Genomic DNA, 144,179 nt, shown 5'->3' on the forward strand with positions numbered 1-144,179 from the left:
GTGGCATCAGGCCAATCTCTGCCTTCATCTTAATCAAATGGCCATCCTCCCTGCATCTCCGTGTGTCAGATTGCCCTCTGCTTTCCTCTGGTAGGATGCTTGGCACTGGATTTAGGGCTCACTCTTAATTCAGGATGATCTCCTCTGGAGACACTTAATTCCATTTGCAAAGACTTTGACCAAATCAGATTATATTCTCAGGTTCCCAGGGTTAGGACATAGACAAGCTTCTTGGGGACCACTATTCAACCCATTACAGCACAAAGACTAGTACCTCACTCTCCTCACACTAGTCTTAGCCCTGCTCCAGGGATGTATCTTCCTTGCGGATTCTGTGTCATATCTAGAGAGCCACAGGTGGTCCTTGTAGGTAGTGTGGAATGAGTGGATGGGACAATAGAAAACAGTGAACAACATGCACAAAAACAATGGGGAGTTTCTGCAGCCCTTTCCACCCATACAGAGAGTGTATGGCGAGGAGGGAAGGATTACAGTTTTCTGCATTAAAGTTTTCCTTTAAGGTCTTGAAAGTAAGTTGTGCAAAAGTTACCAAACTTCTGTCATTACAATAATATACCTTTTGGATGGTGTTTGACATAATTTTATTTGTCCCTTGACTTGTTTTCTTTCAATATCTGCCTTCTTTATACACACACGCTCATATATATATATATATATATATATATATATATGCATACACAAAACTATTGATTTTTTTTAAACCACAGCTGCATGGCTGTTATAAACCGAAATTCTTAAAGCATGATCTTCTTCCTATGATCGTGGGAAAGAGCAAACTACTTTAAAAACACACACATGCACAGCTTCTTGAAGCCATATGGAGATTTTATTCATGCAAATAGAGGCTTGGTTTTCTCCCAGTTTCCCACAAGGCACTCATCAGCATTGGGAAGATCTTTGCCCCTCAGCAGGACCTATCAGGAGGACGTGCTGCTTGCCTTGGCTCTCAGATGGGTTCTCCCGATTGCTGCCACAATGGCGGCAAAGTACTAGAAAATGTGAATAAGGACCACTATCAGTCCTGTTTCTTTAACCTAAAATAAAGTTTCAGATGAATATGAATGTAAATTTGCACAATATTAGACAAGCTGTGTTATTTCAAAATAAGAGATAAAGTTTCAGGGTGAAGTCGTATATAAATACAGAAATACTATTTTGAACAAATTTGTAGGTGAATTTCCATGACAATAGACAAGCTATGTTATCTCAAAAAAAAAGCATACAGATTCATGTGTTTGGGTAAACCTCTCATATTTACTGTGTTTAAAAATTGGCATCGTGTGAGAAAATTGTTTGCAGATTGCTAGACAGAGTGAATAATCTGACACCATATGGAGACTATTTATGAACCAGAGCAACTTCCACACTGTTGATCACGTGTAATATAAACAATGTAACCAAAGTGAATTATTACTTTTCCATTATTTTCTTGGTCTATTACATTTAACATTTAATTTGAGAGATGCAGTTTTTGAGATATTCTCTTATACACATCTTACTGTTTATTAGTTAAGGAGAAATTGTGTTTGCTATTTTTTTTTACTTTAACACAAAACGCTTTCCTCTTCCTATCAGCTGATATTTCATAGAAAAGAGGATTAACTATCAGAACATTAAATGAATATAACTTTTACTCATGTATTGTAAGTCTTAGATAATTCATTCTGAGGGAAAAGATGTCCAATAGAGAGTGTGTAGGAATGGGTTCAGGGATGGACGAGAGTTAGAGAACATGAGGATCCTGTTTTGGGATGCAGATGCTTCTCCCAAGCCACATGCTCACCAGTACTATGAATAGGGGGAGAAGGTATCACTAAAAATTGAAAGAGCCTTTAGGGTACAACACAAGTGCTAGCTTTTAAACCTTTTTTTTTAAGGTGGAGTCTTGCACTGCCACCCAGGCTGGAGTGCAGTGGTGCAACCTTGGCTCACCGTAACCTCTGTCTGCCAGGTTCAAGCAATTCTCCTGCCTCAGCATCCCAAGTAGCTGGGATTACAGGTGCCCACCACCACTCCCAACTAATTTTTTGTATTTTGAGTAGAGACAAGGTTTCACTATGTGGGCCAGGCTGGTCTTGAACTCCTGACCTCGTGATCTGCCTGCTTTGGCCTTCCAAAGTGCTGGGATTACAGGTGTGAGCCACTACACCCAGCCCTGAACTTCTTAAATAGTGTTTGAGTCTCTCCTCTCTTCTTGAGTTTCAATGCCACATTAAAGCCTGAACTTAATTGTCTGAATAGCATACTAGCTGCTCTCTGCTCTGTGTGAACCCCCTCAAACTCAACTTTCACACACCACCAGAATTATCTTTCTAAAAGACAAATCTAATTGTACCATGCCACTGATCAACATTTTCAATAGCTCCCTACAGAATAAAGTTATAATTCCATAGCATGACCCATAGGGCCATTTATCCACTAACTCAGCCTGCATTTCCATTCTGTCGCCTACTCCTGTGGACATATTCAATATCAACAATTTGGCAGTAAAGAATGGAGACATAATAATTTGGAAGTGGTGATGAGAACTTAGGAGAAAGAGTCTTTTTCCCAACCCTGAGGCACCTGGACTGCAGGAGGCTGAGCAACATCTGCATAAATGCTTCGGGAGAGTTGTTGGGGAGAGAAGAGGGAAATCTAGCAGGACCAGCACCTCAACTAAATCTGGAGGGTATTACTTTCTCAGCATTTTAATTGTTTTCATAGAAGGCATTACTCTAAGTAAATCAACCTACCATTATTGAAAATATAATTCTATCTTTTCTTTCTTTTTTTAATTTAAGTTTTAAGTTCAGGGGTACATATGCAGGTTTGTTATATGGGTAAACTTGTGTCATGGGGATTTTTTTCATCATCCAGATTATCGTTCAGACAGATTATTTCATCACTCAGGTATTAAGCCTAGTACCCATTAGTTATTTTTCCTAATCTTCTCCCTCCTCCCACCCCCAACCCTCCAGTAGGCCCCAGGGTCTGGTGTTCCCCTCTTTGTGCCCATGAATTCTCATTATTTAGCTCCCCCTTATAAATGAGAACATGCTGTATTTGATTTTTCTGCTCCTGCATTAGTTAAGGATAATGGCTTCCAGCTCCATCCATGTTCCTGCAAAGGACATAATTTTGTTCTTTTTTATGGCTGCATAGTATTCCATGGTGTATATGTACACATTTTCTTTATCTAGTCTATCATTTATGGGCATTTGGGTTCATTGCATGTCTGCTATTGTGACTAGTACTGCAATGAACACACACGTGCATGTGTCTTTATAAGAAAATGATTTATATTCTTTTGGGTATGTACCCAGTAATGGGATTGCTGAGTCAAATGGTATCTCTGTTTTTAGGTCTTTGAGGAATCATCACCCTGTCTTCCACATGGTTGAACTAATTTACACTTCCACCAACAGTGTATAAGTGTTCCTTTTTCTCCATTGCCTCACCAGCATCTGCTATGTTTTGACTTTTTAGTAATGATCATTCTGATTGGTTTGAGATGGCATCTTTATGTGGTTCTGCAAATCTGGAGTTTTTAATAACACATATTTAACCCTTCGGAGACTGACCTCAAACTTTATTGCCATGCAAACTTTTTTTTGCTTTGCTTACAGATATATATGAAAATTATAACAGATATCAAACTCCTCTCTCCATGGGGGGAAAATTTACAGCAGCTGATTGATTAAGCTCCTGTAAGTTTCAGATACTGTCATAAGAATTAAGAACTAAAGATGAGTTCAGACACAGCCCCTACACTTATGGAGCTTACAGGACCTTTACAAGCTTTGGATTCTTCAATAAGAAATTCACTTACTGCCAGAAATCGTAGCTCTATCTCCTGTCAGTCTCGTATAACCAAAATCCTGGACAAGAAGAGAGAGAGAGGTTGGATACGATGAAGAGAAGCATCTTCTGAGAGAAAGTATCACGAATGAGGCTCAAAAAGCAGAGGGCAGTCAAGGCTGGGTTTCTGGAATATGGATGAATGACAGAATAGAGCAGGCAATCAGCGGAGATCTCAGCATGCAGGCACAGGCAGGTGGCGTGCACTGTCATTTTTACCTCTCTGAATCCTTCTCCACGTCTATTTCTACTTTAGGGTAAAAGACAGTTTTTAGCACTTAATTGGCCCTACATCTCTGAAACCCTTACAATCAGACTCTTAGTCCATTGAACTGTTAGAACAATGTATCATAGACTGAATAACTTAGACACACACACACACACACACACACACACACACACACAAAAAAAAAAAAAAAAAAAAAAAACAGAAATTTATTTCTTGTAGTTCTAGAGGCTTTAAAATCTGGATGCCACCATGATTAGGTTCTGGCATGGGGTCTCTTGCAGGTTGTAGGCTGCCAACTTCTTCCTGTGTCCTGACAAGGTGGAAAGAGCAAGTGAGGTCTCTGGGGTCTCTTATTTGAGGTCATTAATCTCATTCATGAGGGCTTTGCCATCATGATCTAATCACCTTCTGAAAATGCCACCTCCTAATGCCACCATCAGATTCCAACATATGAATTTTGGGGGAGCAAAAACTTTTGAACCACAGCTTGATGCTCACTGTAACTGCAGAAGATAAGAGACTACTTGAAAACTATCATTGGGGGCTTTTGGTTCTCCATGCATGTTCTTAGGCAAATATTTTTTGTATATATAGTGCAATAAGAAGAAGCCAGATGTGATAGTCAGTTGCCAACTAATGCCCTGTAACAATCCACCCCCCAAACTCAATGGCTTATAACAGAGCATCATTTACTTTTGTCAGCCACAGGTCTGAGGATTGGCTGAATTGCTCTTGGTTTGGGCTGAAGTTCAGCTGTGTTTGGCCTCAGGTTAGGCTCATATCTGTCCCAATTGTCTTATTCTGAGAACCAGCCTGAAGAATCAGTAGCTTGCAGAGGCAAGCTCTTCTAATAGCAATCTTAGGAGTGCAGAAGTGAGCTATACTGCACAGTTTATTTAATATCTATATTAGTCTTCCTGTTGCAACTTCCTGTTGCTATAACAAAATACAACAGACTGTGTAATTTTTAAAGAAAAGGTCATTTATTTTGGTTCATGGTTCTGGAGGCTGGGAATTCCAAGAGCACAGCATCTACATCTGCTCAGCTTCTGGCGAGGGTCTTCTTACTGCTTCATAATGTGGCAGAAGGCATCACATGGTGGGATAGTATAAGCGGGCATATCAGCTCAGGTGTCTCGTCCTCTTCTTATAAAGCCAGTCCCATCATGGAGATTCCACCCTCATGACTAATTCTAATTACCTAATTATCTAATCCTAATTACCTCCTACAGACCCCACCTCCAGTCAACATATGTTTTTAGAGATTAAGTTTTCAACACATAAAATTTGATGACGCATTCAAACTACAGAAATACCTCTGTTTACCTCTCATTTGCTCAGTTTCCATTGGCCAAAGCAAGACATGTGGCCAAGTCCAAAGTCAGTGGGGACAGGAAACATACTTCATCCGAGTGGGAGGGGCAGGTTAGTGAAGGAATATGGAACAATGTCATTCTGTCATACCAGGTGTGGCTGCAACCTTTGCAATTACTATGGCTGCCATAGTGCCTAAATGCTGCAGCTGCTTGATCTCCCAATGTCCTACCCCACATGTATATTTCACCCCATGCTACCGCTGGTAATAATTTGAATTATCACCATGGAACTACGTGCCGTGGATCACTGGTGTTCTATTTCCCCCCAACAACAAGGTTACTCAAGTCCTCACCCAATATTACGAGCAACTCAATCTCAGAAACACATTCTGAGGACTGTTTTCTGAAGCTATGCTGGCACCAATTATAGTCACAGTCACACGAGTTTAAGACACAGAAAATGATGCTTTTCATAGTATCTATTTATGATATTTGATGAAAGACCAAATCAAATATCCAGATTTTATACATCCTAGCTAAAAGAGATAATTAATTTATTTTAAAGAAATTCATTCAAACTCTCCATGAATTCTGCTACTCAAAAATACATTAAAATGCGTGGCGTCATTCCCTTCTCAGGATCCTTACAGCAAATATTGAATAGCTCCAGAATTGTTCAGAGTTTAAAGATACAAACTCTGCAGATTTAGAACTGTGTAAAAGAATGTCCACAGGAAACTGTGAAATGGAATGTAATATAAAAGAAAATTGAGAAAACTAGTCTATTAATATCAGTCATAGTGGACAGTCACAAATCTCCCAGCAAATATTATCACTATGTCATCTTTATGAAAAGGAAACAATAGAAGATACAGGGGCTTTCCTGGAGACTGAAGATTTAGAAAAGAGATATGCAAAAACACTAATAGAAATTCTAATTCTTCCTGGTATTAGAAAAAAAAAAGTAAGAAAAAACTCTGTATTTTAAAAATCCTTTGGATTTTCAACAAGTTAGTTTATTTGATATTACATCTTGGATTTAAAAATATACATTGGTGCAAAATACAAGTGTCTCCCATCTGCAAACCTTAAGCATAAAAGTCCCTGAAAAGGATTTTCATGTCAAACAACTGCTAATCACAAGTATTTGTTTCTTACCCAAAGAAGTGTACTGGGAGTGACAACTGAGGTGATTTGCTGATGAAATCATCAAATTGTATTACCACATTTTGGTTATAAGGACACACCTGTATTCATCTTTGACCCATCATCTGTACATTCTTATAGACTGGACAGTTTAAAAGTCTTAAACATCCACACATGCAAATTAAAGATGTTATGTTATTGTCTGTATGGTGATAAACTCACTGTTCGCACCTGGTGATAAAATACCTCTCCTTAAGGAAAGGAGCATAAAGGAATTTGTAGCATGATTCTGGTGTTATCCAGTGCTAACCAGCAAGAAGAACCAAAGCTTTTTGCCTGATACAACTACATTGCCTATATGGCTGGGAGGGTATTTGAAGTCCTCAGTGGTCCTGATCTGACCTAACTCTACATTCAGAAGCATTTGTATAACATAGGGACTGCAGAGCTAGAGTGGGAAAGGAGTGAGATGATTCCACACTAGGCATGGTGGATGTCAAGAGATTACCTGTCAGGGGAGTAGGACTACAGACCACAGCTGAGACGATCAAATGTGATTATTGGCACATTTGCAACTTCCTCAACATCTTCTCCCAGCAAATATTTCCCAGTAAAGGTTCGTAGTGAAACCCTTACAAAGGGAAGGACTTGCATAGCGGGTATGCTTGCAGTTCAGAACCTTACTTTCTACCTCTCAACTTAATTTTCATTTTACCTCCCTTAGCAGGATGGCAGAAACAAATTTATCTTCCTTCAAGTTAGTCCAGGGATGATCCTAAGTCCTGGTTTGCCTAGGACAGTCCTGGCTTACCCTAACATAATAACATGTATGAGTCCACTTTCACACAGCTATGAAGAAATGCCCAAGACTGGGTAATTTATAAGGAAAAAGAGGCTTAATGGACTCACAGTTCCACATGACTGGGGAGGCCTCACAATCATGATGGAAGGTAAAGGAGGAGAAAAAGCACATCTTCCATGGTGGCAGGCAAGAAAGCTTGTGCAGGGAACTACCCTTTATAAAACCATCAGATCTTGTGAGATTTATTCACTAACACGAGAACAGCACAGGAAAAATTCACCTTTATTATTCAGTTACCTTCCACCAGGTCCCTCCCATGACACATGGGGATTATGGGAGCTACAGTTCAAGAAGAGATTTGGGCAAGGACACATCCAAACCATATCATTATAAATACTCTCGAATATGTCCTAGTGTCCATATTTGGTCACCCTAGTGGATCACCTTCCCAGTCCTCACTCCATCTCAAAGTTCCAAGAGGTTGACATACTTTGGGAAGAAGGGAGAGTGGACTAATTATTAAGTCACTCTCTTCTCTGAAATATTCATAATTTTGGTTTGTGTGGGCAGTCAGGCCCGGAAACTGGGACTTTCTGTCCCATGCTTAGGTACTGGCATCTTTCCATTTTTGTCTATGTCCAGATGCAGAGAGGCTGCATGGGATCTACAATGCTGAGAAATTAAACCTCAGTCCACATGAGAGGCAGCCTGGTATCCATGCTCTCCTTGCCTGTGGGAAGGATCTACTGATAACCTTACAGACATGAAACAGCAAAAGTGATGGCTGTCACTTGCGACATTAGGTTATAGATAATGCTGGTTTCCATCTTGCTCACCCTCTCTTATTCTCTTGCTCTCTTGCTCACTCACTGATGGAGATCAGAGGCTATGTTGTGAGCTGACCTAAGGAGAGACCCACATGGCAAGAAAGGAACCCTCAATCCAACAGCCCAGAGGAGCTGGACCCTCCTCGTGATCATGTGAATCAGCTTGGAGGCAGATCATCCCCCAGCCAAGGTCCGAGATGACTGAAGCCATGACAAACATCTTGACAGAGGCTTTGTAAGAGATCCTAAGCAAAGGATCCAGTTAAAGCAAATTTAGACCCTGACCCACTAAAGCTGTGATATCATACATCTTTGTTGGTTTGAGCCACTAAGTCTTGGAGTAATTTTTGACACAGCAATACGTAACGAATGTAGCTCTTTCTGCTCTGGGGCCTTGCATGTCTCTCTTGGATCTTATTGATATCAAAAATTAGAGAACAAAACCCTTCTTGTAATAACAATAGCTTCTATTTTTTGTATCTGATGCTTTCGTGTCTGGGATCTTGTAGCCCTGCTCCTCCCACGGTTAGCCAATACCTAGAGGCAGTAAGCAACTTGCCTATGTGTGTGCTTTGTTAAATACAATCAACCAATAAGGAGCCCACACCCCAACCACCTTTTTTATTGGGCTGGCCTCTTATACTCTGGGCCACCATCCACTGGTCCTAGTCACCCCAGAGCCAAGTGTTGGACAACAAGGGAGAGCCCTTATGCCCTAAAACCTGCTAAAATTATTCAAACTAGCCATCCTAAACCAGCTTACCCTGCTTAATCTGTTTCTTCATTAGAAACCACAATAAAACCTCTTGCCCCATTTCCTGGTCCCCAACCATTGTTTCTGCCCCTGCCCCGGATCTACCTTGCCCTGTTTAGGCCCCCCTCACGGCATGCCATGCACTTTCCTTTGGGAGGAACTATGAGTAACGTACTGTCTTTTCAATGAAAATCATCTCCTGATCTGTTGGCATGACCAGACCTCAGATTTTCTATTAATTCATTGGGTTTTAAACTCTCCCCTTTTCTTCTTTCCTCCAATCAGAGACATCTTTTGTAGTTTTGTAGGTTTAGAGGGATGCTTCATTTTCCCTCCTGCTTCTGGTCAAACATTTTGTCTGCATACCATACCCCTCTTGTTTACTTAACCACTAAATGTCAGAGATCATAGATCTTTCCTGCTCTTAGTCCTGTCCATAAGTCTTCTTTAATGTAAAAGAGAATAAAAGGATATATTGGGTAGAAAATGCAGGCGTTAACACTACAGAATATCCTGCCACAGCTGTGCATTTGCCTTCAGGAATTAATGTGAAGCTTCTCCAAAGACAGTCCTGAAAGAGAGGACCCCAGGAAATAACCGAACAGGAAATAGATACAGAATGAGACTCTACGAAGAAGGCTGGGCCTGAAGGCAACCTTAAGCATTTAAATGGCAAAGAGGGCCATCAAAAGTTCAGTAAAATGATCAAAAATGCACAAACAATGGGGATTCTACATGTAAGCTTTATTTTTAAAAGAACTAATTCTTCCTGTGCACTAGCTCTGGGAATAAGCCTGTGACTAAAATAAATTCTGCCAATAATGTTGAGTTTTGAATACCAAAAAGTTTTGAAAAAAATGCCGTTGGATATAAAATTAGAAGAAAGAAAACACACAAAGGCCCATTCTAAGTGTGCATGTATTTTTCCATTTCCTCCCACCCCCTGCAGTAAACTTATATTGAGTAGTTCATTTAATAGAAGACTTCTTGAAAACCACAGACCATGTGGTAAGGTTTGTTTTACACGGGTCACTAATGTGGAAGGCTTTGATACCTTATGTTGAAAGTAGAGCAGTCAATTAATTCCATGAGTGTGAACTTGGCATAGTATCCAATTTACCCTTAGGGGAAAGCTGCCAGGATCCAAATACTGGTTTCTAAATAAAATAAAATACTCAGTTCTCTGACTCGAAGCAAAAGCATGCTGCTTTAATTCATGAAGCATGAACTGAAAAGTCTGTCTTTTTTCTGTCCTCTTGTTTTCCTTGAAGGAATCCTAGGCGAAACTTGACTGCAGAGGCATAGGAATTCAGCTTCCTCATTCTCTGTAGAAAAACACATGCTCATTTTCCTTGCATTCTGTATCAGTCAGTGCATTATGGGTTATGCTTCAGTAACAAACAATTCCAACATCTTAGGGACCTGAAGCAAAGATTTATTTCTCCCTCACGCTGTATAACCAATGGAGGTTGGTGATAGTCATTTGTGATTCTGTATAATGGCTTGTGACCCATGCTTATGGAACAGCCACATTTCAAATGTTGCTTATGTCCATGCCAGAAAGGGGGAAAAAAACGTTCTGGAGGATCCAAAGCCTGCAAATAAATGCTCCAGTTTTCACCCCATTGGCCAATATTAGTATCATGGACCCATTAAGCATGGCAGGGCCCCAAATTCAATCTATATGAGCTCAGAAGGAGAGGGTCACTGGATTTAGGGGAGTTGTTCCAATAACTACCACAGGGACATTTCAGAAAACCAACTTGAACCACACACATAGACACCAGGCCATGCTGCCTTATTAACTTTGGTAGGGATTCTACCACATTCTAGAAGCCAAAGAAGAGACCTGGAGCCAGCAAAGAATACAAAGGTTCATTGAGGAAACCTACATACACAGGGCAGTTCAGTACATTAGGCTGAACGGGAGAACCACAACCACTTATAAAAAGCATGTCATTTATACAGCGTTTTCACCTAGCACTCTCCCCCTAGCAACCTCCACCTGGCCACTTTCATTTAAACCAAAACAACAGGCCTCAGTCCCCTGTACAGTCTGCATTTCACAAGATGAGCTAGGGATTCCGATGGTCCTCATAGATAAGGAAAGGAAATTCCAGGTTGGCCACTCTCAGATTCCTTAGCTGGGAACTCCAAACACACATTCTTCTTAGACCACAGGGTCACTCTCAGGGTATGCTTCAGTTAAGTTATTTCTGTCGGGTGTGTCTGCTACATGCCTGTGGTGGATTTTACCACTCTGGAAAGGCTCCAGGCAAGGCACTTTTCCTTCATCTCTACCAATTAATCCTTATTTCCTCTCTTGTTCATTTTAGAATCCTCTCTTTAAGCACTAAATAAGTAGTCCTTACACACAGGTGCATATTATAATCACTGGGGGAAGTTTTAAAACATCATAACACCCAGACCCCACCCCAAACCAATTAAATCAGAACCATTTAGGTATGGGAGCAGCACTCAGTCATCAGGACTTTTTAAATCTGCCCAGGTGAGTCAAATACGTGACAGAGTTGAAAAGCACTGTTTTAATACCTTAGATTAATAACGTGATTATGGCCTTCATTTCAGTATTAACCCTTTGGGAAAGCCCTGAAGGGGAAGATACCAAATCCCTGGACTTAGGCCTCCCATGATTGAGGGGAACTCTGCAGTCAGACCCTACCATGCACTCTTCAGTGCAGGAGGATCCCACATTCCAAACATCTCATCAGGTGATGACCCTTGCTTTTCTTCCCACTACCATAACAACTGCCAGAAAGCATCATTTCTAGAAGGGAAGGAAAGAAGAGAGCCAATTGCTTGACTTTAGAAACAGAGAGTCATCCTATTCCAGTTCATTATTGTGACGTAAGAAATAACTCTGTAATTTAAAAGCTGAAAATATCAATTACTTATATTCACGACAAATGTGGAGATGACAGTGCCCTATGCAGGATTATCCGGGTGACTCAACTGGCCCTGAACTGACTTCTAAATAGCTCACTCACCCAGCTGGCAAGTAGGTGCTGTGAGTTCCTTTCCATAAAGGCCTCTCCATGGGGCAGCCTTGGATTTCCCCGCAATACCGTGGCTTGGTTCCAAAAAAGAGAATTCCAAGGTAGAGGTTCTCAAGAGAATCAAACTGAAGATGTATTTTTTATGACCTAAAGTCACATAGTGTCACTTTTGCTGCTCATATACAAGTGGAGGGAACAGAGATACCATCTCTCAAAGGGAGAAGTTCCCAAAACACATAAGCAGAGCAAATGGATGGGAAATACTATTGTGGCCATTTATCAAAATGCATTCTGTCACATATTAAAAGTTATCCTTTAAATGAGAGAGAAAATTCTACAGTGATTTACAACATTAGCTCTAGGATAAAACTTATAGGTTCTTCTTACTGGATGCAGAAACCTGATTGAGTTTCTTACCCTTTCCTCTCAACCCTGCCCATGGCTTAATTTTCAGTTGTAAAATGGATATTCTTAGTAGCTAGTAAAAATAGTACCCAGCTCATATACAATGTGATTATATGTCTTTCTTTGCCTGCACTCACTATACAGTATACCTATTATCCTGACACTATACATGTTAGCATTTGCCCTAAGTTTTTATATTTTAATTAAAATGTATTTCCTATACATATACATCCATATAGGTATATATGAGAGTGTGTGTGTGTGTGTGTGTGTGTGTGTGTGTGTGTGTGTGTGTATGTATATGCCAGGATGTGTTAAGTAGACTTTTATTTCATACTTTCAACTTCTTCTATGGTCTTATCTAGTATTATGTGATTCACATATGTAACAGAGTTTTTACTGTAATGCATGTCTCTCTCTGTAAAATGACCACCGATGTCCCATCTTTTTTGCTAATCTTTTCCTATAACTAATACATCCCTTTCAAATACAGAATATACAACAGAATAATGGCCACCCAAACATGTTCATGTCCTAACTCCCAGTATAGGTCACATTACATAGCAAGAGGAATTAGGGTTGCAGATGGAATTAAGGTTGCTAATCAGCTGAACTTAAAATACCACCTTTAAAATATGGGCCTCTCCATGGGGCAGCCTTGCATTTTCTCACAATACAGTGGCTGTATCATCCTCTAGGATGCAGGCCAAGTATAATCATGAATTACTGTACCAACTACTATTGGCTTTGAAAATGGGAAAGGCCATTAACCAAAGAATACAGCAGCCTCTAGAAGCTGGAAAAGGCAAGGAAATGAATTCTTAAGAGCCTGTGTTGGGCATCTCACCTCCAGAATGCTAAGATAATAGATTTTCGTTTTTTTTAAGCCACTTGGCTTGTGGTAATTTGTTACAACAGTAATAAAAAACTAATGCAGTCATTTATGCTTTTTAAAGGAGCGTTATAGGGGTATAATTAATATATAAAGAACTGCATATATTTAATGTGTATGGTTTGATGAGTTTGGACTGCTGACCTAAATAACAAACAGAGATAGATTCCCCAGGATAATGAGCATACTCAGAACTGCACAGGGGATTTGCAAATCCAGGATATGTGGGTTATGGGAACAGTAGACATATCCAAAGAAACTGAAGAAAGGAAAAGCTTTGGCAAAGGTTTCTGTTGTGGGCATATACACATGAGAGCCCTCCAGAGAGTCTTTGTACTAATTCTTATCATAGGCATGTGTATGTGTGAAGGCTGTCCCTTCTTAAACTCTTGCCTTCATTAATTTTTGTCTCTGTGATGGTTTTTGACTTAATGTCTCTTTAGTCTGATATAAGTATAGCCACCCTGCTTTCTGTTGGTTGCCATTTTCATGGAACATCTTCTTCTAACTCTTCATTTTCAGCCTTTATGTGTCCTTATATATAAGGAGAGTCTCCCATAGATAGCATATAGTTGGGTCCTGCTTGTTATTCATTCAGCTATTCTATGTCTTTGGTTGAGAAATTTAATCCATTTATATTTAAAGTAGTTGATACAAAAAAAACTTACAAATGCCATTTTATTCATTGTTTTCTCTATTTTCCTCTCTTGTTATCATCCTTTGTGTTTTATTGATTTATTGTAATGATTTTGACTTTTTTTCTTTTTCTGTTGTGTATATTTGTATGTATATTTTTGGTTACTCAAAAGCTTACATAAAACATCTTATCGGCCGGGTGCGGTGGCTCACACCTATAATCCCAGCACTTTGGGAAGCTGAGGTGGGTGGATCACAAGGTCAAGAGATTGAGACCATCCTGGTCAACATGGTGAAACTCTGTCTCTACTAAAAATACAAAAATTAGCTGGGCATGGTGGTGTGCACCTGCAGTCCAGGCTACTCAGGAGGCTGAGGCAGGAGAATTGCTTGAACCCAGGAGGCGGAGGTTGTGGTGAGCTGAGATTGCGTGATTGCACTCCAGCCTGGGTAGCAAGAGTGAAACTCCATTTCAAAAAAACAAACAAACAAACAAAACACTTATCATTATAAGAGTACTTACAAAATTTAACTTAAATTGCATACAAAAACCTTACACTTCAACTTCACCCACACACTTCATTACTAATATAACTTTATTTTTTCATATTGTAAATCATTTAACAAATTTTTGTAATTACAGTTAGTCTTGATATTTTTATCTTTTAACTTTTTAAAATTTTAGATTAATTGGATACATATATAGATTTGTTACTCTTTTAACTTTTATACTAAAATTTAAAGTGATTTGTGCACCACTTTTTACATAACATTATTGAGGTATTATCTTACTCTGCAATTATTAATGTATTTGTCCATATAAACAAGTTTTGTGTTTTCAGATGATTTTATGTTGCTGTCAGTCAATCTTTTTCTGATTCTTAAATTCTCTGTCTTTGACCTTTGGCAATTTAATTAAAGTGCATATCGTTGTAGAGTTCTTTAGATTCATCCTGTTTGGAATGCTTTGGGTTACATGAGTCTAAATTTCCATTTCCCTCCCCCTCACCCACGCCCAATTTAGGAAGTTTTCAGCTGTTATTTTTTTGAATAATTTATGTGGTCCTTTCTGTCACTCTTCTCCTTCTGGAATTACCGTGATGCATGTATTAGTTCACTTGACTATGCTCCATGAGCCCCATGGGCTTTCTTAACACCGTTTTACCCTTTTGTCTTTTTGCTCCTATAACTGGGTCATTTAAAATGACCTGATTTTGAGCCCACTGATTCTTGCTTCTGTTTGATCAAACTTGCTGTTGATGTCCTCGAGTGAATTTTTAAATTTAGTTATTGTATTTTTCTGCTTGAGAATTTTTGTTTGGTTCTTTTTAATGACTTCTCCTTGTTGATATTCTGATTTTGTTCAGGTATTGGGTTTTGGATTTTAATTATCCATCTGAGTTCTCTTGTAATACACTGAGCTTCTTTAGGATAATTCTTTTCAATCCATTGTCAGGAAATTTGTAGATTTATATTTCCTTAAGGTCAGTTACTTGAGATTTATTTTGTTCCTTTGGTAGTGTCATATTTCCCTGATGCTTGTAGTATTTCCCTGTCCCTTGTAGTTTTGTCTTGGTGTTGTGCATTTAAAGAAGCAGTCACCTGTCCAAGTCTTTATAGACTTGTTTAATCAGGGAAAGACTTGCACCAATCAGCTCAGCTAAAGATTCTGGGAGCCTCTCAAGACTTATTTGTGAAAGTACATGCTCCACTCCTCTTCATCCTTCCTGAGAGAGAAGTTTCAATATTATGTTCCTTTTCCCCCTCCCACAGAGCCTAGACAGCTTCTGAGAGCCACTAGGGGAAGTGTATGGACATCAGGTACAAACTTCATTTCTCTCTCTGTCTTAAAGGAGAAGTCTCTACATTGTGTATCCTCTCTTAATCCTGCAATATCTGGCAACCTGCTAAGAGCTGCCTGCCCCTTGGCCCTAGATTAGACTGCTGCAGTGCTGGGAGGTTATGTGCAAGCTTCACTTCTCTCCCTTCCTTCTGAAGAAGTCTCAGGATTGTGCATCTTCTTCAAATTCTGCAATGTCATGTAGGCTACTGACTCCTGCCCCTTTGATCTGTGGTTAGGTGCCCCAGCTTTTCTAACTATGATGGTTGCTTCAATACTCTGAATAAGGGAGACAGGAGTAAGTATTTCAGGGAGCACCCCAAAAGGCTATGGATATTAAAAGCACACTTCACTCACTCTTTGAGTCCAAAGTCTTTAGTGGTGCATAGAAGAATCTTAAATGAAGGGACCAATGACTGGCTTTCTCCCAACTACTGTGCACCCCCGTATTCAGGATGCAACTGCCAAGGATGTGTGTATGGTGGCATGGGCTGCTTTGATCTTTTCTGTGCATGCATATGTCCTGAAGAATGCAGGATAGGGCAGAGCTGCCTATAAGGCTTTCTTACATCCTAGAAATCTCTGCTAACACTGCCTGGTCTTCTGAACACTGCTTGCCTCAAATGGGTTCACAGTCTCAGGCAAACAGAGATTCTGGTCCTCCCTGTTCACTTCCCACCAAGTTGTCCCTTTAACTAGCAATGCTGCACATTAAATGAACCAGAAAGTGTACCCTCACAAGACACTGACTCCGTCAGTGTCTTGTTCTTGATCTTCTCAGCCTCCAGAAGTGTGAGAAATAAATTTCTGTTGTTTATAAACCTCCTAGTCTATTACAGCAGCCTGAGAGGATGAAGACATCCTTTCTGCAGGAACAGTTAAGCTGGCGGGTTTTAGAATGTTCTGCATGCCCTGGTTGAGCTACCACACTGACGGAGTTGGGAGGTTAGAGACAGCCCCTGGGAATAGAGCCACAGATTCATTCTGTTCTTAACCAAGATCCAGTAGTTCTCATGAATAAGCCCTTCTCAGTAAGTGCCATGCTTTTGATCAGATTCTAGAGTCCTGTGAAATGGTTGGTTTTGACCATTTTGTCCACTTTTAGAATTGCTTTTAGGGGAAAGGATTTGAATTTCCCTAGTAGGAACCACTCTGAGAGTAGATCTTAAAGTTCCATGAACTCATCAGAACAGTTTTGATGTTTGCACACAAACACACGCATGCGCACATCCACACACACACATCCACATACACTCTGTACTCCCTTGGGCATGGCTATATAATACTATTAATCACCAGTGAGGCATGTGTTTTAAATTAACATTTCCCCTGGTAGTGGGGATGACCACACAATTATATTCACCCTCTTCTCGTCCTTGTGACCACCACAGTTCATTTGCATGGTGACTGTTCAAGGTAAGAAGCATTGTCTATCCACGCATCTAATTTTTCAGTGCAAAATTCAACCCCCCCACCCCTCCACCTCACTATAATTAGTAGCACATTCCAAATGCCTGAGCTAAAGCGTGCCTTCAGCTCACATGAGTTTAAGGGCACTAAAATTGTACCGGCTCAAAGTGTAACAGACCTTCTGCAATACTGCTATAGCTTCCAGGGTGCTTTGAAATATTTTCCCTTCAGAAAAATTCACGAGCTCACACTGAAAACATTCTGAGAAAGCTTCAACAAAATAAGGATAAAGGATTGTTTAGATATAAAACAGTCAAATCTTTTTCATGTATTGTCTAAGCTGATCTGATTAGCTCATGAGAATAACTCCAAACCCTTGCCAGAACATAACAGGTTTTCTACATAGGTCTAGTTGGAAAGAGAAAGAAAAACTATATACAGCTGTTCCAAGGCTGGGAAATGCTGTGCAGATCTGACAGCAGCTGTTTGCATGCCAAATAGTTTCAGCAATTTCTAATTAAATCCAGCTCAGGAGAAATTTTATGATCTGTATCACATGATTTCTGTCTGTATCTGGGATGCCTTTTCTCCCCCTTTTAAAAGAGCCTCCAGTGAAGTCTGCCTATTTTCTTAAACTTAAAGGGCTAAGTAATCTAGAGGCAAAAATATTGTTTTATTTTCTGGCGTTAGAACACCTGCAGTATTCCACTGCCAAAGTTCTATAGATGCGGGACCTTCAACCTCTTAACTCTAAACACTGAGCAATTGTGGGTGAATGGAGCGAGAGTTGCTCCCTTCCTATAGCTCCTCCACAATGTCTCTATTCAGAAAGTGAATGGAAGGCACATTTGTGCTTTTCCAACTTCGGTTCAAGACTCCTAGCTAATAATCCTAAATTAACCATAAGAATATGCCGGTGTGACATTTTGCCAAACACTTTCGCGTTTATTATTTACACTTTAAAGCAACCACCTGAAGGAAGCTGGGCAGATATTATTATCCCCATTTTAGAAATCAGAACACCAACTCTCTCAAACACTAAGTTATTTCTGATAAATATGAAGGTTACATAACAGTAGTTGTCAGGTGAGAACTTGGCAGCAGACTTTCCAGTCCCAAGGCCATTGCTGATTCCACATGGCCCACTTCCTCCCTCACCTCATTAGCTGGACAGACAAATCCATCTGTTCCTACATTCGCATGGTGTCATTTGAATGCAGGAACCAGTGGAACCAGCATCCCCAAGAATGTCTATTTATTCTTCAGGAAAATTATCCATATATTTGAATACCTCTGTGACTCAAATTACATTTTTCTATCACTCAACGGAAATGTGATGTCACTTAGTTCTATGTGGGGCTGATATGGCTTGATATGGAGGCACGAGACAGAGCTGAGAATGCACTAGTTTTAAATACTAAGTAGCTGTAAATACTGAAAATGAAGTATTCTTGCCTGAATTGCACAAGATTCTCATTTCTTTGGTACAAAAGTCACAGAACTCAGCCTATAATGCACACTTTTAAAAGCCCCAAGGCCAATGGACTAAAAGAACGTAAGCCACACTGAAATAAATATCTGTCTGTGAATAAGATTTTCATCACAGTAAACAAAATAACCCATCACCCTTTGACATGTTTATTCAGACTATTAATGCTTGTTTCCATGTGATACCACATTCCTAGACTATTGGTAAGTGTGTGAGGGGCCTGTGGACACTTTTGCCCCATGATTAATGAGATCAACCAATATCAAAATATGTAATGGGACAAAATTTGATGAAAGTACTTGACTGCCAGCTTATTTGATTGCTCTCTGAGTTTATTAATCAGGGTAATTATTGCTAGTTATTGCAACAGAAAAACCCATAAACCAGTGACATAATAGCAAAAAAAATCTAGTTTTTACTTACACAAAATGTCATGGAGTTTGGGCAGCTCTGGGTGGGTAATTCAGGGGTTTAAACTGCTCCTATGGGATGTGTTAAAGCACCAAATGTGGAAGTAGCAAACATCACTTACATGCACATGACAGTGGCCAGTTTCATTGCTCCAACTACACAGCAGGAACGATTAGGAGAATGTGGTCTTCCTGTATTCCCAGGGAAAGGAAGTATTATGGGAAACACAGAGCATTCTATGCAACAGGGCTTTCTCTGCAACCACACCATTCCAGAAGCACCACATACTCCATTCTGGACAAATACCATACCTAAGGAGAGGAACTTTGCAACCTTGTCAACAGGAAGGGTCACTAATATTAGATAGGCTTCTCTGTTAGAGTTACTCTTAAAGCCTTAGACTCCTGCTTATAAAGACTGGGAAGAGACAAACAGGGATAAGAAGGTATTGAGTAAAAGAGAGCTGGGTAGGCTTAGCTATCCAGACCTGTCATTTAAATTTCTTAATCCAATAAAGATTTTCTGCCAAAGGGGTGTGTGTGTGTGTGTGTGTGTGTGTGTGTGTGTGTGTGTATTTAAGCATTGCTGAACTGGATAGTTTGAATAAGCATCTTCAAATCTTAATTGTCCATGGAATTTTTGATTTTCACAAAGGACTACTCATGTTCAACGATGTTCAAAGGCATTGAATGAGCCAAAGAACTCTCTCCCTTATAGCGTTATTTATTCTTTTTGTGTAAAACAGTGACAGTTGATGTACTCTTGTTCTTATGTCATAAGCAGTTATTCATTTCTAACAGCTTTTCTCAGAACCGACCGAGAAAAGATAATGTGATACCACCTGATTATACTTATCCCTTGGTCCATGTAGATGCTGTTTCTTATCTATTTAGTCATCACTTTACAGATATTAGATCATGATATTCTTGAATTCAGTTTTTTTCGAGGCTTAAAAAACCAAGCTAGATAGATCAGCTCCAGACCCTATGCGGTCAAAATGTTTTGTTTTTAAAATTTCTTCTTGTAGGGACACCATCAGTCTTACACATCTATATCCTGCCCTCTGTTATTCCCATTTCCATGACTGAAAAAAGTGAGAACTGCTGGGCGCGGTGGCTCACACCTGTAATCCCAGCACTTTGGGAGGCTGAGGCGGGTGGATCACAAGGTCAAGAGATCGAAACCATCCTGGTTAACATGGTGAAACCCCGTCTCTACTAAAAAATACAAAAAATTAGCTGAGCATGGTGGCACGTGCCTGTAATCCCAGCTATTCAGGAGACTGAGGCAGGAGAATTGCCTGAACTCAGGAGGCGCAGGTTGCAGTGAGCTGAGATCGCGCCATTGCACTCCAGCCTGGGTAACAAGAGCGAAACTCCGTCTCAGGAGAAAAAAAAAAAGTGAGACCTAAAATAATTTTACCAACCTTCCAGAATACATCGAAGAGTGAAGTATGGATAAAATAGGGAATGCTAAATTTCAGTCATACGTCTTACTCTGCTTTCCAGGTTAGCTGCTCAACTTTTGCAATGTGGATTCCTTGGGCTCTTTAAAAATATAGTATGCCTTCAGATTTTAAAATAAATTAAAAAAGACCTGTCAGTTCTCAACAGCTCTGATCATGTGTTTACTATACATATTTCTTTCCCCAAGGGTGTAATGATGTATGTAAACCTAATAGAATCTGGATTTCAGTTTCTTATAAAGCATAGTCCATACCATGTTGGCATAGACTATATCAAATTTTCTCTCATCTCAAAAACATTTCAGATTCTATGGCCTATGAGCATGTCAAGAGACAATTTTCTGCCAATATGAGAGAGTTGTACACTTCATGTTCAAAGTAGAATTTGTTATATCTGAAGACAATGCAGTGTAGCACTGGGAATTTTGAATGCATTACAGACAAAATGAAAATGGTCAATAACGCGGATAGCTGTATCTATTTCCCCACTTTCCAAGGTACACAGTTTCTTTTTTGGCTTAGAAAATTATACATTAGAAACCAAAGAACCCTGTTAGGTCATTTAACTACTCTGCACACATTTCATATACTTTAAAGTTTTTGTATATTTTTTTAAAAATAAAGGAAAACCTTACAAGTATCAGAAAGGAAATTGATGTCCAAATTTTTTTGTTTTATTTCTTTTGCCTGATTACTCAATTTGATTTAGAATATATTAAGAATTAGCACAACTATAAAAGTATAGGGCAGGGCAACATTTTCTAAGCCTTTTGTATGGAACACTTAATACCACTAGAAATAGATCTCACGGTCAAAAAAATTGGTGTGCTTAGATAAATAAAACTGAACAGATTTCTTTTAATTGAAGGATTTTTCATAGTCCTTAATAAACTTATAATTATCAAGGCTCTCAATGCTGAGTTGCATTAGAGAACAAAAGAAAAAATTCTCCCGCCAGGCGCGGTGGCTCACGCCTGTAATCCCAGCACTTTGAGAGGCCGAGGCAGGTGGATCAGTGAAACCCCGTCACTACTAAAAATACAAAAAATTAGCTGGGCATGGTGGCACGTGCCTGTAATCCCAGCTACTCAGGATGCTGAGGCAGGAGAATTGCCTGAACCCAGGAGGCGGAGGTTGCGGTGAGCTGAGATAGTGCCATTGCACTCCAACCTGGGTAGCAAGAGCGAAACTCCGTCTCAAAAAAAAAAAAAAAAAAAAAAAAAAAAGAAAGAAAGAAAGAAAGAAAGAAAAAATTCTCCCAAATATCTAGTCCCAAAATGCTGTATTTTCTAAACTTATTTGGCCACTATAAACTTTTTTGGCACACTTCTTTAACATCTTGACTCTAGAGAACAGAGATTGAAAAAGTTGCAATTGAGACTAAAAACTTCTCTTGAATTTTCTAGAAAATGCATCCTTACTGTATCTGCACATTGCTGAAGGCCTTTAGAAGCTAAGTGGAAAAAATCAGAACAAATTAGTTCAATGTGGAAGAGCTGTGTAGACACACCAAAAATTTATTGAGTTACCACAATGAGGTCCCAGTGCTATATATTTAAAGTAAAAACCTCATAAAGAAAAGAATCTAATTGAGGCCAAAATCAAACTTTAAAAGGCAAAGTAACAAAATAGTTATATGTAAACTAAAATACGTATCTCACACATAACTCCCATTTCCTCCTTTTGAAAACAATTAGGGAACCCTCTGCATAGTCTAGAGACTGCACAGGGCACAGTAGTGTATGCACACCTGCAGTTTCTTCTTGCACAAAGCTTTTGAAGATCGCTGGTAGTGCCATCCAGCCCTTTTATATCTTTGCTCCAGGCAATATATACCATCAGCCTTACTTTAGGTTTACCAAAATTATACGTACCGACGGTAAGAGAAATGAACATTTCTCTTGTTCCACATTCTACAATAAAACAACATTTTCTGCTAAAAAATTACAGATATAATTCAGCATGCAATGATTAAATATTTTATTCTGAAATCTTTTAAAAATACACATGTGGTACTCTGTAAGCAATTACTGCAGTTAGAGCCAAAAATGACATTTTTTTAATCTGAAGTTTCTACTGAGTTTACAAAACAACTTTTTGCAAGTTTCCTTCAGACATTTACCATCCAAAAAACCACGAGGGTATTATGCTTAGGAAACGTCACAATATTCCCCCACACTGTAAAGGAATTGTGTTACTATACTATCTTCAGGCAGAGTCATGTTTTCCAAACAAAGCATGAGCTAATCTAAAAGTTGTTTTTTTTTTTTTTTTTCAGTATGTAAACTTCCATTTTTTCCATGCTTGCCAGGTTAGAGACGGAGCCAAGGAGGCTATAATATTAGTGGAATGCACCTTACTTCTGTAATACAGGAAAATGCCATCCTTTCCAAAAGGTTTAAGGTCGGGATAAGGTGGGGAAATGGGATGAAATTGAATTCAAATCTCTTTTTCTTTCCAGTTTAAACCAGTATCCTTTGCCCATCCTCCCCTTGGGTTTTGGTACTGGGAAGAGGAGGAGAAGTGAAGAATCCTGGTGGTAATGGAGGAAGATGCTTAAATGGTTTGGAGTGGTCAGGGGAGGAGCACGTGCAAGAATGGCTAGGAATACACGTGTCAGGGCAGGTGGGGATTGGAAGGGAAGCCCCTTTAAAATACGAAGGATGTTACTGGCTTTCTTGTTATTTTTACTGACGTCTTCATTCACAGCAACCATTAAACCACCTTTAGAGCAAAAAATGAGTCAGATGGTTCATAGTCTCCTGATCTCTGACCATGTGCCGCTGTCTGTATAGTTGCCTTACTAGGTCAGAGACTGATGCTTTCTTGACCAAGGTGTTAGGATGTCTGCTTCCTGCTTCTCCAACACTGCACTCTCTCTTCTCATGGTAGAAGTTACAAGCTAGTGGTCCATCGGCCAAGTCTAGCATACAGGTGGGTTTTGCTGGGCTTGGCTTTTGTTCCCTTTAAATGAGAACCCAAATAAAACCAGGATATTTCATATAAAATCCAAGCTTTTGGCTTTTGAAAAACTGGAATGTCTCACAACTTTGGCCTCGATATTCTTACAAGGGACAACCAGCTGGGACGGAGAAGCCTCAGTGCTCTAATTCCATCTAAGCCACACCCCTCACATAATGTCTGCAGATGCACTCAGGCAGGCCAAATTCATTCACAGAAACCATCTGCTTGACCCCATTAGGCAATAACCACCCATCTCCATGAAAACTGAAACCCAACACACAGAGATGACCTAATCAAGATAATTTCTCCATCCCTGCTAACTTGGGTCCTCAACAGTCTCCTGGACCCCACTCCAAGTATTTTTTCTTTCCTATTTCTTCACCATTTTATTCTTCACTGATTCTCTCTTATTCACATAGAAAACAGTTTTTTTACCATCTTAAAAGAAAAACAATGCTCTTTCTTTGACACTTTATCTCCGTCAAGTTATCTCCAGCAGAAAACATCCCTGAAAGAATAATTGTGTCTTGCTCTTTGCAATTCTTTACCCTCCATCCATCTTCAAACCACTGGCCCCAGCAGACTTTAGAAACCACTTTCACTAAAAGCACAAAATAGCCTCCTATCCCTCAACCCAACAGACAATTTTTATTCTTCACTGTATTAGCCATGGTGCAGTATCTGGCACAGATGACTACTGACTTCTATTTTGAAATTATTTTATTTCCTAGCTTCCAAGGCAGGACTGTCTCCCTGTTTTTATTCTCATCTTTATTTTCTCATTCTTATTTTCCAATTTTATTGGAGATTGAAAATAATTTTAAACATTTTAACATAAAATACTTCATGTTTTATAGACTAACACATCATTTCTCTAATTCTTTTCACATCCTTTGAGTCAGACCTTTGAGTCATAACAAAACTTTCATTTCTTAAATGATAAAATATCCTTGAAGGGGTGGAATAAGTTTTACAAGGTCATCATTCAGAAGAGGCAGAGCTGGGACTCAAATCATGGTCTTTCCTGAAACAACACCCCACTCTTAAGTACCACTCTCTCCTGCCTCCCCTTTCTCAAGCTTGTTGGTGACTTCTAGGTAGACCTCAGTAATTTTCCCTTCTCACCTTATGTGTTTCCCTGTGCAATCCCAACAATGGCCATGGGTTCATCAGTTGCCTCCATGGAGATGTTCTTAAACCAATGAACTTCCATTCTAGGCATTTCTTTTAAGAACAAAATTAATGTATTATCCCTCATGTTCTTTATTTACCTCTAGCTTAACATTTACATGGCTTCATTTAGCTTCGGAGGCATATGACTATTTTCCAATAGAACAATAAAGTCCTTGAGGAAACCATATTCTATCATCTTACATCCTCTCTGTCCAGCCTTGTGCCTGGCCATTGATGTTTAATGAATATTGAATAACTGAGTGAATACAGGATATCTAATTGCTGTATGTGCATCACTACTTAGATCACCCAATACCCCACCTCCTACATTGCCTATATCTCAAACTCAGGATGCTTCAAACTTTACTCTTAATCATTTAACCTACTCTGACTCTGTCATCTAAATTCCTTATCACAGACAATAATAATACCCAGCCAAAAATCTGAGTCTCAATCAGTTTCTTCACTCCTTTCCATATCAAATTTATCAAAACGTTCAATTAATTTACAACCCACCTGTCCACTCAGATGTCCATAGTATCCTCCATCATTCCATGTAGGACAACTGCAATAGCCTACTCACAGGCTTCTAGCCCTTTCCAATTCATTCGGCACAATGTTATCGGGGTGCTTTCTTTATCTCACTTTCTTTCTACCTTTCTCTTTCTCTTTGTTCTTTGCCTTGCTCAAAGTTCTTCAAACTTCCCTACAGCCTACACAACAGAAGGTACCTCCATAATCAGGCATATACTATGGCTCTTTGTGATGTGATGTGGCCTTTACTGGCTTGTCCAGGCTTCTAGCCATCACACCTCTCCTGATACATCACATTTAATAGTTCTTGGTTCCTCCCCTTCTTCATGAATTCCCTCCCACATCTCATCTCCCTAGATCTTATTTGCTCTTAAGAGTCTCAATGCAAGGATTATATTCTCTACATAGCTCTTCCTATCTCATCTACGTAGATTTAGATAATCTTAATAAGTACTGGTTCACTTGTGTATTATTTCTATTTTAGTGATGATTATATTATAAGCACATAATTACTTCTTTGCCTATTTCTCCATGAGATTCATAGAATGCTGAATGCTAATTTTCCATAATTATTGAACAGATGTATGGTTAATTATTTTCTTTTTTTTATTTCCATAGGTTTTGGAGGGAGTAGCGGTATTTGGTTACATGAGTAAGTTCTCTAGCAGTGATTCATGAGATTTTGGTGCACCCATCACCCAGGCAGTATACACTGAAGCCAGTGTGTAGTCTTTTATCCCTCATCCCCCTCCTACCCTTTCCCCTGAGTCTCCAAAGTCCATTGTATCATTCTTTTGCCTTTGCATCCTCATAGCTTAGTTCCTACTTATGAGTCAGAACATAGGATGGTTGGTCTTTCATTCCTGAGTTACTTCACTTAGAGTAATAGTCTCCAATCCTATCCAGGTTGCTGCAAATGCTATTAATTTGTTCTGTTTTATGGCTGACTAGTATTTCATCACATATATACACCACAATTTCTTTATCCACTCATTGATTGATGGGCATTTAGGCTGGTTCCATATTTTTGCAATTGTCAATGGTGCTGCTACAAACATGCATATTCAAGTTTTTTTGTATAATAACTTCTTTTCCTCTGGGTAGCTATCCAGTAGTGGGATTGCTGGATCAAATGCTAGTTCTACTTTTAGTTCTTTAAGGAATCTTCACACTGTTTTCCATGGTGGTAGTACTAGTTTACAAACCCACCAGCAGCATAGAAGTGTTCCCTTTTCACCACATCCATGCCAACATTTATTATTTGTTTTATTTTTTATTATGGCCATTCTTGCAGAGGTAAGGTGGTGTCACATTGTGGTTTTGATTTGCATTCCCCTGATCATTAGTGATGTTGAGGATTTTTTCATATGTTTGTTAGCCACTTGTATATCATCTTCTGAGAATTGTGTATTCATGTCCTTAGCCCACTTTTTGATGGGATTTTTTTTCTTGTTGATTTGTTTGAGTTCTTTGCAGATTCTGAATATTAGCCCTTTGTCAGATGTATAGATCGTGAAGACTTTCTCCCACTCAGTGGGCTGTCTGTTTACTCTGCCAACCATTCCTTTCCCTGTGCAGAGGCTTTTTCGTTAAATTAATGGAATGGAATGGAGAACCCAGAATTAAACCCAAAGTACTTATAGCAAACTGATCTTTGACCAAACAAACAAAAATATAAAGTGAAGAAAGGTCACTCTATTCAACAAATCATGCTGGGATAATTGGCATGCCACAGGTAGGGGGATGAAACCATCCTGATCTCTCACCTTATAAAAATAATCAACACAAGATGGATCAAATACTTAAATCTAGGATCTGAACCACAAAAATTCTAGAAGACAACATCAGAAAAACCCTTCTAGACACTGGCTTTGGCAAAGACTTCATGACCAAGAACCCAAAAGCAAATGAAACAAAAACAAAGTTAAATAGGTGGGACTTAGTGGTTAACTTTTCTCATTGACTCTTACAGCAATCACTTAGTGTGGGTAGTAATATTTCCTTTAATATTTGACAGATGATAAGATTGATGAGCTTCATGAAAGCAAACACTTGAATCCAGGACTTATGACTGTTAACCTCATATCATTTCCATTATATCATACCATATTTGAAGCATTAAGCAACATTAAGCAGTCAGACTTGTGGTATACCTTAAGCATTAAGCATTGAGAGCCAAGTGCACTAGAGATGTTTTATACCAGAGGGAAAATAAAACAATGATAGAAAAGAATTTGTTTAAAGCCGCTCTCCTCTTTGCAAAAAGCAGTCCACAGAGTAAACTCAATTGATTGACAACATGCATTCCATTGTATGTAATTAAAAGCTATGTGATTATCATCAAGTCAAGGTGGCTTGAGAATGTATAAGGTAACTATATTTAACCCTCTGTTGAATACTTCCCTTCTTCTGTCTCTTTATCTCTGCAGTTTTAAGATTATCTCTATGTGTACAGAACAAAGGGAATGGAAAGCATCTTGCTTTTAAATCAAGAGAACATATGGCATGATCAAAATACAGGGTGATAGAAACACAGATTCCATTTAAAATCACACCTTTTCAGTTAATTCTTACTTTCCATCACTGAATTTTATCTTGTTTGTTGTTATTATGATTAGATGTTTTCTCCTAGTACATTTCCTTGTATCTAAGTCTTTATAGCTTTTTACAAAGGCAAGACAAATACTTTGTTGATTTAAGTATGTGTTAGCTTTCTTTGTTAGAAATGCTGAAAACTAAAATACTAAAATTTTCATGGCTGTTTATAGATGGTAATAGTTACACATTACATGTGACACAATTCTGGATAATTGTTTGTTCATGGAAGTCAGTGGGAGAATTTCCAAGAAAGCATTTTAAGAAAGAAATAGACTCAGTTTCTGTGGCCCACTTGCCTCTTAAGCTTTTTCTCCTTGTCTCTTCTGCAGCCTTAACGGAAAAGGAAAGACTTGGAGGCTTGGCTGCCATCCTGCCACAGTGAGAACAAATGCTTGTTGCTCGTGATGGCAAAGTAGAAAAGCAGAAGAAGCCTGGGCCCCTTGTGACATATGTAAGCAGCTATATTAATCCTGAACTCACCTATTTAAGACTTATTGTCATATGAAATAATAAACCTCCTTCTTGTTTATCCACAAAACTGGATTTTCTGTAATCACAAATGAAGTCATTCCTGATACAAACACTCTTATGCAAAGAGCATTTTCTCTCTACAACTGAATAGGAGAGGATAAATTTCAGGACTTATCCAAGGTGTCCACTTTCTACTGCTTTGAAAAGTAAAGCTGTAGAACTAGATGAAAAATTGTTATTGAGACTACTTCTTCCTTTTAGAATTTAGGAAATTAGAACTCAGAATCGTTTAGGAATTTTTTTAAGACTACTCAACCATCGAAACTTGAACAAGGGTCCTAGTATTCTAAATTCCACCTTGGTCTGCATTTTTGTAACTCTGAAATTAAAGAGAACTTTTTACTATGTGATGCTCATGCTTATCATTAAGATACTTTTGCAGACAAGGTTACAAAGTAGATGTTAAGAAGGTTTACAAGAAAGATAAGAATTACTTGGGGTGGAAGACTCAGCACATAAGGAAAATTGCTAATTAACCCAATATTTTAAAAGCCCATGGAAGAATGAGGTGAAACTGTTAAGTCTTCCATTAAAGACTTCTTCCATTAAAGACTTCCATTAAAGACTTCTGCCTTCCATTAAAAGCGGAAGATAAGCTCTGATAGAGCACAGGCCTTCTGTGCTTTGTTTATGCCACTGTTGTTGGTACCTAGAACAACTCCACGAATGTAGAGGATATTCCATAAATGTTAATTAAATGAAAGAATTAATAAGGGAATGGTAAATAAACATATAGAATATAGTTCTCATAAGACTAAGAAAAAATTACCTTTTTAATTCATAAAATATTTTAGGCTAGTTATACAGGAAGGCATTTATGACAGTGAGCAGTTATATGTACTGACCATGAGAAAGCTGCAAAAAGGGTCAGAGAGAAAGGGAGCTCAATCACAAAGGAATCATGATTCAACAGGCAGTAGATTGCTCAACAGTAACAATGGAAGATTGACAGTGGTTAATTAATATGTCTAAAATGCTGTGGGAAAATAGCCATTAACTTAACTATTATTCGAGGATGAAGACCAAAAAAATAGGTATTTTCAAACAGAAAACAAAAACAAGAGACTATGCCATAACGTACAATGCACTTTTTAAAATGTACATTATAAACAAATAAAATGATCCCATCAGGGAGGGTGGAGATCCAGTTAGGAGAAGGAGCAAAAGAAATGGTGAACACATGGTTATGTCTAAACCAATACTGTTTCAAACAGTATTAATAACATTTGGCTTTAGAACTCTAAGAAGATTGAAATAGTGCACTGGATAGCAGTAACACTCAAGAGGGGCTGATTAGTTATAAGCCATTCTAAGGTCTTTGCATTATGTGAAAAGAGAATAAAGATGATTTACTTTAGACTGTGTTAAATCAATTACTAATGTTAAGATTTTAAGGGTAACCACTAACATGATAGATATACAACGTGTAACCTCCAGGAAAAAAAAAAAGAGAAAATTTGAATTTAAAGATATTATTCAATTGAAAGGGCTGGAGAAGGGAAAAACAAAATCCAGGTTTATGTGTTACAACAGACAATGCATTAAAACATAGGCAGGTTGGAGTCAAGGCCTGGGGAACAGATACAGCAGGCAAAACCAATCAAAATAAAGCCAGTATGGCTATTTAGTAACAGATAAAAGAGACTTTATGCCCTAAAGCATTCTTAATGATAAAGATTCACTGTGAAGGTATATATATATATATATATATATATATATATATATATATATATAATATAAATATATGTGTGTATACATATACATATATATACACATAGATATACATATATAGCATTTCTTTTTTTTTTTAAAGAATGACATTTTATTACCATGAAAAAATTACAGTCATATGTCACTCAATAACAGGGAAACATTCTGAGAAATGTGTTGTTAGACAATTTCATCCTTGTACTAACATCATAGAGTGTACTTACACAAACCCAGATGGTATAGCTTGCTGCACACCTAGGCTATATGGTACAGCCTACTGCTCCTAGACTACAAAGCTATTTATTTATTTATTTATTTATTTATTTATTTTTATTGCATTTTAGGTTTTGGGGTACACGTGAAGGACATGCAAGATTGTTGCATAGGTACACACTTACCTGTATCTGTCATTTCTCCCCATGCTGTCTCTTCCCACCTCCCCATATATAGCATTTCTGTGTTTGTATATATATAGTGAATATATATATTCTATATATGTACACACACAGATATATATATACAAATACATGCACACACAGCTAGAATATACATAAATATACACACACAGATAAAAGCTATTATGGTCACTTAATGGCATAAGCTCCCTATATGTACATCAAAAATAGAGACTCACAAAGAAAAAATAAGATTCACAAAGAGAAAATAACATCAGTACAGTGGAAAATGAGAGTTTACAAATAAACAGTTCAAATAAAAGAGCAGCAATAAGGCACACAGATATTCTACCAAATCTATAATTCCATGTCAAAGCCCCATCTCATAATCAATTTAAAAATATAAATATAGCCATAATGTTTCCCACCTTTCAGTCTTTATTTTTACTAATAAATTAAATATATGCCTTATTTTAAAATGCAGTGCACATTTACTTTATAATTTCTGTTTCTCAATACAGAAACTACAGATTTTATATTCTCTTCCTGTTTAGCAATTTTGATTTTGCTACGTTACTTTCCTTTTGTTTTTAACTGTACTTTGTCTATCTTGTCTTCTGGTTCCCTAACATTCTGGCTTCTTGATACTTGGCATGAGTTATTTTCCTGATGCTGGGCAGTATTTCATTAATGTTAGAATCAGATTACCTGCCTTAAACATCATGGGTATTTACTGTAGATTGTGGTATTTAAAATTAAAGTCAAAAAAGAGAAAACATTTTGAACTTTTATTAGCCTTGAATATTGGATAAAATATATAAATTCTTGGGAAAACATAACTTATCAAAGCCAAATGAACAAAAACAAAACCTTTAGTACCTATGTAAGCTTTAAATAAATCAAATCAATAGAAATACAGCTGTTAAAATACCACTAGTCCCAGAAGCAAGCAAGTTCTATTAAATATTTAAAAAGGAAATTATTTCGGTCAGTCTGTAAGACTCTTTTTAAATAAAAAAACTCCTAAAGAACAGAAAATTAGAGAATGCTTCACAATTTATTTAATAAAATCTATATCACTTTGATTCCAAAACAAGATAGAAAAGTCTTATCTACAGCAATTTGTAGCTAAACTACAAAATTACAGACTGAAAGTCAAAATCATTAACAAAATATTAGAAGCTGTATCCAACCATGTAATACAAATAAATCTCATTACTTGATAGCCCAGTAATGCAGGGAGCAGACAGTGAGGGTTAACAGTGCCTGGGCTCTTTGGGGTGCAGAAGCCAAGTGAGTAGAGCTCAGAGATTCCAAAGTCCCTTCCAAGTGTTTTTATCTCAGACCACCTTCATGATGGGTTTCCTCCTTCTTACTTTAAAGTTGAGAAAACTGAGACTCAGCCATAGGAAATGATCTTCCCTAATTAGATAACTAGTATATAGTAGAGCTGGGATTCAAATCTCAGTCCTCTGATTCCATGTAGTTGCTTACGTTATGTAGTCATATACTAGGAAAGGTTAAACAGCCAGCTCTCTAGGAAAAGTGCCCTCACTTGTAGCATTTGCTGATTTCCGTGGCATGAATGCTGTCAAGGCTGATTTCAGGTTGTCATATGATGTCACTGAACACAGAGTTGCGAGGAGATTCACAGAGTTGGCTTTGGGAGCTGGAGCACACTGGCTCCAGCACAGCACTGCCTGTCAGATATGGTCCTGGTGCCTGGACTGTCTTTATTGATTCATTCTTGCTTGTTTGCTGGAGATGGCTGACTTGCTTCTTTAGCATGCAATAACCCACAGGCATCCTTTATTTAATAGATACATATCAGTCATCTATAATATGTCAGTCATTTTTTTTAGAACTAAGAGCAGTAAAAACAAAACAAAAACAAAAGCAAAATCTCGCTCTTGGGGGCACATACCTTGCATTGCAGAGAGAAACAGAAACTAAAATGCAAAGTAAATTACATAATATATCAGAAGAAAATAACTGCTCTAGAGAAAGTCAAGTGAGAAAGTTGGATAAGAATGGCTCGATACTACATATCAATTTTAATAGGCAAGGAAAGCCTTATTGGGAAGGTGATAAAGAATCCAGGGATGTGGGTATCTGATGGCACATGTGGGTATCTAGGCATAAAGTGGAACAGATGTAAAGACCATGGGCATTATTGTACCCTGATATATTCAGTGACAGCGAGGAAGACAAGCATGACCAGTGAAGAGTGAGTGCTGCCAAGAATAAATAAGAGATGAAGTTAGAGAGGTAATGAACACATGTCATCTCGAGCCTTGCGGCAACTGAAGGTCTTCAACTTTCATTTGGAGTGAGGTTTCCATGTAAATTCTTCTTTATCAATTTTTTTTCTTATATACCACATGTCATTTCAATACACAGTTTCTTTCTTCATTCATGTGGGGAAAAGTTTTCTTCACACTTATTTCTGTTCCATTATTATGGTTCCCTAATTAAAGGAAACCAATTATTCCTATTTTGTATCATTTCTGCCTTCCATTTTTTTTATCAGCTCTGTGATTATGCTATTCTTTGTCTCTTTATTTTTTATCTAAATTCAGAGTAATTATCTCAAGGATTTTCTCTTTGCCATTATTATGTTCCTTTTCCTTTATGATTAACTTGATAACTCTGTAATCTTTTGTCTAGTTCTCAATTTTATCTCTTTATTTAACTTTCCATGTTCACATTATTCTACCTTTTTAAAAACTTTCATCTTTAAGGTCTGTGTTATTGAATGAATCTTATTCGATCTTTATTTAACGCTTGTGGGAAATATGCTTCGTTTTCTTGGTCTGTGTTTTCTTCCAGACTGAGTCCATTTTGTTATGCCCACTGTATCTTTTTTCATTCCATTCTTCCCTCCTTCCTTTCTCCCCTTTTTCCTATATAAAACATTTTGCTTTAATACATTTGGATAGTTGTCATGACATTTTTTTTAACCTCGCTTATGCAAGATAGGCAGAACTTATGAGCTCTCATATGGTATAAATGAACTATCTTCCATTTCCTTTTCATCTTATGTGGGATTGACGTATCTTTTCCCACTCAAGTGATCCTTTGAGGTCTAGGAGCTGCCTTTTTTTTTTTTTTTTTTTAAGTTTTAGTGTACAAACTGGTGAGTGTAAGGGCCTGGTTGGTTGAGTCATCAAAAGGGGCATGAACTCTTCTTTCCCTTCCAAAATTCCATTAACAATCCTGCACAGGGGTTCATTGCACCCACCATGGATGTAGACTCCTTCCATTTTCCCAGCTCAGCAAGGGACTAGAAAACTGTAAACCCTCACTGTCCTCTCTGCCTTTGCTATGGTCTTACAGTGATATGTAGGTGTTTCATACTTAAATATTATTTTTTTATTTCCCAATATTTCCAACTCATTTCATTGACTCACATGTCTATACATTAAAGGATAGTGGGCTGAGCGCGGTGGCTCAAGCCTGTAATCCCAGCACATTGGGAGGCCGAGGTGGGTGGATCACCAGGTCAAGAGATCAAGAACATCCTGGCCAATATGGTGAAACCCCGTCTCTACTAAAAATACAAAGATTAGCTGGGTGTGGTGGCATGCATCTGTAGTCCCAGCTACTCAGGAGGCTGAGGCAGGAGAATTGCTTAAACCCGGGAGGCGGAGGTTACAGTGAGCTGAGATTGTGCCACTGCACTCCAGCCTGGCGCCTGGTGACAGACTGAGACTCTGTCTCACAAAAAAAAAAAAAAAAAAGAAGAAGAAGAAGAAGGAAAGAAGGATAGTGATACATATTCATAAGATTTGCTTCTGGCTGTTGGTCTGACTGCTGCTTAAACGCATGTAGAACCATTTTGAATTTTTTCCTTTGCTTCATCTTTAGGTATATTTGTCATAAAATTAGGTATTTTTCCTGGATTGATTGCTACTGGTAAGTTTTTGGCTGTTTCTTTTGTTAACTTTTAATTTTATTTCGTTAGATATTGGAGAAATGTGTGTGACCCTGAATTGCTTGCTGCCTTTACCCAGACATTTCTAATTATTTTTTACTAAAAGCATTTAGACCAGAAATGATAATATTATTCTACAAAATAACTGGTGCATCTATCACCAGATAGCGGATATCACCAGATAACCGGTCATTATTAAAGATGATGGCTTTACAATTACTTTTGAAAATACTTTACTTTCACAATTACCAATATAGAAGAATTTGAGTGATAAGTGATAAAGCACCACCCCCAAATACCTTGCATTCATAAGATGAATACATTCTGGAACTCTAATATACAGTACAGTGACTATACTTAATAATGCTATACTGTATACTTGAGATTTGTAAGAGACTAGATCTTGTGTTGTCACCACAAAATAAAAGAAGTAATTATGTGACATGATTGGTATGCTCATTAACTTGATTATGGTAAATATTTTGCAATGTATATGTATATAAAATCATCATGTTGTATACCTTCAATATATACATTTTTGTCAATTATACCTCAATAAAGCTGCTAAAAAGGAAAAAGAATAGTGTTTGCCCACAGGTCTTTCCCTCTTCTTCTTGTTTCAGAAGAATCTGTTGTGCTCAGGACTGGGAATGTGGATATACTGGGCCCCTATAATTCATAAAAAAGATAGATAATTGCTCAGCAACAACTCCCCTTTCTCCTCCCCCTCAATTACAGTGTTTCAAAACCCAAAGGACATTTCTCATTACAATGACCCTCCTCATTTCCAAGCAGTGTAATAATACAGCAGATATTGCCTATCTGCCTAAGCTAGCTGATGACCTCTAAGGCTCGTGGTCTAATGCATTGGTCTGCTCAACATCTCAACAGTTTCTTTTAATAGCTTATGAGAAGGGACAAAGAATATGGAAGTGTGTAATTAGGCTGAACCACAGAAAAGTTGTTTATTGAATTCAACTTATTAAATAAAATTTTTCAATATCATTCCAAGATTTTGAGGGCTTTTCCATAGGGTGTGGAGTGCATATCCATTTGTCAGCCCTCCTGGTTTTAATAAGTGGCCTCTAAGTGACCAGTTCTGAGCACATTCGTCTTGAATATCAGTCAATTAAACTTATATTGTTTGGTGATTGGTGAATATCTACTTAGTACTCTTGGCATTATTAAGCATCTTTCTGAAATGAGAGTTGCAAAAGGGGCAATTTCCTAATCAGAAACATACTGCAGTAATTTCAGTTCTCATATCATTTCAGGTCATATGCTAAATGACAGGGCTGAGACCTCTCCACAGCACATGTGATACTGGGCTCAATGAAGATAAGATGCGCAAATCACGCTCTGTTCTGGAAAGCCCTAGACTGTGTCATTCAAGGTGAGAGGATTGGCTTCTCTGGTAAGCTGTGGAAGGATCCTCTGTGGATTAAGACCTTTCGTTTCTCTTAAAGGATGAATGGATATTATAAGTCCCAAGGATTCAATAAAACCTTTATAGCTTTAGTACAGCAGAGTGCCCGTCAGCCAATTCTGTGATTTTACTGTGTTTGTCTTTTGCAAAAATCCATGTGAAACCTCAAATGTTCCTTTTACAAGTTCTTTTGTTACACACACATGTTTTTGGTTAAATTAGTGGTGGTTCAGCCTGGAAAAGATATCTGTAATTAGGATCTTATTTTTGAAGTTTAAAAAGGGCGGGGGGAAGCATATATTCTATCAACTTTTCCTCACAGAAAAATTTACTCTATCTTCAAAAGCTGTGACCCAACACAGCAGTTTCTAGGATCCTCCAGAAGGAAAATTTTCACTTACTGCCATATTGTCAGAAAAAGAGGAGGCTTCTAAAAGTTTTTAAAAGTTTTGTTTTTCTCCTTAAAACTTAGGTATGTACTTGTTAAATAATAATTTATGTTATTTGTATAGTGTGTTAGCTTTCAAAACCCACATATATTATAAAATCTGATTGTCAAACCAGTAGTTTTACTTCTGTAGGATAGGTATTATTATTATCATCATCTTTTTTTTTTATTGCATTTTAGGTTTGGGGGTACATGTGAAGAACATGCAAGATTGTTGCATAGGTACACACATGGCAGTGTGGTTTGCTGCCTTCCTTCCCCTCACCTGTATCTGTCATTTCTCCCAATGCTACCTCTTCCCACCTTCCCCACCTCCCCGTCTCTCCCCCATTTCCCCCCAATGGACCCCAGCGTGTAGTGCTCCCCACCCTGTGTCCATGTGTTCTCATTGTTCAACACCTGCCTATGAGTGAGAACATGCAGTGTTTGATTTTCTGCTCTTGTGTCAGTTTGCTGAGAATGATGGTTTCCAGGTTCATCCATGTCCCTACAAAGGACGCAAACTCATCATTTTTGATGGCTGCGTAATATTCCATGGTGTATATGTAACACATTTTCCCTATCCAGTCTATCGTCAATGGGCATTTGGGTTGGTTCCGGGTCTTTGCTATTGTAAACAGTACTGCAATGAACATTCATGTGCATGTGTCCTTATAGTAGAATGATTTATAATCCTTTGGATATATACCCAGTAATGGGATTGCTGGGTCAAATGGGATTTCTGTTTTTAGGTCATTGAGGAATCACCACACTGTCTTCCACAATGGTTGAATTAATTTACACTCCTACCAACAGTGTAAAAGTGTTCCTATTTGTCCACATCCTCTCCAGCATCTGTTGTCTCCAGATTTTTTAATGATCGCCATTCTAACTGGTGTGAGATGGTATCTCAATGTGGTTTTGATTTGCATTTGTCTAATGACCAGTGATGATGAGCATTTTTTCATATGTTTATTGGCCTCCTGTATGTCTTCTTTTGTAAAGTGTCTGTTCATATCCTTCGCCCATTTTTGAATGGGCTTGTTTGTTTTTTTCTTGTAATTCTGTTTTAGTTCTTTGTAAATTCTGGATATCAGCCCCTTGTCAGATGGGTAGACTGCAAAAATTTTTTCCCATTCTGTTGGTTGCCAACTCACTCTACTGACTGTTTCTTTTGCCGTGCAGAAGCTGTGGAGTTTGATTAGGTCCCATTTGTCTATTTTGGCTTTTTTTGCCATTGCTTTTGGCATTTTGGTCATGAAGTCCTTGCCTATGCCTATGTCCTGAATGGTTTTACCTAGATTTTCTTCTGTGGTTTTTATGGTGTTATGTCTGATGTTTAAGTCTTTAATCTATCTGGAGTTAATTTTGGTGTAAGGTGTCAGGAAGGGGTTCTGTTTCTGCTTTCTGCACATGGCTAGCCAGTTTTCCCAACACCATTTATTAAACAGGGAATCCTTTCCCCATTGCTTGTTTTTGTCAGGTTTGTCAAAGATCAGATGGTTGTGGGTATGTTGTATTTCCTCTGAGGCCTCTGTTCTGTTCCATTGGTCTATATCTCTGTTTTGGTACCAGTACCATGCTGTTTTGATTACTGTAGCCTAAAAACCCTCAATAAACTAGGTATTGGCGGAACGTATCTCAAAATAATAAAAGCTATTTATGACAAACCAACAGCCAATATCATACTGAATGGGCAAAAACTGGAAGCATTCCCTTTGAAATCTGGCACTAGGCAAGGATGCCCTCTCTCACCACTCTTATTCAATATAGTATTGGAAGTTCTAGCCAGAGCAATCAGTCAAGAAAAGGAAATAAAGAGTATTCAAATCGGAAAGGAGGAAATCAAATTGTCTCTATTTGCACATGACATAATTGTATATCTAGAAGACCCCATCGTCTCAGCCCAAAATCTCCTGAAACTGATAAACAACTTCAGCAAAGTCTCAGGATACAAAATCAACATGCAAAAATCACAAGCATTCCTATGCACCAGTAACAGACTTAAAGAGAGCCAAATCAAGAACGAACTGCCATTTGCAATTGCCACAAAGAGAATAAAATACCTAGGAATACAACTAACAAAGAATGTAAAGGACCTCTTCAAGGAGAACTACAAGCCACTGCTCAATGAAATAAGAGAGGACACAAACAGATGGAGAAACATTCCATGTTCATGGTTAGGAAGGATCAACATCGTGAAAATGGCCATACTGCCCAAAGTAATTTACAGATTCAACGCTATTCCCATCAAGCTACCAATGACCTTCTTCACAGAACTGGAAAAAAACCACCTTAAACTTCATATGGAACCAAAAGAGAGCCCGCATAGCCAAGTCAATTCTAAGCAAAAAGAACAAAGCAGGAGGCATCACACTACCGGACTTCAAACTATACTACAAGGCTACAATCATCATCATTTAAAAAAATAAAATAAAGAGGGAGGAGTAGAAAATGCATGTGCCCTGCCTTTTGTGAAACTAAAAGAGATAAGGTGAAAACTTAACCTCCTGATGTAGCAGACTAATTCCTAGTCCTTTCTCCTGTGGATCCCAGGATCAAAAGATATGATATGACAAAGTCTCAACAGGCAGATGGCAGAAATATCACAACTCTAGCATTCCCTGAAATGTTACCAGACTACAGAATTGTGCAGTCCTGGCTACTTTATAGGATGTGCCACATTCTTAGCAACTGAGAAGGAAGATGCTAAAGAAGGGGAACACAGGGGCAAATTCTTTTTCTACTTTAAACAAGTCTTGCCACAGCTTTTTCTCCAATTTCCAACATAACCATCCTGCTGCTACCTTCCCAATACCACAGTTTGCCTAAGATCAACGAAGTAGAAAATAGGTATCTTACAGCTTAAGCAAAGGTAAAGAGTTTTATTCTCTATGTCTCTGTTTTCTATGTCTTTATCTGTAGCGTGCTCTTTCATGCCCTTTATATTTAATTCTTCAATTGCAAAATAATAAATAAAAACTGAATATACCCATAACATTTAATTCTATGATCATATTTATAAAACTCAAACTGTTGAAAACATTGCATAATGTTTTAAAAGTATATGCAAGGTTGGCATCCGTCATTTTTATATAATATTAAACCAAATTTTTAAAGCAAGAGAAGTATTCCTCTTATTATCATAAATTGAGATGAGCTATGAGGTTAATAAAATTCACACCATGATGAAAACAAAGCTTCAGAAAAACTCCCAAAGAAATTTCTAATTTCAGAAATCCCTCGAGATAACAGAGTTGCATTTCTCAAAAAAATGCTGAACCTATTTAAGTGATACTTATTTTAAAATTTTGGTTAACCCATATAGGTATTTTTGTGGATATATTTTTTGTGTGTGCTTAAAGCAGGATTTCTCAACTCTATTGCCACTGATATTTATGTCAGAGAATTTTATTTTATCTTTTTACAGAACATTACTTCGTTGCCCAGGCTGGAGTGCAATTGTGCGATCTCGGCTCACTCCAACCTCCACCTCCTGAGTTCAAGGGATTCTTCTATTTGAGCCTCCCTAGCAACTGGGGTTACAGGCAAGCACCACCACACCGGGTAATTTTTGTATTTTTAATAGAGATGGGATTTTGCCATGTTGGTTAGGCTGGTCTTGAACTCCTGACCTCAGGTGATCCACCTGCCTCAGCCTCCCAAAGTGCTGGGATTACAGGCATGACCCACTGCACCTGGCCTGGGTCAGATAATTCTTTTTGGCAGGGAACTATCCTGTGCCTTGTAGAATGTTGAGCAGTATCCCTGAACTCTACTCTCTAAATACCATGGAACCTTAAACTGCACAATTGTGAAAATGAGAAACATCTCTGGATGTTACCAAATGTCCCCTTAGGGAGAAAATCATCTCCCATTGATGATAATTGGCTTAAAATATACAAGAATGCAGTAGTTCTAATATTCACTAAGTCTAATAATTTAACATGGAGATATATACTCATTTCACTAAATATTAAGTAAACCTCTGGTATATTCAAGTCACTCTGAGTGGGAGTGGTGGGGAGAGGTTGCAATGATAGGTATGACAATGTCTCCTGCTCAGGAGTATGTAATCCCATAGGCAAGAAGAGTCAAGTACAATAGTCCCCTCTTATCTGTGGTTTTACTTTCTGCAGTTTGTTACTCATGGTAAACCCTGGTCCAAAAATATTAAATGTAAAATTCCAGAAATAAATGATTTATAAATTTTTAATTGCTATTGTTCTGAGTAACACGATGAAATTTCATGTTGTTCTGCTTCATCCCACTTGGGATATGAATCATCCCTTTGTCCAGTATTTTCATATGGTGTATACTATCTACTCATTAGTCATCTAGTAGACCTCTCAATTATCAGATAAAAAAAACAGTATATATAGGGTTTGATGCTATCTGCAGTTTCAGCCATCCACTGGGGGTGTTGGAAAGCATGATGAATAGATAAGAAGAAACTACTGTATACAAACAACAGGAACAAAAGCAAAATGTGGTAAATGACATAAACATTTGCAGCTTCATGAAATTAAGCAGCTGTCTATTCCTAGAAAGAGCACTGTTCACATGAAAAATGTTTAGCAATAGTAGGAAGAAGATAGTTATAATAAGTGGTAAACAAGAAAGAGTTTTTAAGGAGTTAATTCTCAGATACAATGGGAATACAGGCATTGGATAAATGTCCTCAGTACAAATGGGAGTAATTGGCCAAAACAAAGGGGATACAGGCCCAATACAAGTCAAACTCAGCAGGCCAGTCATTAAACCCTAAAACTCCACAATAATCTCCTTTGACTCTATGTCTCATATCCAGGTATGCTGATGTAAGAAGTGGGCTCCTAAACCTTTGGGCAGCCCTGTGGCTCTGTGGGGCAGAGCCCCCATGGCTGCTTTCATGGGCTGGCATTGAGTGCCTGCAGCTTCTCCAGGTGGGCGGTGTAAGCTATTGGTAGATCTACCATTCTGGGGTCTGGAGGATGCTGCTTTTCTTCTCACAGACCCACTAGGCAGTGCCCTAGTGGAGATTCTGTATGGGGCTTCAACCCCACGTTTCCCCTCCACACTGCTCTACTTGAAGTTCTCCATAAAGTCTCCATCCTAGCCTCAGACATCTGCCTAGACATCCAAGTGTTTTCATGCATCCTGTCAAATCTAGATGGAGGTTCCCAAACCTCAACTCTTGCCTTCTGCACACCTGCAGGCCCAATGCCACATGGAAGCTGCCAAGGCTTGGGACTTGCACCTTCTGAAACAATGGTCCAAGCTGTACCTTGGTCTTTTTTAGCCACTGCTGGAGCTGGAGCAGCTGGGACACAGGGTTCCATGTCTTGAGGCTGCGCAGAGCAGTTGGGCCTGGGGCCCTGCCCAAGAAGCTATTTTTCCTCCAAGACCTCTGGACCTGTGATGAAAGGAGCTGTTATGAGGGTCTCTGAAATGCCATAGAGACATTTCCTCAATGTCTTGGCTATTAACATTTGGTGCCTCTTTACTTAAGCAAATTTTTGCAGCAGTATTGAATTTCTCCCCAGAAAGGGGTTTTTTCTTTTCTACCACACTACTGGACTGCAAATTTTCCAAACTTCTATGCTCTATTTCCCTTTTAAATGTAAGTTCCAGTTTCAGCTAATCTCCTTGTTCACACATATGAGTGTACACTTTAAAAACAGCCAGGTCACATCTTAAATGCTTTGCTACTTAAAAATTTCTTCTGCCAGGTACCCTAAATCATCACTCACAAGTTCAAAGATCTCTAAGGCAGGGACAAAATACTGCCAGTCTCTTTGCTAAAGCATGGGAAAAATGATCTTTACTCTAGTATCCAATAAGTTTCTCATGTTCATCTGAGACCATCTCAGCTTGGACCTCATTGTCCAGATCAGTATCAGCATTTTGGGCAAAACCATTCAATATGTTTCTAGAAGTTCCAAATGTCGCACATCTTCCTGTTTTCTTCTGAACCCTACAAACTGTTCCAACCTCTGCCCATTACTCAGTTCCAACTCACTTCCACATTTTCAGGTATCTTTATTGCAGTACTCCACTCTCAGTACCAATTCTCTGCATTAGTCCATTCTCATAGCATTATAAAGAACTACCTGAGACTGGGCAATTTATGAAGAAGAGAGGTTTAATTGACTCACATTTCTGCAGGCTTAACAGGAAGCATGATTGGAAGGCTTCACGAAACTTACAATTATGGCAGAAGGTGAAGGGGAAGCAAGGACCTTTTTCACAGGGCAGCAGGAGACAGAGAGCAGGGGGAAGCACTACACACCTTTAAATGATCAGATTTTTTGATAACTCACTATCATGAGAACAGAAAGGGGGAAATCGAGCCCCATGATCCAATCACCTCCAACCAGTTCCCTCCTCCAATTTGACATGAGATTTGGGCAGGGACACAAATTCAAACTATATTGCCAGTACAACAGACAAAATACAGGTTGATGGACATGGCTTTAGGTCTGCTGGTCAAGTGGGCAGGTTGTCCTTCACACATTTTATCCTCTACAGAGGTGAAGGAGAAGGAAAATCCTCCTCTCTGTAAAGACAGCTCCTAAAATAAAGAAGGGTGAAGCTAAGCTTAGAATGCACACCAGCTATTATTCTGATACTCATCCATCAGGTAATTTATTCCATTTCCTCAGTTAGAGAAAGTAAAGACATCAAAAGAAACCAAGAAAATCTCTGCTCTTAGAAATCAGGAGTTACCTCTCTAACCATCTTAAAGTTAACTTGGTCTGTTTTCTGATTCTTAAATGTATGTGAACCATCAGATTTATTCCTGATCAACTTTTGTGGACAGTGAACAAAAATGTGTTTTCCAAAATACTATGATCTACAGCTTATTTTCTAAGTCAGAGTTTAAGGCATGACATTTTCTTCATATACTTTTTTTCTATTTAATTTTCACAAATTCATTAGGTGGTTTATTATTAAATCTATTTACATGTCCTCTCTATGGTCATATAACAAACAGGTGAGCCAGGAATCTATACCAGATCAATAGATTTTAAATCCAAGGACCCTATAAATATATACAACTATAATTTGTCAATATATAGTAAACAAATCTAGGCTTCCTTGAACTGCAGAGGGAATGTACTGAGCACCTTCTATACTCTCGTAACAGAGGTTTGGACCAATTCCTCTGGAATGAAAGAAGATTGAGGGAGGTGTAGGTGGAACGTATATCAATAGGATATACCTTCCATCTGCACCTTTTTGAATGAATAATATTTAATGAGGTCTTTCCAAATGGAAGAACTGACAAAAAGTCACAAAAGATGCTTGGCTGGTGCTGAGGAAGACCCTGTAGAAGATGAAGCTAGCCAACTAGACTGAAGCCAGAGCTTGAAAGTTTTTATATGACAAGCTACACGTTTCCACCTTATTTTAGGATTTGAAGTGACTGAAAGCCACTCTAGAATGTTTAGAGGAGGATTGGAAGAAAAAGAAACTAGGAATAGAGGGCCTGGGCAAGAGACTATTTCAACATGCTGGTAACAAGTGTGGAGTGGATAAGAGGAATGAGACTGGACAGCTATTTCAGAAGAAGATCTGACAGTGAATTTGGGGGGGTGACTGGGTGTGGAGAATGAGAGTGTTGAGGCAACACAATTCCATTATGTGGAGTAATTTACGCAGCAGGAGACACTGGTTTGGGCAGGAAAGTGAAAAGAGTAAAAGATTAGTAGACTCTATTAATATAAAGTCCCTAAAAGATGAGCAAGTTGAGATTTGCATGGGGAAAATAGAAACATAGGTCTTGAGCTCAGAGGAGGGCCCAGGTCTGGAAAGAGTGACTGGGGAAGAATAACATTTCGACCGTTATTGAGCCAAGAAGGTGACTGAGAAGGAGCAGGTGGAAAACAATAAAGTTACACTGTAAGAGAGTCAGTGGGGGTAAGGATGAGTGGGAGAAGGCTACCAGAAACACTTAGGGACAGAGCATGCAAAAATGCAGAAATGCCAGGTAAGGTCGGCTGGGAATAGGCCATCAGATGATTGCTTTTCACTCTCTCTCTTCCAGGCTTTGCCAGGGAGACCTAAGATTCTCAATAAACTGTGTCATTTCTCTGTAGTACACAGCTGGTTTTCTAAGTCAAAGTCTAAGGCATGACATTTTCTTCATGCTGCAGAAGCTTCTTTCTTCTTTATTAAAAAAATTAAAGAGCCATTTTCTTCCTAAGTTGACATTAGTGGACAGGCAGTTGGTCAAAATCCAAAGCTATTTAAAACTAGTTAGTTCCCTAAGATGAAGTCACCTAACAGAGATATAATTACAATTGAAAAAAAGAAAAAGACAAAAAACCTCTTTAGTATTTTTGTTTTGTGTTTTTTTTCTAGAAATGAATGTGTTGGTGAAAATGAAAGCAAAAGACTATCATGAATTGGAAGTGAATAAAGGATGAGGAAGTAGAGAGTTGTGAGGAATTTTTTGGGCATAAGGAAGAAGCAACGATACAATTTAGTAGCTGTAGAGCATGGCAAATGACGCTGAGATGCCTGTTCCTTTAGACAAGGAGAAAAAGTGGTTGAATGATATAAATGGTCATGACGAAAAAGAGCTTTCTCAGAAACAAAAGTTCAGAGTTCAGAATGTCCCTCTGTAAGACCGTGTTCACAACTGTGGCCCCATTCCTGTTTAACTTGACTATATTTGCTATTCTACTAAGACACTTTTCTGTAATCTTGTAAGTCTTCCAATAACAAAAAGACCAGCCACCTTCTATTCTCAAACACTTAGCATTAACCAAAGAAAATATTGTGTTTAAGGAGTTTTCTTTAGTTTAAATAAATATATTTAAACCTTTCATATTGAGTTATACGCAGTAGAAATATAATAAAGTCCCTAATGTCACTCATTACACTAAAAAGAGTTGTTGCTTTTCCTAGAATGAGTCAATTAAGTTGTTTCTTTAAAAGGTGAATCTTAATAACTTTCTCCAAAAAGCTGGAGATGATCATTTGCCAAGTTGCAAACATAACAGTGTTACAGAAATAAGTCACTTTGGGTTATGCAATTTTTAAATAAATGCCTTTTGGGGGAAATTTGGGCCTAAAATTGGAGGAAATATGTAGATCAGACAAACCCACTGAGAATGGCAGAGCTTGATATCCTCTGCTTACTTATTCACAGATTCCCTAGTTTGCTTCCTTTTTTGCTTTTGGTTTAAATTTGGGATCTTACTACCTAAAAGTTTCCACAAAACATTACTGATATTTCTCTGTGTGAGAAAGAGATATTTTTCCCTTCTGTTGTACCATCAACTTGGCTCCATGTCCTGAAATTCAAAACCTCATCTACCCATTGTTGCTATGTTTTTCTAGTCCTGTAATATAGCAGATTAAAGGCTAAACCTGTGGGAAATGTGAAAATTAATCTTACTTGAAAACAGTGAATTAAAGAAGCACTCTGCTGAACATTTCTAAAGCACAAAAACCTGTCTAGAATAATGAAACAAAAGCAGAAAGAACTGAACTCTTGAGAGATGTGGATAATGTAATGAAAATAGCTGAAAATAGATGGAGGATGGAAACACAAGAATCATACAGAGGTTAACCTTCTGTCAAAACCTTCTGAATTCAATATGTCCCAATAACAAGCATACTAGACAGCAGTTTATGGCCTGTTGCCTTTTAACATTTTATTGTGTTGAATTCATTCAACAAGCATCAGTTGAATACCCACCAAACATACTCGGGTTGCAATGGGGAATTCAAAATAAGAATTTTTTTTCTGTCCTTCAAAAATCTTCTAAGCTAGTTGCACACACTTTAGGATTAATTTGTATTTTCATTGCCCTCTTCATTTGCTGTGCTAATTTTTCTGGCATTAAATGTGCACTTCAAACCCCTTTATCATTATTCATATATGCATTAAGATAAATCATTTATCAGCAAACATAATCCACACTGGGTTCCTCAAAAGCCCCATGATCTAGGATGATCCTCTTTGTTGTAACCAAGGGAACAGTGTGATAGGCATTTTGAGGAATACATGAAAAAGAAAGAAAGAATGAATGAATGAACAACTCAGGACAATTCGAAAACCATTCAAAATTAATGTTAGAAATTCCAAGACAAGCTAAACACTTAAACATTGTTTATTGCAAAAAACTTAAATCAACTTTGTACATAAAATCCTACTTCTAACAAACTTTCCTGAAACTAAAAAATGTATATTTAACAAACAGCTTTGCATTCTCTTCCCATATTATATTACGTAACCAGAGGCTTCCAAGATCCCCTTCAAACACATTTTCTTGTGCAATTGAATTTCCAGAGTTGCAAAGTAAGCAGAGCCATGAATGTGTTCACAATATAGCTAACTGAAGCTGTGGTTTCTAGAAATCACTGCAGTGGTGTATGACATTATTTTGAAAATAATGTATTACTAACTTACACAAATGAAACCAAAGAGAAACCCCCTTCTCTCTGCCTCCAAGAAACCATTCATCTTCATGTGAGGTGACCATCTTACCTTCCATTCTCCAATTTTCGTAACTCTTCATGGGCATTGAAAGTAATTAAGAAATCTCCCCTTTACTTTTGGGCAGGATTTCTGTCTCCATTTGACCCTTATTAACTGCCCCAGGTTGCAACACTGAGAAAACTCACTCCAAGTCAACAATGTATAAACAAGAGCTGAAGGTATTAATTAACCATAAAAATTATTTCCTGGCATGATTTTATGTAAGTTTATCTAGCTCTATTTATTACATTTCAGTAATATATTCTTTTTTTTTATTGCATTTTAGGTTTTAGGGTACATGTGATGAACATGCAAGATTGTTGCATAGGTACACACTTGGCAGTGTGGTTTGCTGCCTTCCGTCCCCTCACCTGTATCTGTCATTTCTCCCCATGCTCTCTTCCCACCTCCCCACCCCCCGCCCCTCCCCCATTTCCCCCCAATGGACCCCAGTGTGTAGTGCTCCCCTCCCTGTGTCCATGAAGTGGGTGTTGAACAATATATTCTTAAGACAGGTTTGGTCTTTCAAATGGATAGATAGATGTACAAATAAACATGTAGGTATTCTAAAATATTGTTAAAGGTTTGATTGAGTAGTCTAATTTAAATAAATTTAATTATTCATTATTATTTAAATACATCTAATGTTACTAATCTTACCATTCTATGGTAAGCTGTGGGGCTTTGATTATTGTGGTCTGAATTTTCTGCAGAAGACAGACTCTTGGATAGAAGTATTGAAAGCTTTTTTCTGATATTGCTTGGCTTTTAGACTTCACTTCTGACTTTACTTCTAGATTTCATTTCCCAATCTCATACCTCAAGCAAAACTCTTAGGTCTGCCTCCTGCTCCTTCACCCTTCCCACCAGCAAACACATTATCTCATGAGAACAAGAAAACCACAGGTATCAAAATAGTACTATGGCTGAGAACATAGCTGGGTCAGCAGGAGCTGGGAGCAGCCTCTCCCCATGCTGAGCAGAAAGGAAAGAGATCAAAGCTCATGCAACATCCAAGTAAAAGTTCCCACTAGGGGGTTTCCTGCACATAGCCTTCTTCGTTTAAAATAACTCACCTGGGACCTGCAAAAGAGCATTGCCTTTCCTACACTGCTTCCCTGAATATGAAGAGCAAAACACTGAACTTCAAAGAAATAAGAAAAATTCGTAGGATACCTGGATCTGAGTATTAGTAGAAAACTACACAGATTTATTAATTAAAGATAAATTTTCTTTAACAGAAGCTACAATCAACACAGCTTGGGAATCTTGCTATAAAAACTTTCTGGGGAAGCAAATATGTGTTTGGATTACTAGTCTTCCTTATTTCCAACCCCAGGAACTTGCCTGGAAAGGGGAGGTAGGAAAGATTAAATCTACCAGTACTCTCAAACACATGTTAGCTCATGCTACTATGGAAAATTAACGTCTGAGTCTTCTGATGTCCCTAGGTTTCAAGACACTAGTAGTCTTTCAAAGCAGTTTCGTTTTTACAAATGTCGGCTTTTTCAAACCTAACAGTTCAGGTCATAAGATTTAAAGAAAGAAGTAGTTACAACCGTGCATGAGACACTCCCTACTAAAGGTCACTGACTTCCCTTTACAAAATGGAACAGACAAGCTTACTGATTTTAGCAAGGAAATCCATGTTTATTTTTCCACTCTGATGTGTTCCCTGCATGTTTAGCTATTGCAGTGATGACTGCATTCACCAGTGAAAACGTCTTGCTTTTTATGACATCAAAATAAAACAATTTTCCAAGAGGTAGGTGGGGTTAATACAGTTTGTCCTGAAACTGACAACCCTGATGCTTTCTGTCTTCCAACATCTGCTCCTGTTCAGGGCTCCCTTCAAACAAAGAGATTTCTGATTGTAGTCCTGGATTGTTATTGCCATGACTTATGCAAAAGGACATTTATTTTTATCCATGTGGTAGTTTTTTTAAAAAAACTATTTCCAGGGAAAACTCTGTGATTCAGAATGTACCTCACTGTGACAAATACATTGCATTTTGAAATTACAATTTTATAACCTCATTAATAATAAACAAATTAGTTAGTATACTTCATTCTTTATTCTATCTATTTCTTCCTTATCTGAGAAAATAAGCATTAGTGAGAAGAAAAAAATATATATTTCAATTAGAAAGGTGTCAAAGCAAGATCATATCCATTTATATTTATACACAGTACCTCCTTATTTCTTAATGAGTACAGTTATCAATTCTTTTATTTAGTGGACAGTTCTCACACCAATTTTTGTAATTTTTTTTTTTACTTTCTTTAAGTCACATAGGGATTTGTATAAGAACATAATTAGAATTTAAATAATCCATTATCTTAAGTGGAACAAATGAGATACAGAAAGATAAATACTACATGTTCTCATAAATGAGAGCAAAGTAACATGTAGATGTGGACATAGAGTGTGGAATGAAGAAGAAACATTGGAAACTCAGAAGAGTTGAGGGTAAGAGGAGAGGATGATGAGAAGTTACTTAATGGGTATAAGGTATGTTATGCCTGTGATGGATACCCTAAAAGCACTGACCACCACTACACAATCTATGCATGTAACAAAATTATATTTGTATCCTATAACTTTATACAAATTTTTATAAGAATTGAAATAATCTTATCATTATGTGTTGAAACTGTTTGAAATGCAATAAGTCTTCCTCTTCTTCCTTAAACATGAGCAGTCATTATTTGATGGTCCTACTCCCATCAAATGCCACCCACTAATGGGTGGCAACTACAAAATAGTGGGAGAGATTTCCTTAAAGCATACAAGAAAACAGTTCCTTGACTTCATCAAAATGACACAGTTTACTAAGTACACTAGAAAAACAGAAGATGGAATAATAAATATAGAAACAATTTTTTAAATTTACTGATCAATTTCTAAATGGGCCATTCTATGGGTGTCAGTTTTTGCAAAATCCACAAATGCAAGTGGGAGAGACCAACTGTCCAAAAACAGAAGAAATGTAAGGCATATAACAATTACAATCAGTGGTAACCATTTCTAATGAACCTGTGTCCACAGTCATTTTATGAGTTCTAGCAATAGAAACTATTCTGTAATAAGGGAACTTCCAGGTCAAGAGCTTAATTGCTTCAATGTTCCATTACTTAACAACACACTATATTTTCTTCCCTTACTGACATTCTTCAACAGACTTATAACATTCGCGGTTCTCTGTTGCAAAAGCAAATTTAATTAATGTCTATCCTCTCTCTTGAGTTTACTCTCCAGCATCAGAGGTAAGTAAAAGATTCCGGAACCTAACAAACTCTAGTGAATTGACATGAAAGGAAATTGGTCATTACAAGCCAATTTCTTAGGGCAGAGGTCTCTGCTGAAGCAGCTTCCCTTTTTGAGTCACCTCAATTAAAAGTTAATTCCTCTGCAATACACCTAGTAAGCAGTCATCCACTCTGGTTTATAAATTGATGTAAATCTGAACTGATGGTTCTACTTCCTGTGTTTAGAGAAAGGTCAGGGGGACAATTACAATGGCAGCCAAGTTTGTCTAATCTTTCCATTTTTAACAGGAAGTCTGCAGGAAATGTTAGTTGGGAAAATATAATGCCTGACAAAGAAAGGCTTCTTCAGACTATTTGCCGTTGCCCTTCTAGTACTCAGAGGCTCCTATAGAAATACACAGTAGCAATTCAGAATAGGAATTCCAGTGTCCCACCAATGTGCTGAGCATCCATTTTAGTTCCTCGACCAGCTGAGACTTCACTTTGACAAGAACGTGATTTCTCAGATACCACATGTTTTGGTCCAAGTTTCCATTGTGTTAAAAAAGAAAAAAAAGAAAAAGAAAATGGGAGGGTGATAACAAACTAGGAAATTCCAGGCCATTGTTCCTTCATGAAAACGTTAAACAAATAACTAGAAATTGATTGAAATAATTTTATAGGCGCTCTAGTCAAAGATCTATGGCAAGCAGACAAATGCTTGATCAAGAAAAAGCCACTTCAAAATGGTAGGACACTTTGTGAGATTTTACTTATCCTTGTTCCACCTCTTGTCTGGCATGGCACAGCACAGTTTGGGTGAAGTGATGGCTTGATCCCCAGTTGCCTTCCACCAGCAAGAGCAGCATGGAACAAATTTGCAATGTTCTAACCTACCTATAAGCTACCTGAGAGATTTGTGTCTATGTCACCTCACTTGGAGTTCAGACACCCCAAAGAGGCTAGGATATCAAACTATCGAAAATCATGTTAAGCAGAAGGCATAGCTTATGAAAACTGCAAAAACAAACAAACAAACAAACAAACAAAAAAACAAACAAAAAACTGATAGATGCCTGAAATAAGAGATTACTGATTGAGGGATTGAACAGAACAGCTAAGGCTCCAAGGAGAAGCACAGGTGAGACTCATGGTGAAATTAAAACATTTAAAAGCAGCCATGTATAGTGAGGAATTCGAAAAAGCACAAACACAAGCTCAGGGACATAAGCCTAAAAAGGCCTAAGAAGACCTTAAGTTTTTATGTCGGAAAGATTCGTGAAGATTTTCCCCTGCACAGAGGTAGTCTGCAAAGACTGGAATAGGTGGCTGTTTTTACAAATGCCTGCTTTTCAACAGAAGCTCAAAAGCAAGCAGAAAAACAACAACAAAGAAGGCCCAATCTACAAAGCAAAATCAATCTACAGAAGCCATCCCTGAAGAAACACAGGCATTGGACTTACTTGACAAAGGTGTTTAAATACTTATCATAAATATGCTCAAAGAGCTAAAGGAAAACATGGACAAAAATTAAAGGAAACTATAAAAATTGTTTATAAAAAAAGTATATCAACAAAGAAAAATTATAAAGAACCAAATAGAAATTCTACAGCTGAAAAATATAAAAACTGAATTTTAAAAGTCACTAGAAGACAGAATCAATGATCTTGAAGACAGTTTATTTGAAATTATTTAGTCTGACAAACAAAAGGAAAATAAATTTTAAAAAGTGATGGGAGCATAAGGGACTTATGGGACACCATCAAGTGAAACTAGTATATGTTATAAGGGTCAAAAAAGAAGAGAGAAAAAGAGAAGCAGGTAGTTTTTTTGAAGAACAATGATGAAAAACTTTCAAATATAAAGAAATATAAGGATATTCAAATACAAGAAGCTCAGTAAACCCCAACGAAGACAACCCCAATCCTAAGGTACATTATAATCAAACTATTGAATGCCAGAGAAAAGACAGAATTATGAAAGTAGGAAGAGAAAAGCAATAAAACAAAAAATCTTCGATAACCTCAGCAGTTGCTATTTCAGCAGAAATCTTGCAGAGCAGAAGGCAGTAAAAGGATATAAAGTGCTGAAAGAAAAAGACATCGTCAACTGAGAATTCTATATCTGGCAAAACTGTTGAAATTAAGGACACTAGAGAGCAACTCAAAGCCATATGAATGCATAAAGTTCTTGTAGAGATTAATACCTGGACAACTGTTAAACCAGTATTAATGTAATCTTGGTTTTATGCTTCTGTAAGACTTAAAAAGCAAAGGCATAAAAATATTTATAAATCTATGTTAATAAGTATACAATATATATATAAAGATGTAATCAGTGACAAATAATATAAAGGGAAGCATAAAGCTGTGAAGGAGTAGTTTTTGTATGTGATTGAAGATAAGTTGGTATCAGCTTAAAATAGATTTGTATAACCTTCTGATGTTACTTATAATACCCATGGTAACCAAAAAGAAAATATCTATAAAATATATGCAAAAAAAAAAAAAAGACAAGGAAATCAAAAGTGTCATTACAAAACCAACTAAGCCCAAAGGAAGGCAGTGCAAGAAGGAATTAAGGACAAAAAAGCTGTAAGACATGCAGGAAACAAATAAAATGGCAGTAGTCCTTCCTTTCATAATTACTTTATCATAACTACTTTAAATGTAAATAAGTTAAACTTCCCGGTCAAAAGACATAGATTGATAGAATGGATTTTTTAAATTCAAATATATTCTGTCTGCAAGGCACTCTCATAAGAGATAAGGACAAGGATATGTTGAAAGTGAAAGGATATAAAAAGACGTTTTGTGCGAATAGCCACCAAAGGCAACAGGAGTGGCTATACTAATATCAGATGAAATAGACTTTAAGTAAAAAATTGTAACCAGTCAGACATAGTGGCTCATGCCTGTTATCCCAACACTTTGGGAGACTGAGGTGGGCAGATCACTTGTGCCCAGGAGTGGGAAAGCAACATGGTAAAACCCCATCTCTACAAAAAATACAAAAATTAGCCAGGTATGGGGGCATGCATTTGTAGTCCCAGCTACTTGAGAGGCTAAGGTAGGAGGATCCCCTGAGCATGGGAGGTCAAGATTACAGTGAGCTGTGAATGTGCCACTGAACTCCAGCCTGGGTGACAGATGAGACACTGTCTCAAAAAAAAAAAAAAAAAAAAAAAAGAAAGAAAGAAAGAAAGAAAGAAAGAAAGAAAGAAAAAGAAAAGAAAGGAAAGACAGGAAAAAGTGTTACCACACACAATAGACAGATAGAAAACAACAAAGAAAATCAATGAAACAAAAAAATTGGTTCTTTGAAAAGATCAACGAAATTGATAAATCTTTAACTATTTGGCTAAGGGAAAGAAGAGAAGTTTCAGATTACTAAAATTCAAAATAAACATTGGAACATAAAAGAGTATTATGAGACTAAGATATTGGATGACTTGAATGAAATGGACAAATTTCTAGAAATGCACAATCTACCAACACTGAATCATAAAGAAATAAAAATGTTAGTAGACATAATTAGTAAGGAGATGAAATTAATTAATTAACCTTCAAACAAAGAAACACCCATGACCAAAGGGCTTTTCTAGTGAATTCTACCAAATATTTAAAGCAGAATCAACACCAATCATTCTCAAACTCTTGCAAAAATGTTAGAAGAGGGCAGATTTCCTAACTTATTATATAAGGGCAGCATTACTCTGACAGCAAAAATCAGAAAGAAAACTACAGACCAGTATCCTTAATAAATATTGATACAAAATTTCTAAACAAAATACTAGCAAACCAAATACTTTAGTACAGCAAAAAAACTATACCATGACCAACTGGGTTTTATTCTTGGAATGCAAGGAGGCTTTTTACCATATGAAAATCAATCAGTGTAATATACCACATTAACAGAATAAAGGGAAAAACAGGTGATCATCTCAACTGATACAGGAAAAAGCATTTGATGAAGTTCTAAACCCTTTCATGATAAAAAAAAAATTCAACAAACAGAATATAAGAAAACTAACTCAACATAATGAAAGTTACATATGAAAATCCCACAGCTACCATCATAAACATTGGTGAAAGTCTGAAAGCTTTTCCCTAAGATCAAAAACAAGACAAGATACCCACGTCTACTACTTCTGTTCAACATACTATTGGAAGTTCTAGCCAGCATAACTTGACAAGAAAAAGAAATAAAAGGCATACAAATTGAAAAGGAATAAATAAAATTATCTCTGTTCACAGATAACATCATCTTATCTGTGAAAAACCGTAAAGACTTTACAACACAACTGTTAGAGCTAATACATAAAATTAGAAAAGTTACGGGAAATAAAACACACAAAAACCAGTTGCATTTTTATACACTAACAACAAATAAAAAAATTAAAACGCAGTTTTACTACAATAGCATCTAAAGATGATGAAATATTTAGGACTAAAATTATTCAAGCAGACAAAAGACTTGTACACTGAAAACTGAAAAATACTGCTGAAAAATTTAAAGAACACACAAATGAGTGGGAAGACATTCATGTTCATAATTTGGGAGACTTAATATTGTTAAGGTGACAATACTACTCAAATAAATGTATACATTTAATACAATACCTATTAAAATCCCAATGATATTTTTGCAGATATAGGAAAACCTATTCTAAAATTTATATGGAAACTCAAGATATCTCAAATGACCAAAATAATCTTGAGAAAAAGGAGCAAAATTAGAGATCTTACACTTCCTGATTTCACAGCTTACAACACAGCTACAGTAATCAAAACTGTGTGGTACTGGCATAAAAACATATAGACCAATGGAATAGAATAGAAAGCCTACATAGAAACCCTCATGTATGTGGTCAAAGATTTTCAACAAGGGTGTTTTCCCATTAGTCTTTTCAACTAATGGCAGTGGAAAAATTGGATATCCATAAACAAAATAATGAAGTGTAATTTTTACATAGCACCATATTCAAAAATTAACTCAAAATGGAGTAAATACTTTAATGTAAGACCTGAAACTGTAAAACTCACAAAGGAAAACATAGGGCAATGATTTCTTGAATCTGATATCCAAAAGCACAGGCAACAAAACAAAAAAGAGATAAACTGGACTTATCAAAATTAAAATTTTTGTGCACCAAACACACTATGAACAGAGTAAAAAGACAAGCCACAGAATAGAAGAAAATATTTTCAATTTATCTATCTCAAAAAGAGTTGATATCCAGAATATGTAGAAAAACTTATACAACTCAACAAGAAAAAAACAAATAATCCATTTTGAAAGTGGACCAAAAATTTAAATGGACATTTCTCCAAAGAAGACATTCAAAGAGTCAATGAAAAGATTCTCAACATTACTATTTGTAAGGAAAATACAAATCAAAACCACAGTGAAATACCACTTCACACCTATTAAGATGGCTACTGCTAAAAATAAAATCAGAAAATAATGTTAGCTAAGACATGGAGAAATTGGAACCCTCATACACTGTTGGTGAAAATGTGCAATGGCAGAACCACTATGGAAAACAGTTGAATGGTTCCTTAAAAACTTAAAATAGAATTACCATATGATCTAACAATTCCACTTATGGTTATATACAGAAAAGCATTGAAAGTAGTGTCTCAAAGAAATATCTGTACACGTGTTTGTAGCAGCATTATTCACAATAACCAAAAGGTGGAAACAACCTAGATATTCATCAATGGATTGATGGTTAAACAAAATGTGATATATACATACAATGGAATATTATTCAGCTATAATGAAGTTCTAACATATGCTACAACACGGATGAACCCTGAGAATATTTTGCTGAGAAAAATAAGCCAGACACAAAAGGACAAATACTATTATGATTCCACTGATACGGAATATCCAGAATATGTAAATTCATAGAGATAGAAAACAAGCAGATATTACCAGGGGCCAGGGGAAAGGAGAATGGGAATCATTGCTTAATGGTTAAAAAGTTTCTGTTTGAGACAATGAAAGTTTTGGAAATAAATAGTAGTGATGGTTTCCAACCATTGTGGATGTAACTAATGCCACTTAAATTGCATGCTTAAAATTATTAAAATGATAAATTTTATGTTAATATATTTTACCACAATTAAATATACCAAAATAAAACCCACCGAAAGAGTGCAGATCAGCTCTATGAGAATTACTAAAGATTGACTGCTACAAGGTCAAAAGAGAAAGATACTGAAGGTGACCACTACTGGAAAACATTTGAATTTTCACCCCAGTCAGAGTGGAAAGATCTGTTTACCCCATAATTAATTTAAAAATCATCTGGCTGATGGAGTGCAGTTGTATGATCATAGCTCACTGCCACCTCCAACTCCTGGGCTCAGAGATCCCTCCAACTCAGCTTCCCAAGTTGCTGGGACTAAAGCCACCACATACTGCTAATTTTTTGTTTGTTTGTTTTTGTTTTGTTTTGTTTTCTTGTGGAGATGAGGTCTCACTATGTTGCCCAGGCTTTTCTGGAACTCCCAACCTCAAGTAGTCTTCCTACCTTGGCCTGTAATCCCAAAGTTCTGGGATTACAGGCATGAGCCACGGCACCTGGTCCCAATACTATTTAAAAAAAAAAAAAAAACAAGGAAAGATTCTCCTTTTGTAGGGCCATGAATAGATTTCACAATTCCATCTACTCAATAGATGAAGTCTATTCAACTGGTTTATTGAATACCTAGTATGAGTCAGGCACTGTGCTCAGCAATGACAATACCATGGTCATGAGACAGGCATGGTCCCTGCCCCATGAAGCTTATGGTCTAGTGTCAAAATCAAGCCTTAGACAGGCAGTTTTAAATGTGGTGGATGTAATGAGAAGGGAAGTTCAAGCTGCTGGGAGGAGGCACTCACCTGCCTTGCCAGATCAACACTAAAGCCAAGGCTTGAAGGTAAGTGAGAGTTCGCTGGATTAAATGTTGGGGTAGAGAAGAGTCTTCAGAACTTAAAGAACAATAAATACAAAGAGCCTGAGGCAAAAGTATTGGAACCCAAAAGAAGACCAGTATGGGTCTTCTATAATGAGAAAAACATGAAACAGAAGCAAAGACAAGTTATGCAGAGTGGCAGAGCAATCCTTATAATCAAACTGCATAATTTCACTTATGTGCTGATTTAATCATTGTTTTCTCTGAACCAGTTGAAATTTCACCCCAGATGGAATGAATGTAGGGATGTTAGGATACAAATTGACAGCGTGCCCTAGGATTGCCCGTTGGATCAATTCTTGTTGTGAAGGACATTAGAGTGAATGAGATGGAAGTGTCAGTCTTCACGTCGGGATACCCATTCTCAGATTTCTTAGCAGACTAAAATCCTGAAGGTTTCTGCTTTGATAGCTGGACCACAAACAAGCCTCCACACTCTTCTAAGCCGTGGGGAGCACTGTGAATGAAGCGCCAAATGTCAACCCCCTTGGCAATGGATACAACCACTTTCAGTAGCTGCTTAAGCAATTTACGTGAATTGAGGATTGCTCAAGTGGAAACAATCCAACAATGATTGCCCTCAGGCTTCTTTCCTTAAGATTTATTTGTTCCAATTTTCTCTTCTCCATTTAAATTCAATTTTACCATGCTTCATTGAATAAATTCCCTAGGAATACTTGAACTCTGATTGTGCTGCATTGCCTTTTGTCACCATTGTATCACCATTTCTTTATTCTTTCAAAATAACTTTTTCATATGTATAGTATGTGGTATGTGTTTGGACAACATAGACTATTTCAGGATGGATACACAAGAAGGCACAGTTGTGCCCTTGGGGAAAAGAGCAGGGTGGCCACTTGGTTGCATAATGCTTCGTGTAGTAGAGATGAAAAGGACTCTTTTTCTCGGAGTCATGAGTTATGGCTTACGCAGCAATGCTCTGGTTAGATTACAACCAATGCTCACCGCCTCAGCCAGGTGCCATTATGCAGCAAATGGCTTGAGTAATCTTACATGGCAGTCTTAAAAATGAGGAACTGAGGAACAAGGATGTAAGGGAAGCTTACAATTCATTACTGAATAGGCTTTCGTACGACTGCATGTGCATTTCAAATTAGAAACCAAAAAGTAGTATGTGCAAAATTATGGCTAGATAAGAAAAGTAAGTTCTGGTGTTCTACATCACTGTAGGATAACTATAGTTAACAATAATATATAGTTTCAAATAGCTGAAAGGAGAATATTGAATGTTCCTAACATAAAGAAATAATAAATGTTTGAGATGATGGATATGCTAATCACTCTGATCTGATTGCTACAGATTATATGCATTGAAACATCACTATGTACCACACAAATGTGTATAATTATCATGTGTCAACTAAAAAAAAATAAATACAAATATTTTTTAAATTATCCAGCTGAGACAAGAAAAGGACCATCTTCAGGAAGGAGGACCATGTCCTAGAAGGATGTCAACTTTAAATCCACTTTAACAAAGTCTAAAATCAAACCCTAACACAATTTGCAAAGAAAAAGTTTGAAAGTTGAATCCAACCAACTTACAGGGCCTTAGAAAATACTTCTGTCTTTGCACAGATCTTCTCTAATAACACACAATGCTAAGCCTACCCAAGTTCAAATTTAGTCAATCACTAACTGATCCATGCAACAGAACTAACATCATTATTCTTCAAAAAGAACAAATGGACTCTAATATCCTACAAAGTAGTATCCACAGTCTACTATACAGAAAAAAAATACTCGATATGCAAAAAAAAAGAGGATTAAGTGCTAACCTTAGTGAAGAAAAAGGCAGTCATTAGAAACAAATCCAAAAAAATGGACCAGATATTGAACTTTGCAGTAAAAACTTGGAAGCACCTATTTTAAGCATACTTAAAGGAAAATGTGTTTGAAAATTCGAAGAAAATGTAGTCTTAATGAGTCAGCAAATAAAGGATCTCAACAAAAAAATGAGGTGTTTTTTTTTTAAACAGCAATTCTAAAACACAGAAAGTAAAAGGAATAAAAATTTAAAATTGAGTTCCTTGGCTCTTTGGCTATCTACAAGCTGCTGAATCCCTACATGCGTTCAACAGCAGACTGAGGAACCAAGGAACTCAAGAACAGATAAATAGAAAAAATGCAAGACTAACAAAAAGGAACAGCCTGTTGTTCCAGAAATTCGGGAGGCTGAAGCAGGAGAATGGCTTAAATGTGGGAGGTGGAGGCTGCAGTGAGCTGAGATTGTGCCACTGCACTCCAGCCTGAGTGACAAAGTGAGAAACTTCATCTCAAAAACAAAGGAAAAGAAACAGTATCTTAGGACACATGAGACAGTGTCTGTAATAGACACAAAGATGCCTTGCCCAGTTCCCCTTTCAAGGAAGGACTTCAAATATAGCTACAGGAAATATGATTGGCATACAGCCTCCAGCTATCAGTTCCTTTAGGAACTGCCTTATCTATAGAGAGCTGTTTTGCCTAATTCTGTTTTAAGCAGCTTGTATCTGATGACTGAATAAGGCAGAAGTACAAAGTCCAGTTATTTCAGCCCAGCTGGGCAATATTAACTCCAGAGCTCCCTGCTCTTTGGGCCAATATTTTATCTGTCTGCATTTCAGTTCAACTTCTTCTTCTGCCTAATTGAATTTCTTCCCTTGTCTTTTCCCTTGGATTAATTTCTATTAAATATTTTGTATCACAAACTCTGTCTCAACATCTGCTTTTAGAGAGTGCAACCTCAAAGAGTTAATACTGACAGTGTTCTGAAAAAAGCAGGTGATAAGATGAAGTTTTGCAGATTAATCATTCATTGCTCGGATGGCAATGACAGTCCTAAGCTGGTTTTGGTGGAAGACAGACAGCCCTGGGCACATCGAGGTGGATCAAATGTTGAACCTTCACCAGTAATGAATTAGAATGGTCTGTTGGAAGGGAATGCATAAAAGGATGGAATGAATCAAGATTTTCAGACTCATGGATAAAACAGTAGATATGAACATAACAAGATTGGAGGGCTTTTGCTAATTGGCACTGATGCTCTGCAGGAGTACAACTAACAAATGACTAATCATAATGGGCAATGAAACCCTATTACAAAGAAGCTTCCATCTCCTGCAGCATCGGAGCAGAAGATTAAGCCCAGGAATTAAGAACCCAAATGGCTGAACTTCAAAGAATTTTAAATGCACAACTAAGGTAGATCTGATAAGCCTGGATCTGAAACTCTTGTTGTGAAAATCTTGGATCCTGACTCATGGGATGGACACATCTATTTGATGCTCCAAAGATTTTGACTCTCTAGACTCCTTTGAATTTTCTGAGTAGGCATAAATTATCCTCTCTTCTCTAGTAAGAGTTAGTACTCCATCCTATGCTGGAAGACAATGCAGAGTCCTCCCCCTTGCCATAGGTGCTCCACTCAAAATATTCTTCCACCTCAAATTTTGGCCACTAAGTCTACAGGGTTAAATCACAGCATAGCTTAGCTGCGGATGAGCTGATCCTGCTAAAGGAGGAAATGGTCTCTACTTTAAGGGAGCTGAAGGATTTAGCCAGCATGTGCTGGCAAGATCTAGGAGGCATGTGTGTGGAACTAGACTCTGAGAATGTTAGATTAAGGTATTCAGAACATGAAACTGGGTAGGAAAGAGTGTACTGGCCTGTGAGTGCTCTCCTGAGATGCTATGCTTTACAACCAGGCAAGGACCAAGCAATATCATGCAAACTTGTAGGAAAGTTGACTCTCAGAAGACTGAAAGAATCCATGGCCCACTGATGAAAGTTTAAATGCCATAATTGTCATGGAAGATGATAGGGATTAAAAGGCTTAGGAAAGTAGGTGTGCTGGGATGGATACACACATATAATGGGAAAATCCACCAGATGATTAAGCTCCATGGAAAAGATCGGAGGATACGCTATCCACCAGGACCATAAGGAATGCACTGGTGAGAGAGTCACCAGTACAGATAAAAGTTCAGTGGTCACTCTCCTTTGCAGACCGGGGCTCATGGTAAAAGGCACAGTTATGGAAGAACTCTACCCACTGATAGTAAAGGGGAAAACAGGACCTGGAAGTAATAGAGGCCAGGTGGTGACATTTAGTCACCAAAAGTTATGAGGTCACAATTATTGCAATAGCAGGCAAAGCCAGAGTGGTTGCCATAGATAGTTGTGGAGATCGTTAATAGAACATGGCATCCCAAGGGACAAAAATCAATGGACATCTGTCCAGGGCATTAGTAAACTTGTAGCAGCAGAAAAAAAAATTAAAAAAACGAAGGATGAATGATTAGGAGACTAATGGTAGGGTAGTGACCCCAATAAAATACCATGAGCCCCTGCCCAGTACTCTAATCTGTCAGCATTTTCAGTCTCAGAACCCACTGACTAAATAGGTTCTCAAGTGTCTGGAATGGAGGACCCTGAAAATTCATGGAAATATACATGGTAATTGATTTTTGGTCCTTCCCCAAAGGGACTTACAGCCATTTTTAAGTAATTGGGCAATGGATAAATGACTATAAATTTAAAAAATACAGTAGCATCAAACTCAGAATCGAACAATGACTAGCTACTTTAAGGGCAATTAGGATAAATGTGAATTTTATTGAGGATTTCTTAGGAATACAAAGAAATGATTTTGTACTTTAGCTTTAAAAACTTTATAAAAATCTTGTTTGAATATGTCTTTCACCACGTTGTTGCTGCTCTCAACCCCCATCTCCCTGTATTTACTCCTCCTTGCTTTTCTTGGTCATGGGGGTCTGTGGCTGGCTAGCCAAACAGCTTCAATAAGATGAAACCCCTAGATGTAGGCAAACCCTGAGAACTTGGTGCCCCTCCATTAGGTCTCTAGAAGGTTGTTAGGAAAGCATTGCTGCTTAATTTCTTGTTTAAATTGTTGTTGGTGAATATGTATTAATAGAATGGATTTTATTTTTGACCTTGCATTTTGACCGCGCTGAATTAGGTAGGGAGGGATGTTTGTTTGTTTTTTTGTTTGTTTGTTTGTTTTAAAATTCACTAGGAGTTTTAAAGCCATGGGATTCAGGCTTTAAAACTCAGGAAGGACATAACTTTAGGCAAGCCAGCTCTTTCAACAGCAGCAGAGCCTACAGGGGCTGACTGCTGGAGGCCACCTGTTGACCCCACTCCCTACAGCTGGAAGCAAATTCTTCTTTGAAGGGGAATGTGAGGAGACTGTTTGCATGGCTACCACAGTCCAGCCCTTGTGCAGGTTGGATCCAGTGTTCCACATACATTTGGGGGGCAGCTACTCAAGTATTCTGGTGTGCCTCTCCCCCTGAGAAGAAATTTAGGAGCAGGTTAGTGAAAAAGAACTATTGTTCCCTCCACTGCAGTTATTCTTAGGGTTTCCATTGATGTTCATATTCTCCTTCTTCCACTTTTCATGCTAGAACGCCATCAAAGGATGCTGGCCTCAGCAGTGGCTATTCCTTACTCCATGTAAGAGGATCAACAAAGCAAACCCTGAAAATACAAACCCTGGCCTGAGGAGATGGATGAATACTAAGGTAAGAAGTCAGAAGCCAAACTGTTTCCAATCTTATATTTTCATTAAAGCTGTGTAGGGTTCCCATTCAGGGAATCAGAGCTCTGCCCATGTGTGGGTTGGGATGTTCCTTTTTACTCTGACCACACTATTCAGCGTCCTCTGGAAAAAAGCACCTGTATGATCTGAGCAAGAATTCCCCATGCCTTATCCCTTGGCACCTGGAGCACTGTTCTGCTGCTCTTCTTGTGGTTTTAATTCCTCAAGATTTATTAAGGCAGCCGTGGAGACAGGATTCTGCCTCACTAGCCTTCCTTTTGAAAAATCAGCACCTGTTGTAGACTGAATTGTGTCTCTTCCTTCCGCCTCCAAGTTCACATTTGATATGTTGAAGCCCTAATGTCCAATGTAACTGTATATGGAGACGAGGTCTTTAAAGAGGTGATTAAAGTTAAATGAAGACATAAAGGTGGAGACCTGATCCGATAGGAATGGTGTCCTTAAAAGAGAAGAGACACCAGAGAAGTGGCCAAGTGAGGACACAGCAAGAAGGTGGCCATCTATAAGCAAGGAGAGGCCTCAGGAGAAGCCAAACCTGCAAACACCTTGATCTTGGACTTCTAACCCCTAGGACTGCAGAAAATACATTACCATTTTTCAAGCCTCTCAGTCTATGATATCTTACTTTAGCAGTGCTAGCAAACTGTAAGACAATACCCAGCCTCCTCCTACTGTGCAGGTGCTAATAATCCTCATTTTAATGCTGCAGTTTCAATGGAGGGCATGTGATCATTGCTTACCCCGTCACAAAATTCCATCCTGGGCCTCAGAGAGTGGTTCAGGGATAAGGTCTACCCAAGCCAGACCAATCAGAACGGTCCTGAGTTTTGCACTAGGATGCTGGGCAAAGGGGCACTCCATTTTCCTCTGAGATTGCTTAGCCGATAAGCTGTAAGCCAGCAGGTGCTGGGAATCATCTTTTTCACCATGAAGGAAGGGGCTGTCTGAGGATAAAAGCAAGACAGAATGCACAGAGCCAGAAGATGGGGAGAGGCAGGTTCCAGACGTTGCTGTGGAAGCACCTGGCTCTGGCCTCACCTCCTGTTACCTACCCTAGACTTGATGTTGTGTGAGCCAACAAACTCCCTCCATGGCTCAGACACTATGACTTATCTCTTTCACTCACAACTTTTAAAATCCTGATTAAAGCAGGTGCCTGTGTCATGTCCTACAATGTGAATGTTTGAATATGATTTGATACTCTCTAGATAAATGCTAACATGTTATTTAAATATTTGTAGTAATTACCAGCCTTTAAGTAAAAAAAAAAAAAAAAAAAAAAAAAAAAAAAAAAAAAAAAAAAACTTTAAAAATATTGTAAACTTAGTTTATTTAAATCCATGATAAACTACTAAGCTTTTGCATAAACCCACAGGATATGACTAATTCAGAAAAACATGCCACATTCCAAAGGCGAGGTGTCCAATTCCTCTCAAACTCCTCTGATCATAAGTGAGAGTTCATCTGCCTCCAGCACCACCTCTGCCGCAGCTGCTTACTGTGTGAGGTATGTGAAAGGTTGCAGCCACACCATTTTCTGAAAGGAAATGTCAAAGATGAGCTAAGCCTGCAAAGTAAAATCATCATCATTTCTCTTACCATTGACTTAACCAGCCAGATGTTACTTTTTAGTAAAATCATGATGCCCTTTTATTCCTCTTCTTAAGAAAGATTTCACTTTGGATTGATTTGAAACAAAGTTGGAACACATTTTCAGTAAAGTGCTTCAGGATGGGAGTTAGGTTCTTTTTCTCCTGCTTCTCATGGTAGAATGAACACATTTTTTGAATGAGATAAATACTGGTAGACAACTTTACATATATTTTTTAACCTGAAACACTATAATGAATGCTCCTGGGTATAGGATTGCTTTATCTGAAAGAAAGGCTATAGAAGTATATACTTTAAAAAAAACAGAAATAAAATTTTCTTTGTAACAATATGTGTCACTCTTAAATATATTAAGGATGCTGACATGACCACAAAATGCATTATCAATTAAAGGTTGAATTTCATAGTGCCTAAATATATACAATCATATTTAAATTCTCTTATATAACCCAAAACCGAACTCGAAACACAACCAAATTATAACCATGCCATTAGGCAAAAGAGAAACTTGAATAAAAGAATGGAGCATATCCAACTCATTTATATACACAAATCTATTAAATAACTCCATTTGTATGTCTAATGTCCATCTCAAACTTAAAATGTCAAAAATTGTACTCCAGATTCAACCCAGCCAAGAACAAAAGAAATAAAAAGAAAATTAAAAACAGAAAACAAAAATACTGTATTCTTACATTCTTTCTCATCTCAGTAAATGAAAAAAAAAAATTCTATTCTACCAGTAGTTCAGACTAAAAAATGGATTGGCATCTACTTCAACTCCTCTACCTCACAGCCCATACCCAAGCCAATCCATTCAACAACTCTATGTAGAAGACACGAGAAACCTAAATCCCAAATCTAATAGTTTCTGTTCAGTTTCACCATAACCAGCCTTAGCCAAGCTGCCTCATGTGACATCTTGGTTGTTTTTCAGTTTCCTACCAGGTCTTCTTGCCTTAACCTGCTCTCTTACAGTCTACTTTTAACATAGAGCAATAATAAAGTCTTTTGAAACTTACATTGGATTACACCACTACTATACTCAAAACTCCCCAATGATTTTCCATCAGAAGAGTAAAATCCAAATTTTTTATTTCATCTGCATAATCATACATAATCTGCACCCCCTGAAACTCTCTGTTCTTTTTTTCTATACCCCCTACATATCTCTGATCTCAGTTTTTGCTACTGTCTCTATAAAGGCCAACCATATGGCTTCACATGGGTTGTGTAACACCAGGGAGTGACAGCCCTGCTGTTCACTTCATTCCAGCTACACTAGCCTCTTGGTGGTTCCCGAAACATACCAAGTGATACCCTGCTCACGGCCTAGGCATGTGCTGTTCCCTGTGCCTCACATAATTTCCCCTAGATAGATGCATAGATTACTCATCACCATATGCAGATAGACTCTCAGATATAACCTTTGCAGAGAGATTGTCCATGACCATCCTAAACAAATAGCAGCTTCCTGCCTCAGCACTCTGTTACCTCCAAGTTCTTATTATCAACATTTATCTTATATATCATATCAAATGGGGCAGAGACTGTCTGCATTTTTGACTGCCCTATCAGGCATACCAAGGATCATCCTCTTCACTTAGTGGATGCTCCATATTTTCTATCGAATTAGTAAATATAAAGAAGCTTTCACAAAATTAATTATTATTAAAATATTTAAAACTCAAAATACATATCCTAGTGGCCCTAATATATACTTCTACTTTATATAAGACTGCCATTCATTCATTCATAACCCAAAAGGTATGGCCATGTAAGGATAATTAGGCATCCAGGAGGCAGCACGATATATGGGATGTCTATGCCCCAAGAGTGACTTCCTCCCTCCCTCCCTCTGTCCCTCCCCCCCATTCCCTCCTCTCCCCTGCTATCCCCTTCCTTCCTTCTTTTCTTCTTTCCTTCTTCTTTTTTTCCTGTAATAAATCAGTACATGTTTATTATAGAAAATATAAGTAAACATTTCAAGTAAATATTTCAAAAGTTGAATTGTTGGGTTTGTATGTTTTTAATTTTTTGACACTATTGCTAAATTGCTTTCCAGTTGATATTCCACTTCCACTCTCACCAGCGATACTTGGGGGTCTTTATTTTGCACTCAATACAGCCCAAAAAATCAGTTATTTTACCTTATTATCTTGAAGACCAAAAATTGAAATGACATTGATTTTAAAATTTTATTTTCTTGCTTGCCAGTGGAGCACAATTTTCCTTGTTAAAGGGGACAGTTCACAACCTGCTCTCTCCTCTTGGAATTCCATTGTATGGTTCACAGTTAGAACTGGAAAGGGTTCAGTTCTTCTATTTTACAGATGAGAAGGCAAAGCCAGCAAAGTAAAATGTCTTTCCTCTAATTCATTCACCTAACTTGTAGCAAGACCAAGACCAGAACGAAGAAAAATTTGACTATAAACTAAATCTCTGGCCATTTGCACCCATTAAAAAGAGGTTATTATTTTCAAGCTTCTATAATGAGCGAAGAATTTAGAAACTACTTAAAGTGACAGTCAGGATTCTTACAAATTGCAGCTCTTTGAGAAATTGAACAAATCTGATGGGTCCTTCGAATCACAGCACCAAGAACTCAAGGAAGAGAGTGGCAAGAACACAATGAGTTGAAGGATGTGGTCTTTTGAACATGCACAATAATAGAATAGTTTTCTGTCCTGTGAACCTACAGAAGGCAAACAGTTCACCCAGTTCTGCCACTTGGCCATGTGCCCCAGGACTGTGTGATTAGCACTTGGACTGTGTCTAACCAATCACAGCAATCGAGCTTAAGTTTTCAAGATCAACTCCTGGGCTTTTGTAATTTCCTCTCCATTACCATTTCTTTAAATCTCCAAGACGGAGGAAGGAATTCTCCACCCAAAGATATCTTCCTGGCCAAATTGGTCTCTGTTTTCTTAATGCATTCTCTCGCTGATTCTTGTTGGTCTTGAGCAAAGAATGATTTATCATGGCCACTTCTACAGCATGTAACACAGATACAGTCTCTGCCTAAAAGACATTAAGATCTAAATAAAATGGGCTAAAAAGACCTCAGTTTCTTTACAGAGAGGATCTCTAGGAGAGTGGTATTTCACAGGGGATTCTGGAGGGAGATTATGTCAGTATGCCCTGCAGAAGAAACTTGGACTTACAACACTGTGTGGAGATTTGAAGAGAGTGAAACTACAGAGGTTCATTATTTCCCAAAATGTGTCAGTAACCTTTATCAGTTGGTGTTCTGGAATCACACAGAGGGAGAGGAGAGTAAAGGTCATTTTAAAGTTATTTACTTCAGACAAAACAGGCAATCCATGGTCTGCTGTACTACTTTTCTGCAGGAGGCAAGAGACCCCAACTGTGTCATACTCTTTGCTGCCTAAAAGATCAGCCCTCTGTGGAGGGAGCCTTGCAGCCATCTCTCAGGCTGTCCCTGCACACAACAGAAGCTTGCAGTCATTAAAGCCTTGGACCCAGACTTCCCAGGTTGAATTGATTATCTGCCTACCTTCAACCCAACCCTGAAGTCGTCCATCAGAGAAGCCTAAGCCTCCCAGGCCATCACTGGCCTCTGAACTCCCCTGAACAAGATTTATATTTTCAATCCTCTTCACATTTGGCCTTTGAACCATGTCTGGTGCTCTGTTATCTGAAAATTTCTATATAGCCTCAAATTCTCTGAAAATTTCCTCCATCTTCTGGCCTATCCTCCGACAATACTAATTCCTTTGCTGTCCTCTTTAGTGGATGCTGTTCAGTGGCTATTCATGTCTTTCAACATTGATTTTTGGACATGGCTATCCATGTCTTTCATGGAGTAGGGATAAGTTCCTTCACGCTATTTACTGCTGTTTCCAAGTCATCTTTTTTCTCCTTATTTCAAACCTTGCTCTACCCAGGGAGTTTATGGCATTTGACTTTGCTTCTCAGCAAACCTTCTGTCATCATCCATCAACATCCCAATCACATCTCTTATTCTCTGATAATGACTCCCATAACACTGTATTCATTTTCACTGCTAATTCATTCCAAAACAAAAATAAAATCCATTGAGCATATGACCTTTCTGTATCCATGTTTATCTACATAGCTTTATGTCTTTTTTTTACCCAATTTAAATTACGTGGTCCACAATTATAATCTTTTTACAAACACTCTTAAGTCCTTGACTCCACTCCTTCCATTCATAATCAAAAGGGGAAAAAAAAGAACTCCCTCAATTCCTTCCCTGAAATGGAGTGGCTGTTACTGGATAAAACCATAAAATTATGCTTTATGATCTCACTTTAAATTTATGATCACAAATTTCAGAAGACAATTTACCATGACTCATCATTTCTACTGGACTTGCCTACTATGTTTGTTTTCTCACTTTCCAAATGACTATTACTTATTTTCTTCTTTCAAAACACTCTTTGCCACTTCTGCCTACACATACCTCTCAGCTGAAGAACATAATTCATAGTGCATAGAGACATTATTTAAAAAATGAACTTTCTCATTTCTACTTGTGAATAACTAATCTTCCATAGTATGTTCCTGACATGTTGTCTTCTCTTTTACTCTATTTAAAATAATGTCTCCACTCTAAGGCCAGCTTCTCAACCAACAATGTGGATACCATCATCTCTCACATTCTCAAGGACTTTAATCCTATGACAATTCAGTTTTCTACTCCATCAATTTATTCTTTTTTTTGAGTAAGTCACACTAGTACACAAGTCCTGGCATATCTAATTTAAAAAACAAATTTCTTCTTTTTCCTTCCATTTCTTTCCACCTACCTCCTCATTTATCTCTTCCCTTTCAAACAAAATTCTGTGGAAGGATCTGTACATTATCACTGATTCTAATTCTTTGTCTTGGATTAACCCCTCAATGCACCGCAATACCTACCATCTTCACTACTTCAGTGACATTGCTCTTACCAATGTTAGCAATAACTTCAATGTTGCAAATTCAAGAGTTGGTTATGTGTACCTCTTTTACTTAAAAAAAAAATTTTTTTTGAGACAAGAGTCTCGCTCTTGTCACCACCCAGGCTGGAGTGCAGTGGCACTATCTCAGCTCACTGCAACCTCAACCTCCCTGGTTCAAGTTATTCTTCTATCTCAGCCTTCTCAGTAGCTGAGATTACAGGCACCTGCCACCATGCCTGGCTAATTTTTTTGTATTTTCAGTAGAGATGGGGTTTCATGTTGGCCAGGCTGCTCTTGAACTCATGACCTCAGGTGATCTGCCCTCCTCAGCCTCCCAAAGTGCTGGGACGACAGGCGTGAGCCACTGCGCCTGGCCTTTTTTAAATATCTGATTAGCTTTGGGAGTACAGATGGTGTTTGGTCACATGGATAAGTGCTTTTGTGGTGATTTCTGAGATTTTGATGCACCCATCACCCAAGCAGTATACACTGTACTCAGTGTGTATTCTTTTATCCCTCAACCCCTCCCAGACTTTCCCACAAGTTCCCAAAGTCCATTGTATCATTCTTAAGCCTTTGCATCCTCGTAGCTTAGCTCCCACTTATAAATGAAAATATACTGTTTGGTTCTCCATTCCTGAGTTACTTCACTTATAATAATTGTCTCCCATTCCATCCAGGTTGTTGTGAATGCTATTATTTCATTTCGTTTTATGACTGAGTAGTATTCCATGTGGTATACTCTAATATGTTATATATTCACTACATTTCTCATTTATTTTGCTATGATCTTTATTATTTCATTCCTTCTGCTAGCTTTGAGCTGAAATTTTTCTTTTTCTAATTCCTTGAAGTGTAGCATTAGGTTATTTATTTGGGATCTTTCTTCTTTTGTAATGTAGATGTTTATTGCCATGAAATGACTTATAACAGCTTTTGCTACATCCTATAAGTTTTGTTATGTGGTGCTCATTTTAATTTGTCTCAAGATATTTTTTAATTTCTCATTTAATTTATTCTTTGGCCCACTGGTTGTTCAAGAGCATATTAATTTCCATGCATGTGTAAATTTTCTGAGATTCTTCTTATTGATCTCTAGTTTTATACCATTGTTAACAGAAAAAAGATATATGATATAATTTTAATTGTCTTAAATTTACTAAGACTTATTTTGTGACCTAATATATGATCTATTCTGAAGAATGCTCTGTGTGCATTTGAAAATAATGTGTATTCTACTGCTACTAGATGGAATTCTCTGTGCATATCTACTAATTCCATTTCGCCTAAAGTGTAGTTTAAGTCCATTGTTTTTTCTTTTTAAAATTTTTTTTATTATACTTTAAATTCAGGGGTACATGTGCAGATCATGCAGGTTTCTTACATAGGTATACATGTGCCATGGAAGTTTGCTGCATCCATCCCCTCATCATCTATATTAGGTATTTCTCCTAATGCTATCCTTCCCCAATCCCTCCACCCGCTGCTGTCCCTCCCCTAGCACCCCCAGCTCCCAACATCACACACCCCAATGTGTGATGTTCCCCTCCCTGTGTCCATATGTTCTCATTGTTCAACACACACTTATGAGTGAGAACATGAGGTGTTTGGTTTTCTGTTCTTGTGTCAGTTTGCTGAGAATGATGGTTTCCAGCTTCATCCATGTCCCTGCAAAAGACATGAACACATCCTTTTTTATGGCTGCATAGTATTTCATGGTGTATATGTGCCACATTTTCTATATTTAATCTGTCTTCAATGGGCATTAAGTCCATTGTTTTCTTATTGATATTCTGTCTCAATAATCTGCACATTGTCAAAATTAAGGGATTGAAAGTCCCCTAGAGTTATTGCATTACAGTCTATATCTTCTTCCAGGTCTATTAATATTTGCTTTACATATTTAGATGCTCTGGTGTTAGGTACATATATATTTATAATTGTTATATCCTCTTGATGAATTGATCTCTTTATAATTGTATAATAATCTTCTTTGTCTCATTTTACCATTTTTTATTAAAGTCTATTTTATCTAAGTGTAGCTACCCTTGCCATATTTTGGTTTTCATTTACATGAAATTTTTGTATCTTTTAACTTTTAATTTATATGCATCCTTAATCGTAAACGAGTCTTTTGTAAGCAGCATATAGTTGGGTTTTGCTTTTCCTTTTTTCCTTTTTTTTTTTTTAAATTTAATCCACTCAGCCACTCTGTTTCTTGGTATGAAAATTTGGTTCATTTACATTCAAGGTAATTATTAGTAAGTAAGGACTTACTACTGCTATTTTGTTCATTGCTTTCTGGTTGTTTTGGAGATCTTTTGCTCCTTTTTTTCTGTTGCTGTATTTCTTTGTGATTGGATAGTTTTCTCTAATAGTATGCTTTGATTCCTTACTTATCTTTTGGGTATCTACTACAGGTTTTTGCTTTGTGGTTACCATGAAGCTTACATAAAACATTTTCTAGTTATAACAAGCTATTTTAGCTGATAACACCTTAACTCTGATCTCATAAAATTATTTGACATTTGACAACTTTACTCCATCCCCTCACACACATTTTATGGTTTTAGTGTCACAATTTATGTCTTTTTAATTGTGTATCCATTACATTATTGTGGTATTATTATTTTAAATATATTTATCTTTTAACCTTCATACTAAAGAAATAAGTAATTTAAGTGATTTATTTAACATCTCAGCAACATTCATCACAGTTGACCCCTTCATTGGTCTTAAATTCTTTCTTCTTTTAGGAGGAAATCAAACTGTCTCTATTTGCAGATGACATGATTGTATATCTAGAAGACCCCATCATCTCAGCCCAAAATCTCCTGAAACTGATAAACAACTTCAGCGAGGCCTCAGGATACAAAATCAACGTCCAAAAATCACAAGCATTCCTATACACCAGTAACAGACTTAAAGAGAGCCAAACCAAGAACAAACTGCCATTCACAATTGCTACAAAGAGAATAAAATACCTAGGAATACAACTAACAAGGAATGTAAAGGACCTCTTCAATGAGAACTACAAGCCACTGCTCAATGAAATAAGAGAGGACACAAACAGATGGAGAAACATTCCATGTTCATGGTTAGGAAGAATCAACATCGTGAAAATGGCCATACTGCCCAAAGTAATTTACAGATTCAACGCTATTCCCATCAAGCTACCAATGACCCTCTTCACAGAACTGGAAAAAACCACCTTAAACTTCATATGGAACCAAAAGAGAGCCAACATAGCCAAGTCAATTCTAAGCAAAAAGAACAAAGCAGGAGGCATCACATTACCGGACTTCAAACTATACTACAAGGCTACAGTAATCAAAACAGCATGGTACTGGTACCAAAACAGAGATATAGACCAATGGAACAGAACAGAGGCCTCAGAGGAAACAAAACATATCTACAACCATCTGATCTTTGACAAACCTGACAAAAACAAGCAATGGGGAAAGGATTCCCTGTTTAATAAATCGTGTTGGGAAAATTGGCTAGCCACGTGCAGAAAGCAGAAACAGGACCCTTTCCTGACACCTTTCACTAAAATTAACTCCAGATGGATTAAAGACTTAAACATAAGACCTAACACCATAAAAACCCTAAAAGAGAATCTAGGCAAAACCATTCAGGACATAGGCATAGGCAAGGACTTCATGACCAAAACGCCAAAAGCATTGGCAACAAAAGCCAAAATAGACAAATGGGACCTAATCAAATTCCACAGCTTCTGCACGGCAAAAGAAACAGTCAGCAGAGTGAATCAGCAACCAACAGAATGGGAAAAAATTTTTGCAGTCTACCCAACTGACAAGGGGCTGATATCCAGAATTTACAAAGAACTAAAACAGATCTGCAAGAAAAAAAACAAACAAGCCCATTCAGAAGTGGGCAAACGATATGAACAGACACTTTACAAAAGAAGACATACAGGAAGCCAACAAACATATGAAAAAATGCTTATCATCACTGGTCATTAGAGAAATGCAAATCAAAACTACATTGAGATACCATCTCATGCCAGTTAGAATGGAGATCATTTAAAAAATCTGGAGACAACAGATGCTAGAGAGTGTGTGGAGAAATAGGAACACTTTTACACTGTTGGTGGGAGTGTAAATTAGTTCAACCATTGTGGAAGACAGTGTGGCGATTCCTCGATGACCTAAAAATAGAAATCCCATTTGATCCAGCAATCCCATTACTAGTTATATATCCAAAGGATTATAAATCATTCTACTACAAGGACACGTGCACACGAATGTTCATTGCAGCACTGTTTACAATAGCAAATACCTGGAACCAACCCAAATGCCCAACGATGATAGACTGGACAGGGAAAATGTGGTACATATACACCATGGAATATTATGCAGCCATAAAAAATGATGAGTTCGTGTCCTTTGTAGGGACATGGATGAACCTGGAAACCATCATTCTCAGCAAACTGACACAAGAGCAGAAAATCAAACACCGCATGTTCTCACTCACAGGCAGGTGTTGAACAGTGAGAACACATGGACACGGGGAGGGCAGCACTACACACTGGGGTCCGTTGGAGGCATATGGGAGAGGGATGAGGAGTTGGGGAGGTAGGGAGAGATAGCATGGGGAGAAATGACAGATACCGGTGAGGGGAAGTAAGGCAGCAAATCACACTGCCATGTGTGTGCCTATGCAGCAATCTTGCATGTTCTTCAAATGTACCCCAAAACCGAAAATACAATTAAAAAAAAATTCTTTCTTTTTTTAACTTCATGACATTACACTCCCCTAAAACCCTGGTCTTACTTGTAGAAAAGAAACTTTCCTCTTTTTAAGTCTTTTTTCATGAGTTATCATACTTTGAAAGATCTGGAGATTCCAGAGTGACCTGGGACCTTTTTCTGAAAAACCTATTCTTGTCAAACTACTTTCTCTCTTTAATGATTTAAAATGCCATCTACATGTTAGGGACTCACAAACTAAGCATTATATATTACATACATTTAAAACAGGTTTACTTGATCATAAATAAATGAACAAGTTTCAAATACATGCAGGAGTGCTGTGAACCTGGGGAGAAATAATGCCATCACCTAGGAATGTGTTTTTCTCGCTTCTCAGGAATACTAAATGGAATAATAAAAATAATTAACAATGCAGCACATATATTTTCTACCAACTTAAGGTTTTTATCCAGTGAAATCTCTGATACTATATGTGATAAAGTATATGAAGTTCTATACATGCATGTCTTTATATGTGTATATGTGTGTCCGTGAGTGTGTTTCTTCAGAGATTACCCAAAGTTTTTAACCAGATTCTCTTTGGAATTTGGGGTGGGTTTGTTTTCTGAAGCAAATAGTTTAAGATTTTACTGATCTGAGCTGTTGTCATTGTGAGTTTATCTTTGTGGCCACTGTCTATCCCAAGCAAATATTTCCAGAGTCAAATTCATCAGGTGTAAATTTTACCCTGTGTGGTACAGTACCTGTATTTCATTTTTGTATGTCTATGTTTGTTAATTTTTAATTATATAAGTTGGAAAAAAGACAAATAGTTTTACTACTGCTTAGCTAATACCATTCCACTAAATTTAAAACCACTGATAATTGATTTTGCATATTGATCTTATATCCAGGCAGCTTAAAAATTTTTGTATTTGTTCTTATACCTTAAAAATTCTTTTATTTTTTCAACAATATTCTTTTAACAAAAAAGTTTCTTGATGATAAATACTTGCAAGAATATTTCCTAACTAAAATCAGAAGAATGGAAATTAAAACAGTAAAATTATTTTTCCTGATAAGTTGCATTTATTTTTAAGTTCAATAATAGCTAATGTTGGGCAATGGTGTAAACAATTAGTTTTGTATAGTAAATTAGCCTAACCTTTTGTGAGGCAATATGGCACGGCGAATAAATAATTAGTATTTATTCGCTATAAGAGTTATTCCTAGAGGAATATTTATTCACCAAAGAGCTATACCTAGAGGTATATATAATATAGAATTTCTGGGAGACATACATGAAATGATACATGGATCTTCATGGAGGAGATAACACTTGAGCTAAGACTGGAAGGAAGATTAATAAAGTTTTGAATGAAAAGAAGACCAAAATAAATTTAAAAATAGATTTTGTTTTGCTTCGTATTTTGTTAAAAATCAACTTAGTCACAAAAAGGAATTGGTTGACTCGCACCACTGGAAAAGATCAGTTAGAGCTGCAGATAGCTGAAATCAGGGTCTTGAGGCAGAGCTCAAGCTTCAGCAGAGCTGATTTCTGCTTCATACCAGCTGTCAGCTTCATTATCTCCTATGGCACATACGCTTTCTCTGTAAGTCTGGGAGCAGCACCTAGACACATATCTTGCTAGTTTGCCATCTCACAGTAAAGACCACTCTTCTCTAAGTTACAAATGAAAAATTCTAAAGGAAAGACTGACCAGCCTGGTTTGTGTTTTGTTATCTCTGTCATGTCTCTGACAGAAGATAGGTAAATTGGCAGAAAGAGTACTATCACTGGCCAAGGAATAAGTAGCTCCTTGAAAAGAGCGGAGTCATCTTCAAAAAAAAAAAAAGAGGTGTTAGACAACCCAACAATAAGTGCATACTTGAAAAGGAAAAAGCCAGGAGAGGTACCTTGGTCAAATGGCACTTGTTCAGTCTCACTTACAGAGCAGACAGCACAATCCGCTTCCACAAAACTCCTTGTAAGTGCTTTGGGACTTTGTATTTGAAGGTTTACCCTTTCCTGCTTATCCTAGAGGCATGCCAGAGAACTTTCAAAAGTGAGCTAAGCATTTTTTGCTTCAAATGGATCTTTTCATTGAAAACAAAATATTTGCATAGAGTATAGCATATCATAATAGCACAGCAGCATTGGAACTTATGGGTGGCAAAAAGCTTGGCAGCTGTTTGTGTCTGCTATGGCATTAATTAAACACTTTCTTTCAGTTCTGCTGTTTATTGGTATGTAGAAAGTGCTTCAAATCTTGTGGAGTTTGAACCACTAATTTTTGCTGTAATATGCTCTTAATGTCATGAGAATTGAATCTGCTCTCTTTTGCTCTTGTCCCAGACTCATGCAGATTTCATTCTAAGGTACCATGAGGCTAGAAAAGTGAAAGCCAAAGGGACTGAGAGACCACTACCCACTGCAGGAGTCTCCTTTTGCTTTTCAAAGTTTAAAAAAAAAAAAAGCTTTATTGTTTTTATCATAAATAAGATCCCTCAGCTATAACGATCCCTGAGGCATGCACATTCCTAAAAACAGATCTTTACAGTGAAGCCATTTGAGAAATTCTTCTCTTTCAAGAAAATTTCAACCTTCTTAGCCTATTTTTTGTCTCTCTGGAAAATAACTCAGAATTATATATTAAACTTTCTATTTACCTTACATCTAAATAACAGTTAAATCAAATTATAAATGGCTAGATTTTGTATGTAGTGCCATATAATGATTACTACCGCAAATAAGGATCTTGGCTGGGCGCGGGTGGCTCGTACCTATAATACCAGCACTTTGGGAGGCCAAAGTGGGCAGATCACTTGAGGTTAGGAGTTTGAAGCCAGCCTGACCAACATGGTGAAACCCCATCTCTACTGAAAATATGAAAGTTAGCTGGCCTGTATGTAATCCCAGCTACTCAGGAGTCTGGGCAGAAGAATCACTTGAATTCTGGAGGCAGAGGTTACAGTGAGCCAAGATCTCGACATTGCACTCCAGCCTGGGAGACAGAGCAAGACTCCATCTCAAAAGAAAAAAAATATCTTAAGAAATCACACGATCCATGTGGGCTATCAGAAACTGACTAAAATTATGCTAATTCTGCTCAACGTATGCATTGTCAGTACATAAACTTTAACCAAAATATTGGTTTATCAGAATATACTAATTTTAATATTCTATATAATAGAAAATTTTCTATGATTTTATTTAAATACAATTAACACCATTTTTTTTTGTCATGAGTATTACACTGACAGTTTCAAGAAATATACTTCATGACAACAAGTGGTGTCTTGTCAAAGACCAAAAATGGTAGAAACATTAGCAAAGAGCATAGGGTACATCATCTGCTTAACAGACTTTGGTCCAATGCTGAGTGATGTGCACTTTTGATCCTACAGCAAAGGTAGATTTCACAGGCACCATTCAAGTACTTGAGAATGCCTGTTTAGCATAAGGCAATGTGGGATTGTATTTCATTTACCAAAGTTAATTCAATGCCATCAATCAGCCATTTCTTGAATATCTACTATGTTTTCTGAAGTTGTTTATTTTTCATTTTATTGCATCATCCATTCTCTTTATGTTGACTTATTCTTGCCAACTTTTCTCAGAGGAACACCTCTGTTTCTTCATCATGCAATTGTGTCAGTGTAGAGTCAGCCAGAGCTCAGCTCTCAGTAGCCTCTCTCCTATTTAGAAGCCCACATTTAAAACCAAAGGAAATACTCAAGTATCTAGAATCAATTGGATAAGAACCCCTGCATAATTTTTCTGAGATTTATAATCTTTTTGGATCACTGCTAAAGTATGTCTTTGGAAAATTAAGGAAAAGACACCAATCAAGTAAAATTGTTCCAATTATGCCTCTTTCATTAGCTTTGGAGGTTTGGTCATGGTGGTTATGAGGGCCTTCTTCCTCTGTATCATGGGATTTAATTTCTGTCCCAGCCAGCTAGCTGACTTTCCTTTTTTTAAATTTTGTTTTGGACACCTGTTTCATTTCCTGGCCAGTGTCAGTAATCCACAGTGGGCTCACTTCTCCAGCATCCTCCCTCTGAGCACATGATTCCACTTCAGGTGGTATTTAACGATCTCTGTCTCTTCCAATGTTTAGCATTTCTCCAGCTTGAGAGAAATTCTCTGAATTCTTTCCCTTCCAATGTGTCTATTTTTTCTCTCAAGAAATGCAGGTAATGACACAATTCTAATTATTTTCAGATTATCTTTAATAATGTCATTTTATTTTGGTATATAACAAAGAAAAGTGAATTATATGAATCATGTAACAACTTTATGTTTTATTTATTGCTGTTTTTGATAGCATAAACTTCCCAGTATGGCATTCTCCCAAAGGAGACATTTTAAAAAGTAGTAGAGATACATTTGAGTGAGCCAGAAGTTATCCAGAAAGAACGATTCAACAGTATGTCATGTAATAATAGATAATTCAGGTACCAAGATCTTGTCTCATGAAGACATTAGCATCCTATGAAATTCAACCATCTTCCATTTATAATGAGTTTCCTCTTAAAGAAGTGATTGGCCTTGGAATTATGGTTTTGGGAACAAACTACAGCCCTTTATTCAACAAACCTAATCCAAAACGATAAATTGAAGTATTGCATCACTAATGGTTTAGATTTCATCAGACTTACTCCACTTGTCATAAAAGTTTTTCTTTTTTTCTTCTTTTTTAATGGACTAGTGATTTTAAAAAAAAAATTTATTTGTTATACTTAAGTTCTGGGGTACATGTGCAGGTTGTGCAGGTTTGTTACGTTAAGTATGCACATGCCATGATGGTGGTTTGCTGCATCCATCGTCCCGTCATCTAAATTAGTTCTCCTAATGCTCTCCTTTTCCAATCCCCCCACCCCCTGCAATTCCTCTCCTAGTCCCTCACCCCCCAGGTCCCAGTGTGTGATGGTCCCCTCCCTGTGTTTGTGTGTTCTCATTGTTCAAAACCTATTTGTGAGTGAAAACATTCAGTGTTTGGTTTTCTGTTCTTGTGTCAGTTTGCTGAGAATGATGGTTTCCAGCTTCATCTATGTCCCTGCAAATGACATGAACTCATCCGTTTTTATGGCTGCATAGTATTTCATGGTATATATGTGCCACATTGTCTTTATCCAGTCTATCATTGATGGGCATTTGGGTTAGTTCCAAGTCTTTGCTATTGTGAACAGTTCTATAATAAACATACGTATGAATGTGTCTTTATAATAGAATGATTTATAATCCTTTGGGTATACACCCAGTAATGGGATTCCTGGGTCAAATGGCATTTCTATTTCTAGATCCCTGAGGGATCGCCACACTGTCTTTCACAATGGTTGAATTAATTTGCACTCCCACCGACAGTGTAAAAGTATTCCTATTTCTCCACATCCTCTCCAGCATCTGTTGTCTCCTGATTTTTTAATGATCACCATTCTAACTGGCATGAGGTGGTATCTTAATGTGATTTTGACTTGCATTTCTCTAATAATCAGTGATTATGAGCATTTTTTCTTATGTTTGTGGCTGCATAAATGTCTTCTTTTGAAAAGTGTCTGTTCATATACTTTGCCCACTTTTTAAGAGGGTTGTTTGGTTTTTTCCTTGTAAATTTGTTTAAGCTCTCCATAGAGTCTAGATATTAGCCCTTTGTCAGATGGGTAGATTGCAAAATTTTTTTCCCATTCTGTTGGTTGCCAGTTCACTCTAATGATAGTGTCTTTTGCTGTGCAGAAGCACTTAAAAGTTTTTCTTTTAAGTATTGTTATTATTCAACACTGTCTCTGTTTTCAGCCAATGTGCTAAAGCAATGTAAGATAAGTATTACTCTTAGAAAATAATTATTTTAAAATAATGTAATTTACCTATCTAGAAAACCCAGAAAAAAATAGAGAAAATTTTTGGAGCCCATAAAATCTATTCAGTATTATGTGGTTAAATATGACATTGATTTAACAAAATGATAGCTTTGTTTTATATTAGCAATAATCCGATAGTATAATGAAAATAAACTCATAATAGCATCAGTTAATACAAAATGTACAGAAATTTACTTTATGAGAAATGTGCAAACTTGATATAAAGAAGCAAGTTTAAACATTATAGAAAGCCATCAAAGAAGGGTTGAAAAGATAGAAAAACATATCATATTCCAACACAGATAATCTAAATAATATAAATCTGCCACCTCATCTAAAATGCATTCTATAAATGCAATACAATTGCAGTCAAAGTTACAAAGGCTTTGTTTCACTGATAAATTAATCTTAAAGTTCATCAGAAATCTTTAATCTCAAATTCAATGGTAATTATAAGTGAATTAGTCTGAAAGCATGATGACAAGATTATTAGATTTTAATTGCTCCATGCAGCCATTTATGTGATAATGATATAAGAAAAAACTAAAATATTTTAATGAAACAGATGGGAGTATATGGAGAGCAGATGTTAAAATCTTACGCTATTTTTGTCTATCTCTTCTCAACTTGCCTCTTCTGTTTTTTTCAGTAATTGACGAATTATCTTGTGTGACATCTTCTAGTTTTGATGCTCATAACCTCATCTGTGTATTATTGAACCAGTCCCTTTAAAATTCTCCACATCTCTATTCCCTCCATGCTTCAAAACATTCAAAAGACTGTTTTCTTAACCTTGCATGAGTGCTTCAAAATTTGCAAGGCATGCAGTTGACTTTCAATGAAATTTAAATGACCACATCCATAGTTTTTCGGTGTTATATTATGATGTGAGACATACTTCACACTAGCAAACAACAAAATCTTAGGTGTATTTCTAAAACCTCACTAAACCTCAATTTCCTTAATAAATATTATAATATTGTCTCATGGAGTTGTTGTGCCAATTATAAAACAATCTATTGAATATTAAAGTTTTTGTAATCATAGATGCAGAGCACTGAATGGAATGAAAGATAGCCCTTCTCTCTTATCCCGAGAAGCTGGATGGACATTGTGCTATGAGTTTTATGTCTCTTTCCTTGGCATTTTAGATCCTAGAGATTAAAACAGAAATTTCCAAGCACTCCTAACACCCAGGATGTCCCACCATCTCAATGGGCAGAAATAGATGAGCGTAGAAGTAAGAGATTTTGAGAATCCTTCCTTAGGGTTAAAGGGTGGTACATTAATCTGTTCTCACACTACAATAAAGATACTACCTGAGACTGCATAATTTATGAACAAAAGAGGTTTAATTGACTCACAGTTCTACATGGTTGAAGAGGCCTCAGGAAACTTATAATCGTGGTGGAAGACAAAGGAGAAGCAAGGCATGTCTACATAGTGGAAGGAGAGAAAGAGAGTGTGCATAGCAGGAACTGCCACTTACAAAACCATCAGATCTCATGAGAACTCACTTACTATCATGAGAACACCATGGAGAGAACCACACCCATGATCCAGTCACCTCTCACTAAATCCCTTCCTTGACACATGGCGATTACAATTTGAGATGAGATTTAGGTGGAGACATAGAGCCAAATCATACCAGATGGTGAATGAGACATTCAGGTCCATGAATAGTGGGAGCAGTGGCTGGTTTCCACAAGTGGCTTCAGAACCTTAAATTGGAAAGGCCACAAAGTACTTTTTCACTGACAAAGAGGCTTATGCCAGTGCTTAACACAGAACATCAAAGTCACTTGTCTTCAAGGACTCCTGCACGCTTGAAAATTGAGCACAGCAAAGTGAACTCAAGGCCAGCAGACTCATATCTTAATGTTCTGCCCTGGGATTCAGATATGATCTAAGAAAGGGGAATAGTTCCTATAAAACATAACCAAGAGAGAATTTTTCATCATCTGAGCAAGTAGAACTGGGGAGTAGATTTAAACATTTAAAAATTGTGTAATGTAAAATTGCTTACACCTGAAAGTCACAGAATAAAGTCTCATGTATACTACATAAAACACAATGAAAATAAGGCATTCAGCAGTAGCAGGCATATATAAACACCCACTCCATGGGCATCATAATAGCAGGGACATATAAATGTCCATTTCATGTCAGCAAGTATTATCATTTTTTATTATTTATGTTTCATTCATGACACATCTTTAACCAATACCAAGCAAGCTGCATGTGTTCCCCAATGTGGCATTTCTACTCCAGGCAATATGCAATATGGTACATCTATTCCAGTTAGACTTTTCCTTTGTAGATCCCACAGGTATTTATTTACTACCGTCTTTGTCCTTATTGATTTCACTAGGCCTCTCTCACTCTCTCTCACTCTCTCTCTCTCTCTCTTTCTCTCTCTCTCTCTAACATTCTGTTTGTATCCATTCTTTATAGCCGAATTCAAAGTAAACTTCCCCCAAGAAAATTTTATTGAATAACCCTTGATATTCTTCACTATGCCTAGGGTTTATTTATAGAATCCATGGCATGAGCAGATGCTGGCCATGCCCACTCACGTCCCTTCTCTCCTCACCGTTTCTACAGGAAGCTATGACTCTGTATGAAGGATTTCTATGGTCAATGGAACATGCCCAGCTCATGTGTAGAGCAGGAGGAAGTGCCAGAATTCCCCAGAAAAAAAGGAACCCTCAAGCAATGACATCTGAAAGTTGAAGGACAGATACATCAGCTTTGTCAGTACGTAGTATGAAGCAACTCAATTCCTAAATAGTCTGAGAGGTCGGCATGGTTCATCTCAGTCTCCTACAGCAATAAATGACCTGCTAATGAACGCACTTTGATTGGTGTCCTTCCTTTCTCTCCCTCACATTTCCACATCCCTAAAGGTACTTTCTGATAGATAATTTATATCATCTTCCCACATACTATCTCCACCCAAATTCTTGTTTACAGGTCTGCTCACTTGGGACAGAACAGAAACAATATTACCTCCAGTTCCTAACATGCTGCGTTAAAAATAGTGATTTCCTTTCCTTAATTATTATCTTCCCAACAAGATTATGAACTCCCCTGGTGCAGAGCGTACTGCCGGTCCATGAACTGTTTGTTGATCTGTCAACCATTTGCCACTGTAATGAGATAAGTACAGAACTCAAGAATAAGTGTTTAGAAATTCTTATAGCAATTTTTCATTGGCAGGACATCCAAGCACGTGATCAGTGGGCTTATCACATGGTGGGACCAGTTAGATAGTGTGGAAATGTGTGTGATGAGTCCCATGGTGCACACTGCCTGCTAGTCATAGGCAGAATGACCGTGTGGCAGACGTGAAGAGGTGGTAATTTTTATAAAAGGGCCCTTCCCCACAGATAACTTCAAAATCATCGTTCTAAAGCATCTCAAACAGTTTGCAATCCTGCACCAGGCTTTCCAAGTGTAAGCCTCACATGGTGGAAACTAAAACAGAAACTGACAAAATTCTAAAAGAATTTTAGACAAAAGTGTTAAAAGAATCTGGAAACACTGACAATTTCCCCCATACCTTCCTTTCTCATTTAAACTATTAATACTAAAGTAGTCTTACTCATATTAGTGTTTTATCTGTGGGTAGATTGAAACATAGTGTTCCTCCCGTTTGCCTTCTCCTTCACTGTGAAATTTCAGAAGTATGTGAAACATTTGAAAGCCAATCAGCTTTCACAGTTGTTATCTCCAGGGTAAGTGTGAGGACAAATGGAAATAAAGCCAAACAAAGAATCACTACATCCATTTTTCAAGTCATATATGGGCTGGCACAGTGGCTCATACCTGTAATTCTAGCACTTTGGGAAGCCAAGATGGGAGGATCATTTAAGGCCAGAAGTTTGAGGCTACAATAAACTGTGATGGTGCCATTGCACTCCAGCCTGAGAGACAGTGAGACTCTTTCTCTATTAAAAATAATGATAGGCTCTCTTTCTATGGAGTAGCCATTCTTTTATTCCTTTACTTTCCTTTTTGTTTTTTTTTTTTTCTCAGCAAGGGAAGTTACTTCTGCAAAAGGGCACAGCTTGCACCAGCCACAATCACAAGAGCACACAAGTGTGGTAGGGCAGGGTTTTTATCCCTAACACAGTTCCTAGCACTTCTGTGTTCTTTCCCCATTGGCTGGGGTTGGACCTCACAATCTAAGCTAACTCTATTGGCTAAGGTTTAAAATTGAATAGGGTCTACTTGACAGGAAGGAAGAAGGACTGTCCATTACCAGGTGGGAAGGCATATCTGGACTTGTCTTGGTGTGGCAAAGGCAGGAAGGTAGTTTACAGAACAGGTGGCTAGGAGACAAGGAAGTACAAGGAAGTTGTTCTTAAGAAACAACGAACAGGAGACTAAAGCTTTTTGAAGAGGAATTTATCATTTTGACAATTTCCCCCTCTTGATTTTGTAGTTTTTCCTCTTCAAAATGCCTTAGCACATCTAGGCTCTGCTGTTCTTCTTGGACATCAAGAAGGAAGAGTTTATCTGAATAAGATGGGGGTGAACTAAGGGAGGTTTTCATGAGAGCTGTTTCTATAGGTCTTTGCACTAAACCATATATGCAGGGTATGATACAGCATTCTACAAGAAAGGCCTCTAACCCACTCTGTCTTAGGAGAGACTCTAACTCCCCCAAGTTGAGCCTGTAACCCAACCCCATTCTTTACCCGGGTACCCCACCACTTACCCAAAGTCATTCAATCAGTGCTGCAGTCTTTTTCCTTTCAATCAGGGGGGATCTTTTCAGTATTGTCCCTTTTTTAATAAAAGGCAAGGGTGTTTGACCACCCTCGGGTTAGAGGTCCAAATTAGGAGAGTTAGAGTTAAAATTTAGGGCGTTAGAGGCCCCTCTCGGTAAAGTCCCTCTGGACTAAGAACAGATCTGGAAGTATGGGATGTTAACTGCTATTCTTTTTGGATTAATCTGCCTTGTACTCTTTGCTGATGGCTGTGGGTGACAGGGTTAGGCATGTACAGGATTGTGGGACATGGGGAGCTTTTTCCTCCCTCAAAGGGGAAACCTGAGAGCTGACAGGACTGCTGGGAAAAAATCTTTTCATGATAGCATCCGCAGCAGCCTGAACTTTTCAGTATTGCTGCAATAGATGGGTCTTTCTCTGGCCTCTCTAAGCATTTCACTTTCCCTACCCAGCCACAGACCATGCTTTTCTCTCTCTCCTTTTCCTTTCTTTTCTCTTACTTAGGGAAACCACCTTGCCCAGAGATCATGTGTTGAAACTCCAAGTCGGAGGTTGGATTAAAGATGAAGGGGCCCATCTGGGTGCTAAGCAGAGCAGCTCATGTCGATGTTTTATCACATGTATTATGCTCAGGCCAGAATGAAAAAATAATAATATTCCCTATGATGCAGCTTGATCCCCAGGGCAATGGTGCCACAAGCTGGCAAGCTGGATCACTAGAGCTGCTCAGGGAAAGGGAACCCAAAAGCCTGGCATGCAAGCAAAGGGGTATTTCTTACCAGTCAGATTTCTGGCTTCTTCCTCTCTATGCTAACAGTTGAATGAATGGAAAAGAAAAATCAGTGTTTATGTCCTTTGTAAAGTTTTGATTAACCTGAAAAAATTCTCAGGCTAGCCTTAAATTGGTGTATTTTGTGCTGTTAATTCATTTTTCTGTGTCAAGAGGTACTTCAGGATTAAACACCAGCTTAGAACACCTGCAAGCCCGCTTTTCAAGATGGCCCAGCAAGGTGGTCAGTAACAAACTTGGCTGCAGGTTCCTGAAACAAACAAAAAAACTGGATAAAGTCTCCATCTTGCTTCATGTCCTCAGGAGCTGGACCTTTTAGCCACATGGTGGTACTTTCTTTTGGTCTCTGCCTTCAGGGAACAGGAATTTTAGGGTTCATGTCATAGTTAGCTCTAAAAATCTTTGTAAATCGTTAAAAGCCTTCCCTAACTCAGAATTAACTACTCTGACTCATTCTGGGAAAAGAAATGGAGACTGCCCTGTGCTGCAGCTTACTGGTTAAGTTTTTGCATTCTCACAGTGGTACTCCAGGTTCCATTCCCCACCTAAGAAGTAAGTTGTTTCTGGTTTAATATCTGTGTGACCTTATCTATTCTCTTCTTCACGGACTGTCTTAAGTTTTCCTTTCTCTAAGCACATAGGAGGTGACACTAGGTGAACTTAAAAAGCCGGAAATATTGGCCCTTTGGCATATTAAATTCTAAAAGGACTTTATCAAATAGTGCAATGGTTAAAATCAGCTTAATTAAAAGTGTATAAATAAGCTATAGATATACTTAAAAGGTCTTTATGTTTTTCTCTTCTTGGATCTTATTTTTCTAGAAAAGGCTGCTTCTTCTCAGTTTATTGAATTATTTTTCTCCTTTTTTTTTTTTTTTTTTGCCTTGCCAGTCTTAATACAAAAATGAGAGGCTGTAAGGTAATTTCTAGTAGCCTGGGAGCCCTGGGAAAAAACAGAGGAGGTGCCACAGACCCTGTTTTGAGAAAAAAGCCTCTGTTTTCCTCGTGAAACCCCAGGAATTAAAAGCAGATAGACCTCCCTCAAAATCAAAGGCTCTGTTTTGTTTTGTTTCACTTTTTGTCTGAAGGTTTTAAGTTTGGGGGTATCAGAAATTACTTCACATTATGAAAGAGTTTTAGTGGCAATAACTTGGTAAGAAATATACTTTAATGGATGGCTGATAGTAGTTATGAAGGGATACTTAACTCTTCGAACACTTGGATCAGAGAAGCATACTCTGGGCCACGTCGAAGATAAGAAAACATTTTCGCCCCCCACTGGGAGATGAGACTCCCATGAGGGATGGGCTGATTACAAAATGGACTGATTGGCTTTGGGTTGCCTTGCAATGACATACAGAGTAGAAGCACTGCATTGCCTTCTCTTATATTATTTCCCTCCTTTTGGGGATTCAGTAATCAGTCTAAAATGGCATCCTTAATTTTGAGGATCTGTCTTTGCCTTCAACCGCTTATTTGCTGCTTATTTGGCCCTGGAAATGCATGCTTTCCTGACCCTGTTTTTCCAAGAGCTCCACTCTGAGGCCCATAATCCCATTAAGAAACTGGCAAATGAAAAATCTTACAAGTGCTGAATCTTCTGTCTATGTATTTATACGTGTTGCATGTTTATATATAAAAGAGCTCTCATTAATTGGCTTAGAAAAACAAGAGCTTAAATCAAATATTTTGTCAGAACAGTAGAAACTTTAATGCTTTTTTTGTTCACATAACTTTCGTAATCTTTTGGAAATAAAGACAGTTTTAAAGATTATTGGTAAAATAAAACATCTTGAAAATGCAGACATTTGGTCTAAATTAAAGTCAGATATCAGATTTGCTAAATGCTAAGGTCAAACTGTTTCTCTGAGCTGAAAATTGTTCAATTTACCTACCTTAGAGCCCTTAGATTCTAGATAAGGCCTGGAGACACATGGGGTTAGCCACGCCCCCTAGCTATGCTGGAGAGTCAGCTCTTATCTGCACTTCCACCTGGTGTGTCCTAGATGAGGCTCCACACCTAGTACATAATTAAAATCTCAGATTGACCAAGTTTTCCACCAAAAATAAAAGTTTCTAAGAGTTAATATTATAACATGGAATTAAAACCACTAAAGAAACATTTTTACATGCAAGATGTGTAAAGAGAGTAAAATGTATTTCGGTGAAAGATTATAAGAAGTTAGGGGCATGTGGACTTTTTTCTGCCTAGACTAAAGTGTTAAAGGATTGTTTTCATTAAGAAAAAAATCTAAAGGTTTAAACAAGTTGTGGAAGGTTCATACAAAAATTAATTGTAAGAGATTCTGTGTGTGAACATATTGGCTAAAGTTAAAGGGGGTATTATTCAGTTTTTCCATAAATTAAACATTGGAATAAAAGCACAAGAAGTTTTTCTGATTAGCTGTTTCAAAAAGAAAAATTGTAAAGTGTTATAAAAGGTTTTTAAGAATCTTACCTTATGGCTAAACATTAAACTTGGGTAAATATGTTTATAAGGTTTTATTAAACATTGGGTTTAACATTAACAGGATATTAATGTAAAGGTGAAATTTGGCTTATTTGACATAAAAATCATGCAGGAAACATTATCAAATGTGAAATCATATTTTGCTTTCTTTGGGCTATATTTGCATAAATATATTATTCATATATGTTCCAAAGTTATGGGAAACTCCTGTAATTCTAGTATGACTTAGTGTATATTATTACTAATTATAATTATGTAAAATTTTGTGTGCTACAGAAGTTACCAAATTTCCTTTTCAACTGTAGCTTTAATAGTGGCTGTCCTAAAACATTTTGTCATGCACAGACAATTGTCTTGTTTTAATCCTCTTTAGAAGGTGATTTATAATCAACTATAGAACTCTAGCAGGTGTTCTTAAATGCAGGTGTCTAATTGAAAATTGCAATATTAGAATAGAAACAACTTTCAAAACTCTCATAAAGAGCTACAATGTTCATAAATATCAAATAGAACAGGAGTTAACTGAATTAACTGAACCTATAGAAAACTAAAGTAACCTTTTTAACTTGCTTAAAACATTGCTGATACTTTGTTTTCTTTTTTGGAGTCATGGAGCTTTTTTGTTTGTTTGATTTTTGTTTTGTTTTGTTTTTTAGCTATTTATAGCTTTTAGCAATTGAGTAAAGTATATTCCTGTGAACAAAATTTGGAGCGTATTTGTTTCTCTCTACCTAATTTCTCCATAATTTGGAAACTAGTTGTGAGTATCTTTAACTTATGGCAATATAATTATTTGTGTAAGTGCAATAAAAATTTGTTTTCTTTTGTAACAGGACACAATTTGGAGAAATAGGTTATTTTACCAAAGCTTTGACTGGAATGGTGTGTTTTTCTTTAAGGAATCAAACTTGACTTATAGAGCCAATAAAAGCCCCTTGGGAAACCGGCCTTATACCTTGCCTACACAGTCCCTGTATGGGATTTCTGACCTGTGGTAAGTAAAAAATGTCACTCTCTATCAGGTTCAGGAGCCCCAAGTTATCTTGGGACATCAAAAGGAGAGAAATTCATTCAACTCGTAGGTATTTGAGGGTACAAATCCATGGCAGGACTCAGCTTTTAAAAAGTTGTATCTGAGATTCCTTATGAAACAGAATTCCATCAAAGTCAATTAAAAAGCCTATGTGAAAAATAATTATTCTTGCTGCACTTTATACAAATAATCATGCCAAGTATAATAAAGCAAATCAGTCTTACCATGATTTGTCTTTAGTAAAAATGGGAAACTGGAGTCTGAAATACTATGTTACAAGAACTAGGGTATACTTGTTATTAGATTCTAGTCTCATTAGTTGTTTTTAAGTTTGTTTCTTCAATTTAGGGTAACTGATTCTTCCTGTGAACCAATCAGTGATCTCTGATTGCTGCTCAGAAGAAACCAGAGGGATGGGCAATGTAATAATCTGGATCAGTATTCTAATTCTAGGCACATTATAATCAATTAGCAACCCCATGTAAGCTTAGTTCTAACAGTCGCCCAGTTCATTAAAAGCCTACTAATTTAGTTTACTTGGAATAACTTTACTTATTTTCCTTTACTCTTGTGGAATATATTGCTGTTTTACTCTTTGCGTAGGAATACAGAACAAGATCACTGAGTGTTTTCTTAAACTAACACTTATTAATCTCCCAGATATCACCTCTTGTTGAAACTCAAGAGTCAGACATGGCTCTCACCATACTGATGCTTTCTGACTGAGTTCCTGGCTACCCTGAATACAAGAGACCCTCATAAGTAGGCAGGAATATCATCGCCCTTATTCAGCCTGAAGAAGTTATAGAAGATGAATCTTTGTCCCTCTGCAACCCTTAGGATTAAGGGTTCTCTTATAAAAGAAAGCACAGAAATGTCAGAGGTTTGTGAACCAAAACAACTCCATCTTAAATAGGAGCTGGGTAAAAGAAGGCTGAAATCTGGGCTGCATTCCCAGACAGTTAAGGCATTCTAAGCCACAGGATGAGATCGGAAGTCAGCACAAAATACAGGTCATAAATACCTTGCTGATAAAACAGGTTGCAGTAAAGTAGCCAGCCAAAACCCACCAAAACCAAAATGGCAATGAGAGTGACCTCTGGTCCTCCTCACTGCTGCACTCCCACCAGTGCCATGACAGTTTACAAATGCCATGGCAGTGTCAGGAAGTTCCCTGTACGGTCTAAAAAAGGGAGGTATGAATAATCTACCCCTTTTTTAGCATATCATCAAAAAACAATTATAAAAATGAGCAACCAGCAGTCCTTGGGGATGCTTTGTCTACAGAGTAGCCATTTTTTATTCCTTTACTTTCTTAATAAACTTGCATTCATTTTACAAAAAGAAAATAATATTAAGATAAAGGCATATATGAAGACTCCAATCTAGTTATCACACAGGAGTTCTATGTAATAGAACAAGAGTCATTCATCAACAGACTCAACATTAAGCTGTCCTAAAATCCCAGAGGGTTTATAACAATAATGTAGTAAAATTGCTAACTATTAATTGATTTTCAGTTTTCCTTTTTTTCCTCAATGACAGCCCTATGCGGGGGTTGGGTTGCAATGTGCCCATCTATCAAAACTATATTTCTCAATTTTATTTGGAAATAGGAACAGCTAAGTAGGCATATAAGGGAAACATTGGGTGGTGTTCTTGAGCAAGTGCCTTTAAAAGAAGCAATCTTCTCATGTGAAAGGTTCCTTTTGCCTTTCTCCTCTTCCTTCAGTCTGGAATACAGATATAATAGTTAGCACTCCAGCAGCCTCCTTGTGAATATCAGGACACAGCTGATACTTTCAGAATGGCAGAGCAGTGAACTGGAAGAGCCTTGGGCACTGATAAACCACAATAATATACCAAGATTTATTGCATAACAAACCACTCCTAAAACTTAGATTAAAACAAATTCACTTGTTTAGCTTCACTTCTGCATTTTGAAAGTTTGGGCTGGGCTAAACTAGATGATTTTTTCCAACCTGGGCTAGTGTTGATTGATTCTGTATGCCTTCACTCGTAGGTCTTTAGTCAGCTAGCAGGTCAGCCGAGGTTAGCAAGTTTCTGATGGCCTCAGTTGTGATAGCTAGAAGAATAGAAGCCTTTCTGCTTATGGTCTCTCTCTAGCAAACAGCAGAGTCCCAAGAGAAGAGGTATGCAAAGTCTTTGAGACTCACACTTGGGACTTGCCTATTGTCACTTTTGTCACACACTGTTCGTCACAAGGCCACTCTGGATTGTAGGTTGAAGAAATAGACCTCTGATATGATTTGGTTGTGTCCGCACCCAAATCTCATCTTGAATTGTAGCTCCCATAATTCCCACATGTTGTGGGAGGAACCCAGTGAGAGATAATTGAATTATGGGATCAGTTTCCCCCCTACTCTTCTCATGGTAGTGAATGAGTCTCACCAGATCTGATGACTTTATAAGGGGTTTCCCCTTCTGCTTGGCTCTCATGCTTTCTTTGCCTGCTGCCATGTAAGACATGACCTACCTCCTCCTTCTCCTTCTACCGTGATTGTGAGGCCTCCCCAGTCATGTGAAACTGTGAGTCAATTAAACCTCTTTCCTTTATAAATTACCCACTCTTGGGTATGACTTTATTAGCAGCATGAGAATGGACTAATACAACCTCTCCCTTAATGAGAAGAGTTGTAACAAGTCATGACCAATTTTGCAATCTACCACACATACCAACCTTGAACTAACTAAAATCTGTGCTCCTTAATACTTAGAGAATAAATCCCTTGTCTACTTTATGTCATGATTTTCTTTGTACTTTATCAGCAGAGTTAGCATAATTCCTACCTACCTGATACAAACACTGTAAGAAGCAGTCAGACATTTGCTCTTTTTTAAAGGACAGAATGGTAGCCTATTGACCCATGAAATTAGCCTGGACTGCCTTGAAGGAATGTTTGATTCCAGGCTGAAAATAGATTTACATTCAGGAGTATACACAGAGAAGGCAAAACAAGAAATTTTATCACTTGATGTGCTGCAATTCCAAGAAAGAAACGAATACTAATCTTGTATATACACTCCACCACCACTTATACCACCACCATCACCATCACCTCTATCAACAGCACCACAGGTGACACTTAGTAGAGAAAAAAAATATGACTTCTTCTGTGGAATAGATTGATAGTCTTTGTATTGTATCCCTAAGTCAGAATTCAGGCAAGGGAGTAATGGGACAATCATGTAAGGGTAATTTGAAGAGAATTTAATTAAAAAAAAAAACTAATTTAAAAGATCTGGGCAGCAGGGGGGAAACAATGGTTCATGCTGTACTTTGGGCCCTGGGACTTGAAAGAAAGGTATTTCATGTATTAATCCATTCTTACTTTGCAATGAAGAAATACCCGAGACTGGGTAATTTATAAAGGAAAGAGGTTTAATTGACTCACAGTTCTGCAGGGCTGGGAGGCCTCAGGAAACTTACAATCATGGCAGAAGGCACCTCTTCACAGGGCAGCAGGAGAGAGAATGAGTGCTGAATGAAGGAGAAAGCCCTTATAAAACCATCAGATCTCATGAGAATTAACTCACCATCATGAGAACAGCATGGAGAAACCACCCCCATGATTCACTTGTGTTCACCTGATCCTGCTGTTGACACATGGGGATTATTACAATTCCAGATGAGATTTGGGTGGGGACACAGAGCCAAACCATATCACTTCACTACCAGCTTTAGACCTGAAGAGATTAAGGGAGCTGGCAGCTATCTGAACCCAAAGGCAGGTAGAAGTCTGGGTAGAGAGGACCTTCCTTTAGGAGATGCAACCAATCCATGGTGACTCTACAGGCAAGTTTCTAGGCAAATCAGTGCCTTAATTACCCCCTTGTCTCTCTACCATCACCTGCTAGTGCTCCCTGATAGCCAATGCAATAGAAGTCAGAGGACAGAGAAGCTGGTTGGTGTAGTCTATACAGGTCAGTGTCTGAGAACAGGATGGAGACATGGAGAGAGGTTCTGGAAAGGTGATCAGAAGACATCTATGGGGTAAAAAAAAGAGAGAGAGATATCATCTCTAACCAAAGGAGTTGCAAAAAAGAGTGTAGCTGTTTTTGCAAACACCCAGTGGGCCTCATATTGAAATAACTACTATTTCTTATGTCCTTGTTAACATTTTATTATTACTTCTATTAGTCTGCTAGGACTGCCACAACAAAATACCACAGACTGGATGACTTAAACAAAATGCACTGTTGTACAGTTCTAGAGGTGGAAAGTCCTCAGTCAGGGTGTCAGCAGAATTGGCTTCTCCTGAGGCCTCTGTCCCTGTCTTGCAGATGGCTGCCTTCTTGCTGTGTCCTCACCTGGTCTTTCCTCTGTGGTCACATCCTACATATCTCTTTCCCTTCTTACAAGGACCCCACTGCTATTGGATTAGAGTCTCACTCTAATGACCTCATTTAACTTCACTACCTTAAAGGCCCGGTCTCCAAATACAGTCACATTGAGATGAGAGCTTCAACCTATAAATGTTGAGGACACCATTGAATCTGTAACATTACTCTATGTCCTCAATTGCTGTTTCATTCTGATCAAAAGGGTTCCTTTCTGAAGCTTTTAAACTGTAAGCTCTCCCAAACTGCTGTGGCTAGTTAATGCAATAAGAAGAGGCTGTTTATGAAGGAGCAAGAAATATATGAAATTCCAAATAGTAAATTCATTTCAAATATCCTGTCAAAATTTAAACCCAAAACTCTTTTAAGAATTCAATTCTTGGCTGTGCACAGTGGCTCATGTCTGTAAACCCAACACTTTGGGAGGCCGAGGTGGGCAGATCACAAGGTCAGGAGTTCAAGACCAGCCTGGCCAATATCGTGAAACCCTGTCTCTACTAAAAATACAGAAATGAGCCAGGTTTGGTGGCAGGTGCCTGTAGTCCCAGCTATTCAGGAGGTTGAAGCAGGAGAATCGCTTGGACCCAGGGGGCAGAGGTTGCAGTGAGCCGAGATTGTGCCACCACATTCCAGCCTGGATGACAGAGCGATTCCATCTCAAAAAAAAAAAAAAGGAAAAAATTCTGCTTGACATTTGGTACCAGGAAAATTTTCTCACTAGGATGTCTTGGAATTTTCCTTAGAACTCTGTGGGCTTGAATGATTTGACATTATCTAAAGGAGATCATGTTAATGGTACTGCTATACACACACACACACACACACACACACACACACACACACACACACTCCATCTTAAAACATTGCATGGTAATTAAATGCTGTTTTCAAACTAGCATCTGTAACTCTAAAACTATAGAAAATCAGATTTTTTTGTTTAACACAAGAGCCCCAAATTCTCTTTTCTTCCTGTGGATAAAAGAAAATGTGATAGATGGAAGACAATGATGAATTACTTATCTTAAAATATTGAGTATAGAAGATTTTGTATCTTCCCTTGCAGATGTGTGACATGGATAAAAAACACCCCATGGTGGAAAGAGGTGTCAGAAAGCATCTCGACAATAAGAGAAAAATGAGGAATCCAAAATGGTGCCCGGGCATTGGTAGGTGGTGAAACCAGCCATCTGGCCCTGTGCCCTGTCCTCAGAAGTGCCCCTGCAACCACAGCAGGTACATTTCCTTTTAGTGTCCTGGGAACCAAGTATTTTCTGTTGGTGGCATCTCTCTTGCAGAAGGTGAATCTTTGCCTGGCTTACCTGAGATTTAGACCATCCTACTTCCAGCCTCCACTAACACAAACTAGGTTGGTTCACAACAGGCTGCCATAAAATTTCTCATTTTTTCTGTGTTTGAAATGTGTAACTTTTGCTCTACTTCGTAAGTAAGACTTCTTGAGTTGACAGCTCTAAAACTTCCACTAAAAAATAATGGATTTGTCAAACTTTTGAGCAAAGTATAGATGACACTTCTAAAGATTTGAATGTAATTTCTTCTTTAAGGGTACTCACAGAAAGGGAAAATATGATCTTACTACATTGACCATGAAAATTCTGAGGTTCATATAGAGTCTAAAGTCATTAGAAAATGTAAATCTCAAGAAAATCCCTAATACTAAATATATGTGTACATATTGCCCATAGTTGTGTAGTACGTATTCATGTATCATATATGCATAGGTACTTGTATGTTCTTATTCATACATTAAAATATGTATGAATGTATAAGATGAAGCTGGAAATTATTGACACATATTGTAACTAAATAAAGCAAACCTTTAACAACCTAAACATGCCAATATAAACTCTCAGAATTTCCAGAAAAGTTCAATTTTAATTAACCCTATCTCCTCTCATAGCCAAATTATGGTGATCTTCATGGATATTACCGATGCTTCTTCTTCCAAAGAAGGTTGTTATTTAAACTCACAAATTGGTATAAATACATTCAGTACATTAGTAATCAAAGTACCCAATACAAAAATGATTTTCTACTTGGAAACTGTGCCTTCCAAATGGAAAAATTAAAGAACTCAATTGAGAGAGAAAATATTTATTCAAAAAGTAAATATTACAAATGCACGAAATTGCCAAATATACTGACTGTAATTTTGATGAACTGGAAATCTTCAGCAAATAAAAGTTTGGGTTTCTCCCCACATAAAATATTACTGGCTAGATTGTTGAGACTTTTGTTATTACCCAGGGCCCTCCAGTGGCAGGACACTTGTGTGTTGCATAATGTTGGCTTATAATTATTTTAAGCATTATGGAAGTATATCAAGGACCACATTCACTCCTTCTATTAAATCATTCATTTAAAAGATATTTGTTGCACACCTATTACATAAAATGTCCTTGGGTCTCAGCACTTTAAAAAAGCAATGATCCTTGCCCTTGTGGAGCTTACAATCAAGATACAAAAAAAAAATGTAAGTGAGTGATATAGTACATTAGATGATAATAAGAACTATGGAAAAGAGAAAAAGAAATGCAGCATTGGAAGACTTCAACAAAACTTTGTTTTGTTTCCATCTAGGTTTGAATTTGTCTTAGGTTGATAATGGTTTTCTTAAAGTAATTTTCAGTTGGCCTGGTATGGTGGCTCACGCCTATAATCCCAGCACTCTGGAAGGCCAAGGCGGGTGAATTGCATGAGTCAAGAATTCGAGACCAGCCTGGCCAACATGATGAAACCTCATCTCTACTAAAAATACAAATATTATACATAAATAGAATATGGAAAAAAATACAAAAATTAGCCAGGCGTGGTGGCGGGTGCCTGTAAATCCCAGCTATTCAGAAGGCTGAGGCACGAAAACCTCTTGAACCCAGGAGGCAGAGGTTGCAGTGAGCCAAGATTGTGCCATTGCACTACAGTCCAGGCAACAGAGAAAAAACTCTGTCTCAAAAAAACAAAAAAAAAAAAAGTAATTTTCAGTTTTAGCCATCTTTAAAGAAAATTAAGGGACAACAAATTTGGAAACAGGACTAATGCACTTATAATCCATTCTCTGAAGAAGCTGATCTAATCACTTTTTTCGATGGATAATCTATCACTACTCCTGGCCTGCCACATCGCCCATTGCTATTTTGTCACAGGGCCCTTGCTAGTTGTCTTTCATCCATTAAAGAAAGTTAATTGCCCACAATGTGTGGAGCTGTGAGCAAATGCCCCAGCAGAAGAACAACAATCCTCCATCCCTTCTCATCTCTCTGGAGGCATCCAAAGTCTCAACTGCAGGGTGAAGAAGAACCATTGTCATGGGCTTATTAAAAAGGGTTCCTGCTGATAAGTAGGGGCATGCATTTTTTCTGATACTACATTTTGTCCGTTAGAGTTCAAGAACCTAAGAACGACATAGTCTTTCATTCCATATTTCACGATACAGAGTGACATATAGGTTTCTACATGTTAATCTTCTTTCACGTGCCAGCCAATGCTGAAGGGATATTAGTCCACCTGAATTGAAATGAGTAACAATTAAGCATCAAGTGGTAAAAATCTCCCTGATGGTTCTGCGACATTGCAATAACCTTACCTGATGCACGATTGTTTTCCCACATCACTGTGGGAAATATGCAGAGGAGGTACCTATCCTTCAGTTAGCAACTCCCTAGATTATTATGTTTTGCCAGTCTTAGAAACTGTGTCTTGGGTTGTACTTAGAAAGTAACATTTGCAAGGTATTTTGGAAAAGAAAAATGTAGCTGTACAAAAGAAGTTTTGATAGGTATGGTACCTAGTGTTAAACCAGGAGATGTACATTACTTAAGGTATTATGATAATATTGAGAATAAAAAACTTGTTGGATATAAGAGCCATGTTGATAAATGATATTTAATGTATACCTTTTAAAATATTGCAAATACCTCTTATAATATGGTAAACAAAAAAAGTATGAATGTGTATTTAGAAAAAAAAGATGTAAAAATCATAAGATGTATCTTTCAGAAGCAACTTTGAAATACTGTAATACTGAAAGAGGTATCAAAAGGGATAACTATATAAAAACATTAAACCTCCTTATTATTTTCTTAAAGACATTAATTCCGAAATTCCTTTAAGTGAAAACTTCCTTTAACCCTGTATTTCTGATTACATTTTTAATCAATTGAAATATTATATATGGCCATGAATATGCAAGACTTCATAGTTAGCCATACTAGTGTAGGGAATTCTGAAAATATGAGGTAAGGTGTTTAGATACAAGAGAGGCACAGAATTCCAAAGAATAACAATATTAAGAAGAAATTTGTTAGATAAAGTTGAAAGCTGGAAATATTCACCAGCATTAAATTCTTTTCAGAGTTTGACAACCAAGCAAGCATTCTTTTCAGGTTGTCTAAAAAATTCCTCTTGAATTCAGATGGATTTCAAAGGTTCAGTGTTATTTCCCATGAAATATAAAAATAGTGCATGCTAATTGACTGTCATGGTACCTGTATTAAAATTGGCATCTGTAACTTCAAGAAGTTTTGATTGGCAGAAGATCCCAGACACATTCCATCTCCTCTTTATTTGGCCAAAGGAAAAGTTAACAAGTCAATGGCCCTGAAAGGTAATGTGTAGAGGATTTGTATCGCCAATTCCAAACCAGTCACTCTTCATGCAGTAACAAGGCTAGCTAATACTCCATATTTATGCTTCAGATAAAGCAACAGCTAGACTCTCGTGTTCTTATCTTTAAAATGGACTTCATCACACTTCACATTCCTGAAGGCATAGGCTGGGGTCAGGACTTCCCTAAGATGCTGTAAAGCTCCAAGACCTTTGATGTCACACTTTAAAAACTTCAGAATACTCCCATTGACCAGAAAAGTCAAAATACTGCTGTGCCTGGAAAGCAATATTCCTGATTACCTGGCTGCCCACTGAACCACCCCTCAGCTGATCCATTCTCTCATTACATCCCAAGGTGAGTCTCTAAACCACCAGAAAGCTTTCTCATTTTTTTGAAACCATACTCATTATTTTATCATCTAAAATGGGCTTCCTCTCTAGCTATCCTAATTCTACCCAGCTGTGATAAGCAGAAGAAGGACCCCAATCTCTGGAGCCTGTAACTATTTTACCTGACACAGCAAAAGGGCCTTTTCAGATACGGTTGTTAACTATCTTGAGATGGGAAGATTTTCCTGGATTAACAGGGTGGGTGCCATCTAATCACAATGATCCCTATTAGTGAAAGAGGGAAACGAGAAGCAGTCAGAGAAGGACATTTATTAGATGGAAGCAGAGGACAAAGCTATGTGATTGTTGGCCTTAGTTTGGGAAGATGAGCCAGGAATACTGCAGCCTCCAGAAGGAACCAGATTCTCCCCTAGAGTCTCAGAAGAAATGCAGCCCTGCTAACATCAATACATTAGCTGATTTTGGACTTCTGATCCCCAGAACTTTAAGAATAAATCTGTATTTTAAATCACTAAGTTTGTGGTCATTTGTTACAGCAGCAATAGGAAACTGATACACCAGCCTTCAAGGTTCAAGTCTCACTTCCTTGGAAGTTTGACCAAAGCACTCTAACTCACTCTGCTTTTTCTTAAAAATTACTTTCTATATCTACTTGAGTTTTAGCATTGTACCTCCAGTGTAATACATCTGGTAGCAGTAAAATTGCATTTTGATATATAAGTGAGAAGCTTGTGCTGAAAATCCACATAATGCTGGTAACAGGCAATCCATAAAAATGGATAAAAGCACTTAGGGTTTGTAACATAAATAGGAAGAAAGACGTGTCTGTTTCTTTTTATCCTGTTTAGGAATACTCTGCCTACTCTAAAGTCAAATGATAGTTTGCTATGTTTTTTTCTAGACAATTTTTGATTTAGTTTATAATTAATTTTATATATTATACGAGGCAGGAATTGAAGTTCATTATTTTCCCACATAGATAACCACTGCTCCAGAGCTTTTTGTTGAAAGGTTCCTTTTCCACATTGAATTAATTTTGTGTCTTCGTCAAAAAAGGAACTTAAATATGCATCAATTTATTTCTGAAGTCTCTATTATGTTTCATTAATAGACATGTCTGTCTTTAAACCAGCATCACACTGTCTTGATTATTATATCTTCACAGTAAGTGTTAAATCAGGTAGGGTAAGTACTCCAAATTTCTTCTTTGTTTTCATTCTTCCTGTTCTTTTGTATGTGTTTCTAAATAAACTTTAGAAACAGTTTGTTAAATTTTGTAAAACAAAATGGACACCCTACTGGGATTTTTAAAATAGAATTACATTGCATTTATAGATCAATTAAGGATAATTATATTTTTATAATATCATATATAATCATGTCTCTCCAGTTTTTTCCCAACGGTATATTTAAAAAGTTTTTGGAATACACCAGGTGCAGTGGCTCACACCTGTAATCCCAGCAGTTTGGAAGCCCTAGGCAAATAAATTGCCCAGCTCAGGAGTTAAAGACCAGCCTGAGCAACATGATAAAACCCTGTCTCTACCAAAAAGATACAAAAAAATTAGCTGGGTGTGGTGGCACATGACTGTGGTCCCAGCTACTTGGAAGGCTGAGGTGGGAGGATCACTTGAGCCTGTGAGGCAGAGATTTCAGTGAGCCAAGATTCCATCACTGCTCTCCAACCTGGATGACAGAGTGAAAAAAAAAAATCTATCTCTAAAAATAAAAAGTAAAAATAAAAATATTTTTAAAATATACAGAAAGGTTGAAAGAGTTTTTTCAATCATGAATGTACACTGAGTTTTCTCATACTTTCATTGCACATATAAACATGATTATGTTTTTCTTTCCTTTCATTATTAGTGTGGTAAATCACATTGAATGATTTTTGATGTGTAAAGCCAACCTTGCATTCCTGGGATAAACCCCACTGGGTCATGATGAGTTCTTCATTTATTTGTGTTCTTGGATTTAATGTAACTTTTTGAGAACTGTTGAATCTAATTTCAAGAGAGATAATGGTCTAAAAGTTTCTTTCCCTGTAATGACCTTTTTAGGTTTTGGCATCAAGGATATATGTCTTCATGCAAGGAACTGAGGAGTGTTCTGTCTGAAGGAATTAATTGGTGAAGCCATATGGACTGGGCAATTTTTTGCAGGATAATTTTTTTAGCTGAAAATTCAAATTTATAAGTAGACACAGATACATAAATTTTAAATTTCTTGTACTTGTTTTGGAAATTTTTCCATTACATCTAAGTTCTTGAATTTATTTGCACAAAATATTCATGATACTCCTCTATTATTTTTGTATTACTTGCAGGATTTGTAGTAAAGTATTATCTTTCATTCCTGATATTGGTAGTTTGTGTTTTTTTCCTCTCTTTGTGTTTTGTTTTGTTTTCCTTCTGTTTGTTTTTTTTTTTTTTTTTTTTTTTTTCCTTGCAGAGGAGAATGAATTTAGATAGATTCTTCTTACTTGTATTAATTTTATATCAAATGTGTTGATTATATTCTTGGGTTTCTCTTTTATTTATTTCCACTCATATTTATTAGTTCTTATTTTTGTAATTAATTCCAGGTTTAATTTCTTTTTTTTTTCTTTGTTATGGCTTATTTTTATAGCTTCTTACTCTATATAATTATAGCCATGATTTTGCCTCTAAGTGGTGCCTTGGCTGCATGTTATAAATTTTTATATATTGTGTCTTTATATCATATAATTCATAATATTTTCTAATTAATCCTGTGATTCCTTCTTTAACCTATTAGCTACTTAAGGATGGTTACTTATTTCCCAATATTTTGATTGCTAATTTAATTTCCTTATGTTCAGAATAGTATATTGTATATTTCAATTCTTATGTATTTATCAAAACATGTTTTATGATCTGTCATGTGTTCTATCTTTATGAATGTCCCACATGTATTAGAAAAGAATGTATATTCTACAATTATTGGGTACAATGTTCTAGATGGTTTTGCTGTTTGTAATTAGAGTTGTTCCCCAATATGAATGCTTTTATTTTTGTATATGTCCTCTAGTTATTACTGACAGTGGAGTGCTAAAACCTCCAACTGTTATTGTGTATTTTTGTGTTTCTCTTTAAGTTCTGCCATTCTTTATATAATAATATCGCTGTTACAATATGTGTATACATTTCATATTTTATGTTCCTGATTAATTGATCTTTTTATCACTCTGAAATAACCCTCATTGCCTCTAGTAATGCACATTTCCTTGAAATGTGCAATAATATGTGAATTTGCATGGTGTATTATATTTTATACTTTTCCATTCACTTTGTTTTATATTTATTGGGAATATTTTATAAACAGGATATAATTATGTGTTGCTTTTCTTACCTAGTCTGATTATCTGCCTTTTACATAGAGTTTTTAGCCTATTTAAATTGAAGACAATTATCAATAGAGTCTTGTTTAATTCTATCATCTTGCCATGTTTTCTTGTTATTCCTTCTGTTTTATTTTAATTCTTTTAGTCACCACCACTACTTTCTTTTGAATTAATCAAATAATTTTTTAGTATTCTATTCTATCTCCTCTTTTGGTTTTTTGTTGGCTATATATGTATAAAGGGATCACATTATACATCTTTAATCACAGTAAGCCTCAAATTAACATTATATCACTTCACTATAACAGAAGAGTTGTATAGCAGTCTAATTCCATTTGCAGCTCCTTCCATCTTTGGCTGTTATTGTTGCTTTCTTTCTACATATGTCACAAACCCTTCAGCACACTGTTAGGGTTTTTGCTATAAAAAGTAAATTCACTTTAAAAGTTAATTGAGTACTTTAGAGTTCACTTTAATGAGTACTTAAGAGTTGTTTGGTATTTAAAGCAACTGTAGTAAATGTATTAGAATAAAATATATTCTTTTGTTAAGTTAGAATTTTAAGTCAAAGTGTTTCCTCTTTTAGTAGATACAGTCATAACTGAGAATGTCCTAGAGGTAAGACAGAGAATTATACCAAAAATCACCTGATTATAGCTTCATGTGGCTTATCTTTTCACCCATTGGTCTGTCGCACAAGTTGTTTCTTAGGACATCATTTTCATTGCAGAGTGTAAAGTTTATACAAATATTAGAGAGATGTTCTATTCTTAAATATAATTTTAATGTAGTTTATTATTGTTCCATAGAAGAATGTTTCTCTAATTATTTAATGACAACCTTATAAAATTATCCTATAAGATATAGAAATTGTAAATGATTTTAATCAAATTTTTTAAGGAGAAACACTGGACTTGCCTTATTTTCTGTGAAACTTACAGGCCCCATCTGAATGCATCCTGTACACACAAGGGGGCAGAGTTAAACTAGTGGTGAGAACATAGATCTTGAACTTTCTGGTTTGCAAATAATTCAGATTTCATATTTGATTTTCCAATATTCATTTTCCAGGAAGAGGGTTTTACCTTTCCATTGAAACTTATTTGCCTATCAAGAGATAGTCTAGTTCATGAGATAACGGCTGTACATCAGAAACAAATGGTCCATGTTTACATCGTCATTTTTCTTGAATATTTCTTATTTAAATTTTATATAACACTCATTCACCATTCTTGGTCTCTGAGAAGACTGAGCATATAAGTAAAACTTAATGACATATTCCATAAAATAAGCAACTAAAGAGGATACAGATCTTGGTTCTTGTCGTGGACCGTCCGGACGGGTAGGCACGTCTGCCCGGGGGTCTCTCGACCTGCAAGAAGGTCCCAATACCTGGAAGAGGGAGTGCGCCTGGAAAAATAATAAAGACAGAGAGAGAGAAAGCGAGGCGTCTGGAGGGCTGATAGGCCGTGCCTAAACAGCAAATTTTATTTTTCAAAGGCCAGGAATAAATACACTTTCTTGGCTCTGGTTTACGTCATAGCAAGAGGAAATGCAAATGTACACCTTACATGGCCTATACAAGAGAGAAATCAGATACACAATGGTTGCAAGAGGAAATGCAAATGTATACCTTACATGGCCTATACAATAGAGAAGTCAGATATGCAATCAGTGATTGTAAAAAGTAACAGAATTTCCTGTAATCACAAAGCTTGTTTACATCCAAACATTATTCCTCCTGGTTGCAGGTATCTCTGGTTTGATCTTGTTTTAGAACTGAGATGTGAAAAGGTTTTCTGGTTTTGCTCATCAGAATATCTTTTAACCAGATTCTCCTTTGTCTACTCCTGACTCAACTTAACTCAACTTCCCCATTCAGGAATCTCTGAGTCAGGAATCAAAGCCATCCCTTATGGTGGCATTTGCTTTGCAAATATCGACAGTTTAACCATTAGGCAGTCAGGTAAGTAAAGAAAAGGTTAAAACTTATTCTTTTTTTTTTTTTTTTTTTTTTTTTTGAGACGGAGTTTCGCTCTTGTTACCCAGGCTGGAGTGCAATGGCGCGATCTCGGCTCACCGCAACCTCCGCCTCCTGGGTTCAGGCAATTCTCCTGCCTCAGCCTCCTGAGTAGCTGGGATTACAGGCACGTGCCACCATGCCCAGCTAATTTTTTGTATTTTTAGTAGAGATGGGGTTTCACCATGTTGACCAGGATGGTCTTGATCTCGACCTTGTGATCCACCCGCCTCGGCCTCCCAAAGTGCTGGGATTACAGGCTTGAGCCACCGCGCCCGGCCTAAAAGTTATTCTTAAAGAGAGTCATAAAAAGGTTAAAAGCAGGAACCGGTTGCCAGCAGGGGGTCACTCGGTCTAGCAGCAACGCATAGTTTTAGGCCCAAACGATATTGTGGTTGATATTAGAAACTGATCATTCATCTTTCAGTTCCTATATTTCCGGATAGCTCGACTGCCTCCAATAGGAAACTGTGTTTGGGATCAAACTCACCATATAGTGAGACTCACGCCTTTTGGGGGTCTCACACGGGAGTGCTCCCCACAGGTTCTCTTCTATTTCAGTACCTAGGTGACAAAATCATCTGTACAACAAACCCCTGTGATACAAGTTTCCTTATGTAACAAACCTGCACATGTACCACTGAACCTAAAAGTTTAAAAAATAATAAATGAAATAAAAAGCTTTGTTTATCCTGTTTTTTTTTTTTTTTTAAAAAAAAGGATAAAATTCAAGAGAACAAGACCTGAAAGTAAGCTTGAGAGTTTCAATCAGAACTAAGTATGCTGATTTATCAAAAAATTCCAAAGATTTTCCAAATACGCCTCTCTTTCTCAAAGGCAAAATTCTTCACATATCTCCTCTGTTTCACCAGCATTTTGAATAGGAGTGCAATATGATCCTGGTCATCATTACCCATCGTAAGCATTAAATACATGATTATAGAAGCACTAAGAAAGACTTGATTTTCTGCTTAAAAATATGCTTTCTCCACCTATTCAGGATGTAAATGTAGATTACAAAGAAGAAAATATTTTCTTCAATATTTGTTATTAAGACTTAAAATGTGAATAACCATGGGAGAAATAATTAACTGGCTTCAATTTACACAAAGTAAAATGGACTGAAATCAAAACACTTCTTGAGTCTGTGTTTTGAGAAAACTGAAAGGCAGGACAGGCTAAAAGGAAAGGAGTTCCCACCTGCCAATGGAGAATTGAGGCAGAGACCAAGAAAATGGGAAACAAGCCCAGAAATAGAAACAGGCAGATACCAAGACCTACTTATATCACAATTTGCCTCAAGAACAGCCTAGCAAGTAGCCTGCTTTATCCATCATTCATTACAGGCCTTCTTTTAGGAGGAGATATGTCGTTGAAAATTGATGTGGAAATCTGATGTGTCTCATGTTTGATGATAGAAAAAACTAGTATTTACTCCCCTTAACTCAAACTTTTATGTGAAATTTTTCATTAGACACCAATAACCTTATTTATAAAGTGATTAATTTTTTAAACTGTGAAGAAAATTACACATAAAAATGTAATGAATACAGCACTGAAAAGTAAGACTATAAATACATAAAAGTATGTCATACTCCACCACCCTGTGTTTTATAATTTTAATCATATTCTCTTTGTTCAATTAAAATAGTATTTCACAAGGATAACAATCTCAAAATTGTTAATGTTCTGTTACTAACTCAGGGGAGCTATTATAATGCAAACCTCATAATTCAGTGTCATGAGCAGAAGACTTAAAAATCAGCAGTACCTTAAAAGATGAAATAAATGAAGCATAAATAAAGAAAGTGCCTAGAGAAAAATTCAATTGGAACTCATAAACAAGTATCACAGCTTCTGATTCTTAATTATCGACTGGTTAATAAAAATTATTCCCTGTCCCATTTTCCTATTCCAGAATGTATTCATATGAAAAAGTTTCACAATTACCATATTCTTTCAGTAATTTCAACATTTTATAAATCCTTTCCAACTGCTTTAAAAAACAAGCCAATTAGACTTGTCGCTGTGCCAGAAAAAAAGAGATTAATGAGTACTTTTTGCTAATTACCTTAGGAGGTCTCATTTGATACAAAATAATTTATTAGGTTACATTCTTTAAACTTCTAAAATTTGGTCTTTAATAGCATCCTGTATCTTTTCCTTTAATATTAAAACAAGATGCTCCCTTAATTCTTCCAACTAATATAGTAATAATCATGTCAACACTATGTATGCCTAAAAATGTATTCAGACAAGATATTTGCAGAGAGAGCAGTACAGACAGGGAATGGAAATAAGAATTATTAAAATGATATTCTCACTTTCAGGATCCTTGCACTTACCATTGTCATTTTTGTTCTTGTGCTTGTCATCACCATAAGATCAGCAGGCAAAATACTATGATGCCATTGTACAGCAGGGAAACTTAGAAACATTCAGTGATGCATCTGTGACTACAGGTTTAGTGGAAGAGCTACAGCATCAGCCTAGGTTCTCTGTTATTTGAAAATACTACTAATAATAAATAGCATTAGCTAAGCTCTTACTGTGTGCCAAGCATTATTTAAATATTTTGTGGGTCTTATCACATTCAGTCTTCAAAGCAGCCCCATTATCTTTATCTCGGTCTTACAGAAGAGAAAATGGAAGTGTAAGGAATGGAGATGTCCTAGTAATGAATGATGAAGATAGGGTTTGCTTCCTATGCTTTGGCTATGCTGCTCCTTAAAACATTTTTAGTCCCAAATACTGCAGAAAATTTGCCTTTTTCATTTATTTCCTGATTTTCTGTTCTCCTCTAAATCTGTACTATAGAGAAATATTTGATGGTACCAGCCAAGAGCATTTATTTACCTTCCGTTTTTATTCTCTCATATGAGGATGGAGCCCCAGCACTGGGCATCAAAAGCCTGAATTCCAGTCCCAGCTGGCCTGTACCCAGACTCCTCTAGGCCTCAGTTTCCTCCAGTGTAAAGCTCTACTTAGCTCTAAACTGAAAAGCCATTAAAATCGGTGATTTGTAGTTTCTTTCCATTCTAATGTTCTAGGAGTTAGGCTTTTGGAATTTATTTCTTCCTTTTTGGAATAAAGGTGTTTTTATTGTTGTTATTAATTTAATTATGCTGTGGTGGTGTGCAACTTTTAAATTACACAATTACTGTACTAATTAGGAATGTGAAATGTATTTGATTCAACAAAAGTTCATAGAGAACCTACCCAAAACTGTTTTAGAATCACAGCTGCATAAGACAATTTACAATAAACCTACCGTAAGTTATCCATTCCCAAAATGGGAATGAGGAGAACATCAATAAGATGCCATCAAATAAGATTCACAAAGCATAGCTTCATTTTAATGAAATCCAGAATTAGGTTTGGAACTGATGAAGTTTACTTAGATTGTCTCAAGTGCAAACTTACTTCTGATGTTCAATGCATGGATAAATGTGACAGTTTAGACTATTATACTAGATCAGTGGAAAAATCATGTGTCCATTAAATAACTAAAAATTCAATTTATTTTTAGTTATTATATCTTTTAATCAGGCACAGTAAAAAAGAGAAACAAAACCTTGCCTGTGCTTCATGTATTATGTGAATAAAACATATATATATAACAGGTTAGAACAGGTGTCCCCAAACTACAGCCCGCATGCGGCCCCTGAGGCCATTTATCTGGTCCCCCGCTGCACTTCAGGAAGAGGCACCTCTTTCATTGGTAGTCAGTGAGAGGAGCACAGTATGTGGCGGCCCTCCAACAGTCTGAGGGACAGTGAACTGGCCCCCTGTGTAAAAAGTTTGGGGACACCTGGGTTAGAACACAGTAAAAAAGGGAACAGGTTAGAATCCATTTGTGTTCATCAAACTTTTCCTATTACAGAAAGGTTTATGGAAAAGATATTGCATCATTAAAAACCAATTTCCAGTTTCCAAGAAAGAATTTGGAAACCAAAGAACGAATTTGAAATCCCGGCATCTTTCTAATTGCTCTCCTTTGAGCAAGTTCTTCAGGTTTTCTAGGTCTCTGTTTTCTTGTATGTAACATGCAACACCTGCTCTGTCCAACTCACAGGGTTCAATTCTGGGCTCACTTTTACTTCTTTATATATTTGGCACCTAAGAGATCTTTCTGAGTTTCATGCTTTTAAATGCTATCTATGCACTAACTTGAAGCTTTATTTCCCAGCTGTACTTTTTCCTGTCTTCCAAATACATATAGCTGATTCTGTGTTTGACATCTCCATTTTGATATCTACTGGACATTTTAGACTTAAAAACAAATTTCCAAATCAAACCCTTTGCCGTTCCTGGAATATTCCTTATTTCTTAGTAAATATTAACTACAATGGTGCAGGCCAGAAGCCTTTGAGACATTCTACTCCTGTCTTCTCATACCTCACATCTATTAGCAAATCCGGTTGGTTCTACCTTCAAAACACTCTGCCTGCATATTAAATTATTCTGAAACTACACTTTTTTCAAGTGATTTTATTTCATTTTTAATTTAATATTATTAGCAACTGAAACAGGCTAGTTTTTTTAATCTAGTCCTCCATTTATTTAATGACTTTCCTGTGACAAGTCTATACTTATTGCAGCAGCAAGTTTCTTAGTAGAAACATGGAGTCTCTTTCATTTTTCACAAAATGAACATCACTGAGGACCATGCATTTGAGAAGCATGTATTCTTTTCAATACCACAAGTCTAGGGGTGATAAATGTGTTCCAAGTGTTCTGCTCAGTCCTAGGAAAATGTGGTCTCTACCTTCAGGAAACTCAGTCCGGTTGAGGAGACAGGCATCAGGTACCATATATGACATATTGGTATGTTCACACTATGTGCTAAGTGCAGCATGACATGGGAGAAGGTGGCAGGAACATGGCCTGAATGGGGAGTCCAGGAAGCCTGACTGTGGATATGGCACTTCGGTAGGGGATGAGGAGCCGTGTGCCAAATGAAAATGTTTCTTTGATTTATCAAAGCTCTCTATCAAAGGAGATAGATCTGTTTTAGCCCTTATAACATCTGGGGTATGAAGGCCGACTTGCCTCACCTGAAGGACAACTGAGGCTAAGAAAATGTAAGCAGGTAAAGGCAGGCATCTAGTACCTGGTAGACATTGAAGTAGATTCCAAGTATCTGATGTCCCTTTAAATGTGTTTTCCACGTGCCCAACTACCCCAGCTTGCCTTTATAACTAAAAGTCAACACACGTTACTCACTACCTGAGACTGTCTTGAATTTTTGAGTGCACACATGGATTATCTGAGAACAAAACATTGCCTATATTTCATGTATTATGTGAATAAAACCTATATGTATATATAGAGATAGAAAGATATACACACAAAAAATAATGCATGTATAGTGGGTTGAATGATAGCCCCCCAAAAATATATGACCATTTCCTTATCCCAGAAACTGTGAATGTTGCCTTATTGGAAAAGTGATCTTTGCAGATGTAATTAAGTTTAACAGTTGGAGATGAAGAGATCATTCGGATTATCCAAGTTGTCCCTAAACCCAAAGACAAGAGTCCTCATACAAGACACATAGAGGAAAAGAGAAGAGGAGGAATGTGGACATGGGGGCAGAGATTGAAGTGATGAGGCTACAAGCCAAAGAACACCTGGATCTACCAGAAGCTGGAAAAGGCAAGGAACAGAATCTCCTCTAGAACATCTGGAGGGAGCGCAGCTTACTCAAACACTGATTTCTAACTTGCAGCCTCCAGAATTCCCAAAGAAATTTCTGTTGTTTTAAATCACCCAGTTTGTGATAATTTGTTGTGACAGTCTTAAGAAACTAAAAAGTGTTTGATAATTTAAGTAACCCCAACAGATTTTAAATTAGCAGTACATATCAAACCCAAATTGGTGTAACTGGCCTTATTTTTCCTTCTGTGTTTCTTTTCATAACAACAAAAATTTACTACCACTACTAATAATGTTATTGTAACATGTAATTGTAATAATAACATTGTTATAAGGTATTTATTAAGCAGCTGTTCTAAGTACTTTACATATTTTAAGTCATTTAATTTTTATGACAACTCTATGGATTAGGTGCTCTTATCAAACCAGTATTTTCAGATAATTAGGCTGAAGTTCAATTTAATTCTTTGAGACTTCATAGTTAGTACATAATGGAAATGGCATTTGAATTTGAATTTTACTCCAACCTTTTCTTACTGTACCTTTTTGATCTTCAGAAAGGGATAGACTGTTTAATTCCTTCAATTACCATTTTAAAATTCCTTTTAAATTTTTTTAAAATTTTTGTGGGTACATAGTAGGTGTATATATTTATGGGTTACATGAGCTATTTTGATACAGGCATGCAATGCATAATAATCACATCAGGGTAAATAAGGTGTTCATCACCTCAAGTATTTATTTTTTGTGTTACAAACAATCTAATTACACCTGGTTAGTTATTTTGAAAAATACAATTAAATTGTTTTTTATTATAGTCACCCTGTTGTACTAGCAGATTCTTGGTTTTATTCACTCTTTCTGTTATGGTTACAAAAAATAACTATTTTTGTGCTCATTAACCATTTTCACCTCTACTCCCCCTCCCTCTTCCACTACCCTTCCCAGCCTCCGGTAACCCTCCCTCTACTCTCTGTCTCCATGAGTTCAATTGTTTTAATTTTTAGCTCCCACAGATAAGTGAGAACCTGCAATGTTTGTCTTTCTGTGCCTGGCTTATTTCATTTAACATAATGACCTCCAGTTCCATCCGTGTTGTTGCAGGATCTCATTCTTTTTAATGGCTGAATAGTACCTCATTATGTATGTTTACCACATTTCCTTTATTCATTTATCTGTGGATAGACCCTTAGGTTGCTTCCAAATCTTGGCTATTGTTGATAGCCTAGCAGTAAAAATGAGAGTGCAGATATCTCTTGCCATGTACTGATTTTCCTTTTGGGAGTATATACCTAAGAATGGGGTTGCTAGATCATCCATCTTCGGTTGTTAAAGGAACCTCCAGACTGTTCTCCATAGTGACTGTACTAATTTGCATTCTCACAGCAGTGTGTGAGGGTTCTCTTTTCTCCATATCCTCTCCAGCATTTGTTATTGCCTATCTTTTGAATATAAGCCTTATGAACTGGGATGAAATGGTATGTCATTGTAGTTTTGATTTGCATTTCTCTGACGATCCATGATGTTGACTGCCTTTTCATATAGCTATTTGCAATTTCTATGTCTTCTTTTAAGAAATATCTATTCAGATATTTTGCCCATTTTAAAATCAGATTATTAGATTTTTTTTCCTATAGAGTTGATCGAGTCCCTTATATATCTGGTTATTAATCCCTTGTCAGATGGGAAGTTGGCAAATATTTTCTCCCATTCTCTGCATTGTGTCTTCACATCATTGACTGTTTCCTTTGCTATTCAGAAGGTTTTTAGCTTGATGTTATCTCGTTTGTCCATTTTCGCTTTGGTTGCCTGTGCTTGTTGGGTATTACTCAAGAAATTTTTGCCCATTTCAAGGCTTTGGAGAGCTTTCCCATATTAGTTTCATAGTTTGAAATCTTTTCAATTTAAGTGTAAGCCATTTTGATTACATTTTCATATGGCAAAAGATAGGAGCCTGGTTTCATTCTTCTACATATGGATGATCCAGTTTTCCCAGTACTGTTTATTGAAGAGACTGTCTTTTTTCCAACGTTTGTTCTTGACACCTTTGAAAAAGATGAGTTCACAGTAGCTATATGGATTTATTTCTGGATTATCCATTCTGTTCCACTAGTCTATGTGTCAGTTTTTACACCAGTTCCATTCCCTTTTGGTTACTTTAGCTCTGTAGTATAATTTAAAGCCAGGTAATGTGATTCCTCCAGGTTTGTTCTTTTTACTCAGAGTAGCTTTGACTATTCTGGGTCTTTTGTAGTTCCATAAAAATTTTAGGATTGTTTTCTCCATTACTGTGAAATATGTCATTGGTATTTTGCTAGAGATTGCATTGAATCTCTAGATTGCTTTGGGTAGTATAAACATTTTAACAATACTAATTCTTCCAATTCATAAACATGGAATATTTTTCCAAGTTTTTGTGTTTTCTTTTATTTCTTACATCAATCTTTTCTACTTTTCATTATAAAAACCTTTCACTTCTTTGGTCAAGTTAATTTCTAGGTATTTTATTTTATTGTTAGCTATGGTAAATGTGATTACTATCTTGATTTCTTTTTCAGATTATTTGCTGTTTTCATATAAAAATGCTACTGATTTTTGTATGTTTATTTTGTACCCTTAACTTTACTAAATTTATCAGTTCTAATACTTTTTGGTGAAATCTTAAGGATTTTACAAATATAATGTTATACTATTCCAAGCAAGGATAATTTTACTTCTTCCCTTCCAATTTGGATGCACTTTATTTCTTTCTCTTAACTGATTGCTCTAACTATGACTCCCAGTACTATGCTGAATAACAGTGGTGAAAATAAGGCATCCTTACATGTTTCAGATATTAGGGAAAAGGCTTTCAATTTTTTCCAATTTACTATAACACTAGCTATGGATCTGCCATATATGGCTTTTATTATGTTGAGGCATGGTTCTTTTATATTCAGTTTCTTGAGGGTTTTATCATGAAGGATGGTTAAATTTTATCATGCTTTTTCAGCATTAATTGAATTTTGTTCTTCATTCTGTTGGCTTGTTGTATTACATTGGTTAATTTGCATATGTTGAACCATCCTTGCATCCCAGGGATAAATCCCATTTGGTCATAATGAACGATCTTTTTAATGTGTTGTCAAATTTGAGTTGCTATTATTTTGTTGAGGATTTTTGCATCAATATTCATCAATGATATTAGCCTGTAGTTTTCTTCTTTGATGTGTCTTTTTTTTTTTTTTTTAAAGCTTGGAAATGCAATCTTTATTCTGAGATGTAATATGCCCAGCTAAAAGTCTACAGTTCTGGTTCTATGGGAAAAGAGAACACAGATATTAGAGAAACTTAGCAGTCTCTGCCACACTTCAGTCCAGCTTCCTCTATAAATCTCTTATATTCTTCATTTTCCCATATCTGAAACTGTGGAGTCACTTCTACTTTTCCTAATTCTTTTTAGTTACTCACAAAATCCTATTTACTTTATTTTTTTAATCAATTCTATTTTACTTCTTAAAATGTTTTTTATCCATGCTTTTCTTCCTACAGCATCCACAATGATTTTTATTTATTTATTTATTTATTTATTTATTTATTTATTTATTTTTTATTGCATTTTAAGTTTTGGGGTACATGTGATGAACATGCAAGATTGTTGCATAGGTACACACTTGGCAGTGTGGTTTGCTGCCTTCCGTCCCCTCACATGTATCTGTCATTTCTCCCCATGCTATCTCTTCCCACCTCCCCACCCCCAGCCCCTCCCCCATTTCTCCCCAACGGACCCGTGTGTAGTGCTCCCCTCCCTGTGTCCGTGTGTTCTCATTGTTCAACACCCACCTATGAGTGAGAATAAATGGTGTTTGATTTTCTGCTCTTGTGTCAGTTTGCTGAGAATGATGGTTTCCAGGTTCATCCATGTCCCTACAAAGGACGTGAACTCATCGTTTTTGATGGCTGCGTAATATTCCATGGTGTATATGTACCACATTTTCCCTATCCAGTCTATCATCATTGGGCATTTGGGTTGGTTCCAGGTCTTTGCTATTGTAAACAGTGCTGCAGTGAACATTCGTGTGCACGTGTCCTTTTAGTAGAATGATTTATAATCCTTTGGATATATACCCAGTAATGGGATTGCTGGGTCAAATGGGATTTCTATTTTTAGGTCCTTGAGGAATCGCCACACTGTCTTCCACAATGGTTGAATTAATTTACATTCCCACCAACAGTGTAAAAGTGTTCCTATTTCTCCACATCCTCTCCAGCATCTGTTGTTTCCCGATTTTTTAATGATCGCCATTCTAATTGGTGTGAGATGGTATCTCAATGTGGTTTTGATTTGCATTGCTCTGATGACCAGTGATGATGAGCATTTTTTCATATGTTTGTTGGCCTCCTGTATGTCTTCTTTTGTAAAGTATCTGTTCATGTCCTTCGCCCATTTTTGAATGGGCTTGTTTGTTTTTTTCTTGTAGATCTGCTTTAGTTCTTTGTAAATTCTGGATATCAGCCCGTTGTCAGATGGGTAGGCTGCAAAAACTTTTTCCCATTCTGTTGGTTGCCGATTCACTCTACTGACGGTTTCTTTTGCCGTGCAGAAGCTGTGGAGTTTGATTAGGTCCCATTTGTCTATTTTGGCTTTTGTTGCCATTGCTTTTCGCGTTTTGGTCATCAAGTCCTTGCCTACGCCTATGTCATGAATGGTTTTGCATAGATTTTCTTCTAGGGTTTTGATGGTGCTCATTTTACGAGACAAACATCATCCTGATACCAAAACCCAGCAGAGACTCAACAAGAAAAGAAAATTTCAGGCCAAAATCCATGATGAACATAGATGCAAAAATCTTCAATAAAATACTGGCAAACCGATTGCAACAGCATATCAAAAAGCTCATCCAACATGATCAAGTAGGATTCATCCCGGGGATGCAAGGCTGGTTCAACATACGCAAGTCCATAAACGTAATTCACCACATAAACAGAACCAAAGACAAAAACCACATGATTATCTCGATTGATGCAGAGAAGGCTTTTAACAAAATTCAACAACCCTTTATGCTAAAAACCCTCAATAAACTAGGTATTGACGGAACGTACCTCAAAACAATAAAAGCTATTTACGACAAACCAACAGCCAATATCATACTGAATGGGCAAAAACTGGAAGCATTCCCTTTGAAATCTGGCACTAGACAAGGGTGCCCTCTCTCACCACTCCTATTCAATATAGTACTGGAAGTTCTAGCCAGAGCAATCAGGCAAGAAAAAGAAATAAAGGGTATCCAAATTGGAAAGGAGGAAATCAAATTGTCTCTATTTGCAGATGACATGATTGTATATCTGGAAGACCCCATCATCTCAGCCCAAAATCTCCTGAAACTGAGAAACAACTTCAGCAAAGTCTCAGGATACAAAATCAATGTGCAAAAATCACAAGCATTCCTATACACCAGTAACAGACTTAAAGAGAGCCAAATCAAGAATGAACTGCCATTCACAATTGCTACAAAGAGAATAAAGTACCTAGGAATACAACTAACAAGGAACGTAAAGGACCTCTTCAAGGAGAACTACAAGCCATTGCTCAACGAGATAAGAGAGGATACAAACAGATGGAGAAACATTCCATGTTCATGGTTAGGAAGAATCAACATCGTGAAAATGGCCATACTCCTTAAAGTAATTTACAGATTCAACGCTATTCCCATCAAGCTACCAATGACCTTCTTCACAGAACTGGAAAAAAACACCTTAAACTTCATATGGAACCAAAAGAGAGCCCGCATAGCCAAGTCAATTCTAAGCAAAAAGAACAAAGCAGGAGGCATCACACTACCAGACTTCAAACCATACTACAAAGCTACAGTAATCAAAACAGCATGGTACTGGTACCAAAACAGAGATATAGACCAATGGAAAAGAACAGAGGCCTCAGAGGAAATACAACATACCCACAACCATCTGATCTTCGACAAAACTGACAAAAACAAGCAATGGGGAAAGGATTCCCTGTTTAATAAATGGTGTTGGGAAAACTGGCTAGCGATGTGCAGAGAGCAGAAACAGGACCCCTTCCTGACACCTTACACCAAAATTAACTCCAGATGGATTAAAGACTTAAACATCAGACCTAGCACCATCAAAACCCTAGAATAAAATCTAGGCAAAACCATTTGATGTGTCTTTATCTGGTTTTTGTAGCAGGGTAATACTGTCTTTGGAGAATGAGTTCAAAAGTATTTCTGCTTCCAAAATTATTTTTTTGGAATAATTTGAATAGTATTGCCATTAATTCTTCTTTAAATCATTGTTAGGATTCAGCAGTGAAGCGTCAGGTACTGGGCTTTTCTTTTCTTTTTTTTTTTTTTTTTTTGCATTTTAGGTTTTGGGGTACATGTGATGAACATGCAAGATTGTTGCATAGGTACACACATGGCAGTGTGGTTTGCTGCCTTCCGTCCCCTCACCTGTATCTGTCATTTCTCCCCATGCTATCTCTTCCCACCTCCCCACCCCCCATTTCCCCCCAACGGACCCCAGTGTGTAGTGCTCCCCTCCCTGTGTCCGTGTGTTCTCATTGTTCAACACCCGCCTATGAGTGAGAATATACGGTGTTTGATTTTCTGCTCTTGTGTCAGTTTGCTGAGAATGATGGTTTCCAGGTTCATCCATGTCCCTACAAAGGACGCAAACTCATCATTTTTGATGACTGCGTAATATTCCATGGTGTATATGTACCACGTTTTCCCTATCCAGTCTATCATCGTTGGGCATTTGGGTTGGTTCCAGGTCTTTGCTATTGTCAACAGTGCTGCAATGAACATTCGTGTGCACGTGTCCTTGTAGTAGAATGATTTATAATCCTTTGGATATATACCCAGTAATGGGATTGCTGGGTCAAATGGGATTTCTATTTTTAGGTCCTTGAGGAATCGCCACACTGTCTTCCACAATGGTTGAATTAATTTACATTCCCACCAACAGTGTAAAAGTGTTCCTATTTCTCCACATCCTCTCCAGCATCTGTTGTTTCCCGATTTTTTAATGATTGCCATTCTAATTGGTGTGAGATGGTATCTCAATGTGGTTTTGATTTGCATTTCTCTGATGACCAGTGATGATGAGCATTTTTTCATATGTTTGTTGGCCTCCTGTATGTCTTCTTTTGTAAAGTATCTGTTCATATCCTTTGCCCATTTTTGAATAGGCTTGTTTGATTTTTTTCTTGTAGATCTGCTTTAGTTCTTTGTAAATTCTGGATATCAGCCCCTTGTCAGATGGGTAGGCTGCAAAAATTTTTTCCCATTCTTTTGGTTGCCGATTCACTCTACTGACTGTTTCTTTTGCCGTGCAGAAGCTGTGGAGTTTGATTAGGTCCCATTTGTCTATTTTGGCTTTTGTTGCCATTGCTTTTGGCGTTTTGGTCATGAAGTCCTTGCCTACACCTATGTCCTGAATGGTTTTGCCTAGATTTTCTTCTAAGGTTTTTATGGTATTAGGTCTGATGTTTAAGTCTTTAATCCATCTCGAGTTAATTTTGGTGTAAGGTGTCAGGAAGGGGTCCTGTTTCTGCTTTCTGCACATGGCTAGCCAGTTTCCCCAACACCATTTATTAAACAGGGAGTCCTTTCCCCATTGCTTGTTTTTGTCAGGTTTGTCGAAGATCAGATGGTTGTGGGTATGTTGTATTTCCTCTGAGGCCTCTGTTCTGTTCCATTGGTCTATATCTCTGTTTTGGTACCAGTACCATGCTGTTTTGATTACTGTAGCCTTGTAGTATAGTTTGAAGTCCGGTAGTGTGATGCCTCCTGCTTTGTTCTTTTTGCTTAGAATTGACTTGGCTATGCGGGCTCTCTTTTGGTTCCATATGAAGTTTAAGGTGTTTTTTTCCAGTTCTGTGAAGAAGGTCATTGGTAGCTTGATGGGAATAGCATTGAATCTGTAAATTACTTTGGGCAGTATGGCCATTTTCACGATGTTGATTCTTCCTAACCATGAACATGGAATGTTTCTCCATCTGTTTGTATCCTCTCTTATCTCGTTGAGCAATGGCTTGTAGTTCTCCTTGAAGAGGTCCTTTACGTTCCTTGTTAGTTGTATTCCTAGGTACTTTATTCTCTTTGTAGCAATTGTGAATGGCAGTTCGTTCTTGATTTGGCTCTCTTGAAGTCTATTACTGGTGTATAGGAATGCTTGTGATTTTTGCACATTGATTTTGTATCCTGTGACTTTGCTGAAGTTGTTTATCAGTTTCAGGAGATTTTGGGTTGAGATGATGGGGTCTTCCAGATATACAATCATGTCATCTGCAAATAGAGACAATTTGATTTCCTCCTTTCCAATTTGGATACCCTTTATTTCTTTTTCTTGCCTGATTGCTCTGGCTAGAACTTCCAGTACTATATTGAATAGGAGTGGTGAGAGAGGGCACCCTTGTCTAGTGCCAGATTTCAAAGGGAATGCTTCCAGTTTTTGCCCATTCAGTATGATATTGGCTGTTGGTTTGTCGTAAATAGCTTTTATTGTTTTGAGATACATTCCATCAATACCTAGTTTATTGAGGGTTTTTAGCATAAAGAGTTGTTGAATTTTGTCAAAAGCCTTCTTTGCATCAATCGAGATAATCATGTGGTTTTTGTCTTTGGTTCTGTTTATGTGGTGAATTACGTTTATGGACTTGCGTATGTTGAACCAGCCTTGCATCCCCGGGATGAATCCTACTTGATCATGGTGGATGAGCTTTTTGATATGCTGTTGCAGTCGGTTTGCCAGTATTTTATTGAAGATTTTTGCATCTATGTTCATCATGGATATTGGCCTGAAATTTTCTTTTCTTGTTGAGTCTCTGCCGGGTTTTGGTATCAGGATGATGTTTGTCTCGTAAAATGATTTGGGAAGGATTCCCTCTTTTTGGATTGTCTGGAATAGTTTCAGAAGGAATGGTATCAGCTCCTCCTTGTATGTCTGGTAGAATTCAGCTGTGAACCCATCTGGACCTGGGCTTTTTTTGGGTGGTAGGCTCTTTATTGCCTCCTCGACTTCAGACCATGTTATTGGTCTATTCATGGTTTCGGCTTCTTCCAGGTTTAGGCTTGGGAGGATGCAGGTGTCCAGGAATTTATCCATTTCTTCCAGGTTTACTAGTTTATGTACATAGAGTTGTTTGTAATAATCTCTCATGATGGTTTGGATTTCTGTGGAATCTGTGGTGATATCCCCTTTATCGTTTTTTATTGCATTAATTTGGTTATTCTCTCTTTTCTTTTTTATTAATCTGGCTAGTGGTCTGTCTATTTTGTTGATCTTTTCAAAAAACCAGCTCCTGGATTTATTCATTTTTTGAAGAGTTTTTTGTGTCTCTATTTCCTTCAGTTCTGCTCTGATCTTAGTTATTTCCTGTCTTCTGCTAGGTTTTGAGTTTTTTTGATCTTGCTCCTCTAGCTCTTTCAATTTTGATGATAGGGTGTCAATTTTAGATCTCTCCTTTCTTCTCATGTGGGCACTCATTGCTATATATTTTCCTCTAGAGACTGCTTATATGTGTCCCAGAGATTCTGGTATGTTGTGTCTTCGTTCTCATTGGTTTCGAAGAACATCTTTATTTCTGCCTTCATTTCATTGTTTATCCAGTCAACATTCAAGAGCAAGTTGTTCAGTTTCCATGAAGCTGTGCGATTCTGAGTTAGTTTCTGCATTCTGAGTTCTTACTCGATTGCACTGTGGTCTGAGAGACTGTTTGTTATGATTTCTGTTCTTTTGCATTTGCTGAGGAGTGATTTATTGCCAATTATGTGGTCAATTTTAGAGTAGGTGTGATGTGGTGCCGAGAAGAATGTATATTCTCTGGATTTTGGGTGGAGAGTTCTGTAAATGTCTATTAGGTTTGCTTGTTCCAGGTCTGTATTCAGGTCCTGGATATCCTTGTTGATTTTCTGTCTGGTTTATCTGTCTAATATTGACAATGGGGTGTTAAAGTCTCCCACTATTATTATGTGGGAGTCTAAGTCTCTTTGTAAGTCATTAGGAACTTGCCTTATGTATCTGGGTGCTCCTGTATTGGGTGCGTATATATTTAGGATCGTTAGCTCTTCTTGTTGCAGTGATCCTTTTACCATTATGTAATGTCCTTCTTTGTCTCTTTTGATCTTTGTTGCTTTAAAGTCTATTTTATCAGAGATGAGAATTGCAACTCCTGCCTTTTTTTGCTCTCCATTTGCTTGGTAGATCTTCCTCCATCCCTTTATTTTGAGCCTTTGTGTATCCTTACATGTAAGATGGGTTTCCTGGATACAGCACACTGATGGGTTTTGGCTTTTTATCCAATTTGCCAGTCTGTGTCTTTTGATTGGGGCATTTAGTCCATTGACATTTAGGGATAGTATTGTTATGTGTGAATTTGATGCTGTCATTTTGATGCTACCTGGCTGTTTTGTTGGTTAGTTGATGCAGATTCTTGATTGTGTTGATGCTCTTTTACCATTTGGTATGTTTTTGGAGTGGCTGGTACTGGTTGTTCCTTTATATGTGTAGAGCCTCTTTCAGGAGTTCTTGTAGAGCCGATTTGATGGTGATTAAATCTCTGAGTGCTTGCTTGTTCACAATGGATTTTATTTTTCCTTCACTTATGAAGCTTAGTTTGGCTGGATAGGAGATTCCGGGTTGAAAGTTCTTTTCTTTAAGGATGTTGAATATTGGCCCCCAATCTCTTCTGGCTTGTAGGGTTTCTGCTGAGAGATCTGCTGTGAGTCTAATGGGCTTCCCTTTGTGGGTAACCCGACCTTTCTCTCTGGCTGCCCTTAGCATTTTCTCTTTCATTTCAACCCTGGTGAATCTGACGATTATGTGCCTTGGGGTTGCTCTTCTTGAGGAATATCTTTGTGGTGTTCTCTGTATTTCCTGGATTTGAATATTGGTCTGCCTTGCTAGGTTGGGGAAGTTTTCCTGGATAATATCCTGAAGAGTATTTTCCAGCTTGGATTCATTCTCTTCATCACATTCAGGTACACCTATCAGACGTAGATTAAGTCTTTTCACATAGACCCACATTTCTTGAAGATTTTTTTCATTCCTTTCTGCGCTTTTTTCTCTGTTCTTGCCTTCTCTTTTTATTTCATTGAGTTGATCTTCGACCTCTGATATCCTTTCTTCTGCTTGGTCAATTCGGCTGTTGAAGCTTGTGCATGCTTCACGAAGTTCTCGTGTTGCGTTTTTCAGCTCTATCAATTCACTTATACTCCTCTCTATGCTGTCCATTCTCATCAGCAGCTCGTCCAGTCTTTTTTCAAGGTTCCTATTTTCTTTGCGTTGGGTTAGAACATGTTCTTTTAGCTCATTGTAGTTTCTTACTACCCACCTTCTGAAGTCTGATTCTGTCATTTCATCACCCTCCTTCTCCATCCGGTCTGGTTCCCTTGCTGGTGAGGAATTGTGATCCCTTTTAGGAGGAGCGGTGTTCTGGTTTCGGGAGTTTTCATCCTTTTTGCGCTGGTTTCTTCCCATTTTTGTGGATTTATCCACCTGTTGTCTGTCTCTGTCCCAGGGAGTTGGAGCTTTATGAGTTTCCGTTGCACTACTGCCTTTTTTGATTTTTCTTTCAGGTCTGACCGGCCCAGCTAGCAGCAGGCCTAGCCTCTGCCTGCCCGCAGGGGCTTTGCTGAGCTGCTGTGGGCTCCGCCCAGCTGCCCTGAGCTCTTCCCTAGTTAGAACTGTCTCGACAATGGTGGCCCCGCCTCTGTTATGGTGGACTCTCTCTGTTGTGGCAGGTTGCCTCGGCAACGGCGGGTTGACTCGGCAACGGCAGCCTGCCTCGGCAACGGCAGCCTGCCTCCGTAGCGGTGGAGAGTCTCACTAATGGCGGAAGCCCCTCCCCCACCGAGCCGGACTGTCCTGGTTCAGCTGTGCTTGGTTTGAAGGGCTCAACCCAGAGGGTTTCCAATTACTGTTTTTGTTTTCGTTGTTGTTGGGGGTGGAGGGGTGGGACCAACCGAGCCTGATCACCTGGCTCCCTGACTCAGAGTCTTTTCTTTTAAGTTGAATGACCCCGCGTTCTGGTAGCTTGTTGAAAAGGCACCGGGATCTCCCGTGCTGCGACTCACGAAGTCGGCTCGAACTGCGGCGCCGGCTCTTGGCGGATTTTTTGCCTAGGAATCTCCTGGCCTGACTCGCTATTTCAGCTGAATCGGCAGCTCTGCCGTCTCAGGGCTCTGCTCGCCAGCTAAGAGGGCTCCCAGACCAGTGGCTTTTGTCTGGAGAACCGCAGCAACAGGGAGTGGTCACAGCAGCCGCACAGGCGGTATCAGCCCCGCGGGGGCCAAAACAGCCGCACCGGCTGTGACTGCGACGCTGGCGACCCCTCTGCCTGGGTATCTCCTGGTCTGTGGGCAATAAGAGTTCGTCTGGAAATGCTGCGTCCACTCACCCTCTGCACTTTCACTGGGAGCTGAAGTCCTGAGCTTTTCTTAGGCGGCCATCTTCCCAGCATTCCCCTGGGCTTTTCTTTGCTAAAAGACCTTTTATTGCAGTTTCAATCTTGCTACTTGTTATTGGTCTGTTCTTGTATTGAATTTTTTCATGGTTAAATCTTGGTAGGTTGTCTAGGATATTCATTTCTTCTAGATTTTCCAATTTATTAACATATAGATCATAACAGCCACTATTGATGCTTTGAATTTCTGCAGTATCAATTTTCATGTCTTTTTTTAAAATCTCTGATTTCATTTCTTTAAGTATTCACTCTTTTTTCCTTAGTCTGACAAGGGTTTTGCCAATTTTGTTTATATTTTCAAGAAAACCAACTTTTTGTTTTATTGACCTTTGCATTGTTTTCTTCATTTCAATTTCATTTATACCTGCTCTAATCTTTATTATTTGTTCTACTAATGTTGGGTTTGGTTTGCACTCATTTTTCTTAGTTCTTTAAAGTGCATCGTTATGTTGTTTATTTGAAGTTTTTCTTCTTTTTTGGTGTGTTTATTGCTATAAACTTTCTTCTTAGTATCCCATAGGTTTTGATATGTCATTTTCCTTACCATTACTTTCAAGAAATTTTTCAGTTTCCTCCTTAATTTCTTTATTGACTCAATGGTCATTCAAGAGCATGTTTAATTGACATATGTTTGTACAATTTTCACTATTTCTCGTTATTGATTTCTAGTTTTATCCCATTGTGATTGGAGAAGATTCTCTATATTACTTCAAATTTTTTGAATGTTTTAAGATTGGTTTTCTGACATAACATATGGTTTATTCTTGAGAACAATCCATATGCTGAAAAGAAGAATATGTATTCTGCATCCATTGAATGAAATGCTCTACAAATATCGATTGGGTCCATTTGGTCTGTAGTGCACATTGAATTCAATATTTCTTTGTTGATTTTCTGTCTGGAAAATCTGTCCAATGCTAAAAGTGGGGAGGTGAAATCTCCAGCTATTATTGTTTGGGGTCTATCACTCTCTTTATCTCTAATATTTGCTTCATATTAGGGTGCTCTTGTTATTCTATCATAACCTTTGTCTCTTCTTAAAGTTGTCTTGAAATCTATTTTGTCTGATGTAAGTATATCTGCTCTGGCTGTTTTTTGCTTTCCATTGGCATGGAATATCCTTTTCCATCTCTTTATGTTCAGTCTATGTGTGTCATTTAGATGAAGTGTGTTTTTTGTAAGCAACAGGTCATTGGGTCTTGTTTCTTTACCATTCATTCAGTCAGTCCATGTCTTTCAATTGGAGAGTTTAGTACATTTACATTCAATGTTATTATTGATAAGTAAGTATTTACTTCTGCCATTTTGTTATTTGTTTTTCTGGGTGTTTTGTGGTCATCTCTTCCTTTATTTCTTCCTTCCTATTTTCCTTTCAGGGAAGATGATTTTCTCTGGTGGTGTGATTTAATTTCTTCCTTTTTATTTTTTGCATGCCTATTGTATGTTTTTTTATTTGAGGTTACCATGAGGCTTTCAGATACTATCTTATAATTCATTATTTTAAGCTGATAACACCTTAACATTGCTTGCGTAAACAAATTAACAAGAAAGAAGAAAACTAATAACTCTACACTTTACTTGATACCCCTGCTTTTTAATTTTTTCTTGTTTCTATTCATGTCTTATTGGACTATGTCTTGAAAAGTTGCTGTAGTTATTATTTTTGATTGGTTCATTATTTCATCTTTCTATGTAAAATATTTTACACATCACAGTTATAGTGTTATAATATTCTATGCTTTTCTGTGTGCTTACTATTGCCAGTGAGTCTTGTACCTACATATGATGTCTTATTGCCTATTCATGTCCTTTCTTTTCTATTTTATTTTTAATTTTTTTAATTGCATTTTAGGTTTGGGGGTACATGTGAAGAACATGCAAGATTGTTGCATAGGTACATACATGGCAGTGTGATTTTCTGCCTTCCTCCCCATCACCTATATTTGGCATTTCTCCCAATGCTACCTCTTCCCAACTCCTCACCCCACCTCCGCTGTCCCTCCCCTATTTCCCTCCTACAGACCCCAGTGTGTGATGCTCCCCTCCCTTTGTTCATGCGTCCTCATTGTTCAACATCCACCTATGAGTGAGAACATACAGCATTTGATTTTTCTGTTCTTGTGTCAGTTTGATGAGAACGATGGTTTCCAGGTCCACCCATGTCCCTACAAACGATACAAACTCATCATTTTTAATGGCTGCATAATATTCCATGGCATAGATGTGTCACATTTTCCCTGTCCAGTCTATCATTGATGGGCATTTGGGTTGGTTCCAGGTCTTTGCTATTGTAAACAGTGCTGCAATGAACATTTATATGCAAGTGTCCTTATAATAGAACGATTTATAATCCTTTGGATATACACACAACAATGGGATTGCTGGGTCAAATGGAATTTCTTTTTTTTTATTGCATTTTAGGTTTGGGGGTACATGTGAAGAACATGCAAGATTGTTGCATAGGTACACACATGACAGTGTGGTTTTCTGCCTTCCATCCCCTAGCCTGTATCTGTCATTTCTCCCCATGCTATTTCTTCCCACTTCCCCACCCTCCCAACACTCCCCCATTTCCCCCCAACGGACCCCAGTGTGTAGTGCTCCCCTCCCTGTGTCCATGTGTTCTCATTGATCAACACCTGCCTATGAGTGAGAACATGCGGTGTTTGATTTTCTGCTCTTGTGTCAGTTTGCTGAGAATGATGGTTTCCAGGTTCATCCATGTCCCTACAAAGGATGTGAACTCATTGGTTTTGATGGCTGCGTAATATTCCATGGTGTATATGTACCACATTTTCCCTATCCAGTCTATCATTGTTGGGCATTTGGGTTGGTTCCAGGTCTTTGCTATTGTGAACAGTGCTGCAATGAACATTCGTGTGTATATGTCCTTATAGTAGAATGATTTATAATCCTTTGGATATATACCCAGTAATGGGATTGCTGGGTCAAATGGGATTTCTATTTTTAGGTCCTTGAGGAATCGCCACACTGTCTTCCACAATGGTTGAATTAATTTACATTCCCACCAACAGTGTAAAAGTGTTCCTATTTCTCCACATCCTCTCCAGCATCTGTTGTTTTCAGATTTTTAATGATTGCATTTCTAACTGGTGCGAGATGGTATCTCAATGTAGTTTTGATTTGCATTTCTCTAATGCCCAATGATGATGAGCATTTTTTCATATGTTCGTTGGCCTCCTGTATGTCTTCTTTCGTAAAGTGTCTGTTCATATCCTTTGCCCATTTTTGAATGGGCTTGTTTGTTTTTTTCTTGTAGATCTGTTTTAGTTCTTTGTAAATTCTGGATATCAGCCCCTTGTCAGATGGGTAGACTGCAAAAAATTTTCCCATTCTGTTCCTTGCCGATTCACTCTAATGACTGTTTCTTTTGCCGTGCAGAAGCTGTGGAGTTTGATTAGGTCCCATTTGTCTATTTTGGCTTTTGTTGCCATTGCTTTTGGCGTTTTGGTTATGAAGTCCTTGCCTACACCTATGTCCTGAATGGTTTTGCCTACATTTTCTTCTAGGATTTTTATGGTATTAGGTCTGATGTTTAAGTCTTTAATCCATCTGGAGTTAATTTTGGTGTAAGGTGTCAGGAAGGGGTCCTGTTTCTGCTTTCTGCACATGGCTAGCCAGTTTTCCCAACACCATTTATTAAACAGGGAATCCTTTCCCCATTGCTTGTTTTTGTCAGTTTTATCGAAGATCAGATGGTTGTGGGTATGTTGTATTTCCTCTGAGGCCTCTGTTCTGTTCCATTGGTCTATATCTCTGTTTTGGTACCAGTACCATGCTGTTTTGATTACTGTAGCCTTGTAGTATAGTTTGAAGTTCGGTAGTGTGATGCCTCCTGCTTTGTTCTTTTTGCTTAGAATTGACTTTGCTATGCAGGCTCTCTTTTGCTTCCATATGAAGTTTAAGGTGTTTTTTTCCAGTTCTGTGAAGAAGGTCATTGGTAGCTTGATGAGAATAGCGTTGAATTTGTAAATTACTTTGGGCAGTATGGCTATTTTCACGATGTTGCTTCTTCCTAACCATGAACATGGAATGTTTCTCCATCTGTTTGTGTCCTCTCTTATTTCATTGAGCAGTGGCTTGTAGTTCTCATTGAAGAGGTCCTTTACATTCCTAGTTAGTTGTATTCCTAGGTATTTCATTCTCTTTGTAGCAATTGTGAATGGCAGTTCGTTCTTGATTTGGCTCTCTTTAAGTCTGTTACTGGTGTATAGGAATGCTTATGATTTTTGGACGTTGATTTTGTATCCTGAGACTTTGCTGAAGTTGTTTATCAGTTTCAGGAGATTTTGGGCTGAGATGATGGGCTCTTCTAGATATACAATCATGTCATCTGCAAACAGAGACAATTTGATTTCCTCCTTTCCTATTTGAATACCCTTTATTTCTTTTTCTTGCCTGATTGCTCTGGCTAGAAATTCCAGAACTATATTGAATAGGAGTGGTGAGAGAGGGCATCCTTGTCTAGTGCCAGATTTCAAAGGGAATGCTTCCAGTTTTTGCCCATTCAGTATGATATTGGCTGTTGGTTTGTTGTAAATAGCTTTTATTGTTTTGAGATACATTCTGTCAATACCTAGTTTATAGAGGGTTTTTAGCATAAAGGGCTGTTGAATTTTGTCAAAGGCCGTCTCTGCATCAATTGAGAAAATCATGTGGTTTTTGTCTTTGGTTCTGTTTATGTGGTGAATTATGTTTATGGGCTTGCGTATGTTGAACCAGCCTTGCATTCCCGGGATGAATTCTACTTGATCATGTTGGATGAGCTTTTTGATATGCTGTTGCAATCGATTTGCCAGTATTTTATTGAAGATTTTTGCATCTATGTTCATCATGGATTTTGGCCTGAAATTTTCTTTTCTTGTTGAGTCTGCCGTGTTTTGGTATCAGGATGATGTTTGTCTCGTAAAATGATTTGGGAAGGATTCCCTCTTCTTGGATTTTCTGGAATAGTTTCAGAAGAAATGGTATCAGCTCCTCCTTCTATGTCTGGTAGAATTTGGCTGTGAACCCATCTGGATCTGGGCTTTTTTTGGGTGGTAGATTCTTTATTGCTGCCTCGACTTCAGACCTTGTTATTGGTCTATTGAGGGTTTTGGCTTCTTCCGGATTTAGGCTTGGGAGAATGCAGGTGTCCAGGAATTTATCCATTTCTTCCAGGTTTACTAGTTTATGTGCATAGAGTTGTTTGTAATAATCTCTGACGATGGTTTGTATTTCTGTGGAATCTGTGGTGATATCCCCTTTATCGTTTTTTATTGCATCAATTTGGTTATTCTCTCTTTTCTTTTTTATTAATCTGGCTAGTGGTCTGTCTATTTTGTTGATCTTTTCGAAAAAACAGTTCCTGGATTTAATGATTTTTTTGAAGAGTTTTTTGTGTCTCTATTTCCTTTAGTTCTGCTCTGATCTTAGTTATTTCTTGTCTTCTGCTAGGTTTTGAGTTTTTTTGATCTTGCTCCTCTAGCTCTTTCAATTTTGATGATAGGGTGTCAATTTTAGATCTCTCCTTTCTTCTCATGTGGGCACTCATTGCTATAAATTTTCCTCTAGAGACTGCTTTAAATGTGTCCCAGAGATTCTGGTATGTTGTGTCTTCGTTCTCGTTGGTTTTGAAGAACATCTTTATTTCTGCCTTCATTTCATTGTTTATCCAGTCAACATTCAAGAGCACGTTGTTCAGTTTCCATGAAGCTTTGTGGTTCTGAGTTCTAACTCGACTGCACTGTGGTCTGAGAAACTGTTTGTTCTGATTTCCGTTCTTTTGCATTTGCTGAGGAGTGATTTATTGACAATTATGTGGTCAGTTTTAGAGTAGGTGTGATGTGGTGCTGAGAAGAATGTATATTCTGTGGATTTGGGGTGGAGAGTTCCGTAAATGTTTATTAGGCTTGCTTGTTCCAGGTCTGTATTCAGGTCCTGGATATCCTTGTTGATTTTCTGTCTGATTGATCTGTCTAATATTGACAATAGGGTGTTAAAGTCTCCCACTATTATTGTGTGGGAGTCTAAGTCTCCTTGTAAGTCATTAAGAACTTGCCTTATGTATCTGGGTGCTCCTGGATTGGGTGTGTATATATTTAGGATCATTAGCTCTTCTTGTTGCAGTGATCCTTTTACCATTATGTAATGTCCTTCTTTATCTCTTTTGATCTTTGTTGCTTTAAAGTCTATTTTATCAGAGATGAGAATTGCAACTCCTGTTTTTTTCTGCTCTCCATTTGCTTGGTAGATCTTCCTCCATCCCTTTATTTTGAGCCTTTGTGTATCCTTGCATGTAAGATGGGTTTCCTGGATGCAGCACACTGATGGGTTTTGGCTTTTTATCCAATTTGCCAGTCTGTGTCTTTTGATTGGGGCATTTAGTCCATTGACATTTAGGGATGGTATTGTTATGTGTGAATTTGATACTGTCATTTTGATGCTACCTGGCTGTTTTGTTGGTTAGTTGATGCAGATTCTTGATTGTGTTGATGCTCTTTTACCATTTGGTGTGTTTTTGGAGTGGCTGGTACTGGTTGTTCCTTTATATGTGTAGAGCCTCTTTCAGGAGTTCTTGTAGAGCAGGTTTGGTGGTGATGAAATCTCTGAGTACTTGCTTGTTCGCAAAGGATTTTATTTTTCCTTCACTTACGAAGCTTAGTTTGGCTGGATAGGAGATTCTGGGTTGAAAGTTCTTTTCTTTAAGGATGTTGAATATTGGCCCCCAATCTCTTCTGGCTTGTAGGGTTTCTGCTGAGAGATCTGCTGTGAGTCTAATGGGCTTCCCTTTTGGGTAACCCGACCTTTCTCTCTTGCTGCCCTTAGCATTTTCTCTTTCATTTCAACCCTGGTGAATCTGACGATTATGTGCCTTGGGGTTGCTCTTCTTGAGGAATATCTTTGTGGTGTTCTCTGTATTTCCTGGATTTGAATATTGGCCTGCCTTGCTAGGTTGGGGAAATTTTCCTGGATAATATCCTGAAGAGTATTTTCCAGCTTGGATTCATTCTCTTCATCACATTCAGGTACACCTATCAAACGTAGATTATGTCTTTTCACATAGTCCCACATTTCTTGAAGATTTTATTCATTCCTTTTTGTGCTTTTTCTCTGTTCTTGCCTTCTCTTTTTATTTCATTGAGTTGATCTTCGACCTCTGATATCCTTTCTTCTGCTTGGTCAATTCGGCTGTTGAAACTTGTGCATGCTTCACAAAGTTCTCGTGTTGTGTTTTTCAGCTCCATCAATTCACTTATATTCCTCTCTATGCTGTCCATTCTCGTTAGCATTTCGTCCAATCTTTTTTCCAGGTTCCTAGTTTCTTTGTGTTGGGTTAGAACATGTTCTTTTAGCTCACTGTAGTTTCTTACTACCCACCTTATGAAGTCTGATTCTGTCATTTCATCACCCTCCTTCTCCATCCGGTCTGGTTCCCTTGTTGGTGAGGAGTTGTGATCACTTTTAGGAGGAGAGGTGTTCTGGTTTCAGGAGTTTTCATCCTTTTTGCGCTGGTTTCTTCCCATTTTTGTGGGTTTATCCACCTGTCGTCTTTGTAGTTACTGTCTTTCAGATTGGGTCTCTGAGTGAGCTTCTAGTTCATGGATGCTGAAGTTACTTCTTTTTTTTTTTTTAAGCTTTCCTTCTAACTGTCTGACCCCTCTGCTGTAGGACTGCTGAGGTCCTCTCTGGGCCCTGCTTGCCTGGGGATCACCTGCAGCAGCTGCAGAACAGTAAGGGTCGCTACCAGTTTCCTCTTCAGCTATCTTTGTCCCAGAAGGATGCTTGCCAACTATCAGTCCATTCTCTCCTCTATGAGGTGAGTCTTTTGATCTATGGGGGTCAGGGAGCTACTTGAGGAGACTGTCTATCTTTTATTGGGGCTTAAGTCCTGAGCTGTGAGCTCCGTTGTTCGTTCAGAGCTGCTGTGCAGGTACGTTTAGGTCTGCTGCAGCTGAACTCATAAAGCACTTTTTGTTCCCAGGTACTCTGTCCCGGGGAGTTGGGGCTTTATAAGTTTCCGTTGAGCTACTTCCTTTTTTGATTTTTCTTTCAGGTCTGCCCCGCCCAGCTAGCAGCACGCCTAGCCACTGCCTGCCCACAGAGGCTTTGCTGAGCTGCTGTGGGCTCCGCCCAGGTGCCCTGCGCTCTTGCCTGCAGTCCTGTTTATATGGGCGTAGTTAGAACTGTCTCGGCAATGGTGGCCCCACCTCTGTTATAGCGGACTCTCTCTGTTGTCGCAGGTTTCCTCAGCAACAGTGGGTTGCCTTGGTGACAGTGGCCTGCCTCCGTAGTGGTGGAGAATCTCAGTAATGGCAGACACCCTACCCCACCGAGCCAGACCGTCCCAGGTTCAGCTGTGCTTGGTGTGAAGGGCTCAACCCAGAGGGTTTTCAATTACTGTTTTTGTTTTTGTTGTTTTTGGGGGTGAGGGGGTGGGACCAGCCGAGCCTGATCACCTGGCTCCCTGACTCAGAGTCTTTTCTTTTATTTTTTAGGTTGAATGACCCCGCGTTCCAGTCGCTTGTTGAAAAGGTGCCGGGATCTCCCGTGCTGTGACTCACTGAGTCGGCTCAAACAGTGGCGCCAGCTCCTGGCAGATTTTTTGCCTAGGAATCTCCTGGCCTGGCTTGCTATATCAGATGAATGGGTAACTCTGCCGTCTCAGGGCTCAGATCACCAGCTAAGAGGGCTCCCAGACCAGTGGCTTTTGTACGGAGAACAGCCGCAACAGGGCGTGGTCAAAGCAGTCATGCAGGCCAAATCAGCCCCACGGAGGCCAAAACAGCCACACTGGCCGGGACTGTGGCACTGGCGACCCCTCTTCCTGGGTATCTCCTAGTCTGTGGGCAATAAAAATTTGTCCGGAAATGCGACGTCCACTCACACTCTGCACTTTCACTGGGAGCTGCAGTCCTGAGCTGTTCTTAGGCGGCCATCTTCCCAACATTCCCCCTGGAATTTCTATTTCCAGGTCCTTGAGAAATCACCATACTGTATTCCACAATGGTTGAACTAATTTACACTCCCACCAACAGTGAAAAAGTGTTCCTATTTCTCCACATCCTCACCAGCCTGTGTTGTCTCCAGATTTTTTAATGATCACCATTCTAACTGGCATGAGATAGTATCTCAATGTAGTTTTGATTTGCATTTCTCTAATGACCAGTGATGATGAGCATTTTTTCACGTTTGTTGGCCTCATGTATGTCTTCTTTCGAAAAGCGTCTGTTCATATCCTTTGCCCATTTTTGAATGAGCTTGTTTGTTTTTTTCCTGTAAATCTGTTTTAGTTATTCGTAGATTCTAGCTATCAGCCCTTTGTCAGGTGGGTAGGTTGCAAAAAATTTTTCCCATTCTGTTGGTTGCCAATTCACTCTAATGACTGTTTCTTTTGCTGTGCAGAAGCTATGGAGTTTGATTAGGTCCCCATGTTCTTTCTTTTCTGATTGAAGTACTCACTTCAGTATTTCTTTTAGGACACATCTGATGTTGATGATATCCCTCAGCTTTTGTTTGGCTAGGAATACCTTTATTTCTCCTTCATATTCATTTTCACTGGATATATCATTCTAGGGCAAAAGTTTTTTCCTTCAGCTCTTTAAATATGTTATGTCAGTCTCTCCTGGCTTATAAGTTTTCCACTGAAAAGTCTGGCTGCCAGAAATGTTGGAGTTTTATTACGCATTGTTTCTTCTCTCTTGTTGCTTTTAGGATCCTTTTTTATCCTTGACCTTTGGGAGTTTGATTATTAAATGCCTTGGAGGCTGTCTTCTTTGGATTAAATCTGCTTGGTGTTCTATACCTTCTTGTAGATTAAAATTGATATTTTAGTGTAAGTTTGGGAAGTTCTCTGTTATCATCCCTTTGAATAAACTTTCTATCCCTATTTCTTCCTCTACCTTGTCTTTAAGGCCAATGCCTCTTAGATTTGCCCTTTTGAGGCTATTTCTAGATTCTATAGGCATGCTTCATTGATTTTTATTCTTTTTTTCTTTGTCTCCTCTGACTGTGTATGTTTGAATAGCTTATCATCAAGCTCACAAGTTATTTTGCTTGATCAGTTCTGCTATGAGGAGCTTCTGAGGCATTCTTCAGTATTTCAATTGTGTTTTTCAACTCCAGAATTTCTGTTTGGATCTTTTTAATTATTTTAATCTGTTTCCTAAGTTTATCAGGTAGAATTCTGAATTCCTTCCCTGTGTTATCTTGAATTTCTTTGAGTTTCTTTAACACAGCTATTTTGAATTCTCTGTTGGAAAGGTCACATATTTCTGTTTCTTCAGTCTGAAAAGTCACATATTTCTGCTTCTTCAGTATTGGTTCCTGGTGCCTTATTTAGTTTGTTTTGTGAGGTCATATTTTTCTGGATGGTAATGATGTTTGATGTTTATTAGTGTCAGGGCATTGAAGAGTTGGTTATTTATTCTAGTCTCCACAGTCTGGATTTGTTTGTACTCATCCTTCTTGGAAAGGTTTTTCAGGTATTTGAAAAGAATTGGGTGTAGTGATATAAGCTGTATCTGCTTTAGGGGGTATCCCACACCCAGTAATGCTTCTTGCAGACTTGTAGACGTACCACCTTAGTGATCTTTTATAAGATCCAGAATAATTATCTGTATTTCCAGGCAGAGACTGATCCTTTTCAGCCACTGAGAAAAGAACAAAGAAAATTCTTTTCCCTAGTTTTCCCCCAAAGAAATGGAGTCCGTCTGTGATGAACCTCTTTGGGCTTGGGATGGGGTGACACAAGCACTCTGTGCCCACCACTGAGGCTGTGCTGCATCAGAACTGAAGCCAGCACAGCACCAGGTCTACCCAAGACCTGCTATAACTACTACTTGATTACTGCTTATGTTCACTAGTCCTGGCACTCTACAATCAGCAGATGGCAAAGCCAGCCAGGCTTATGTCCTTCCTTACAGAGTGGTGAGTTCCCTCAGGCCCTAGGAAGGTACAGAGATGTCTTGGAACTACAGACTGGAGTCAAAACCTTAGAATTGTACCTGGTGTTCTAGTCTACTGTGGCTGAACTGGCCCTCAAACTATGACATACAGTTCTTCCAACTCCTCGCTCCCCTTTCCACAGGAAGAGGAGCCTCACCCTGTGGCCACCAGCACCACAGGCCTACCAGGAGTACTAAGTTATGGCTAATGTTCACTCAAGGCACAAGAGCTCTTTAGTCAGCTCGTGGTGAATGCTGCCAGGCCCTTCAGTGCAGTGCGCTCCCCTTTGGCCCTAGTGAAGGTCCAGAAATGTCCTTCAGTAGCCAAGGCCTGGGATTGGGGACCTTAAAAGCCTGCCTAGTGCTCTACCCCACTGTGGTCAAGCTGGGACCTGAAAACAGCACACCTCTGAGCCTCACTCAAGGCCAACTGTGTACTACCTGGTAATTACTGCTGGTTATTCAGGGCCCAAGGGCTCTTCAGTCAGCAGGTGATGAATCCTACCAAGACTGGGTCTTCCCTTCAAGGTCGTGGGTTCCCTTCTGGCTCAGGCTGTGTCTAGAAATGTCGGTCTAGGAACTAGGGCCTGGAATAGGGGCCTAATGACTCTGAACAGTGCCCTATCCTGCTATGACTGAGTGATATTCAAGATGTAAGACACAAGTCCTGTTTACTCTTTCTTCTCCCCTCTTCAAGTGGAAGGAAGGGATCTTTTTTGGAGCTGTGTGCTATGCTGCCTAGGGTTGTGGGAAGGGTGGTATCAGCACTCCCTTAGCTGCTCTGGCTGGTGTGTCAGTCTTATTATCTCCAAATCAGCTGGCTCTGAATCCAGCTCAGCACTAGGACTTGCAGCCCTTGTGGCCTAGAGTGCCTTTCAAGTTTATGTAAAGCCTCAGAGCACTTTATCCTGCAGGTGAGGCTTGCTAGAACTCACATTCTGACCAGCCGGATGTGTGATTCCCCTCTGGCTAGGGCTGGTCAGAATGCTTCCTTCATAGGTGGGCATCAGTTGAGTTCAGCCCAGTTTTACTTTCTGCTATAACAGAGCAGCACGAGTTCCATGCAAAGCCTCACAATCACTGTTCTCTCCCTCTCTCAAATGCACAAATAATATCTTTCTCCTGCTGTATGGAGATAAAGAGGAGAGGCACCAGTGATTCAAAAGTATCTTTCCTACTCCCTTCAATGTTTCTTTCAGTGATGTGACGTAAAACCAGCTGCTATGAATGCTTGCCTGATTTTTGGTTCCTATGAAGGCACTTTTTTTGTGTGTAGACAGTTGTTGAATTTGGTGTTCCCATAGAGTAGATGATTGGTAGGGCCTTCTATCCCACCATCTTGCTCCACTTCTCTCTCTAAGGGTATCTCCTTTAATTACTTTTCATCAATAATGAAAATGAGGTCTTTTTTAATGATCAACCATTCTCTCTCTCTCTCTCTCTCTCTGTCTCTCTCTCTCTCCTCCTGCTTCTCTCATCTTTGCTCTCCCTTTTCCTCCCTCCTTCCCTTCCTTCCTCTCTCCTTTGCTATTTCCTTTTCTTGCTCCTTCCTTACAATTCTTGCCTCTCGAGGAATACAAGTCCCATGACACCTTGTCCACTTGAAATATTCAGAGCTCCAGTTTAAAACAGCTGAGTCCTCTAGAGTTTTGAGATTGGATGTCATAGAGATTTCTTGGAAAAGAGGCCACATCCACTATTTCCCATTTTAGTGAAAGAAAGGAAGAAAGGGAGGGAGGGAAAAAAGAAAGAGAGGAAGAGAGAGAAGAGAAAGAAAGAAAGAAAAAGAAAGAAAGAGAAAGAAAGAAAAGAAAGAAGGAAAGCGAAGGAGGGAGAAAGAGAGAAAAGAAACAAAAAGAGAGAGAGAAACACATTTCTTAATGTAATGAGAGTTTATAGGAATGAATACATGAGTAATTTAAGATAAAAAACAGATGTGGTAATCAAATAGTCTTCCTGGAGAGCCGGATGCTTTTCCTGAAACTATAGCAAGATTAACATACCAGTGATAACATTATCATCCAATAGCTTTCTTCTCAGCTTTCCCCCTTCCCATATTCTGTGGCCACTCAAAATTGCCTCTCTCTGCTTGCTGCCCTACTTCATGGGTTCGGCCAATTCATAGCTTCTACTGCATCACTGCTTTCCACTGATAGTCTCCTCTCGCTGTTTCATTCTACTATTTTGGTCTTTCTTATCTTACATTTAAACTTCCCCAAAAAAGATGATCTAATTGGTTTTTTTAAGTTAGCACCAGTGAGAACAGACTGCCCCTATTATATAGAGCTCCTTATGCAAAATACAATCCTAAGTCACTCAGCTTTTTTATATCCAGACATCATCTCCAGACCCATCAGTAGTAGCCAAATTTACAGGGTCTTATGACCCAAATCTTAGAAATCTAGATGCAAAAGAGTTTTTTTTTTTTTCTTTTCTTTTTTCCCTAAGAACGGGAGAATGGATGTGGCAAACACTTGGAAAACAACCACCTATGCAGTGCAGAGCCGGTGTCAGTTCTTTCTGTCCCTAGCTCCAAGAATCTACGATTATGTTCACAGTAATTGACAGTTCTTCTCAAATGTCATTATAGGATTCCTTTTATCTATTAGTAAATTATAATTTTCTGGGTAGTATTTTTTTCTTGTGAAATTATACCCTTGGGAACTGCTGTATATTTCTTAAGACTGCAAAACATACATAAGCATTTCTCAAAATCATGAATACTTACTCCAGAGTGAGGTGTATGATTTTGAGAAAAATGGAAGGGGAAATTATGGTAAAATTATACCTGGAAATTTCTTCAAATACTCTTTGAACATGATATTTTACAACAAATCTCATTTTTTATGCTATTTTATTTTTTGCATCTATTTTTATGCTATTTTACATCTCATTTTTTTATCTACTAAACTGCTTCTAGGCTTAAACTTAATAAAGCCCATCTAACAGCCATCTGCATTTTTAATGAATCTTCCCACCACAAGTGAAGCTTGCCGTAGATATCATTTGGAAACTCCATGCTAGAAAATAAATGAATAGCCATAGCTGAGGAACTTTTTTCAATCCCTAATCAAAAGTCAAAGACTATTAAAAGCCATTCATGTGGCATTTAAATTCTGTTTTCTGATTTAATGTGGCATGTGTGTAAAAGAAGGCAACTTAATGTTGGTTACTTTGCTAGGAACTCCCTCTATTTCCAAAATTCTTTTTGCTGATTCCATTCTTTCCATTGTGGGGCGGTGATGGAAGCAAGTCCCATCTGTTCTCTCTAATGGGCTTCAGGAATCTTTAGTCCATATTCTATATCTGGCCATTGGCTTAAATTCATGTTTGTAAAATCCACATGGAACAAGGCCCAACGGACCTCAGAAGCACTTAGAAGGCCTGACTATGCCACACAGGGAGAGAAACATTTCTAGTAACATGGTTGGGAGGTATTAGGCTTGATTTTCCCATGAAAAATGACTACAAGTTCTGGTGAAAACAAACAAAAAAAAAACACATCTTCTTAAAAGCATTGATGAGCTGCAAGATAATAAGACTGTTTGCAGCCAAAATCTAAGCAAAGCTGAAAGCTATAATAGGAAGCCATCTGCTTTAGCCCTTTTGGCCTAAGGGCATTTGCAAAAGTGGGAACTTGAGTGGTGGTTTTCATGTTCCAATTAGGACACATAGAACAGAGACAATGTGGGTGGTCTAACAATAGGCCGTCCTCCCATAAAGCTGGGACACCAAAGTGTTCTACTTTCAGCTTAAAGATTAACTGGAAGTAAAAGTAACACCTCCTCATTACTAAAGACAGCAAGACAATTGCTTGGTTGCTTTGGCAATAAATGAGGCAGAAGAAAAGAAAAATAAAGAAGAAAGACAAATGGTAATGACAAGCTAATTCTTGTACTGAGTTTTTGCCCAAATTCACATCAGCAAATTTATGCAGTGCATTCAGTATAAAGAGTGTCCAGACAGGGATGGCTCCCAAGCACCTGGCAACAGCAAACTCAAATCTTATCTGGAGGAATTTGCCTGCATTTTAGATCTCAAAAACTTCCCACAATTAAATCTCCAAGGAATAAGGAACCAACATTCTGAGCAATAACCAGCATTGCAGAGTAAAAATTAAAAGCCAGGCTTGCAAATATCTACAAAGTAAAAAAAAACTAATGATCTTGTATACCTATGGAGAAAGCAAATAAACTTTTAGAAATGAAAAATGTAATTGCAAATGGAAACTTGGTAAATAAGTTTAATAGTATATTAGACACAGAAGAGGACACATGGAGATTAGAATCAGTATATCTGGAAAATTTCAGCCATTATCACTTCAAATGTAGCTTGCTCCATTCTCTCTCCTTTCCTGGCACTCTAAATATTTCATTGTTAAAACTAACAAATATTCACTAACATACAACTATTTTGAGTTCCAGATGGGGAGGAAAAAGGATGGAACACAGGCAACACATGAAGTTTTTCCAGATATGGTGAAAGATCAAAACACAAAGAAGTCACATGAATCCAAGCAAGATAAATTAAAATAAATTGACACCTATATGCAACAGAATGAAACTGAAAAACAAGACAATGTATATCCTTAAGAGAAACACAAAGATAAAGTAAGTGTAGAGGGGCATGATTTAGACTGACGGATGACTTCTGAGCAGCAACAGTGGAAACTAAATTATAATGGTGTGATACCTTGATATAATTGAGTTTCCACTATTAAACTGCTTAATAAAAAGCCACCTCAAAATTTACTAGCTTAAAACAAAAATGATCCTTCATTCTACTCAAGAATCTACGATTTGGGCAGGATGTGACAAGGATATTTCATCTCTGTCTCATGAAGTATCAGGAAAGGAGTCTCTGCTGGGGACTGAAAGATCTACCTGCCTCATGGCAAACAAGTGCTTCTAATGTGGGCCTCTCCACAGGATGCTTGGGCTTCCTCACAGAATGGTGGTTGGGTTCCAAGACCTGACACCACAAAAGAACAAAACAGAAGCATATGGCATTTTTATGACCTATCTCAGAAGTTATTTAGTAACATTTCCACCATACTCTATTGGTCTAGCAAATTACAAACGGTGCTCAGACTCAAGGCAAGGAGACAGACTACCACCAGATGGAAGAGTGGCAAGTCTCCTTAAGAGTATGTAGGATGAGTTATAATTTTTCAGACACCTTTGAACATGGAATTTGTCACAGCCCTCCATGCAGTCACAAAATACACATCCCACCCACATATAAAATACACTCACTTCCTCCCCCCAATGCAGGACAGGCAAGCCCCTATATTGGGCTTAACCTTGAAGGGTTCTTGGCTTCACCCAGGAAGGCATTCAAGGGTGAGCCACTGGTGTTAGCCAGCAATTTTTATTAGAGCAGCAGTGTTACAGCAGCAGCAAAGGTACTGATCCTACTGATCCTTGCAGAGCAGGACAACCCATTGGCAGTGTGTCCAGAGTAGCATCTCGGTGGCAGTTCTACAGTCATATTTATACCCACTTCTAATTATATATAAATTAAAGGGTAGTTTATGCAGAAATTTCTAATAGAAATTTAGTAACTTCAAGATCACCAGGTTGTTGCCATGGAGAGGGGCAGTAATTTCTGAATGTTGCCGTGGCAATAGTAAACTGATACGGCACATTAGCAGGAATGTCTGGTGGGAAGCTGCTTCCACCCTAGCCCTGTGTTAGCCAGTCCACAATCTAGGCTAGTGTGCAAGTCCTCAGCTCCAGTGTTCAGACCCATCTCCTACCTCACCCCAAGACCTCAAACCTCACTGCACAGAATGAGGCTTGGGCTTAAGCTTTGAATATTCTCTCGCAAATCAAATCTAGGTATAAACAACGTTTTGCAAGTGTAGCTTCTCAGATATTGTTCAATCATCATTCTTCTCATTCTGAAAATGTATGAACTAAAGAAAAGAGCTATCTCATAACACATACACTTAACAGACAATGACAGGACAGACATATGATGACCACTTTAGACATTCCTGTTGAAATATGGTAAAATCAGGTGGTACACAGCAGTCACTGATCACAGCAATTCTGAAATCCAGCTGGAATTCTCAAATGCCAGTTGCTCATTAGTTCTAAATCCTATTCTTTGAGGTTCTCCCCAAGTTCTTGAGTCCTCCTTCTGATTTACCATTAAAAGTAGTCCGTGTTTGCAGCTGTGTGGTTTTTATCAGCCTGATGAAGACAAGTTTCATTTTTTTAAAAAGCCTCTTCTTACTTTGTGCTAAGCCTGTCTTTTTTAGCTCACTTTGGAAGTATTTATTTTAGAAAAGAGTTTTTTAAACATTTTGACTTTTCTTTTCTACATAAAAGCCAAAACCACAACATGCTTCAAATAAAATCAGATCTAGCTTTCTTACCTATATGCCACAAAAACTTCTCATCCCCGGATCACTGAGCAATTCCATGCTACTAAATTCTATAGCTGTTTCGCAATCCTTATCTTAATTTAGAACTGCTATGGTTCAGCTCTGTGTCCCCACCCAAATCTCACATCAAATTGTAATCTCCTCATGTTGAAGGTGGGACCTGGTGGAAGGTAATTGGATCATAGGGGTAGTTTCTAGTTGTTTAGCACTATCCCCCTACGGCTGTCTTGTAAGTGAGTTCTCGTGAGAGCTGGTGATTTAAAAGCATGTAGCACTTGCCACTTTGTCTCTCTCTGTCTCCTGCCACCATGTGAAAAAGGTGCTTGCTCCCTTTCACCTTCTGCCATGATTGTAAGTTTCCTGTGGCTCTCAGTCATGCTTCCTGTTAAGCCTCTGGGACTGTGAATCAATTAAACCTCTTTTCTTCATAACTCACCCTGTCTCAGGTAGTTATTTATAGCAATGTGAAAGGGAACTAATACAAGAACCAACATTCTTTAACCTAGCTGACAACTCTTTACTCCCCAAATTGCCATTTCCTCTATATTTCCAGGGTTCTACACTCATTTGCTTTTCCTGTTATCTTTCAGACTATTCCTCATTCTCCTTCACTGGCTCCTCCCCTTCCATCTAAAATACCAATATTTGGTATTGAGGAACTGAGTGGTTTATTTTCTCATTTCTATGTATTCTTAGCTTCTTGTGATCTTTTCCAGTCTTACGGAATTATCAACTATATGCAAAATCTTTAAAGTTTATGTAAACCTCTCCTTTGAAACTCAGAATCATAAATCTACCTGCTTACCACTATTTGCATAGCCATAAGCATCTGAATCTTTACCTTTTCAAACCAAGCATCTAATATTTCCCCTACATCTGCATATACTAGCTACTACCTCAGGAAAATGACAAAAGTTTCCATTTGTTCAGGCCAAAATATCCTTTTTTTCTTTATAAATTTTTTATTACAGAAATGTTTTAACATAGAAGAAATAGAATAGCAGAGTGAATCCCCTATGCTCACTATCCGCCTTCAACACTTAGTAACTCACGGCCAATCTTATTTTATCTATACTCGTAATACCCACTGAATTATTTTGAAGCAAATTCCAGACATCATATAATTTAGAACACAAATATTAGTATTTATCTTTAAAATATGAGAACTTTAAAACTACAAATAAAACGTGATTATCATATCCTAATATTTTAACAATAATTTGAAATACAAAATAGTCAATTGCAAAATCCTTTTTTTTTTTTGACAGTTTGTTCATATCATGATTTGATGGTGTTTGATTACTAAATTTCTCTTAATCATCAATAATTTTCCCTTGCTTTATTTTTTCTATTTTCTTATTGAAATTTATTTTTTAAGACACTAGGTGGTCTTGTAAAGTTTCTGATACTCTGGCTTTTGCCAATTGCTTCCATGGTGTCATTTTGTAGGGTCCACAGTCCCCAGTTTATCTGTAAGCAGAAAGTTAGATCTGGAGGTTTGAGCTGATACAGTTTTGATATTTTAACAAGAGTACTTCAGATACAGTGTTCTTTATTTAAAATTTATTTATTATACTTTACGTTTTGGGGTACATGTGCAGATCATGCAGGTTTCTTACATAAGTATATATGTGCCATGGTGGTGGCTCACTGCATCCATCGCCCCCATCATCTACATTAGTTATTTCTCCTAATACTATTCCTCCCCTAGCCCCCCTGCCAGGCGGTGTGTGATGTTCCCCTCCCTGTGTCCATGTATTCTCATTGTTCAACATCCACTTATGAGTGAGAACATGTGGTGTTTGGTTTTCTGTTTTTGTGTCAGTTTGCTGAGAATGATGGTTTCCAGTTTGATCTATGTCCCTGCAAAGGACATGAATTCATCCTTTTTTATGGCTGCATAGCATTCCATGGTGTATAAGTGTCACATTTTCTTTATCCAGCCTATCATTGATGGGCATTTGGGTTGGTTACAAGTCTTTGCTATTGTGAACAGTTGCAATAAACATACATGTGCATGTGTCTTTATAATAGAATGATTTATAATCCTTTGGGTATATACCCTATAATGGGATTGCTGGGTCAAATGGTATTTCTACTTCTAGATCCTTGAGGAATCGCCACACTGTGTCCACAATGGTTGAATTAATTCACACTTTAAACAACAGTGTAAAAGCATTCCTATTTCTCCACATCCTCTCCAGCCTCTGTTGTCTCCTGATTTTTTGATGATCACTATTCTAACTGGCATGAGGTGGTATCTCAATGTGGTTTTGATTTGCATTTCTCTAATAATCAGTGATGATTAGCATTTTCTCTAATAATCAGTGATGATTAGCATTTTTTCATATGTTTGTTGGCTGCATAAATGTCTTCTTTTGAAAAGTGTCTGTTCATATCCTTTGCCCACTTTTTGATGAGGTTGTTTGATTTTTTCTTGTTAATTTGTTTAAGTTCTCTGTAGATCCTGGATATTAGCTCTTTGTCAGATGGGTAGATTGCAAAAGTTTTCTCCCATTCTGTTGGTTGCCGGTTTGCCCTATTAATAGTTTCTTTTGCTGTGCAGAAGCTTTTAAGTTTAATTAGATCCCATCTGTCCATTTTGGCTTTTGTTGCCATTGCTTTTGGTGTTTTAGTCATGAAGTCCTTGCCCATGCCTATGTCCTGAATGGTATTGCCTAGGTTTTCTTGTAAAGTTTTTATGGTGTTAGGCCTCATATTTAAATCTTTAATCCATTTAGAGTTATTTTTGTGTAAGGTGTAAGGAAAGGATCCAGTTTCAGCTTTTTGCATATGGCTAGCCAATTTTCCCAATATCATTTATTAAATAGTGAATCCCTTTCCATTGCTTGTTTTTGTCAGATTTGTCAAAGATCAGATGGTTGTAGTTGTGTGGAGTTCTTTCTGGGGCCTCTATTCTGTTCCATTGATCTATATCTCTGTTTTGGTATTAGTACCATGCTGTTTTGATTACAGTAGTCTTGTACTACAGTTTGAACTCAGGTAGCATGATGCCTCCAGCTTTGTTTATTTGTCTGTTTGTTTTGCTTAAGATTGTCTTGACTATTGGGGCTCTTCAGGTCAAAAAATCTTGCGTTATCATTGATTATTCTAAAATACCCTACTGAATCTTTCTTGAGTCTAACTTTTCATCACCTCCATTGCTACTACTTATGTTCTAGCTGCCATATATCTAAGTTACATTATTACAGTAGCAATCTGATATGATCTCTTGCCTATATTGTTGCAAAATAATTAGACTTCTTTTTTTCACTCTTAGCCCTCTATAGTCTCTTTGACACTTCAGCCAGAGTGTTCGTATTGAAATAAGAGTCAAATCATGTTATACTTCTGCTCGAAATCTGACTATGGCTTCCTATTCCATTTAGAACGAAAGCCAGAGTTGTTATTATGATGTATTGGGCTCTGTGGGATCTGGCCCCATACCTGCCTAACCACACCTGCAGTCATTTGACTTCACCCATGCTTAATATCTCTTTCTTCTTAAACATACATGCCTCAGTATTTTGCACTGGTTGTTTCTTCTTTCTGGAATAGTCTTTCCAAATACATCTGAATGATTACTCCATCCTTTCCTTTACATTTTACTTAATTATTGTTGTCCTAGTGAGATTTTCCTCCAGACTTAGTGAAGATAGTCTCTAGACACCATATCTAAAATTGTATGAAAACAAAATCATGCAAATACCTTGATGCCATATCCTCTTTCACTGCTTTGTTCTTCACCTTAACACCCAAGAAGTGCACACTACTGATCAGTGATTCTCTTTGATATGCCTACATGTTATGTGGGAATCCTGTCAAGCAACAGATTCTGATTCAGTAGGCCTGAGTTGGGCCAGAGAGTCTATGTCTCTAACAAGCTTCCACCTGATGATATGTGGTTGCAATTTGAAACACAGTGAGTAGTCAGGCTCCATATTCCTAACCAAACCTGTCCCATAAAATACAGTGTGAGCCACATATGAAAGTTTAAGTTTCCCAGTAGCCACATTTTAAAATTACATAATCTTTTTGACAATTAATTTTATAATTAATTTCGACAATATATTTTACTTAATTCCACATATCTCAATTAGTATTTCGCCATGTTATCAATAAAGAAGTATGAATGAGACATTTTACATTTTTTTAAATTAATAGGATGTCTCTAAAAGCCAGTGTGTATTCTACACTTACAGCACATCTCAATTTGAACTGGTCATATTTCAAGTGCTAAAGAGCCACACATACCTAGAGGCTACCATGCTAGATAACATAGTTGTAGACTTTACTTATTTATTCTGTGATTTTCTTTCTTTCTTTCTAGAATGAAAGCTACCGAGGGACATAAATTTTTGTCTGTTCACTAATGTATTGCTCCATGCATGAAAGAGTGTCTCGCTTTTGTGGCTCTGAAAAGTATTTGTTGGACAAATGGATTGATGAAAATCGTTAGTGTCCTGAGAGAATACACTGGCTTAGCTCTGTTTTACACCATTTCCCAAAATGTCCCAGAGAAAGTAAACGCCAGCCCCCCAGTAGTGTACCTTTATTGGGTGCCTTCCCTTCCTGACCCCATCTTTCCTCACTTCCCAAGGAAACTACTTGCTCTAGAATCTTTATCTCAGGATCTGCTTTGAGGGAAACCCAGACTAAAGCCCTCTCCTCAGCCTATCCTTTCATTCCTCCTGAATGTAGCTGGATATACATGCCTTTCTTTTAAAAAAAAAATCTATTTTAGATTCAGGAGATACATCTGCATGTTTGTTACATAAATACAGTGCATGCTTATGGAGACTGGGCTTCTAGAGTACCCATTACCCAAACAGTGAACAGCTCCCTTTCTTAGACTCCCCACCTCTGCTGGAGGGTGGCCAGAATTCATTTGGAAAAAACACATGAGACCAAGTTTGGTGCTCAGCAGCGTCCCTCAGCCCGTTGCCACTTCCCCCTTCCCTTTTTCCTCCCACCACCAGATTTAAAGAAAGCAATTTGTTAGGTGGGAATTACCAAAATATTACCTAAGGCCCATTAACATGCCTGGAAAAGTTAAATGTGAGCTACATCCCAGAAATTCCTGAGGAGTGACAAGGATTTCTTTATATTTTGCTTTGGTGTTGACAACTGAGAGAAAATGCACACAAAACAGTCCTTAGATAACTCAGCCCAAAGCTAGCAAGGGCTAGACAGTGCCATTTTATCTTAAGGGACACAAACAAAAAGCCTTTTATGTAGGATTACTTCTCCAAAATCAACATTTTTGAAATGGTGCCCATTCTCATCGCCTCCTTCTCTGAAGCATAAACATTTTAGCCACCTCTTTGAATCTCAACAGTAAGGCCATAGGGTCTGGGTACAAATACTGTGTTCCAGTATTAAA

At 37.8% G+C, this 144,179-nt stretch overlaps 1 long non-coding RNA gene across 1 annotated transcript; it reads left to right on the forward strand.

Annotated features, from left to right (window-relative positions):
* The first annotated feature begins 11,543 nt into the window (after positions 1-11,543).
* On the forward strand, positions 11,544-94,823 carry LOC104652092 (uncharacterized). The gene is made up of 3 exons (XR_745438.1): positions 11,544-11,667; positions 35,614-35,732; positions 94,041-94,823. It is a non-coding gene; the product is annotated as an uncharacterized LOC104652092 (long non-coding RNA).
* Positions 94,824-144,179: the final 49,356 nt, after the last annotated feature.

This window comes from Saimiri boliviensis, chromosome 1, assembly GCF_048565385.1.
Source record: "Saimiri boliviensis isolate mSaiBol1 chromosome 1, mSaiBol1.pri, whole genome shotgun sequence".
In the NCBI taxonomy this organism is placed as follows: Eukaryota; Metazoa; Chordata; class Mammalia; order Primates; family Cebidae; genus Saimiri; species Saimiri boliviensis.